This window comes from Brachyistius frenatus, unplaced genomic scaffold (assembly GCF_029030835.1).
Source record: "Brachyistius frenatus isolate BFR_SWC_R1_liver_20210118 unplaced genomic scaffold, ASM2903083v1 Contig_43, whole genome shotgun sequence".
NCBI lineage: Eukaryota > Metazoa > Chordata > Actinopteri > Embiotocidae > Brachyistius > Brachyistius frenatus.
In genome coordinates, this window is record NW_027210642.1 from 542,007 (window position 1) to 685,000 (window position 142,994).

The 142,994-nt window shown below is 42.1% G+C and overlaps 6 protein-coding genes across 20 annotated transcripts in view; 3 read left to right on the forward strand and 3 right to left on the reverse strand.

The window, feature by feature from the left end:
- The first annotated feature begins 7,211 nt into the window (after positions 1-7,211).
- Positions 7,212-23,339, forward strand: gprc5ba (G protein-coupled receptor, class C, group 5, member Ba). Of its 2 annotated transcripts, none has more exons than XM_069702794.1 (4): positions 7,212-8,082; positions 16,263-17,297; positions 17,521-17,672; positions 19,650-23,339. In XM_069702794.1, the coding sequence occupies exons 2-4, from the start codon at positions 16,265-16,267 to the stop codon at positions 19,692-19,694; spliced, it is 1,230 nt and encodes a 409-aa protein (XP_069558895.1). In that variant the 5' UTR covers positions 7,212-8,082; positions 16,263-16,264; the 3' UTR covers positions 19,695-23,339. The 2 variants fall into 2 exon arrangements, with proteins under 2 accessions (XP_069558895.1, XP_069558896.1); XM_069702795.1 differs by having other exon boundaries at positions 7,213-8,082; positions 17,521-17,648.
- iqck (IQ motif containing K) lies at positions 21,970-39,064 on the reverse strand. Of its 3 annotated transcripts, XM_069702800.1 has the most exons (10): positions 38,448-39,064; positions 38,235-38,362; positions 38,000-38,150; positions 37,792-37,889; positions 37,136-37,188; positions 36,919-36,996; positions 36,639-36,723; positions 29,947-30,058; positions 26,136-26,380; positions 25,651-25,739 (listed from the first exon to the last, which is right to left on the reverse strand). In XM_069702800.1, the coding sequence occupies exons 1-9, from the start codon at positions 38,497-38,499 to the stop codon at positions 26,139-26,141; spliced, it is 999 nt and encodes a 332-aa protein (XP_069558901.1). In that variant the 5' UTR covers positions 38,500-39,064; the 3' UTR covers positions 25,651-25,739; positions 26,136-26,138. The 3 variants fall into 3 exon arrangements, with proteins under 3 accessions (XP_069558903.1, XP_069558900.1, XP_069558901.1); XM_069702802.1 differs by lacking the exon at positions 26,136-26,380 and having other exon boundaries at positions 21,970-25,739; XM_069702799.1 differs by having other exon boundaries at positions 25,650-26,380.
- Positions 39,065-39,417: 353 nt separating this feature from the next.
- Positions 39,418-64,671, reverse strand: sun1b (Sad1 and UNC84 domain containing 1b). Of its 10 annotated transcripts, none has more exons than XM_069702789.1 (23): positions 64,420-64,671; positions 61,972-62,069; positions 53,145-53,333; positions 51,201-51,442; positions 49,862-50,116; positions 49,573-49,707; positions 49,008-49,136; positions 48,058-48,141; positions 47,060-47,170; positions 46,779-46,898; positions 46,564-46,657; positions 45,678-45,736; positions 44,923-45,107; positions 44,451-44,726; positions 44,252-44,344; positions 43,545-43,636; positions 43,257-43,401; positions 42,788-43,102; positions 42,566-42,650; positions 41,875-41,990; positions 41,536-41,703; positions 41,334-41,426; positions 39,418-41,245 (listed from the first exon to the last, which is right to left on the reverse strand). In XM_069702789.1, exons 2-23 carry the CDS (start codon positions 62,052-62,054, stop codon positions 41,129-41,131), a joined length of 3,186 nt encoding a protein of 1,061 aa, XP_069558890.1. In that variant the 5' UTR covers positions 62,055-62,069; positions 64,420-64,671; the 3' UTR covers positions 39,418-41,128. The 10 variants fall into 10 exon arrangements, with proteins under 10 accessions (XP_069558890.1, XP_069558888.1, XP_069558891.1 ...); XM_069702787.1 differs by lacking the exon at positions 64,420-64,671 and adding an exon at positions 62,527-62,627; XM_069702790.1 differs by lacking the exon at positions 64,420-64,671 and adding an exon at positions 62,316-62,434.
- A 4,694-nt stretch (positions 64,672-69,365) lies between these two features.
- On the forward strand, positions 69,366-80,039 carry LOC138623336 (centriolar coiled-coil protein of 110 kDa-like). Of its 2 annotated transcripts, XM_069702803.1 has the most exons (15): positions 69,366-69,524; positions 70,296-70,503; positions 71,459-71,587; positions 72,194-73,394; positions 73,568-73,689; positions 73,861-74,035; positions 74,607-74,716; positions 74,946-75,062; positions 75,227-75,328; positions 75,403-75,519; positions 75,962-76,035; positions 76,138-76,203; positions 76,325-76,384; positions 77,802-77,861; positions 78,262-80,039. In XM_069702803.1, exons 2-15 carry the CDS (start codon positions 70,342-70,344, stop codon positions 78,335-78,337), a joined length of 2,571 nt encoding a protein of 856 aa, XP_069558904.1. In that variant the 5' UTR covers positions 69,366-69,524; positions 70,296-70,341; the 3' UTR covers positions 78,338-80,039. The 2 variants fall into 2 exon arrangements, with proteins under 2 accessions (XP_069558904.1, XP_069558905.1); XM_069702804.1 differs by lacking the exons at positions 77,802-77,861; positions 78,262-80,039 and adding an exon at positions 76,712-77,559.
- Positions 80,040-82,010: 1,971 nt separating this feature from the next.
- On the forward strand, positions 82,011-84,551 carry LOC138623337 (serine/threonine-protein kinase pim-1-like). The gene is made up of 6 exons (XM_069702805.1): positions 82,011-82,663; positions 82,750-82,797; positions 82,889-83,098; positions 83,777-83,954; positions 84,081-84,254; positions 84,382-84,551. The coding sequence occupies exons 1-6, from the start codon at positions 82,601-82,603 to the stop codon at positions 84,492-84,494; spliced, it is 786 nt and encodes a 261-aa protein (XP_069558906.1). The 5' UTR covers positions 82,011-82,600; the 3' UTR covers positions 84,495-84,551.
- A 56,713-nt stretch (positions 84,552-141,264) lies between these two features.
- Positions 141,265-142,994, reverse strand: part of pdgfab (platelet-derived growth factor alpha polypeptide b) — an 18,769-nt gene continuing 17,039 nt past the window's right edge. The window contains exons 6-7 of one of the 2 annotated variants that reach the window (XR_011311073.1): positions 142,990-142,994; positions 141,265-142,317 (exon numbers count right to left, since the gene is read on the reverse strand). The exon at positions 142,990-142,994 is cut by the window's right edge and continues 121 nt beyond it. Coding sequence is in view for 1 of the 2 variants with exons in the window: in XM_069702818.1 (XP_069558919.1) it covers positions 142,304-142,317 (14 nt within the window). In the remaining variant the exon portion in view is untranslated. The remainder of the gene's footprint in view (positions 142,318-142,989) is intronic. The other variant, XM_069702818.1, reaches the window with a different exon arrangement.

Sequence of the window (142,994 nt, forward strand, 5' to 3'; positions counted from 1 at the left end):
TTCATTTTAGTAATGATAGCGTAAGATGAGAAATCAGATACAGTTACATGTGGATCATTAATCACTACACCAAATTTAATTATATCCAGCTTTTAAGATATAAAAGCCTACATTTTCAACCACAAGATGTCACCAAACGTGTTGGCTGCATCCTCTGGGGACCATGAATGTGTAGAAAATTTGAATGGAAATCCACATTATGTTGAGATAATGAGTTTGGATTGGATGTGGTGAAAAGTTGGAAAGAAACGAGCACAAAGTCCTAAAGTTTGTACATGTGAGTGAATTAGTAAAGATATTTACATTGAAAGGCTTGTCTGTTTATGTTTTATATGTAAAAACATACGAACTTTGAAAGCAGGAAGGTGAAGCATCAAATCTGCACTTTGCCTAATTTAAATACAAGCAACCAATGAGAAAAACGAGGCTCTGACGACCGAATATCACCCCGTTTTGGAGCTGACAATATCAGCTTGCCGTCACTGTCACATACCCCCCGTGTTGTCTGGCAACATTTTCCCACAGACACTCACCCTCTGCAGTCTTCTCACAGCCTCCCTGGTGAACAAGGCCAGGACCATGTCATGCCAGCAGAGAAAAGGAGAGGCAGAAGAATGGACAAGAGAGAGTGTAAGAGACGCCACATAACAAAAAAAACCTGGCCTGCCACTTTTGATTCGGGAGCTTGAAAAGGACAGCTCCGAAAGCTGGGGCCCACGTTGGCTGTTGCCATGGTACTCACCTAGGAGATGGCTCCTTGCTCCCAAAAATGGCTGTGCTCCTTTACTGGGGCGTCCAGTGGAGATTAATTTGAGTGGAGCTCCTTCCTTCCTGAGTCTGGTCCTGCTCACCAGTCCTGCCAGTTCCATTTATATGATCGAGCTTACAGAGGCACAGAGAAACACACGCCGAGCGAAATGTGGCTAAACTTTGTCTGCTGTGAGCAGCTGAATTCAGGCTGTTAAATGTATCACTTCTATATCAAACAGTCACTGCATGGGTTTCATTTTATTGCCAGAATAAAGCCTAAAATCTGAGCAAATGGAGCGACCGGGACGTGATGCAAATGCAGAGAGGGAAAATAGTGGAAGAGCGGAAAAGGGAGCTGAGTGAGAGATGCTTGACAGACAGAGAAAGCAAAGTGCAGAGATAAAGAGATGGAAAATGGCTTATAGATGAAGAGCAGGGACAGTTTGAGAGACATGGGATTTGTGACGTTGACACGGAAGAGAAGTCGTTCGTTGTTTGGACGAATTGATGGACCCACAGTATATTAGACGTGAATGAAATGGCCTGAGAGAGGGACATTAACAAGGCCATTACGAATGGAGGGAATTGAAAGCACTCAGCGGCAAAGCTTTCACTGGGCAAGACTGCTGCGGTGTCGAAATAGTCCGATTTTTCTTTTACTACGTATCAGTGGTTTTGTGGGTACATCTGGCCAGTGTCCTAAATCAATAATCCTTTACTCTCCCCAAAACTAAAAAAAAAATAGTTGCATGCTGAGACTTCAAATCCTCCCCACACTGTGTGTGTGTGTGTGTGTGTGTGTGTGTGTGTGTGTGTGTGTGTGTGTGTGTGTGTGTGTGTGTGTGTGTGTGTGTGTGTGTGTGTGTGTGTGGATTTGTGTGTGTGCATGTGCATGCTTGTACATAGGCATAACACAGGCATGTGTATTTGAAAGGGGGGATGGGGGGGGGACATCGAATGACAGACTTTGTGAAGGATTATCTGTCTGTGCGGTGTCTGATTCCACACAGGGGGTGAGCAGCGTGTCTGAGCGTGGAAAGGCAGATTGACTGAGTTAAAGTCAGACGGGCTATGTGTGTAACATACACACACACACTCCACCCCGTACCCCGTCACAAACTCTGCCCCATGCCAGACAAGGCAGCTTCTACTTCGCTGGGTAATTGTGCAGAAGGGTGGAGAGTAACACAAGACCTCAAGAGGTTACAGCTTGGGCTGGAAGGAGTGGTTGAAAAAGAGAGACTAAGACAGGCGGTAGACTTTTACATAACTCTGCTGTAGTCTTAATTCCTCCCTCCTTTCAATTGTTTGATCACACGGAGCCTGCAGCCGCGCTCGTGGCTCTGCGAGGCTGGTTCATGCTGAATGTTTCAGTGACCAGTAACATTGCTACTGTTTAGCGGGTTGACGGTAACGTCATGTTTACCATCTTAGTTTGGCACGTTATCGCTGTGATTACAGTCTGGAAACGCTGTTTGCATTCATGTTTGCGCATCCATTCTGAAGGGCGGACCAATCAGGGGGCCAGTGTTGGTGTTTAGATACGATGACTTTGAGGTCGAGCGTTTTTTTGTCTTCCTAAATGTAGTAGCGGCAGTGTTGGAGTTTCAATGGTGTTCAATGCTGATTGGTTAAAGGCTGCTCCAGTATTTTCAAAATGAACCTGAGGTTTACACCTAATAGGCTGGTCGGACCCATATACTCTCACATTTAGGCCTGGTAACATCGGATCACCAAAGTACAACAGGGAAAGGTTTGAATGTCCAAAGTTTTGCAAATATTGTGTCATATAAGTATTAGGAAGTAATACATTTGACCTGATGATGCCGTTAGATGAAAAGTGAAGGAGGGACATAAATGTGTGCACCAAATTTGATAGTGATCTATCCAGCAGTTGTTCAGATATTTCAGTCTGCATGAAATTTGCTGACTGACTGACAGACTGATATTGCTGTCCCTAAAGCCACACTTAAATCACCTAACCTCAGACATCCTCAGAAAGACGCTAGTAAAAAAAAAAAAAAAAGAGTCCGATGACTTTCCTGTATTCCACCGTCGTTTTTCTTCTGTGGCATTTCTGCTGTGCTGATAATAATAACAAAAGAGCATCCTTTACTCGATTGTGACTGAAACCAGGCGCGGTCCTTGAGACAGGCTTTAAAACCAAAATGTCATTTTCAGCATTTCGACACTGTGACTTGATGACAGAAGAGGAAGGTAAATCCTGGAGCTGCCTTTGTTCAACTGACCTCAGCCCGACCTTCCGAGGGTTAAATCCTCCAGCCATTGAGAAACCTGATAATCTGAGAGAAAGGCCTCCAAGGCTCACTGAATGAAAACAAGAGCGCAACGGTCCGTGTTGTGGTCTTTGAAGAGTTCAGATAAGACCCTGTGTGTGTGTGTGTGTGTGTGTGTGTGTGTGTGTGTGTGTGTGTGTGTGTGTGTGTGTGTGTGTGTGTGTGTGTGTGTGTGTGTGTGTGTGTTTGCGCGTGTGTGCGTGCGCGCACCAGAAATGTATGCGTTAGGGTTTTTGTGTATGTATCCTCCGGAACATGCAGATCTACTGTAGGTTGTTTTAAGTTGACCTGACTAAGTGGCATTCACGTGATCTTTTAACATCGATCGTCCTTCTGTGGGGCTATGTTTCTTCAGGAGGTCGTGACATCTGCAGGTTTTCAGGATACTGAACAGCCGGAGGGTCCAGGTCAGATGAGATCTGGATTATCCAGCTCGACATACAACCCTCATTACCTCGATGACCAAGTCAGCTCATTTCACTACACAGCACAGTTATGAATATGAGGTGCGTCAGTGATTTAGTATGGCACTTCTATAGAGTTAGGGTACTCACAAGAGACATACTTAAACAAAAGTCAAAGCAATGGGTGCTTTGATATCTTAACATTTAGCTCTAAGTATTGGTCTACCTTTGAAAGTCCTACCAACTCAATGTCCCCTTTTTGTAAAACAGTCTTTCTGGTGAATATTTTCAATTTCCAAGCCAAACATGGGATTCATTAAGTGATTTTACTTGAGACCTCCTTTTGTAGTATTTGTAGTGTTCACTCACATTCTCTGTCCTTGTTAGATATATTGCAATCTGTTTAAAATGGGATGTGTGTCTGGAAACAAAGTGGTCTTTAAAATTAGATTCCCTTCCTGCTAATTTTGGACACCTGCATCCTGCCTTAGTTAATACATCCTGTGAGGTCACCGGCGCTAATTCTGATGCTTGTCGCTGGAAACAGATGCAGCGCGTTGGGCCACCCTGCTGTCACTGTGGGGTTTGTTGCATTGAGCCAAGCAGGGCCTTGACAAGGCGAGGTAACGTCCAGGCCACATGGAGGCATGAGGAAGGATGAGAGAGAGGAAAGAGATACAAACAGAGGCCCGAACATGTGAAAGCTGTAAATGTTCAGGTTCAGATTTAGAGTACAACTTTATTGATCCCAAGAAGGGCAAATCATTTGCTGAATTCACAGTCCATACACATATCTTTTTAAAAACTCACAAAGTAGTAGTTTTGGCCATATGGCAGATGTAACAGTTCAATAAATTAACAAACATAGATCGACACAAGGAAACCAGCAACACTAGATGAGAAATACGTTTTAAATTATGGTTATACATTTTTTTTTAAATAATTTTGGAGAGAAATGTTTGTTAAACACAGAGGTAACTACACAGACTTAAAAGACTATAAGATTATAAAATACAACACAGCATAATGCTGGGTCTTCTCTACCATTATAATAGCTACAGCACCAAAGTGTTTTTTCACAGCACCTAAGCCACTATAGCTTCACTATAAACTCTGTTACACTAATGTTTGATGATTATTATGTTCGTGGCAGAGAGTAAATTTTTGCACAAGCACTGTAATGATAATAGTCTAAAGTTAAGTGAAATTGCCCATTTTGTAGTCAAATAATTACCCACTACTCCCCCACTGCTACCACAGCACCTAAACCTACCACAAACCAGGGAACCCTCCGATACTGTCAGCAGAAAGAGACACGGCAGACGGTGGCTGTTGTGCTGTTGTTCTTGTAGACACAAGACACTTTAAGAGAATGTGCTCTCCTCGGTAAAGGACCGTAACTCCCCAGGCAGAGCCAAAGTTAGTCAACTGCCTGTCAGTAAAGTTATATTAGTCAGCAACTGAGCCACACACATGATCACACTGATCCAGAGTTACCTTGTCACCTTCTATAAATACTGAAGCGGTCGCTCTCCACTGGCTGCTTCCATCTGAGCCTCGAGCTGATCATGCCACCGTACGGTAGATACAGAAGAAAAATATTCAGTTTCAGTCGGCGCTTAAATTATTCAGGAAGTCTCAGATCAAGATCTCCTTTGCAAAAGATACACAACAAGACGATTCATTCACACAAAGCAGTCACACAACAGCAGCAATCACAAATATTATACGAAATGCCAGCAGATAAAGTTTTGAAGGACCTCTAAATTCTCTCATAATATATTTTGCACAATAAGATGCATTGTACTGTGAAACCAGCATTCCCAGTTCAGGGCATTGAATTTAACTGAGAACAATGTAAAATAAATATATCAATAATATGCAAAACAAAAAATAAAACATGTTGCATTTTTTTTCATAGTTGAATGACTTAAGTTTTGTAGAATATGTGTAAAATATGAATATAAATACATTCATTAATAGTTTAAAAAAAAAATCCAGGGGATTTGCTTTCATAAGGGGGATTAAATAAAATGAATACAAGGCTAATTTAGAGGAATCGGTCTTATCATCTACCGCACCAGAAAACAAGTGGACCACTCTGTTCTGCAGCACAAAATGTCTCATTTACCTTCCCTGCTCTACATTCAGTAATTAAATGGTAATAAACCTCTTAATTGCCCTATTACTCTAACCTGAAGAGGTATTCACATTAGGATGTTCTTTCAAATCCATTTATTGTGATTAACTGTGCGTGATCGTAGAATGATTTCTTCCCCTGCCCACATACATTCACTGCACATATAAAGAGAACGAGAATGGGGACGGTATTGATGACACAGTGCTTGGGCCTGTCTGCTGATGGCGAAGTGAGAGAACCATTAATCTGCTCCTGCCTCCTGTTTTGAGCTCCTCCTCTACCTCCACCCCCTCTTCCCATGTCATTCTCCCAGCCTGCACCTGTCGGATTAGCCTCACATCCTCAGCTGCCACTCCATATGATACGCCTCCTTACTGCCCAGAGCCTGCATGTCATTTCACTTTGCATGCATTTATGACTTTGTGTGCATGTGAAAGGGAAAGTGGGGGTGGGGGGTGGGGGGTGGGGGGTGGAGAGAGACAATAAGAGGGCAATCCCCTGTGAAATGTGCATGTGACAAATGTGAGCCTGACTGGTTGTTGGTTCCCAGTGTCTCCCTCCTGTTGCAGCAAGATTTGGTTTCGTGCCATGAACAGGCAGAAGCTAAATAGTAGATTCATCACATTAATTGCATAAAATGAGAACTTGCTCTGTGGGTGGATATTTTACATCAGCAGCACACTAGCAACATTGTGGTCACCTGGTCAGCGGTGTCATGGCTGCTTCTGCTCCCTGGAGCCTGTAGTTTTGGAAAATCAGTATGAAATGTTGGCAGCAGTGGCACAAATCACTTCCACTGGCTTGCATCTTACACCACAGTAAAGGCATGAGAAGAGGAGGAGGAGGGAGCAGTGGGGGGTTCCACCAGTGAAAACCTCCCTGGTAGATGGACTGGAGCAGCTGAGGAAACAAGCATGTGATGAGAGGGAGAAATAATAAGCATCACAGCAGTTTTAAGCCGGGAGCCTCTGAGAGAGCTAAAGAAATTCCGGAAGAGAGACTTGATTACTTTCAAAATAATAGTGTCACTTGCGACGACATAAAACAGGCTTGCAGAAGAGAAGAGGCAGGGATTTGGAAGTAGTAAAACGAACATACAACAAGGCTATAAGGTGGAATAATAACATGGCAGAGTGTCTTTGTTGAACACAGCAACGTAGCTCACTTAACAGCACAATTAGTGGTTTTGTTGCTGCCGTGACACAGCAGGTAAAGTGGGGTGTGCATTGAAAGCAGGGTTGGTAGTTTGATCCCCAGCTCCTGCGGGGAAGACTTCTTAGGCAAGGCCCTAACCCCCTACATCGCTTCTGGTGGCTCAGAAGATAACTTGTGTGGTATCCTGCTGCCATGTCTGTGAATGAGAGGAAAATTGTAAAGTGCTTTCAATAAAAGCACTCTATGCGGTTCAATTACCATTCAGTTTATTCAGCTTGTCATTTTTGAAAATCCATGTATTTCCGTTTGTACATTTGCATATATTATACATTTTATATTTATATAAATAGGACTTTTTGACTTGGCAGTTAGCGGATAACTTTATTCTGAAAGGTGTAACCGGAAATTCATTTTTAATAGTTTGACTTGACGTTGTATCGGCATGTTTTTTGTGACTTAGCGCAGTGAAAAACAGAACCTCTCCAGCTGGATATAACAGAGCAGCAGTTAAGAGTCCAAGTTGTGCTCACAGACCGTGAGAGTGACATCAAGGCAGCAGATTTAGGAGGAGTGTATGTGCACGTGTGAGTCTCGCTGCGGATTCAGCAAAGGGTCTACAACGTGTTAAAAAAAATTCACGGATCAATGAATTATCCAGAGTAAAACAGTCAAAGTGAGGGAGGATAGAGGAGTCCGCGGGGACAGTGCAGTCCTGGAGAGCTGTCACTTTCTCTGTGTATATGTGTGGGTGCGTACGAGGATTATCATTACGCACGTTATGCGGAGCGCAGTTTTGGTGATGCATTCAGTCGGGAGAGGTGCAGCGGGCAGCAGTGAGTGTCAACCGGGATATTCAGCGGCATAATCAGCGCAATAACTGGAGAAGGGGATCCGGTTGTTATGGGGGCACCGTTCCCGTGCATTAAAGGATTTCGTTCATTTTGATGAATGATTCGTCGTGGTTGCTGAGGGAAAGTCAAAGATGCGCACCGCCGAACAAAGGATTTAGGGGAAAACGATAAAGAATCTCTTTTCATATTTTAATCCTTACACCTCGTTGCGTTTCGCCTTTCCCCATCGGACTAGCATTCATGCTCATTCTGCCTCTGAGGACAACGGACACGGGCTGAATAACCGGGATCTGGTCAGAAACCCGGAGCGGGAGGAATCATCTGGGCTGATCGCATACAAGTCCATGTGGATGGAGAGAGAATACGCAAACACAGCGAGCGGTGCTCATTCCGAAATGTGACATTTTTGTTCTTCTGTCTCCCATCATACCTGACAACTGAGCATCCGTCTTCATTCTAGAGCTCATCTGTTTACATCGATCAAGGTACGTGCTGCTCACCATGTAGCCCGAAGAATATAATTAATAAAAGAAAAAAAAAAACGGGGCTGTATGGAGATACCCTTGTGGAAATGTGTGCGCCTGACATTTTTCCAGTAGGTAGGACTATTTTTTTTTGCCGAATATCCCACAGGGGATCACGGTTTATTTTGAATGCATCTCTGTTTGTATTGTATGGTAAGGCTGTTCTTCGGTGTGTATGACCGCTGATGTGGAAGTTGCATCACTGACAGTCCTGGGAGAAAGGCGATGTCGATGCACCAAATGCATAGGTGAGTGAGGCAGAGAGGGCACAGCTACAGGACACGTTGTAGAAATATACATTTACGCACAGGCTGGGCGAACATGGCGTTGACCTGAAGGGGCATTTCTCAAAACCGTGTAAAACTTAACTAAGGACAGGTCTGTGGAGGACTCTGACCTGTGTGAAATTTGACGACCAAATTGGCTTTGGCACATTTTTCTCACGAGGATAAAAACGCTCACGTCTTTGAGTAGCTGCGCCTCCATTTTCATCCCACAATACACTGGGATATTTTTGGAGTCAATCACGTCTCCTTTCTTTAGTTTCGAGGTTAGATGTCATTCTTTATTTTTGGATAGCACACACACACACACACACACACACACACACACACACACACACACACACACACACACACACACACACACACACACACACACACACACACTCGCACACCTCAGTAACAATAGTCTTACTGCTGCTCCCTTAAACAAACACACTCTTCTGGAACTCCCCAGGGACCCTCCCATGTTGCTGGTATTGTTAAGTGAGGGGGGTGTGCTGAAAAAAAAAAGGGAAAAAAAACCCAGCATTCTCTAAATGTATGTTTGCATTAAGCTGCTCCTTAGGTCAGCTAAAACTAGGGGTGTCCCCTTTAGAAGATGTGTCCCTCCCACACTGGCCTCAGAAACAAGAGACAGGGCCCTGGATAAGGTTGTCTAACTCGGGAAGAAATTGCACTTAAATGCCCAGTTGGGTCCAGTTAGACAAAGTAAGTTTGTAAGGAAATTGATGTCAATGTATGGATTGACTTTGTGTTGGCCAGTAGATGGATGGTATTTGAGTCTCGAGCCATTGTCAGTGCAGGATTTGTGTACTCCGAAAGCTCCCAGGCCTATTTTGGAATGTTGTGTTTTCCATCATTAATCGATATTCAGCAGAGTGGAGCAGTTAATTCTCTGACTGCACACATATTCATGGGTTAGTTAGCCTCCTCTTGGGAAAAGATGAAGCTACAGTATCTCCTCCGGGCTGATGCCATATGGGCCCCATTTGGAGGATTTTGTGTGTGTGTGTGTGTGTGTGTGTGTGTGTGTGTGTGTGTGTGTGTGTGTGTGTGTGTGTGTGTGTGTGTGTGTGTGTGTGTGTGTGTGTGCATGTGAGTGTGTGCATGGAGCCTCTTTATGTACACATGACGCAGCTGAGTGTGTGAGCTGGAGTACGATTGTCACATACATGCTACCCCTTTCGTACGTGCATGTGCTCCTGCACCCACCCCTCCTCCTGACGCGCACGGGCACACACACACACACACACACACACACACACACACACACACACACACACACACACACACACACACACACACACACACACACACACACACATGCTCCAGGCATGAGGCTCGCTCCAATTCTTCCTCTGCACATCCGGCTGCTCCTTGTTTCTCTTGCTCCTGTGATCACTATCAAAGTCTCTAACCAAATCTGATCTCCCCAAGCTCCTGTGATCAACCCCCCATTCATCCCACTCCAGATCCCATCACTTAATCTGTAATGGAAGATGCTTATATATCGCACAGAAGCCGAACACACGGCACCGGAGGTCTGCGAGTTTGGTTTTTGGGGTTTTTGCATGCCTTCACATCTGACCGGTCACCTCATACTTGTTGTTAATGTTGGAGGAAGAGGGGAAAGAGGGTGCAGAGTAAAGGGGGGTGAGGGTTGAGATTAAACATTGGCACTGTTAATTGCCAAGGCAATTAGCATATGGTCTTGCTGTGAGCCTAGTCACATGGTAATGAGGCCTAATTAGGGTGGCCAGGGATGTCTGAAGAGGCTGGGGAAAATACTTCCACCGTCAGTTTCTTCATGATGGCACCCAGGAGGTTGGTGCAGTGAATGGAATACCTCTTTTTCAGTCTCGCCATTCAATATATTTTTTTCCCCTCTTAAACCTGCTTTCTCCTGTGGTCTCTGTCTATTTTTTTCCTAAAACTAGTCCTCCCAAAGCCTTTTAAATATTTTAGCACACCCATACGTCATTCCTTGATTTCTACTGCATCTCCTTCCCTCTGTCTTCTTCTTCATTCTTCTTTTATTCCCATCTTTTTTTTTTTATCTGTCACTACCAGCTGAAAAGGATACTACACTTTCTGTGTAGAAAGTGTCGACAAATCCGGACAGATCAGATGATGGCGTGCACTCTCTACATGGTTATCTAATATGAAGTAAGACATTGGATTTGTTTCCAGTGGTAAACTAAATGCATTCCTTTGCATTTGTTCATGCAAAAAAAAAACTGTCTGACAGCTCAGTCCATCAAACAAATAGTGTCGTGAATAGGCAGCTACCACAAATGTTGTGTCAAAATATTAAAGAAAGCATATAATACCTTAATGATAAAAGTTACCGTCGATGTTTTAATGCATAAATCTGTGAACAGGAAATCTGTATTAAAGTCCACCTGCGTCTGCTGCTGTGCAGCTGTGATCTCAGGTCTTTTTATTCCAGCAACCTTGCACAAGAAACATAATGTAAGACTTGGAAATCAAGCTGGTCACGTTTTTGCAGTTCTCTTCATAAGGTCTCTAACTCCAGCTGAATGCAAAACTGAACAGGTCATCTCTGGAAAGTTACAAGTCTGGGGACGCCCATGCTTCTTGCCCTTAATTGAGAAGCAAAGCTCCTCTCTATAGTGGATAAGAACATGTTTACATTAAACCAGACTCATTTAAACCTGATAATCTGCTCTCAGTTCAAGCCCTCAATCCACTAAAACTGAATTTTTCTCAACCAAATATTGAGCTTTTCCAAAAACAGGACAGGTTGGTGATGTCAGAAATGTACTGTACATTTAAAATAGGCGAGAGGAAGATTTACCAGCTAAGCAGTTGATGTTACCCTGGTAATCCTGTACAGAATCCTGTTCAGCTTTAACATTAAAGGGGTAAAGATCAGCCTGCTATCTGCAGCTCCCTTCTAACTGTGACAGTTAATGGAGTTGTTGGATGGGATTTAAAATGCAAATATGCTTTCATGAAATGTTCATTTCTGAGTGTAGAACAACTAAAGAGTGCTTTCATCCATGGACCTTGTCAAGTCACAATATGTACTTACACTGAGGTAATTCTTTAAAGAAATAAACGAGAATAATAAAATAAAAAGAACATATGGACATCTACAACACATGGAATCTAACAGCAATTAACAGTAGAAATAGATTAAATGTTACCAGTAGATTTTTAGCAAATAACTAATGTAAGAATGTTCCTATGTAGAAAATTTAACATGATGCACCGTTATAAGAAAAGGTCTATTAGTGTTACAGAAAACAGTGAATAATGTTGAAGTCATAAGTGGCATCACCAGCAAGCAGATGCCAGCACCGGACCTGCAAATGACCTGCTCACCTCAGCAGCTGGATCGGTGTGTCTCCAGTGCCTCCACTCTCTCTCTCTCTCTCTCTCTCTCTCTCACACACACACACACACACACACACACACACACACACACACACACACACACACACACACACACACACACACACACACACACAGTCTCCATTATTGATCAAAGAGTCTGAATAAAATAGTTTTGAGAAAAATGAGAATTAAAGCAAGTCATCAAAATGCAATAATCCTACTCATTTTCACCCCACTAATTAGACAGCATCTGGTTGTGTGCTGTGTCTGATAATAATAGGCGGTTGTAATTGTGCAGGACGGCCTGCTACATTTCCCCCATCCCGCTATCCAGCCTGAAGCAGATCTGAATGACTGCAGTGCTGCACATTTGCCCTCTCACGTTTGTATTCCTGTTGTGTGTTAACAGCAGCGCTGTGAGGAATCCATGCTGCATGCTTTCCACATTCAGCTTCGTGTCGGGTTGTGCTGCCTGCACACACATGCATAATACATGCCACCAAGCTGAATGTTATATTTACATGTAAATAGAGGCTGCAGACATGGGCATAGTGCCTGGGCGAGTGACACATGCACCGTGAATGCATGTAACCCCGCTACGTGCAGAATACAAAACTAAGATCGACCCTTAGAGTGCCAGCAGGCTGCTTGGCACTGAGGAAGATGATGCCTGAGAAACAGCAGCCATGCAGCAGAATTGGCAGGAGCTGGATCCTTCCCCCAGTTACATAAGATGCACGGCAAGAATAAAGGCAAGGGGAAGGGAGGGTAGGAGGTGGGGATGATAGAAAGGATGAGAGGTGGTGGTGGAGGAGGAGGAGGAGGAGGAGGAGGGAGCACGAAGAGGGAAGAAAAAGATGCCAAAATGGAAGGAAGAGGGGAATGTTTAGGATCAGACTGGGGATGAAAAGAGGAGGAAAACGTGGGGAGTGAAGGTGTGTGAGGCGCATCTCTCACAGCACATCTTCAAATGTAGCAGAGAGTTGAAACCGCTCTGGTGGAGAGGTGGCATTGAAATCCAACAGAAAGGAGGATTTCAAATGGAGGAAAGGGCAGAAATGGCTGGATGGAGCGGGAGTGACAGAGAGAGAAACATGTCTGGAAAGATAGAGGGGAGGGGACAACGAGACGAGACGGCGGCAGCATCCTCCGTGCTGCACAAAGCAGGAGGCCAGAGGCTCGCTCTCTTTCCCGGTCTCTCTGCTCACATGACTCATATCTGTATGAAGGAAAGAAGAAGACTGGAGTGTGTGGCATGTGGGCCGTAGGTGTGCGTATGTGATTTTGCACACGCGTGTTGTACGTGCGGCCACTCTCCCGTGCATCGTTCAGCTCTCTCCAGCCTGCCAGCTCGCACTCAAAAAGTAGCCAGAGCAACCGTCTGTGCAAGACGGAGGGACTGAGTGAGAGGGTGAGTGAGTTAAAAAGTCACTTGTGTGCACAACCCAAGCTCCGGTCTCTTGTTGTGAGCGTGCGCTCGTCTTGACTGTGTGGCTTTATTGTCCCTGTCAACGTGACAAAGAATGTGGCAAAGAAGACAGAACAACAACAAAACAAAAAAAGATGGAGGAGGAGCAGTCGCCTCAGCTTATTAAAGATGAGTGAATGAGCTTTTCACTCTTTGTCTCCTCTCTCTTTTGTTTTGTTTTTTCCTGTGATTTCGAGGTGGGGTGTAACCATGGCAATCAGGGGCTCACTATTAAAAACAACATGATGTTTGGAGAAAGCTTCAGTTTTGTTCTATTTTGTTCAGATATGCATGTTCAAATCAGGTGTTTGTATGAGGATAAAGATCAACCACTGCTATTTAGCGTTTTGGTGACTCATCCTTTCGTATAAGCACTGATTGATGTTAATGTAGACCAGTCATAACCAGCAGCTTTGAGCCGCTGCAGTTGGGCAAGAAGGAAACAACAGGAAATGAGGGAGTGACGAATTTTAGTAATGAGGGGCATGAAGGAGATTTTCGGAGGGTGTAAATCTCTGAAGGATACATGAAAGAGCTCTAAACAAATGAATATGCAGAAAACACACACGGTATATGCACACAAACATCTTTCACTGTTATGGCCTCTGGGGTCTAAATAAATAATTATATTTCACGAAGTTGTCAACAAGTGCTGTCTAAAAAAATATACAAAAAAACCGAAATGGATATGAGGAGAGACACATCAAAAGCTTGTAAATAAATGGATGGACCAGCTATGCTGGCACCACGTGTGTGTGCACGAGAGCAAGAATGAAGAATTATATTCCCCTTGTTTTGATTTTTTTTTAAAAAACTATGTCGATAGCAGCCGTTCTCTGACTATATGTGGTCTAACTGGTTGTGAGCTCAGTTTCCTAACAATGTTAAATTCATAATGCCGTTTCACATTTGTATGGCGTTTCTGGTGTGAAAATAGTTTGGACATGGACAAACCAATGCCAAAATAAGATAAACCTGCTCGGACTTTTTAGAGCCAGCGGAAACTAGTTGTACACACTTGACATTTGACCATAGGTTGATAGGGAAAACTTAACAAACGGATGCTTATTTTCACATTCAGCCATTACAAATCAACTTGATCATCCATTTAGTGTCTTGTCTTTGACCACGTGGTGAATTTAAGTTAAATAGTTTCTCCTTTTAGGCCTGCTTTAGACTGAACATGATTGCAATATTTGGCTTTTTAAAAGCTTGATGCTCCATTTTAGCTGGTAGAGCTATGAAAGTGAACTAAACCAGTAAAGTTGCAGCCAGAAAGCCAAACAAACTCACTCAAAAGCCCCATAAAGCAGAGGTGAGTTGCAGATTCAAGTTTTAATTCTCCCTATGAGTGATCCCATTCATATTGCTTTTACATTGTAATTTGATAGGCTACGACGTTATCATAAAATGTTGATTATAGCTGCTTTACATTTTACTGTCATTGCCTCATAGGAAAATCAGAAATGTCAAAGCTTCATCATACAAACAAAAGCAGATCTAGTCCGAGTATATCTGCTTTTGACCGACGAGACTTCCTCTTCTTTCCCTTTGTTCCTCATGGTAAAATAAATCTAAATATCACGGGTCTGTCACCTCTCTTCTTGGAGTCTGCCTCATATGATAAGCTCCATGCTGGAAGGAGTGTGTGACCAGGCTGGTGTTTAGCCTGACCATGTAACTCAGCTTGACTCTGGTACAGTAAGAGAATATGAACCTGAGGATATCCAGTGGTCTTTATGTGGAAAGCAAATATCGTGGTACAGTCTATTTGTGGACGCAGTGACACATTTGATGTCACACTTATAGCGGGACAAAAATTCTCTGAAATAAACAATCCAGTGTGTAGCTTCAAGCATGGAGAGGAAAGAAAAGTGCTTCGTGGAAGCGGATTGTTTAAAACTCAAATGTACGAGCCAGCGTGGAAAGAATTTCTAACAGCTCAGTGACAGCAACCTGGCAAGAAGATATGTTTGTGCGCGGTGTTGTGGTGCCTTTAAATACAGATCAGCCTCCCATAAAACACACCGCTTGTCAGGTGAAGCGACAGCACTGATCATCCCAGCAAAGCCCTCGATGAGAGAATGCGTGTGTGTGTGTGTGTGTGTGTGTGTGTGTGTGTGTGTGTGTGTGTGTGTGTGTGTGTGTGTGTGTGTGTGTGTGTGTGTGTGTGTGTGTGTGTGTGTGCGCCTGACAGCTGTGACGAATAAAGAAAAAGGTAGACTGAGACTAAATTGATTTGTGCTGATGTTTTTTTTTTTTTTTTTACATCACCGAGACACTTCTCTCAAAAGTACAGGAGTGTTTGTGCTTGCGCTCGAGGCGCTGTGTATTGGTGTGCACTGTATTATGTATTGTCTCACACCTCGCTAGATGCCCTTAGATGCCTGATAGTGAGTCGAATTGCTTGTGAGCACTAGTTCCTTTCTCTGTTTTGTCATAAAAATATGCATGATGCTGCAGCTTTCCTGTCAGCGCTCCGGCTGCCGGTTCACCGGATCAGACTGGACAAATAGTATACCCGAAACTCTTTTCAGAAACATTGTACTGCGGGTGCTCGGACTCTCACCTTACATTGGGAATGAACAGAAGGCAGCTGCTCTCAATTCTTCTGAGTTTGTTGGTATTTTTCTTACATGTGGGCTGTTGTTTCTCTTTGTAGCGGTTTGAAACACACTTTAAAACCTTTAAGTGGTTCAAAAAAGAGTGAGGCTATAGGCTACTATTGGTGAAACAGGATATGTGTGCGTGTTTGAAAAGGCTTCAGTCAGTCACCCTGCATGAACTTCTGTCCTTTGTTTCCTCTCTAAAACACAGCAGTGGTCTGTATTGTCACACAGACAGATGATTACTGTATGAATGACTGACTTCTCAGCTCTATAGCTTTACAAACATTTATGACCAGAATGACTCACTGCCTTTCTCCCGCCTCCTTTTCTCCATTCCTTTAACTTTTTTCTTTCCCCCTCATTGCCCCTTGTTTCTCTGCATCATCTCTCTTTCCGTCTTCTCTCCTGTTGGTCTCTCAGAGATGGCGTTCCCACCAGTCCTCCTTCTCCCGCTGCTGCTGACTGTCGCTCATCGCGCCAGCAGTCAAAATCTCATTGAACCCGAGACTCTGCCCAGAGGCTGCGGCTGGGGCCTCGTGCGTCCCTACACCCTCCTCTGTGACCTGGACTCCATATGGGGTGTGGCCGTTGAATCCGTGGCTGCCGGTGGGGCGCTGACTGCCATGTTGCTCGCCCTCGTCCTGCTGTGCCGTTTACACCACATCAGCGAGGCTGAGAAGCGCAGCGGCGTGGGACCTATCCTCCTGCTGCTCCTCGGCATCCTCGGTTTGTTCGGCCTGAGCTTTGCTTACCTGATCGAGCAGGATGAGTCGCTGTGTCTACTCCGCAGAGCCCTGTGGGGTCTCCTTTTCGCTGTCTGCTTCTCCTGCCTGCTGGTTCAGGGCGTCCGCCTTCGCAGGCTGGGCCGGGAGCGTCGAAGCCCTGGCGGCTGTGCACTAACCGGCCTGGCGCTGGGTTTGAGTGCCGTGCAGGGCATCATCGCTGCAGAGTGGCTACTTCTGACCGTGCTGAGGGAGGGAAGAGCTGCTTGTCAGTACCTTCCTCTGGACTTCTCACTAGCCTGCAGCTATGTGCTGGTCCTCCTACTAGCCGCGCTGACTGCCGCCTCCCTGGCCCTGTGCGGGAAGACACGTCAGTGGCGCTGCAATGCCGTCTGGCTGCTGGTGACCTGCCTGATGTCACTGCTGCTGTGGGTGGCCTGGGTGGGCTTCTATCTGTATGGCAACGCCTGGCTCGGCAGGTCCCCGGACTGGAATGACCCGGCACTGGCGATTGCTTTAGTGGCTCAGGGCTGGCTGCTGCTGATCTTCCATGCCATTCCTGAATCCCACATCTGCCTGAGACCCCCACCACAACCCACTGCCCCGGATTACTTCGACACGTCCCAGAACTCCACACGGATGAGGGAGACGAGCTTCGACGAAGACATCCCTCTATCTCACAGGCAGTTTGTGGAGAACCAGGGATACGGATACAGCGACGAGAACACTGCAGGTACAGCACAGTCCAATATTTCAGAGCAAACGGACAGCTTGTAGGAGGAATGTAGGCCAAAGTGAGTAATAGAACACCATGAAATATTTGCATGTGATGCTAGAAATTAGTACGGAGGGAATTTTCTGTTGTGCAGGGAGTGTTTTATTTCTCCAAGAGAGACTGTGAAGTGGTGAGTCACAGTGAGCAATCTCTGTTCGCCTCCCCGCCTTTTCCATTCCAGGCTTGAGAAGCGGTGGCGGTGGCGCAGCCGGGCAGCACAACAGCAACACCGGCGCCAGGCCCAGCGCTCCTTTCCGCAGCAACGTCTACCAGCCCACCGAGATGACCATGATCCTGAATGGGGGAGCGGTGAGTACATCCTCGCAGTCGCAGGTACACGCCGCTTACACGCCGCTCTCTCATTCGACCACGCCGACAAGACTGCATGCACATTTGTGCGTTCTGGACCACATGACATTGCACAAGAATGAGGGAGAGGTGTGAGTGTGTGTGCGCATTCTCAGTTGTGTGTGCATGCTCCCGTGCCTGTGTCTTTTAAAAAAAAAAAAAAAAATAATTGTGTGGGCACATGCATGGATGGATTTGTCACAAATGTTCTCTCATCTGATATTGATTTGTTTTCCGGTGATTGTGAGAGACTTCCAGGACTCTTGCGGGTGTAAATAACCTGCAAATGCTCTCTGTAGACTGAGTGATGCGACTTGTCAGCTGACCTGTCACAGCCATTATTATGCAGGATGAATGAGCGCTCTGGCTTGGCACAGGTGAACCACTTTCCAGCCACCGTGCTATATATTTAGGCCGCCACAACACCTTACGTAGGAGGTTGAAATGCTGAAGTAACACTCTTCTGACAAAAAAAAAAGATCATTTGTAGTAACGATTCGTAGACATTGCAGCTCGGCGTCCTGATTTAGCTGACAAAGGGAACTTAAACACTTCTCTGTAAGCTGCTTTGCATAAAATATCATTAGTTTGCATGAACAGTGTTTTTGTGCATCCATTTGAAAGGCAGGCAGAGTTTATTTATAGAACATACTTAGGATACTCACAGGGAGGTGCTTTGTGTTAGGCTTAAAATATAATGATTACAAATGTCAGCTTTTAACAGCAATTTAAAATGATAAAAATAATACGGATAAAAGCATAGGGAATTAAGTAGAAAACAGTAGGTTGCAAGATATGTCAGAATGAGCTAATAGAATAGTTTACCTTTTGGAAATTCACTACCTTGTGTTGAGTAAGAGAGAAAATCACACCACCCTCCCCACTGCATGGTGAATATGAAGCTACTGCCAGCAGTTGGCTTAGCTCAGCAGAAAATGGAAACAGGGAAACAGTTGCAGTCTGGACATGTCGTTTCCAAATTGTGGTTGTTGTAGAACGATATAATCAAATTTGTGCTAAGCTAAGCTAATCAGCTGCTGGCTCAAGCTATGTACTTATACTCATTAGGTGACTTGTTAATGTATAACAGGATGGGAACATTTAGCAACAGAATGTGAATTATCAATACACAGCACAGTTAGGCCACTGATATTTCCAAGTCATGGTCAGGGTCATTGATTCTAACCTGCGCAAATCTCAGCCAGATAAAGGATCAATGACCCTTGTGCCCCTGCACTCTCTTTGCTACAGGGGGATGGCAGGGTAACAAGGCGGATGCATTTTGGTCATTTTGTTGACCAGAGGAATGGAATCCCTCCTCATTCCTCCTCGAATCGCCTACTGCTTGTACTAATATTAATCTAGGAAAATAAATAATCAATGTCCCATTGACCAATAACGGGATCGGTTATCAGGATTCCAAATTAATAGTAGTCTAATTTCAAGATTCAAATAAACAAACAGCATCTAAAAGTTGCCAATAAAAGAGACCGTACACTTTATGACAGACAAACCTTGTATTTGTTTCCTTAGTACAAAAAACATTGCCCTGCGTGACAATTGACTGATGCAGAATAGCATTGTTTATAGAAAATATGAACTATAATACATAAAAATAAAACAAAAAAAACAACAAAAAACAACAAATGTCACCATAAAAATGCAGGGGAGTATTTTTTTTAAATCTTTTCACAGCTCTGAGTGGTGCCGCAGGTCTTCCTGTCAGACTGCAGGGAACAATCCACCAAACGGAGGACAGAGCATAAGCCTCCATGTAACCTGAGGCCCCCCCAAAAAAACAATAGGATTTTGAAATGACACTCTAGTCATAAATGTATGTATGCTGAGATTTGTAAACAAGTGTGAACGGAACCCTTGCAGCTGCTGTACGCGCGTGTGAATATATTGTATCTTACTCTCCAGATAGTTTATCGTTGACAAACTTAATTTTTCCCACCGCAGGTTCCCTCTGCCCCTCCCACCTACACGGGGAGGCAGCTGTGGTGAGCGAGAGGTTTGGAAAGAGGATGTGTGATAGAAAACGAACAGAAGAAGAGGATGGAGAGGGTGAGGAGGGGAGGGGCCCAGGACAAGGGGCCCGATGTGGTTGGATTGGATTTACAGCACAGATGCCTACAGGGGCCCTTTCACTCCGTGTACAGACTTTAACACTGACTGCGTGCCAATCAACTATTGTATGAGTGTGTGTGTGTGTGTGTGTGTGTGTGTGTGTGTGTGTGTGTGTGTGTGTGTGTGTGTGTGTGTGTGTGTGTGTGTGTGTGTGTGTGTGTGTGTGTGTGTGTGTGTGTGAGATTGAGAGAAAGTAGGGAATGGAGGACAGAGCTAAAGCTTTTCTAGCACACAAATCTCTATGGAAGAGTTTAAAAACTTGAAATGTGACCAGCAAGTAGCAAAACAAGACATACCGATCTGGATCTGAAAATATGAACCTGCAGTATTCATTTTTAGATTTTTTTTTTTTTTTCTTTTTTCGGTGTCGTGTGCTCTTCTGACACTACAGCGTTGTAGGCATCCTTGAAAACTGTGAAATGTGTCGCTTTTTTCCTGCTCTATCTCGCTTCCTGTGGGGCAGGATGTTTTTTCTGCTGCTCCTTCACAATGCTGGCACTCAAGTGGAAATTTTGGCTCCGTCCTCCATCTATCCACACTGTAGGTGAAGACAGAGCACATGGGCAACTGTACAGCTCGAGCACCGCCCTCTTAAAAATAATCCAGGCTCTGTGGGTGTGTATGTACAGGATATGAGAGGAGAGAGAGCGTGTGTGTGTGTGTGTGTGTGTGTGTGTGTGTGTGTGTGTGTGTGTGTGTGTGTGTGTGTATGTATTCCCAACAACTCTCCAGCTCCAACAAACCCTCTCTTTTCTCCAGACTGTTACCCCAGTAAGCCTTTTTCCTCCCTCTCTGTCTCCGGTCTGCATTTCTCTGCGCCGTCTGTGAATATAACGCATAACTCTTCTCACCTGGTGTCATCCTCCCACCTGCATGGACACTTTGCAAACACAATCTGTGAAGCCCGAACTGCAGCTCCAAAAGAAGCTCCCAGTGTCCCAGACACGACAAAAGCAGCCTGGACGGAGGGATCACGAGCTGCTAATGAGCCGCCGTTAGAAGATACACGACGGAGTGGATTGGATTATGATTGGACGAGGAGGGCGTCAGTCATCAGTGGGGAGGCGCTGCTTCCACGAATCTAGGTCAGACTGCTGTGCTCTCCCACATCTCCGGTGGCCACTGGCGGCTTGAAGCAGCCAGGAGAAACTGTCACTTTATATCAGCAGGAAACTGAGCGAGGAAAAGAAATGCGCTCCCGTTCTCAGTTCCTCTACCCGTGTTTGTGTGTGCGTACGTGAGTGTTGTAATTTCATGAGCGTTGGCGGGGAAATTTCAAAGTCCAAGTTGGTTTTCTGGTGCTAAATATTCCTCCACACGAGTCTCCAGTGAGGCCCAGAACTACAGAAACAAACACCGACGCAGATACAGTAGTCAAACTGTGAGTTACAGCCTATATATAGAGCTGCGGCTGGTGTGTGGAGATATCCTAGAGCCTTAGAAAGATCAGATTTACAGTGCAAGGTAGAAAGAGGAGGATCAAATATAAGAGGAGACGGAGGGTGGGGTGGTGGTGGTGGTGGGGGGGGAGGTGGTGGTGGGTGCGAAGGAAGGAGATAGCAAGAGACGGTCCAAGGGGAGTTGATGCGACAATGAAATCTCTTTGACTTCCTTCATTCAGCCTCCGATCCATGTGAGAAAATGGCTCCCTGGGTGTGTGTTTGTGTGCGATGTGGGGGGCGGCCGTGTTGCTCTGCTCCATGTGGTTGTCTTCTTTATCTGGTTAAGCGTCTCTCCCTCCTCTTCCTCCTCCTCCTGTCTTTCTGTGGTCATCTATAGCTCAAGTCCCCGTGCCAAGAAGGACTCTTGTTTCACTGGAGTCTCTGTTTCACACCCTTTCCCTTCATCATGACACCAGCTCTCTCCATCACCCGGGAAGCTGTGTACATAGTAGTGCAGTAAAGCTTTGCTTGCTTGTTTACTTTTTTTTTTTTTAACTGTAGGCTGAGTTTAGACACCAGTTGAAGCACTGACCACTGCAAACTGATTTTCTCTCTCCTTTTTTTTTTTATTTTTTTTTTTTAAACTGGTTTGCTTTGTGTTCACACATTTGCTTGTTGCTACATTATGCTTTTATTTTATTTTTTTCTCGCTGGTGTCTTTTATTTTTTAAACTAGCATTTTGGAAATGTTTTGCCAACACTAGATATGCTTTTTATTTTTTTTTGTTTGTTTGATTAATGTCCGAACAAATTATGCGAGTTGTCATTTAAAAGGATATACGTTGGTTGTACCTCCTATTCTCAGTCAAGACAGTGGTCCACTCTTTGCTGTCAAGGTGATACAAACATACTTATTTTAAATTTTTCACAAAAAACTACAATGGCTGTGAATAATTTTGGCACTTCATGCAGTAAACGATGACTTATTCTGTGATTCTTTGGGGATAACTATAAAAAGCAGTGCAGGGACGGCAGACTAAACTAACTTCAAGCCCACCAATAGTCAGTCTAGCGACCCCTGATCTTACATCAGACCTCGACTAAGAAAAGATTAGGGGTCAACTCTTAACTGCTGCTGTATGTTTATGTCTTACACACTGGCTATTCTAAAATAGGACTGGTACTTGCAGGCCAGCTTCATGCCCAAAGACAGCTTGTCTCGCTACGTCAGGCTCTGTTTGGGCCAACCCTGGTCAGAAACAGGCTGCAGGCCTCAGATCCATGCAAGAAGAACTGTCCTCAGGGTTTTGAATGGTCAGTTGTAAAGGGACAAAGCTCCTGAGTCTCAACACTCTTGAGGTTTCAATTCTTGTGATGTTTTCACTCAATGTGGAGTACAAAAAAAAAGAAAAGAATAATAACATGATGTGACTTCGTAGATTTTGCACTCGTCGACTACCTATCTGTGCATGCTTATCACCATTTCTACATATAAGACCTTTCTCAGACGTACTTTTGAATACTAACTCTATTTATGTAAAGGTCATGTGACAGCAATCATAATTTCAGTGTATATCAGACGACACACTTTCTTTAACACGAAAGAGAGCTGGTTGTTGAGAAGCAGAGATTAAAGTCAGGGGAAATGGTCCAAAATAGTATGATTCCCCAAAAAGGAACAACATGCCACCATCGTTGGACCTAATAATAACTTCCTCTGTTAGTTTGAAGTCTCGAGGGTAAAAAAAAAAGAAAAAAGAAAAAGGAATCTTTCGACTGATATTGTCTCTGTGTTTAAAATCAAATAGACTGTGGTGAAATTTGCACAAAACTTCTATGTTAAGTTTGTCGTCCCCAGGTAGCCCATTTGAACACCCATCCTCCCTGGGGTTGACATGTCCTTGCCTGTCCTCTCCTGATTTTTCTTGCCTTCGGACTGTTCCAGCGGGGCAGCTGACAGGGGTAATATTGGTTTTCACAGCTATGACTGTGCAGTGACGCAGCATGCCTATGTATAGAACTTGATCCCCCTGATTAGAAAAAGAACAAAAAAAACAAAACGGTTAACTCTCTTGTTTCTGTAACTGATTCAGGAAAAAAAAAGTTCAATAAAAGTGTCATGTTTGTAGTTAACTTTTAATTGAATGTGGTGTTTTCTTTTTCTAATAATACAGTTATACAGGAGAATATCAAAATGAAAAGCAAAAGATCTTTCATTTTTGAGGCAAATATTAATATCATTATGAATGTAAAAAAAGAAAGAAAGAAAAAACAATATAGTGTCAGGTATTTGTTATTTAATAGAATTGACCAATGTATGTAAGTGTAGCATTTACATTTAAAGGAAAAAGCTTCAGAGGTCTACTACAGGCTACAAACTATATAAAAAGGCAAAATCTCCTTAAATGGCAAAACATTCAATGATTATCTTTTTTGTTTGTTTGTTTGCTTGCTTGCTTGCTTGGAAAATACACTTATTTGCTTCTTTTTTTTTTACTGAGAATTAGTGGTAAATCTGAGGCTACGGCAAAAAGTTGCTATTTTTTTTAGCCTCGCCAAGATACTGAAAACGGGGTGAAACTCTTAACCTGTACAAAAACGCGTTTGTATAGAGTGATCACGGAGATGTAACACGTTGATGAGTAGGTTTTCACTGTGCTTATAGAAATATTTGGTTTCCTTTTTAACATAGCCAGGCAAACCGTTTCTCCTTGGTTGCAGTCTTTATGCTGACTCAGCTAACACGCTTGATCCACGGAGACGAGGAATGTTTTCAGACATATATTTTTCCTTTTGAGGATGCAGGTTGACGGACCATATCTAGCCAGGAGTTCAGCTATCTTTAATTTAGGCCTCCGATAACCTGCGTAGTTGTAGTTCAAACAATGTCTGGCATACTGCGTACTTCTGAGAGCATGAAGTATTAGTATGACAAGTGTATTACTGAACTGTTTCAGTTTTACTGAACACGGGGTTTTTTAAAATCTAGACTTCCACCTTCGGCCCGGAATCACAACTCGTCATGATCTGGCTGCGCTCGGATGGCCCGGTGCCTGCCTACTTCCCTTCTGCTGCCGTGCGATCCGGTTTCAGCCGGGGCCCCGAGCGCTGCCAGACTCTCTGGAGCTGGCTGCACTATCAGATGTCCCCAGAATGAAATGGGCTGTTTTATCACCTCACCCACTGGCAGCTGTCTCCCAGGAATCCACATACCTGCAAAGGGAGATACATGACCTCCTCCCCCTCCCCCTCTTCCTCCTCCTCCTCATGCCTCACGGTGAGGCAGCGCGCATCACCGACTGGGATGGTCAAGAACCCCCGTCCGTCATGAGACCGCCGAGGCAAGAGGGGGGAAGCAGCCGTATTCTCTCAGGTACGCCGGGTTCGTGGAGAGATGGGAATATGCCAGGAGTGCACTTCGTTCACTCAGCTTAATTGAACACGCAGTAAGGAGAAGACGGTTAAAAACCTGGATGGTCTTTTAGTGTGGCATAAAAGAGAGCAAAGAGCTGCAGAGTCGGATGAGCAGCACGCAATGTTTTTGTTTTTGTTTTTGTTTTTTTTGCAAATCAAATTTCACGAACTTTTCACGGCCGATCCGTGACATTTGAGACGATGTTTGATCGCCACCGGCTGCCAAAAACAGATAGCCGAAGGTGCCGGCCTCAGTAAGGGCAAAGCAAAAATGTCTAACCATCGGTTGTATGATGCAAAAGACCAAATACTAACTCAGCTGTTGGATGGATGGATGGATGGATGGATGGATGGATGGATGGATGGATGGATGGATGGATGGATGGATGGATGGATGGATGGATTTCTTCACTACAGCAGCATGTACAGGTAAAGGGTAAAAGCAATAAAAAAAAATTAAAAAAAAAAGACAGAATAAAAAGAGAGGTAGTAAAAAATATTAAACATTACATACAAATGAAATAAAATAATATTTAAATTAAAGCACAGTGGAACAAATTTTAACAAACAACAGCGCGTATGCGGGATTACGTGGGAATAAAATGCAGTATGAACAAAATCTACGAGCAGATCCACTCCGTGCTGAAAATATTAGGCGAGCACTTTCATCATACAGTGAAATTCTTCTATGTATATATCTACTGTGATGTTGTTACTTTATGTCATGTACTTAACTTTTCTATTTTAGCCGAAGTCCAATTAGTAGAAATGTTATATTATTGATAAATTTGCACATTACATGTTTTTTGGTTTTGTTTGTCTGTACAGCTTCAGCATAAACACACTAAAATATCTATTGCGAAAAGGGCACCATGTGAAACTTCTTCTGAGGTTATTATCGCCTGCAAAGTGGTAACATCTCGGGAGAATATCAGACTTTACTTTTGCTGCCGTCAGACAGCCGTCAATCACCCACCGGAGATCTCGCTGATGTTTTTGAACCCTCTTTAATTCTCCGTTTCCCTGATAAGCTTTCTTGATGAACAGGACAGGAGGCGCTGCTCTGTGGTCACCGATTTCTGGCCCTGGGAACACCATGACCCCCTTGGTGAAGTGAGATGTGTCACTAGAGGAAAAGGAAAAGACAGATGAAGGAAATATGGTTATCTTCCAGTTGGGTATCAGCTAGAGGTCCTGAGAGGGGATATTAAGTCCGTTACAGGAGGTTTCACTCTCCACAGCATAATACGTGAACCGTGCTACGTGGTTTTCATTTGTTGGACGAGACTCGTGAAGGGAAGTGATCCATCAAAAAGGCAATGAAAGCAATAAACTAATTAGACACGGATCTCGGAGCATAAATCCTTGCCAGGGCATATCCAATTGGTTAGAGACGTTTTTAATGGCTTGTTTTGAGTGATCACTTTGGCCAGTTTGACATCAACCTAATACAGTTTAATAGCCTTTAAACACCAGGAAAACCTTGTACACAGAGTTAATGATTTCAGTCAGCAGTACCAACCGTCTAGCTCGGGTTGTGATTCCCTTGTAAAGACGGAGACGCCGCATTTGGAGATTTGTCAACAGGCTCGGACACAGTCAGGAAATTAGTCATGCTGGTCGTGAGCAAGTCAGCAGCCTCTGGGGTCATCTGAGTGGTGGGGGTGTGGACCGTGGTGCTCTGGGGGGTCGGGGAAACCACCTGGATGGACACGTCAGAGTTCCCGGGTTGGGGGCTCTCTGGAGGATCCGTCATCAACAAACCCACTGGAGACGAACGAGAACTGCATCTTTAATGTGTTTATTGATTTTCAAGCAAATCGTAATGCATTTTCATCATTTAGAAATGCACATGCTGTACCTCGACAACAAGATTCACTGCGCTATTCTGCAGCGCTAAATTGTTCACCGAGGTGACTGAGTAGTACCTTTTAAAAAAAAATAAAATAATACTTTCTTAACTGTTAAAAATGTAAAAACTCAGAGTTGTCGGTCAGATTATTTCCGGTGAAAGATTTTACAGACTTTATTTTGCGCAACTTTCCAATTCTAACACAAACGTGTCTACATTGGTAACCAATTTGTTTTTAAAAAATTGTAATATTAAGTATAAGTTTTGCTATTCCCAATTATAGATAGACACTATGGTTGTCTCGGAGGAGTAAATCTATGATGATCAGACAGTTACATTTGACCATTCGGGCCTCAAACGAGAGCGACAAACAGATTGTAAATTATGGCAGTGATAAGTTGCTTTGATTTATTAACACGCTAATGACTGATGAAGTGTACATTTGAACTAACCTGCAGTATTTTAGTCGAAAAAGTGCATCGATACTACAAGCGGCATCAGTGTATGGAGTGGTGGAGCCATTTAGTGCTTTTTCCTCATCTAAAAATGAATTTTCCCGTTTCAGATACCACGACTTTTTTTTTGGAGCTATTTATAAACAGGATGAGGAGGGTCTTTATGTACGTGAAGATCTTAAAAACGGAGGAAAGTGCTACAGCAATTCACCCATTTCTACATCCATTTCATTTCATGATAAACTACTGACAACAACATGAAGTACAGCAGTCAAAACTCCAGCAACACTCAGTACATATGGAACAACTTTAATTTTAAGGTCACTTTTTTTTTTTTTTTTTGGGTTAAATACTACAAGTGTTGCTGCAATTTTGACCTCTGTAGACTCTTTTTTTTCTTTCTTCGTGAGCCCTTGGCAGCGGGTGAACCTGCCGGAAACCTTTATCCAACAACATGAAGCACAAGACGAAGCTGTGACAACTGCCTCCGTTTTAACAGGGTGATGGTAAACGCCCAACGCGCCGGGCTGCGGTCAAGGACGGACATGTGGTGATTCATTAACTGTTGAGAGCTGCACCTGTCAAGGGAGCTGTGACCTTCTGACCTTCTGACATATCGGCGTGTGTCTGCTCTTTGCCTTATTGTTCTTCTCTCCCATCGCTGACCGATTCTGATTTCAGACTATGAAATGGCCGGAGAGCTTTGCATGCTGGCTTCCCCCCCGGGGGGAGGGGGGGGGAGGGGCAGATGAGATGAGTGCAGCTGCCGCTGCTGGACCGACTTAAAGGGCGTGCATGCGGTAGGGTGAGGGGTGAGGGTGGGGGGGGGAGGCTTCCCTAAATAAATTCTTCCACACCCTCTCTCTCTCTCTCTCTCTCTCTCTCTCTACCTCTGTCCCACATGGGTCAGTTGTCTGCGAGTGCTGGAGGGCAGTGTTCGCTTCATTACGCCCCCCCCCCCCCCCCAAAAAAAAAAAAAAAAAACAACACTGGAAAAACCAGCCAACAAACTGCAACTTCAGCACCGTCCCCCCCCCACCCCCCACCCCACCCCCCTCGCTGCTGTCCCGCACATTTCTGGTTCTCTCCCATTCTCGTCCGTTTCGGATTCTGCTGAAGAGGTCAGGCAATGGTTCCCATTCAGGGATGACCGTCTGGACAAGACCCCTCTCGCGCACCGACACGCTCTCTTGCACGCACAACCCCCCCCCCCCCCCCCCCCTTTGCCAGAATGTCCAGGTCAGCAGTTAGCAGTAGCAGCAGTTAGCAGCGGGGCAGCGCGGCGTGGCCGTGGAAGAATGTCCGCCGGCCGGCCGGCCGGCCGGCCTTCAGCTGCAGCTGCAAGCGAGCGCCTTTGTTGCGTGGAATGTTGCCGGTGTGGAAGCGACCTGCGCTCACGATGGTGTCGTTCATTGTTCGCAAAGCGACAAAAACAGAGAAAGTGTTGTGACCAGCTTTGACGTGCATTACCGGAGCGCGCGCGTTCGCCGCGCCGTCAAGAAGGCCGAAAGCGCGCGCGAATTAATAATCGTTGGGTCTTGCGAAGACAACAATCTTGTGTTACTCCTCGCTTTGTTTTATATTTAATATGTCCGAACTACATCTAGAGGCTGACTTTTTTTTTTTCTAAAATATGTATTTTTTTTTCCCCCATGCATACATCATTATTTTACAAAACATACATCTGAGGATTCTTTTTTTTTTTTTGGGGGGGGGGGGTTCCCACATAGAAATGGGTTCAGTACAAAGAACAGAACATTTTGAAGAAATTGTGGCATTCATCGTAAAGAGCATGCTTCAGTAAAATGTGGAGATTTTAATTATTCGGGGTGTACATGCTGTATTGCGGTATAGCTGTGCTTTGAGCTAAATGCTAACGCTAGCGTGGCAACATGCGTCCAATGACGATGTTAACATGCATGCTGCTGAGCAGATATAATGCTAACTGTGTTTATCACTTTAGTTTATCACGTTTATATGGTCATTTAATTTAGCAATGAGCACAAAACAGGAATTTCATTCCCTTTTTTTTTTTTTTTTAGATAAAACAATTCCTCAAATTTAAAAGAAGTTGATCTCATAGTTGATCAAAAATGTCATCCTGGGGATGCAACGAAGGGAAAGTTATGAGGCTTCATCGCCGTGCATCTTTTCATCGAGCTCAATTTCGCAGTGGTTCTTTTTGGTTCGACTTGGGCAGCCTCTTGTTACTTGTTCTCCAAGGAGGCACCGGTCAGGAATCATCTCTGCATCATTTCTACACCGCTGTGTGCTTTGTGTGCATTTCCGAGGACAAAGTTTTAGTCTCTATCCTTGAGCTCTAATGTCAGTCAATCACACCGGACGTGGGTCTGCATTCCCAGCTGCTCTGCTCTGTCCTTCAAGTGTACACACGCAGTACACACGCAGTACACACGATACACGCAGTACACGCACATTCACTCGAGGGCCCAGACACACAAATCATTTTACACGTCTCCGTCTTCATGTCTTCACCCTGTAACTCCTCTCTTTCTTCACATGGATGGACCCCCCCCCCCCGCCGTCCCCCCGCTCCATCCTCTGCCATCTTTGTCACACAAACACACCCGTGACCCGTGCAGACATTCTCGCGACCTTCTCTCTTGGTCTTACTCGCTCCCCCTTTTTTTTTTTTTTTTTTTTTCTCTCTCTCTCTCTCTCTCTGTCGCTGCCCCCGGAGTCCACATCTTACAGCTTTAACGTCAAAGCCCCCCCCCGCTGGGATGAATACTGTATCTTTGCAGCGATTTATAAGCGTGAGACTATCCCGCGCACATGGTTAACAAGCGTATATGTGTATTCATGAACAGGGTTGATGTCTCTGCATTCTGGCATGTTTGTATGAACATGAACGCGTCTATCAGCCTATCAGCAGCTGTTGTCGGCCAGAGACGGGAGGAAAAAAAATAAAAATAAAAATAAAAAATCAATGGTATTGTGTTGCCAGCCAGCCTGAGGCCCGGCGATGGGTGATACCGTGCGAGTGTGTTCGTGCGTGCGCTCACCTCGGCTCTCTTGCCGCGCCCAGAACCGCTCGACAGTTTTGGCAATGTTCTGGTTTCCCCTCAGCTTTCTCTGCCACTGGCGCAGCTGCTGCACATCTGGGCACGCTCTGACCTATAACAATCGCAGCACACGTGTGAAGGCAGCACATGCATATATTCACACAAGCAAAACATCATCAATAACTTGATTAGGCTGCAAGCCAATCAGTACCCACAAGTCACCGCTGTTGTTTAAGGTGGCCCATTTAGAAAGCTTTGGTTAGTACAGCTTCGACTTGTACAGGGAAAATGGCTCATTTGCTTTGTTTGGAGACGCCACGTCTGGATTTCTTCATCCTTCCAGTAAACCAAATATTTATGTTCATTTTACAAGATTGATCGATTATATCTTTACTGCAAATTAAAACCAAATAGGTGAAACAACTTAATAAACATGCTGTTAGATACTCTGTCATCTTTCCTGCTAGTCCAGCCCGTTGTTTTAAAAGCTGTAACTTCTATTTGTCTATTTCACTTTTCTTTATCTTTTTTCTTACCATGGTGTATTTAACTGTACTGTACAAAAAAAACCCCAAAAAAACCTATATATCTATATATAACTGTAGTGTTGAAGTATTTTAATCTTGATTTTTTTTTTTTTTAATGTAAAGCTCCTTGTAGCTTTAATTTCAAATGTGCTCTTTCAATAAAGTTTGTTATTATTACGACATCCGACAGGTTCCTGTTGTTCTGCACAGTCGCTGTTAAGAGTAATCAATCACGTAAAGATATAATATATAATTAATGTAAATATAATATGAATATATTTGTGTACGTGTCATGTGGGCGGTAAATAGGTGGAATTATGCTATAGATGTGTGCAGCCTTTTGTCAGGGAGCAGTTTTTGATTCTTCTTTCTGTCCAGGCTGTAGTTAGCATGAATTATGCGATTGTTCTTGGAGGAAACCCCCACAGTCGCTGTGAGTTTGTGTGAGGGCTGCTGGGTTTCCTCAGAGATTACTAAACAGGTTTGCTGCTTCAGATGAAAAGAAAACGTCCCCCGAATAGCACACTCTCCTTTCTTTATCTCCCCCTCCTACAACTGCTCCTCACTAACTAGGCCTCCTTCGCCTTCCGTTTCTTCCCTCTATCTCCTAGTTCCTCCTCTCTCTCTCTCTCTCTCTCTGGGAGGCTCTGGTCCTCCCCTCTCTTCTCCTTCACTTCCCAGACCTGCATCTCCTCAGATAGTGTCTCTCAAACCAAGTTCACCTCACCTCTCTCCGACACGTCAGTGTTTCATCCCGCTCCGTCCACAGTCTGTCCCACCTCAACCTCTCTCCAGTCTTGTTTTTACATTACATTTCATTCAGCTGACGCTTTTATCCAAAGTGACTTACAATGAGTTGTGTTTCCCACTGCTCCGTGCAACCCCAACATTCTCCTATGTGCCTGGTTGTGTGGCAACAATAGTGTTGCTATTAATGGGTATGAAAGTGGGGCTGTTATATAAGCCCAGCGATGGGTTTAAGAATGGGTAAGACGAGCGAGCTAGTTAATTCATTGGGTGTCACAGAGGCGCACCAGCCCCTCCACTGATGGGAGCAGATCATAGAAATGGAAATGAGGGGTGAGGGTCAGTGTTGGTTAGGGGGTGGGGGGTGGGGTTGGAATCAGTTGTGTTTGCTCACCATCGCCTGTGTAATCTGTTTGTGTCCGTGTGTGCCATTGGTGTCCTCCATGAATCTTAAATCTCCTTTTCTGCCCGTGTTGCTGTCAGTTACTCCTTAATTGATAGAAACATTTGATGGGCAAGGAACCACACTGCTTCATAATGTGCCTCACACACACACACACACACACACACACACACACACACACACACACACACACACACACACACACACACACACACACACACACACACACACAAAATCAAATTCAGTCCTTGGAAAGCTGAATGTACAAGCTCTATACAGTGTGTGGACGGTTTGATTGTGACAGCAGGAGACAAATAGCTGTGTTGAGTGAGTGAGTGAGCGAGCGAGCGTGCGTGCGTGCGTGCGTGCGTTTTGAAGCTTGTCTGTGTGCATCAGCACAGCTGATTAGTAGGGGTAAGGTATTGTTTTGATCTTGTGCATGAAGCTGACATCGGACTCTGTGCGATTGGGTTTCTTTGTGCTGTGTGTGAGCATAATGCCGTTTGACTGACACCAAAATGGTGTTCTTGGTAAATCTTCGCCAACACGGTATCTTCTTATAATCATCTGCGTCACTGCAGACGTGGCAGAGTGTGGTTTAATGTGCATGTGAGTCAGTCCCCATGCTGCGTGCTGGCATGAAGGCAGGGATTAGAGCGATTGGAAAAATGACCAAGACATCGCAAGGCCGCAGTCGTCCACATGCATTACTTGAGATGCAAAAACGCAACCACAAGCAAATACACACAAACACACAGATAAGTTCTGTGGACCATCAGCAGCATAAGTAGACCCCCTCCCCCAAGCACACGCGCATACACACCGCAGTAGCAAATGGCATTCAACCATGCGGTGACAAAAAACTGTGCAGATGCTTTGTCACACAAACTGCAGTCCCGTTGCAAAGCCTTTCAAGCTGCATTCTTTTTTTTGTGTGTGCAGAGCTGCCTGTGAGACCGAGCTTCTCACCCGGTCTCACACTCTGCAGCGGCACAATGGCTTCTGTTTGGAGGACCTGGCCGCAGTAATATCACTGACAAGCTGCATAAAGACACGGCCACAATCTGCCCCATCTACCCTTCACACTCCAGCCACCCACTCATCCATCATCTTTTTGTCCATCGATGCCTCCATCACCAAGCGACCTGTGGTCGTGTTTCAAGCCTCTCCAGTCTCAACCACAGTAAGTGGTTGCACTTTGACCCTACTGGGCTCTGTAAAAACACTGACAAGTTAATAAGGGCTAAAATACTTTTTTTTTTTTTTTTTTTATTACAGATGAAAATTGAAATCACAGGTCTGACTATGTAGGCTTTTCATGCTCTGACCGGTCCGTCTCATTTTGGGACAACATGCCACCACAGCCCATCTGCAGGAGGGGCCAGTGAGGACCAGGCTACTGAATGTCCTGCGTGCCTGCTGTGACATATTTTCTGCATGAGTGTCCCTGCACGTGGTCCACCACCGACTTAACACTGAACCTCAATTCAAACCATTCATCTAACGCTGCCCTCGGATCATTCGGCTGGAATCACAGACCTACTTCTGCTGTTGACGTTACAGTTCTCTCAATGTCTGTCTGCGTGTGCGTATATGTGTGCGTGTGCGTGTGTGTGTGTGTGCGTTTGTGTCAACCATCTCTATTGGTTTATGTCAAGTGGAATACCACTCAGAACTCGTAGTGCCCTACTTTTGAACAATAAGTGTGCCTGCTAGTCCAAGACGACTTCTTAGGCATGTAGGGAGTGTAACAGGGCTTTTTTTTTTTTTTTTTTTTAAACCAGTCAAAATGATATAACCAAAGAAAATAATAATAATAATAATATAAACCTACAATTAAACCGTCACAATAAAATGTGTGAGCATTCTAAACACAGAAATCGCCATGAAAAGTAAAACAACTTATGCTTTTGAAACACAAGTTTAAAATTTTGGGAAACATTTACTTTCCTACGCAAATGAACGCAAAGTGTAAAAGCAACAATTCAATATCTCATCGGTAGTTTTATGGTGGACTTTTGTCTTGGCTCAGAGCTGCTTGACTGCTCCCTCGGAGCGAAGCCAGCTCTATCCCTCTGTTTGCCAAGATAAAGTACAAGCTTCTAGCTGTATGGCTTCATATTTACCAGACAAATATGCGAGTAGTATCAGACTTCTCATCTATACATCTCTCCACCAGAAAGTGAATACGTGTATTTCCCAAAAGTGTTGAACAAAAGAACCACATCTAACAACCCATCGTGGACGGAAACAAGATAACCAGTCAAAAACAAACATGCTAACTGATTTGACTTTAGTTCGACTAAATTGTGATTTATTATGAGGTTTGGCGGTCCAGGCGGTGGCCGTGCTCCAGTTAGGACAAGGCCAGCCATAGTGATTACACACTTAATAAATCTGCAAATGGACCCAGTGGAAATGACGATGATAAAAGCCTTCGTCTCTACCTGACCACAACCACCAATATTGATGGCCGAATTATCATGGGAATTTATTACACAGCAGCAACACTGCTCTAACTCGGCTTCTGAGACTTGAGTAATCCTGAGACGTCTTAGCAATCACTGAAGAGTGCGTGTGCGTGTGTGTGTTTGTGTGTGTGTGCACGTACATATGTGTGCATTGCAGTAGCAGGCATGGATGAATGGATTAGAGTTGGGTTAAGGCACACAGTGCAAAGTAGATTATGTAATATGTTTAGACCTAGCAGCTCTTTAGGGTTCTACGTGAGTGAAATAAGAGACAATCGCATTGTCTGGGTCAGAGATGCGAGTTAGCGTGCGTGTCTCTCAGTGTGTACTAATAACTCTCCCGCTGCTCTTCCACAGTCCTCAGCGTTTTGATGAAAGAGATTAATAATGGAGGGATAAAACTCAGATCCATGAACATTCGCCCCATCCCGGCTTCCTGGCCTTCAGTCTGTCTGTCTTTCTTAGCAGAACACAAGTACACACACACACACACACACACACACACACACACACACACACACACACACACACACACACACACACACACGCTCTGCAGTCAGCGCTGCGTCAGGCAGGTTATATAACAGCTGGAGAGAGGGGAAAGAGACGGTGCATGTTGGGGGTTAAGAGAACAGCCTATATTGATCTTATACTGATTGCATATTCTATAGCAAAACCCTATAATCCTATTATACTTATATAAACCCTGGAAAATATTCTCAAGTACTTAAAAATCTCCCACTGAAGCAGGTTTTAGTGAAATACCGTTTTGTTATTGTTCACTTAAGAGAGGAGATCTGTGAAGTATGGTGTCTTGATTGGAAAATTACTTGAGAATATATGCAATAAATGATGTTTAATTTTCATTGAAATGGGAGACAATAAATTGTAACTTTCAATTACCACATGCCGTTTGGAAACACTTATGCCAGCAGAAGTTGGACTGTGCTTCACAGTGGAGTGTTTGTGCTGTTGACTGCTGTTTGTCTACAGTCAAGGTAACAGCAGCCGTGACACACTACAGCGCCTGACAGGACTCTGCCAACCCAAAATATCTCCACCCCGTGTATCATAAATAAGTCATGATCCTCTGTGTCTTCAAGAGGCCAATCCTCAACTTCAGACCCCGATTGCGCTGCTTCTTTCAGTGTCCCTGTGCCTCTCGAGGCTCTCTGAATATTCGTACTCTACAAATGTTGGCAAGGCTGCATTTGCCTCCGTCTTGCTCCATTCTTAATCTGAAACATCCGCTTGCCTCTTTCCTCCCTTTTGTCATTCAACCGAAAATGTTCCAAACATAGCCCGAGCTTCATCCTTCCACATAATCTTCCCATTCTCTCCCTGCTGACTTATGTGTCTCTCTCTTCCTCTAGATCCCTTGGGGTGCTCGGCTGCAGTGCTATCAGTGGCCCTACTGAACCTCTCTCAGTTCCGGGTAAACACAGTGACGAGGGACAGGCAGCTCACTGCTGCCACCTCATGTGAGCAGAGGCCAATTAGATTTTGTGCAGTCAAAGGAAAATAAAAAATAAAAAGAGAGGCAGTGTTGCCCCCTGCTGGTGCGCAAGCAGTTCAAAACTGGATGCGTGCGCCACACATTCAATCTGCCTTTTCATGCCCACACAACAATGCTCAACGCCCACATGTGCAGACACAGCTTTAGGTCATTCAAATGCATTATAATCGTACATGCCAGCACAGCTGGCATCTTTTCCTCTCAATGATTTGTGCAGCGAGACTGATTCCTTCCATAAGCATTTAGGGATAATTTAGGAGAAAAAAAAAAAAAAAAAAAAAAAAAAAAAGAGTTTCTGTTGAGACAAAAAAACAACAACAACAACATGACCCTTGCTTGTCGTGTTTATCAAGTGTGTGAATGTGAAGAAAATCACTGCTATTTGCCTCTGGTAGTTTTTGTGTGGGTCTATTTATATCGCAGTACAGAGCACTTGAGTCCACAACACCCACACAGGAGGGAATTAAAGCCTGGCATCACTGATGACATAATCAAGCTGCTGAATAAAATTGCAGCCCCTGTGGAAGAAGGGATGGGATTATACAACAACAAGGCATTGAGGGCCAATGCACATGCAGGAGGATGCATATTTTATCCTAACAGAACCCCACCCCAACCCACCCCCCCTCTAGACTGGTCTCGTGAGATGATTGCAGGATTCCTTCACGCCTTCTTCTTCTTCATTTCCCCCCCCCCACACACACTAACTTCTTAAATCAATTTGGCTATGGCCAAACTTACGTGTAAGTATGTTGAGTGATAGGTCGTAAACATTGTAATGTAATATGCATCCAAAACGAAGCAACATATTTGTACTTTTTCTTGGCTTTGAATGTGACAAACCTCCCTGATTTTCCAAGACTTTATGTTTGTGTTGATTGACCTTTTTTGAGGCTTTTCAGACCCATGTCAGGACCCTGCAACTAAATTTACAGAGTCTTTTCCACTCTGCTAGCCCTTCTTCTTCTATAAGTGGTTGGACAGAAAGCCTCTAAACAACATTCTGCTTCAAGTCATGTCCGGTGTACCTTGTATCCCCTCCAGAAACCCTGAATGAGCAGTGCAGCCTGATCCTCGCTCAGCAGCAGAAACAGAGGGATGGGAGGCCTGGGGCTAGAGAACGGGAAGAGATGGGGGAAGAACGAGTGATGAGACAAGATGGGAGAGTATGTGTCTTCTTCTGCAAGAGCGTGCATGTTTGTGCATTGTCATAATTTAAGATTGTTTTCTGTTATAACCTCTAGACGGAACCATTAGACTATACGTGTGTGTAGCAAAGTGTGTGAGGCACGTTGAGCAGACACTCACTGAATGCTGAGCCAGTCCTTGACAAAGGGGATGTCGAGAAATTTCACTGGAACCTGTCCTCGCCTGCAGGGGTTATTGCTGAAGAAACATGACCCACGCACAATTTTTCCATGCACAGCACTTACAATATGACATCTGAGCGAATTTACGTTGAGTATCGAGTGCAGAGGTGTGTGTGTGTGTGTGTGTGTGTGTGTGTGTGTAGGAGGGCTCTTACTTGTAGAGCCACTCGGTTAGAAAGTCGCATCCATCAAACGCCGTTATTTTCCTCTGAAACACAAAGGAGCGGTTCAAAATAAAAGTCCTGCATTCAAAATTTCTATTCACTAAAAAGGACAGAATTTTTATTAGCAAAATGTACAAGTGCTAAAACACAAAAACTACTGTTATTATTACTATTGAAGATCATATGACTGGTTTATTACATACATATAACTATCAGCATTTTATTGCAATAGTTGCAAAAAAAAAAAAAACGTGTGGCAAATTTCAATGTACTCGTACACACAATTTTATAAGCAGATAATGTGATTTTTATTCAAACGTTAATATTCAGTACAATTACATTTTTGGACAATAAATCTTTATATTTAAACATAAATGCGCTTCTCGATCAGATGTGCCTTTACGGTGTCTGAACCTAGTGTTGTAGGGGAGAGTGTAATCACAGCGCCCGGGTAACTTCAGCCTACTTATTATTAGTGACTTTTACACTTACATTGCACCACATGTGAAACGTTGACTTAGTGGACAACAGTTTTTTTTTTTACATTCCAGTGCAGTGCAAAACAAATTCAAAATTTTAGAGTCGTAATAAATCTGTGGGGCATTTTAACCTTTGGCCACGAGATGTTTATCAAATGAAATATAGACCTCAAAACATCTGTGTTTCTTTGCTTCACCCAGCAAAGCCTCCAGTCCAGGGAGAAGCACCGGAAACACTCGGCTCTCCAAGAAACGTGGGACAGGACCTGACGCAAACACACCAATAAGTAATGAATACTTAAGTCTGGATAGCATGATATATTTGCATAGTGTCCCCCCCCCACCCCCCTTGCAGGGCAGAGGCCTTTCATCTTACGTATATAGAGTTGTGGAGCAGATGCAGCTTCAGGGGCTGAAGTGCGCATCCGGTGTGAAGGACGACGTTTTTCTGACACGGAGCAGCCGGAGAGAGCAGGGTGGCCGAGAAGAGGGTCAGAGACTCTCGGAGGATCATCGTCCACAAACACCTGATTAAAAAAAAAAAAAAAAAACACAGTTATGTCAAAAGTTGCTGCCAGACAGATCAGACGGTGCATATTTGTACCACTTACCTTGTCTGCGGTAAGTCCATAGAAAACAGGGGAGTGTGCGCTGCCGCTGTAGTGGGAGAGCAGAGTGCTCCCCGAGCTGCAGTCTGTCCACACAGCGTTGGGAGAGCTTGGCTGCTCAGCTTCAAACTCTCCAAAAAAAAACCACACCAAACAAATAAACTTCAATTTTTCAGCTCACAAACGCCTGAGCAAACAGTGCGTCTATTGTCTTACCTTCACACACCGTTTGCCACAGTGATTTTTTGTCAGCGATTATCTTTGCCATGATCGTGCCTGTTTTCCCCCGAGTGGTTGCCAAGGACTGTCCAGTTGCCAAGGAAGTATATCCCCGACTTCCGGTGTAAACAAGTTTAGAGCACAAGAGCAGCAAACTCGTTTTTTTTTTTTTTTTACTTTAATATACGATCTATGAGCGGACACCGGTGAGACGTATCAGATTTCATTAAAAGTTTTCACGATGACAAACCGTTTTAACTCCAAACTGAGTCTTTGGGAGCTTCACAAACTAATAGTTTCCTGCATCACGAGGACGTCAAAGTTAACTACAACGAACACAACAAATCATATAAAATAAGCGGGAGTAGTTTTGTTAACAACTACTGCGACCGATTGTGTGGATGTGTGCCGTCCTCTTTGAAACCCCTAAAATGATCTATGGAGAACTTCTCTTTAATTCTACAGTCCCCAAACTGGCCACTAGACTGCAGCAAATAACTTGCCATTAAAAATAATTGACCGAAGTTCTGGCGAAATATTTTGATAAAAAGGGTTGATAACCTATTGATACTGTAACTAAAACAAGGAAAAATACTCCCAATGGTGTATAAACGGTTCCAACTTTAACGAAACATTATTCAATTTGTATTTGATTTTTTTGCATTTCTATTCATTTTTTTTTTTTTTTTTTTTTATATATTTAAGGCATTTTTCAAAGAGTATTTTAAATTCATGTGCAAACTAAGTGAAAACTCATACTTATTTTAGTCTTCCCAAATTGAGGGTCATCTGACTATAGTAGCAACCACCCGAATTTAATGTGAAAATGTGTATTTTTTGAAATAATGTAAAAATGGTATTTTAAAAGAAAGACTAGTGTTATAAGGGATCCTTGTGTCTCATCTTTTAGTTAAGATATGATAACATAATAACAAGAGAGCAACATCTAAAGTTAACTCTAGTAATCTTAGTATTTAGCCATGATTGTTATTCAGAAAATTTCTTCAAAATTAAAGTCTTTATTGGAATATATTCCAAAGCAGTTAAGTCATCTCATGACTGAACAAAAATAGCCATTTATCTTAAAAAAAAAGTCCCAAGATGGTTCCAAAATGCACTGAACAGCTTTTGACAAAATATACATCGCAGTAACTCGTATCTTGTAGCCACTAATTGACTTGTTAATAAATAAGATTGTGAACAAAACATTTTTACACATAACATTTTAGACTTTTTGCAACCAAAATGGACTACACACACCCCCATTTTTAAACAAATTATGAAAACCTGTGCCAAACATGTCTATCAAGTTGTTGCAGTACATCCTCTGATATCATCAACAACCCCCCCAAAACAAAACACGATGAGCAACAGTAGAAATAATAGCAATACAATAATAATAATGACAGGATGATTTTTTTTTTTTTTTTATAAAGCAACACTGATAAAAGTAGATATCATGAAGGACCAGCTATCAATGAAATATACAGATTACATTCCTTCAGGGTTTGAGAATAGTGGGAGTCTGTGTGAGGAGGACATTTAACTGCGCTAGAGGGAGATAAGAGAATCTGGTCAGGAAAAGCAAACGTTTGTCTACAAGAGTAGTTATATTATTCAGCTTTCAACATTGAGTGATAATTTGAGATCCAGGCACAGGACTCAAACGTTCAGAGAGCACACACTCTCTTGTAAATCCAGGATGCATATAAAAGTTAAGAGTATGGTGACATGCGAGTATTAATCCATGAGTCAATTCATAATCAGACACGTATTTTGTCTAATGTACATCGTGAAGAGCCTCCTAATACTTGAGTCACATAGAGCTCAGGTCAGTGGTTTTATAGTGTTTTTTTTGTGTAGTTAAAGGAACGTTGCATCCGGCCTCCACTTGAGAAAACATTCAGAGCTTGTCCATAGGCAGCATGTTCAGTTACAAAACAAAAGTCTTAGTTATGGCTGTGTGAAAGTATGAAGCCAAGCCTACAATGTAGTGAACATAACATGTCCTGTGTGCACCCCTGGGGAGGGGCCGACCTTCAGACTGCCCAAACAGTTCAGTTGAAGCCTTTGCAGAGACTTGACAGGAAAAAAATAAAAAGGGAGTGACATGCCGGGACAGCATCTCAGGCAAAGATGCAGTGGTCTTGATCCTAAAAAAAATTGTAGACTCTAATGGGAAAAGTAAAAAAAATAAAACCCAAACAGTTAAATATATACGATAAAGAACAAAAAACATATCAGACTGAGATACAGTGTGTGAAGAAATGGCAGAGATGAGTCTGTAACCCCCGCATTCCGAGTGTCCACCTTCCTATAGAAGGGGAAAGTGTATCTGTCCGCTCATGTGAGCCTGGTGCCCTCATGGGCTGATTCAGTGCAAGAGGCCTTTGATGAAAAGGGGTCTGGGACTTTCAGCTTCTTCTTCCGTGGATCCATTTCTCTTTAGCGTTCCTCGAGGCAGACTTTCCTGTTATCCTTTCAATAATACAAAAACATGTGTTCATGATTCAGTCTGGGCACATTCCTTTAACAATCCACAACTTCTGTGTCTTCGTGTCTTTCATACAAAAACGTCCTCAGTTCTGCAGAGTCCCCTTCGTTTTTAAACAAGTTGGCAAGAGCTATGTACAGATGGGTGACATGATGAATACCAGCGTTTAGCGGTGGCGGTTGGTTCACTGAGGGCGAGGTTCTCCGTGGACTCTGAAGCGGTACATGCAGGTGTATTCTGGGTGACCCCAGTTAGACAGCACCCGCACCTCGATGATCTGGAAGGCCTTGTCGTTCTGTTCCTGAAAGGGAAAAGAGGGGGGATATTCAGCAAATGCTGGCAGACACCAAAGTGATTTCTATTGGTGATGGAAGAGTCTCTTAAGTTACCATAACGGGGAAGGCCTGCAGTGACTCCCCATTGTCCTGGTATGTGTAGTTCCCCAGCAGCTTTCCTTCTTCTTGATACTCATCATCAAGACCCTGAACAAATAAAAAAAACATCAGTAAAACCAGCCATTAGTCACTGATGCTTGTATTGGATTAACAAGTGTCTCATTGTATGGCTTCAGGTCCGCTTTATATTTCTTACATAGACGGTGAAGTTGCGTGGGGCGCTGGTGATGTTTCCAGTTGGGGACAGAGCTTTGGGGATGTGCTCCACACAGAAGGATGTGGGAAGGATCCTCAGGGACAGCCGGATCACCAGATAGCCCTGAGATCCTTTAAACGCCCAGCAGTTACCTGGATACACATCAGGCTGATGGAGGGGATGAGAAATGTATTACTTTTGATAAAGCAGCCAACACTTTAAGATGCTTTCTACAGATTGGTTATATTTATCCAATTACAATTGTTGAATGAAAAGACATTACATCTTTCCCTCGTCAGAAAAGTATTTCTACCCTGAACATGTCATGGTGAGACTCACCTGGATGACAACACGTGGAGACTGGGAGAAGTACCAGAGCGGCAGGCCAAACAGACTCATGAGGGCCGTCTTGGTCTCGTATGTCTCAGAGCAGCGGGTGCTGAGGATGCTGCCACCTGAACACAAACACAGAAACAGGAATTATGGAAAAAAAATTCACAATGATTAATATAATAATATACTTGACAATTTCAAACCTAGTGAAAGTTAAGAGCTTATCATAACTTCATAGCTGATGTTACACAACCTTTCAAATGTATCTAGAACAAAACAGTATAGCAGTAGTATAACCCAACAAGGCCATGGCCACTCTCAATTCTGCAGTCCTTCTTATACTAGCTATAATGTAAACACAATACTTGTTTGACTGCTTTTACTGACAGCGAGACAGAATCAGACTGAGGTGTTACGATTAGACATCTTTACTACTAAATTACCAGAATGTTCCGATGGTCATCCCCACTGGGATTTTAATGATGTAGGTCAATAGACTGCTCACTAACACACTTGACAATTGAGTCTGAGCTTTTGCCATTAATACCATTTTGTCATCCAGCCTGCTAGTGCCCTCATTACATAAGATATGTAAATTAGAGCACAGCACTGAGCTATGGAACAGTTAGTTTGCTAATCCTTTCTATCCACCATAGGGTTATGTTTTGACCCGAGATGGATGGGCTTCCTTTCTTACCTCCAGACTCCAGGGCATAGTCCACCAGGCCGGTTCGATCCTGGGAGTAGAGCCTCAGAGCATTCTGGACGATCAGCTTCACTTGCTGGGGTGTAGACACAGCACAAAAGATGAAGATTAAATAAGACTCTCAAAACATGGCAAACCAACACTTCAGGAGCCGAGTTTAGATAATGTGATTAAGATGGAAATCCACAGTAAGTGAAAGTGTACAATTATTACCTCTTCTGTGAGTCCCTCGGCAGCAGAAGCGTGCTGGACAGTCCCGGTTATGGTATGAACCATGGTCTTGGCTTGGGACTCTGCCTCAACGAGAGTCTGGGCATGGTTGAGCTCCAGCTGCAGGGATATGTTCCTCAGGATGCTCTGCTCCAGTGAGGCCAGTGATGCCTGCAGGTCTGATGTGCTCACGTAGCGTTGGGAAAGCCAGTAAATCAAAGACTCTGGAACCTCTCCCTGCTGCTTCCCTGATCCACCGCTGCCAAAGAACAGAGCCTGCAACTCTTTACGCAACTGGGAGGACACCTGGACTGAAATCTGGGAAAGGAAAACGCAGAAATACAACGGAGGGAAATATTATAGAATGCCTGTCAGGATAATTAATAATTCATGAAAGAGCATTACAGTATGGGAATGTAAAAGTGATATAACTATAAAGCCCCCCCCCAAAAAAAAATGTTGTGTTACTTACCGTCTCCTGCAGTGTGTCCAGCTGCTCACACTTGCCCTTGCATCCCACGACGCCCTGCAGGTCCTGTCTGATTTTACTCAGCTCGACCTCGAGTCTCTGCACTTCTGCTAGCAGAGCATCATGTTCCTCCTGCTTCACACCCACCCTGAGCCAAAGACACAAAACTGCATGTGACTTTCCATAATCTTTAAGAACTTGCTCACAAAATGTGAATGATACATAAAAAAGAGAGAAAATTCAGTCATCATGTAGATTTGACAGTCTCTTCATTTCTCTTGGTTTTTGTACCTGACAGGAGCTGTGTCTGCTGCAGAAGTGACAACCTCTTTCTCTTTTTCCTCCTTCTCATGCTGATACTTCAGCTGCTTCTGCTGCACCTCCTACAACACATACACGGAGAAGTGTTACTGAAGGCAGAAACGAAAAGGCAATTTACAAAACCCCTATTGACCGATAAACAACATACTTTTATGAGATATTTGACACAGCACCACTGTTCCTTTGTATACAGACTTAAAACTTTTAAACCAGATCTGCTTTTATCTCTAGTCGTGTCTGTCCTCACATGTTTGTCTTGCCTGTCCGAGCTTGTCAGGATATTGTTTTTCCTTTCATACCATTGTCTCTACAGTTTTTTTACATGTCCCTTTTTTTGGTCAGTAAAACTGTACCGTGTCGGTTCGTGTTAACCGTTTATCTCTTTCTTTTCAACTTTTTGTGGTTTTTAATCATTTACTTGCTTTCTATGATGTTTTATCTACTACGTTTTCCTTTGTGATCACACTTTGTCCGTTTCTTATGATTGGGAAATAAATGGCAATTAGACAGGTAACACGGACATTTAATGTGACATCAGCTTGTCCTGTAACACATATCAAAATAACTGATGAGAAATAAAGGTTAATAAGCTACCTTGCCACACATCTCCATGCATTCTATAGGCATGTTTTCAGGGTATTTTCTCAGTGGAAAAGCAGTGAATGGGTTGCACATACCTCAGTCTTGGCAGCCAGAGCGTTGAGCAGCATTTCTAAATCAGCCAGCTGTGCTGCCTGATTCTCTTGGTGCCGTTTCTGCTGCTCAGCACTCTGCAAACAAGTAAAACTACATGTAAATTTTCTAAGCAAAATGTCACTCTTGTAACTCAACACTTTAACTTTCCAGAACAACATGTGTTTATCCTCATCCACCTACCTGTGCCCTGTGAGTGTTTTCCTGCTCCAGCTCTCCTCGCAGCACCCCAAGTCTCTGCTCCAGCAGGGAGGACACCCACAGTCCCAGGCTCTCCCTGTCGGTCTGAGTGTGGACCTGCTCCCTCAGGGTGCTGTAGAGACCCAAAATGTCCCCGTGACGCTGCTCCTGCTTCTGGCCACCCTGCTGGACTTGCTCCCATAATAGGGCTAGTTGGCGCTCGACACGTTGAAGACGCTCCAAGTCCACACTAGAGACTGACACAGGGGGAAGGATTGGCTGAGGAGGGCAATGAAGGAAAAAGGGTGGAAATGATACAGAAAGAAAGTTAACATTTTGTGGTAACAGTCATCCCTTGATTTCACCATACATGGTCAAACTGCAAGATATACATCGTGTAATAAGGTTTATACACCAACACATCACTCAGTGCTCTCTAACGATGCTTTAGTGCAGCTTCCGTTTTCTCTCTTACCGGTGCCTGTGAGACTGGGGTGGCTGGGGTCTGTTCCAGTGGAGTCTCTGGTGCAGGGACAGAAGCAGGAACTGGCACCAAGTTGGACAACAGCGTAAGGGGAGACACAGGACGCCACTCGGTTAGGTTTATGGCTGGGAGGTAGGCAAGCAGGGCAGCAGTGGACGGACCCCACAACCATAAAGCTGCATAAAGACGATAAGAAAGTGCGGTTAAAAGCTTACTCATCTGCTGGTTGGTCACTCAAACAAACTCTTGACGGGGATGTTAAACTCCAAACATTGGAAATGTATTTCCATTTCTAGATCATTCAACATCACAGATACAAAATAGTCAAAAGTGTAGGCAAAGTGTATAAAGCAACACACAAGATATTGAAAATATTTGTATTTACTATAAAGCTACAGCTGTAAAAACATGGCATGTTAGATTTAACCGTTTTCTTCCATCTAATCATAAAACTGGAATAAACAAGGAAAATCAAATCAGATGCAAGGGATAAGTATGTATATTGTGGAGTATTTCAGCAAATAAACAAAGAATCAATAAGTGCAATTATGAGCAGGACTGAACCACAGAAAAGACCTGAAAAGGCTGATATGAATCAGGTACTGGATTTGGAGCACACTCAGGGGAGGTGTGCTGGTTATACCATCTACTGCTTCACTACACACTAATTTTTCTCTCTATGTGCCCAGTGAATGGGTTATATCTGTGGTAAATTAAGGGAGTACTGCAAGTTCTTATCAACTTACCAAGGAGGAGCAAGAGGGGCAAAAGGAACAGCAGCAGCTTCCAGAGTTTGGGAAGGCATCTGAAACACAGAATGACACACTTATCAGATAAATACACAGCTGACAACAGTGTATGTTATCAGTTCAAAAAGAAAAGGACCTTATTGAATCAAAACTGTTAAACCTGCTCAGGATAAAACGGGCATCACATAATACGCTCAGCTCAAGATATTGAATTAGATGTCAAAATTGTACGATTTCAAAACTCGAGGTAAAATTTAAAAAAAAAAAAAAATCCAATCATGATTGCTTTCACAGCTCTGAAGATCTGCTTTTACAATAACTACAAAATCAAAAATATGTATGCAATATATTTATGAATGTTGTTAATTCAGTGCTGTCACTACATCTTAAATAAGAAACGATTGTGGCCTCTTGGGGGCGTTATGCAAACACAAGCAGTTACAGAGCAACATAGCATTCATTTAATGTCATGTTTCTGGTAACTTAAAAAAATACAAGTCCAATTATTAGTCCCTTCTAAATCTGATTTTGTCCTTTACCAACTTAAATGCCTGGCTCTTTAGCTGCTTAATGCCGGTTGAACCAATGCTATGAGAGTGGATGGAATAAACCTGAACAATAAACTTGTATGTTGGGCAGCTAAACAATGAGTTCAAAGTCACTGCAAAGCGCCATAAAGCTTGGTTAATATTTCTCTTCAGGTTCATAAGTGACCACATTTCCATGGTTACATTAAGTTCAGTTTTTTGTAATTTCACACTTTGTTCATACAAAAATATAAAATGTGACCGTTTTAGTATTTTGAAAACCATTTACATGTTAAAATTATTTCTTCTATGCATTGCAAGTTTCAGACAGAAGTTAACAGAAGGAGGGCTCTTACCTTGTCAGAAAGAAAACGTTGAGGAGAGACATAAGAGCCACCAGCTGGTACCATCCTCTTGCAAGAAACCACAGAAGTCCCCTGCCTGCCTTCACTGGGCAGATAGAAGAAATATATAAAAAAAAATTAAAAAAAAAACACGTGCAGAGAATGAGAACAACAACGAACCAGAAAATGCACATTTCTACGGAGCTGAAAAGAAAAGTAAAACCAACCTGGAGCTACCAGGAGCATCCAGAACATTGAGAGTAGCCTCTGTGCTGCTGTCCCAGCCCCTGATCCTAAAGCTTTGCCTGCTCTCGCAACACAGTAACCTGGCAGAAGGAGGCAGTGACCTGGAAGACAGGGTGAAAAAGCGGGAGGTTTAAATTGATTAATTACAGCGTAAATGGTCCACAGCTACAAGCAGGTTGTGCTGTAAACGTATGAGACCTGAACATGCATGTAACAGTATATTTATAAGGTGTCATCAACATAAAGAGAAGCGTTGGTTAACCTGCATAAACTAGGACGCTCCACAGTGCCCCCACCAGGCGTTGAGGCCTGGAGGACTGTGTGAGGAGGACGGTGTGTGTCTCAGAGTACTGCTTCCCTTTACAGTCATCACCTGCGTATGCCAAAATCATGAATAGCAGGCAAGCAGAATGCCCAAAAAGAAAAGATGCGTGAATAAACTCATACATATCACAATAAAAAAAAAGAAAACAGAATTTTGCAAATTATATAGGCAGAACAAATTAAAGAGAAGCAATCAAATTATATGTATATTATGAAAAAAATTGTAGGCCACTAGCATGCATACTGTAAACTCTGCCATGTATGTGAAGCCATACCACACAAAGCTTGATGAAAAAACTTCAGCCATGTTGTCTTCCCGAGCTGTGTTTCATGATTGACAAACACTTTTACTGTGCACTTAATTGTTCAATTACAGGCCTCAATATTCAGTTATGTTATTGGCCTTGATCAAGCTGCATATTGTCAGAGCTACTTCACTCTGTTTTTCTGTCATTTTCCATTATTCATTAGTATTTAACTTACTTTATTTATAGTTTGTTCAATTTAATTTATTCCTGAATTTGAATTCTCCATTGTAAGACTACTTGACCTTTCGTGTCACATCTGTTTCAATTCTTTATCCTGTTTGTGTAAATGCAAAATAAAAATCCCAACGAGACTAAAAACAAGAAGCTGATATCTGGAACGACGGTCACTCATGTCATGTTTGGAGCTTTCGTGTTAAACTGGACTCTTGAAATAGGTTTGGTTTACAAACTAAAGTGAAAGAGAAGCTTCTGCAGGTCAAGACGGTCAACAGCCTGCTGACTACTTAAAGCAGTTCACACAACCTCTGCCCGCTGGGTCTGACACAGGTCACGCATATAATTAACTCTGTCAATCATGGCTACACATAAGAAAACAAGGGTAGAGATTAAAAAAAAAAAGAAAAAAAGAAGGAGAACATGTGTATGTGGTTTGTGTGTGCAGGCTTACACAGGGAACCATTGAGATTAAGATGTGACGTATCTTCAGTCACCAGATCCTTCACATTCATGCTGCCACAGAAACTCGAGTGAGCTGCAACATACATACAACACATTTATTTGCATGACAAAGACGTGTTGCGTGAGAAGATTTTGACGAAGGTGCACGACGGAAGATGAGAAAAGGCACATGTCACTAATGTGACAGCTGCGGAGCTCTATAACTTCATGAGGAAAATGAGAATAGAGGGAAGTGAAAACAGTGAAGAGAGTGCACAGTGACAACTCCTAGAAACAAGAATAACAAAAAATAAAAAAAACGGTGGTGAAAGCCAGGCTTCAGGGTTGATCAAATTCTTCTGCGGCTGTGAAGAGAGCCAGCTTGAAATCAGCAGTATACGAGAAATAAAACTGACCTTGCACAAAGTAAAGCTGCAGTCCAATGATGGGTGCATGCTTACCAAAAACTAAATGTTTACTGATTGCAGACCATATCTGAGGAGCTTGAAATAAATGATGAGTAATCAAGAGGTACGAGTCAAGGAGTCTTGTTAGGTCTGCTTGAGTTGTCGTTTAAGTGGCCATATCCTCAACGAAAAGAACCACTAAAAGACTCGCAGCAAAAATGCAGCTCATCATGTGAAGCCAGGCAATGGTAGTTGGGCTTTTAATTTTGTTTTTTTCTCTCTTCCTCTTTCAGAAATAAAATGCAAAGTTGTGAAAGTGCAGGCTGGATAGATTGAGAGAGAAGCAGATGTGATGGACGAGATTCTTCAAAAGTCATATCCCACTTCAAAAGAGAGTTTACATATTTATCCAAATATGATGGTTCTTTCTCCCTAAACAAGAAAGTAAGAGCTCAGGAAGGAGAGAGACTGTAGAGGAAAGTTCATCAACAGAAGAGCAGCAGCAGACGTCAGGAGCTGTGACCCTTTGCCCCTTTGTAGTAACAGCAGGTACCTTGTCCTTCATAGCCATCGGCCCTGGAGCCCATCATCCTGTGAAGAATGGTCTGCTTAAACAGCCACAGTTGGGATAACCCGGAGGACGCCGCATGTCTCACTGAACCCGAAAATGATGCAAGGACACCTGGTGACACACCAGTCCATATGCTCACTGTTAGTCAAAATGCACACCGTGTCATGGCTAGAGACAAAATGCTACAAATAAATATTGACGAGAAGGAGGTGAAGTTGATGATAGAAGAATTCCCCAAACATACACCGAGAGGAAAAACAACAGGGAGCTATGGGAAGTCCAATAAGGGGAAAAGATAATAAAGTTACATGTGAAATACCAAGAGACTGCGAGAGTGATGATGAGAAGGCTGCTCAGACAGAAATAAAGAGAGAGAGGCGGTTTCAAATTAGCTGCATAAATCTCTCAGGACTCTTGAAGTCAGTATTTCTTTCAAGATCACTTGGAGCTGAGTAGCTCAGGAAATTGCCAAGACAAAAAACAGGAGAAGAAAAAGAGAGAGTGATGGGTAAAGGATGAAGACCAAAGAAAGTCTCTTGTTGTATACCTTTTCCTGATTGGCTCTTGGCCCTTGAACCCAGCCAGGCCACACTGTTGAAGACCAGGGTGACTAAGGACACTATGGGGGCCAGAGCTTGTTTGCCGTAGCGCAGACACGTTTTAGACATTGACACCAGGAACCCTGGAGAGAGACAACACTACCAATTATACTCCTATTATCACAACTTAAAGACATGGACACAATGACCTTTAACCTTCCAGCTCCAATAATTTCAACATTTAGAAGGAAAAATGTGAGAGAAAAAAACACGAGTCTAGACACAAGTGTTTCTCACCCGTCTTGTTCCTCCGACTCCTGTCTCTGGTGTATAACCTGGTGAAAGGTGAAGAGGGGGAAGAGAGGGCGTCGGTGGAGGCTTCTGCAGCATGAGATGATGACCATGACGAGGAAGACCGTGTGATGAGGGAGTCCATCTTCTGAGAGTGTAAAGAGCAGTCTTTGCAGATGTAGCCATTTGCGAGCGAGGTGTGGGACTTTGATGCATTGGCATCGCCGTTGACGCTTGACGAGCTGTGGGCGGAACGCTGCCCTGAGGACGCACAGCATTTAGAGACATTCATTAAGAAAGACAAAGGGGAATGGTTAACTTCATAACGTATTTACACAATAGCATCACTAATTACATGTGTTGTTGCTTCAGTTGGATGGAATACTTTGTCAGAGTAACACATTGCAAAAGTAAATACCTGCAGGGTGGGAACACTTGAGCATGACTAGCAATAACACACACATTAAAAGTTAATAAAATACTAGTAGAAGTCTTGCATTTAAAATCACACTTAAGAGTACACGTGTCACAAGGACAAATACAGGAGATCATTCCTGCCCGCTGCAATAAGACTGTACAATAACTCACCTCTGGCAAAATCCATCACACAACAATAACACTGTTGTCTGTGTTCTTGGTTGTTTGTATATAATATATATATAGATATATACTGTACTGTATATACTGTGCATTTTATATTTTTACTGCTATTTTATTGCTTTCTATTATTCTATTATTATCTATTGCTTCCTGTATGCTGCTGTAGCGAAAAAAAAATTCCCCTCGGGGATTAATAAAGTAACTACCTAACCTAACCTAACCTAGATTAGTGTTACTGGAAAAATAACCTTGAAATATGAATGTGCTGTAACAGCACTCACTAATAAGCAGCAGCAGTGGGTGTTGTTACGGATTATTGTCAATACATTAACATGCAAGCCAGTAGAGTTTATTTTATTCCATTTGCACTATTTAGGGTGGTTTAATTTAATGTTTAACAAAGCACTGTATTCACATGCTACTTATTATTAAGTCATTGAAATCTTCATTTGCAAATTAATTAATAAACCACAGCTGCAAAACAATTAAAGTATAATAATATATATAGTAGAAAAATAAATAAAGTAAAAAATAAAACAGTTTGCTCTGAAATGCGGTGGAATTAGAGCCATAAGACCAAATGAAAGTATCTCTTTAATCATTCTTAACATGTTAAAAATATTCACCATCTTCACCATATATTTCCTGAATGGTGGAATTAAAATGATCAAATAACCTCAATATTTTACAAAAACATAATGCTTCTTTTGTGACGGAATCTGGAATTATTATTTTTTGAACTGACCCCACTGTCCATCCACAGTTCTGGTGGTGGTTGTGACGGTGTGTTGTTTCAGACAGGACCGGTCCAGGATGGAGGTGAGCTGAGAGGCATCAGACGCCGCGTTGCTTTCCTGAAGGTCGCTGCTGTTGTTGATCGGGGTACTTGTGGCTGAGAAGGTGAGGTTTTTCCTCGGTGTGGCGGCTTGGCTCAATGATAAAGTCAGGGAGCCTGTAGTGGACTGCTGTTTTCTGCTCCGTAGCGTCCTGGGAAAGCACAGATAGGAACAGATAGAGCTGTGAGTTTTAGATTGTGTATGACTAGGAAAGGCATGTTGAAAGCACTAAAAAAAAAGTATTCAAGATGTGTCCCGATACAGCAAATGCAGTGGCACAGGGTAGTGTGTCCAATGCTTACAAAATACACTCACTACACTTAACCCACATATATTCACACTTCTCCTAATAGCACTTTTACAGTAGCTGTGAATACGACTTTAGTCTATCCTACAACTATCTACTGACTCACTCGTCCAGATGGTGCTTCTGAGTGGTTGTGTGCCCAGAAACATTCAACAAACTTCAAGAAGTTCCGGACATGTTGGATTCAGCAGGAATATTATGTCCAAACACAACAAAATTATAACAAAAACTACACAGATGGTTATCACTTAGATAATAAATTGTTTTAACAATCTCAAAACGTATGCCATACAGTAAACAAGGTTCCCACTCCAAATCAAATGTAAAATTCCTTGACTTTCACTGACTAAAACTGAATTTCGGTGACGTATATTAACCAGGATCACAGTCTGCCTTTGTGCTAATCAGACAAAATCCACTGACATTATTTTATTCCCAGCCATTTGTGATCTTTATTTATTAGTTCACTGCCGTTTTCAGTACAAAACTTTTTTTTTTTTTTTTTTTAGCTACTTAAACAACAAGCGAAACAAAATATTTATTTTTAAATGGGAAAAAAAAAAAAAACATTCCAAGGGCTGCCCTCGCCTAAAGATGCACCTCCACTGAGCTGCAACTGAGCTGTGATTGGCACCCGGGTCAAAGTTGAGTCTCCTATCGGCTATATGTGGACAGCATGCTTCTTAATGTTGGTGCTGCATCAAAAGGCTTCCTCTCTCATATTTTAATAGATCAATGGTAGTTTTACAGACTTTTGGCTTTTCTGTTGTCTAATTTACCCAATCTGTGAAGTCATCCTTTTGGAGCCAAAGCTCTTGAAATTTGTATTTTCTTGGCACGTTTGCCTTCGCTAGCACCTACAGGAAAACGCACAGCTTCACTAAAGTAATTGTTGATGAGTGGGAAGGGAATAAATCCACTCATGAAACAAGTCAAATAATATTGTATGCAGAAAAATAATGGAAATGATTACATTTTGATAAATGGCAACTAAAATTTAAACATGCAAAAAACTAAATTCAATGATATTCCGTGAATTGGCCAAACAAATTATGAAATCTCCTGACTTCCCATGCTTGGAAAAGAGTTTTTATAAATCCCTGATATTTCAGAATTCCCATGACCAGTGGGAACCCAGAGTTAACCTACATGCTTCTCTTTCAGTTTAATTGCTTTATTAATTGTTACTGTGGCTCACTCCTGAATGTTGTTTTTTTTGCCAGTTATTTCAAAGTAACTGGATGACTGAATCAACTTATTTGTACATTATGTAGGAATTAAACTAAACCAACAAAACATCTAGGCTTAATCTAATGTCACAGTGAGCTCTGAAAAACTTCGCATGACTGCGGTTTTAATGGTCAATTGGGAAGTTACTGTAATACGCCAACAGGTGCTTCACAACTTACAAATACCATACAAGTGGGTACTGGGAAAACTTATAGATGTATGCACGGAAATAAATAGATGAAAATGTTGATACTGTTGCTATTCGATAAGGCAACACATCAGAGTCAGGGAGAGAAGTGTCCATTGCTAGTCTCACCGTGTCTCTTTTGTGGTGCTGGTGTAGTTGCTGCTGTGGTTCTGGGAGTAATCAGCCAGGCTTTCGTTGCCATAGTTACCGGCACCGGTCTGTAGACGCAGGCTCCGTCGTGACATCCTGGGCGACTCGTACACGGGAGCAATCTGGTGCTCCTTCTCAAACTCTAATGCTGCCGTGGAGTAGCTGGAGCTGAGAGAGACGGCACGGAGGAATGCAGCAAGAACAGAAAGAGTGAGAAAGTTGGAGGAAGAAAAAAAAAAAAAAAGTTCAATGAAAGGAGGACTTGTTTAAAAGTTCATTACAAGGCACGGCATTGCCATTAACAATATCTGCTGCATAGAAATTCATTTGGAGACAACAAACAGGCTCTGAGTGACTTAAACTACATATCTATACTGAAAGGTGATATCCCGCACTTCCTGATGTGTTTGGCTTTTTTTTTGTCAAACGAAAGTTAACACAGCCTGTTTATAGAGCTGTGGAGCTGTTGTCAGTGTTCTTGACAGGAAGTGACTCACTCACAAGGGAGACAGATAGGACAAAAGGATAAGCACACTGTGTCCCTGAAAATGAAATTTAAAAAAATAAACCAAGTAAACACCCCCAAAGTATGCAAGAAGGCTGAAAAAAAAGCAATCCAAAGCCAACCGTAAGTGGAAACATGCTTTACTCTGACTCACAGGGCCACACCCACCTGGCAGAGAAGGCACTCGGAGACAAGGCCAACATTCAGAAATGACTAACAGGCAACAGAGCAGCAGCTGCCACTCACTGGAACCATTAGAAAACATACTGTTGCAACAATGCCTCTCAGCTGGTGGAACCAGACAAGCAGTGAAATAATACAATACCTGTGTCCTCTTTCTAAATGATAGAAAAGCAAGTATAATTATACAAGTAACATAAAAATAATTTTCTTTTTTAGATATTTATTTGTTTTCACTTATACACTAACTTACATTACAGGGACTGTCAATAGTCCCCCCAAAGATCTGTTTGCAAGTCCGGACTTTGGACATTTGCATTCAGCCCGTCACTGCAGACAGAGAATAAACTTCCTGTTACCCACCTTCACTGTTTGAACAAGAGCTGGCTGCTTTGAGGCGCAAGAACGCACTTCCAGTCAGAGGCCGTTGTACAGTGTTTGCAAAGTCTTGCACACAACACATGATTTTCACAAGCAAATGAACTCATACATTTGCATGCATTTCAGCATGCACATGTATTATACAGGTTGCTCTGCGGCCCTCCCTCTGACTCAAAACCCTGAGGATTACACGCTCCCGGCAAGAGCCTATTATGCGCTTTCGTCCTCCTCGCTCTGCCTCCTGATCCAACTGGCTCTTCTCTGGACACATGACCAAGGCAGTACCTTTCCCCTCTGTACGCTGTTGTTCCAAAATGAACCAGCTTCTCTAAGCATTTGCCAAGGAGCGTGAATATAAATACACGTAAAAGTTGTTTAGGACACGTGGCCATTTACTGCACATATCTGCCATTTTTAAAAAAAGAAGCAAAAGCCCCAACTTCCACTTGTTTCAACACCAGTAGAATATCACAACGTATGCACACCAAACTAATACCTAGGAGTTGCCCAAAAATTGGGGCTGGGAAAAAAAAAAAAAAAAAAAAAAAAAAAAAAAAAAAATCAAGGAAAGAGTCAGAGATATGGATACATTGATTTAAAACCACATAACCAAACAAAGCTGTGCAACTGTTTCAAGTATATGTATGTGTGACAGAACACTCGCCTAGGGTAAAAAAAAAAGAAAAAAGTACAAGCGAACATTCAGTCCCTGAAAAGACATTTTCTTTTCAACCAGAAGGAATGCAGATATCATCTGCAGTGGTACCAGATGAAACCACCAATATAAATCGTTTCAGAAGGCAGTGAACAGCACTGCTGCCTGCAGGAGCAAGTAACATAAATGGTGCTATTTTATTGACAGATAAACATCAAATTCTTATCCATGTACAATATTAACATATCAACATGTATACAATATTAATTTGCCCATTTGCCTGTAGTTGAAAATGACCACAACAATAGAGACCATGAGGACTCCGGTGGACACAGTTTAAGCAGTAAGAGCGAGTTAAAAGTATGCACCTAAACACACCTTTTCCATATCACTGTGTCACTGCTTGTCTTATTCAAATTTGATTCAAATATTGGAAAATAGCTGCGGGGCAACACCAGGTTTGTTTTTTCAAATCTGTTCGGAGTTTCAAACTCTATGTATGCATTCGAGTGGGCAAAATGAGCCACACAGCAGTTCATCCAGTGAGTGCGGTCTGCAGTAAGAGCACCACGCTCGTTTCCAGGTTACGTACTGAACTATAAAAATTAAAAAAAACTTTGCTCAAAGATACACGTCTTCTTTTGCATAAAAACACAGTTTAGCTTATCACACCAGATCCATGATTCATAATGATTACAGGGAAGAGCAGGGCTGGATGTGTGTTAGACAAACAATGTACTGTCTGTGTAGCCCGCAGCAAAGTACAAACATTAGTGCAACCTTCTGCTCTACCTGGCAGCTCGTGGGCAAATCACATGGCTTTTCATTTGAACAACACCGCCACCAATCCCATTTGGATTTTACTAAACAGAGCGTGTATCTCCCTGCAGTGCTGGTAACAACTCCTCCTTCAAGATCTCAACAGAAGCTCCAAACAACCTTCAATTAGTTTGCAAAGTCTTTTCACTTGTTCTGGGGATCCAAATTGCTCTGCGTGCCGCTCTCTCCCAGGCGGCTCCCACGGCCCACATCTGTGATATAAATAAAGATGGACACAGAGCTTTCAGAAGAGAGCGAAGAAGACACAGATGAAGAGACAGACATACAGTATAGAGAGAGAGGACACTTCCATCCTGACATTCAGCTTCCTGGAAGCTCACCTTACGTAACACCGGAGCTTTGATTGTCTTCCCACACTCAGTGGGCACAGCCAAACTTTATTATAACGCACAACTACACATAGAATCTGATCCGATAGGATCCTACATCCCACCAGCTTCTGGGCTGCTTTCTGGTTACATTATAATGCTGAGCAACAAGCAATGAACATGCAGTTTATTGCTGGTGGTAATCACGGGACAACAGGTGATACAACACTATCAGGATACATGACAAGACCTTAAAAAAGATCGAGATAGACTTCAAAACAAAATAGCTGATCAGTCAAAACAAGCAATTTGAGGTTGGGATCTGTGATATTCTGAGCACCTCTGCAAACAAGTATTCAAGTTAACCCTATTTATACCCCGTTTTATTCAGAACGTGATCTATGTTTGGTTTAAGAAGATTTTTACGTAAATTTGATGTGTGCAGGCACAACTGGAAAGTGATCAGAGCTTTCAGACAGCTTCCAGATGGACTTACTGGATCTACGCCATTCATCCAGGTGTAAATGCAACATGATGAATGCCTTTGCATCATTGAGAAAGTATCGGCCCACGGGGTGAAAAGGCCATCTCTCCAATGTCTGCTCTTTACTGGCTCATCAAGATTACGTACCTCGGAGACATCAAGAAACCTGATTATAGCGGTGAGGAGTTCACAGAAGCCACCAGGTAACTGAGGCATAAACCAGCTCGTCATCATTTCCTTCAGATTCATCCGGAGAGATACACGAGAGACAAATAAGCTCCAGTGACATCTCTTCTGGTGAGTTTACACCTCCAGTGCCACGTTTGGCTTCCTACCACTAAAGGGACCTGCCACCCGCCCACACACTGCCTGCTTTTTATAGTGCAGGCAAACATTTTTTTTTTTTTTTTATCCCATCACAAAGCATACAGAATACACACGAGGAGACATCACGTGAACAGCAAGTTTACAAGCAAGGACAAACAGCTTGTTGTTTGTCATCTACACAGCAGATGTGGTTTGCGTTTGAAAAGATTGAGAAAACATTTGGACTCCAAGAAATATCTGTTTGGCCTGCTAGAGAGAATATGCAAAATATGTATTTGAAGCAAAACATCATTTACTTTCATGATGTTTCTCTTTCATTCGGCAGCCCAGTCTGCATACAGCAAAGCTGAGCTCAGCAACTCTGCTGCTACACTGCTACCTGTTTTCAGAAATTTCTCTCCCTCCACCTCCGCAGTCTCACCCAGTATAAGCATTTAGTTTGATGTGAATTTTGAATATTTTAATATCCTGCTCATTAAATGTTGTGTATCTCAGGCACTGTAAGGGTGGGTTTGTGTTCTCAAGGATAATGTGTCGTATCACAGAGTCACGCCGCTAAACTAAAATGCATGTTGCTGCAATATATGGTAAAAACCTAAATGTGTGTCCTGAATGAATTGAATACATTTTTTGCATTTTATTTTTTTTCTGTTTGCTTGACTTCCACTGGTAAATAAAACGGTCAAAATGAAAAGGACATGAGATTAATTTCTGTTAAATACACAAAGTGATCACAATATAACCTAAGCTGAAGTTCTGGGATGCAAATCTATTGTAATGAGTTCACAACAAATAAATAATGTTTTGTTCTCTTTTTTTTTTTTTTTTTTTACAAAGACAGCACAGAATGCATTATTTGGGATTATTGCAAGCCCAAGAAAATTTGAGGCGACAGCCATGTATCTAAATCTTCTTGGGTTAGATCTGTTCCAATAACAAATCATTTTTGAGACTTGCTGCAATTTGGCTCAAGCATACTGAATATTTGATTATCCATTCCCAACAATTTATCTAAATCTCCTCCAACCGACATTATTGGACCTCTGGCAAAAATGCCAAATCACAGCACAAACGTACAACAATCTGACTTCCAGTTTCTCTAAACTGTTTAAACAGTGGAGATTTTTTTTCCCCTCACAATGCTGAGGACTATATTTACCAGAGACCAGGATCTGGGGGGGCTGGGCCCAAGCAGAGTCTTCAAATTTCCATCCAACTATCTCTGGGTGGGTAGGACTTGGCACTGCGTTTAAGATTGCTCCAGCCCACCGTCATTTTTACTCCCACAGACAGCACTTCCCTTCTGCCCCACTTTCTCTGTGGTGTACTTCGCTCTACACACTATAGCACTATAGTGTGCCGTTTCATGTTGCTGTGGTTGCTATGGAGACTACTTTAAACAGCTCCCAGGGTCCAGAGAGACTGCGATCAGTAACATAGGCTGGACATGTACCACGTCCAAAGACAGACTGAACACATGCTCACACAGGCTCAGACAAAAACAGAAATGTTTCCGGCATGTGAAATACCTAAACATATGCTCACAAGAAATAACTTTGCCGTAGGCCAACTCTCCAGAATCCAGCTGCTGTCATTTGCTTGGTGCTTGACCAGCGGTGCAGGTGCCGAAACACACTTGGACCACATGTCAAAACAACTGTGACGGCAGAATGAACAACAACTGTCCAGCTGGATCTCAGGGCACTCAGCTCGAGCTTGCTTTGGTTGCATCTCTGAACCTCGTCTTGCAGAGCATGACTCACGGGTACAAATCTGCAATCAACTACTGTATTTTATATGCTCACTCAGCTAATAATCTTAAATGAACATCAAGTTAATGAGTGATAGGCTTGGGGGGGGGGAAACAACCTTTTTGCATTTAAATAAATCTTTGTATGGATGGGAGGCTGAATGTGTAGGTTTTCTACTTTTATTATCTTACAATTTATGTATCTTTAACATTACTCATCGGTGCCTATTCTTCATAGATAGCCATATACGGTATCAGAGAACTCAATCAATACTGCTGCTGACTATTGTCACACTGCATCTATCACTTGTGGGGGAAAAAAAAAAAAAAGACACTCCAACCAGAGGCTCCAGCCCCACTGACCCACTTCCACAATCATCAAATATGAAGGGCCTGTGTGAGTCAATGCGCAACACACACACACACACACACACACACACACACACACACACACACACACACACACACACACACACACACACACACACACACACACACACACACACACACACACACACACACTCCCAGTGACTACACGGGCGCAGTCAGCCTGTTTTTCTGGAGGTGGTGCAGCCACAGAGTACGACTGTTCCGCTTTCCAGCAGAGCTGTAAACTACAAGAATTTATCAATGCCTTACATCTCTCAATCATAGACCACTTCAGTCAAATGAAGGTGAGAGCTTGCATCTGTGAATGTGTGATATTTCAAAAGGAATGATGATATTACTACCCATTAATTCAAATTATCGTATTTCCATCAATTTCGACACCTCTTTCCATCATCTTCCATGACAGATTTGAGCTTTATTTCCACTAAAGTGGAGTTTTATCTGAATAGTTTCACTGAGAACAAAAATGATTGTATCTTCTCCTATGAATTATACTATTTCCAGGAGATAAATTCAGAAGCTACAAAAATGTCACACTTTTATAAAATCAAAGAAGCATTAATTTGGTAAAGAGTAGATTCAACGCAGCTGTAAGGAAGTGGGAAAGCACAGAAAACTCTCAATTTTCTAAATTAAACCTTGTTAGGTTATGAATCTATTCATTAAAGTGTTCCTCTTGCTGTAACAACACTCATTAAATCAACACAAGGCTGGTGGGCCATGTTGTCAGGGTTTTTTTCCAAGGCCTCTGGAGGTGCTATGGTGAGGAGTAGTGGGTAAATATTTAACTAAAAACTATGCATTTTCCCATAATTTTGGATTATCATCGTTACGATACTCATAAAAATGTACTGTCTGCCGTAAAAAAATCATCATCAAACACTGGTAAAACTAAGTTTATGGCGGAGCTACAAAAGCTTAGGTGCTCTGAAAAAGTGTTACAACAGTAAAGAAAACCCTGCGTGTTGTCATGGCCACCCTCTGGTTTGAGGGGGGCTTCTCAGAGCTGATCATGGATGCAAACAGAACATGAAGGCAGGCCTCCTCTTCCTCTTTCTCTTGGACTATTCAATGGCACAAAACTTGTCGCTGCTCTTTTGAGTTTTGACAACAGATGGACCAACGGTTTCTGTCACCTGACCCTGCCTGTCTGCACTGCTCTCTTGTACTCCTGCATACCAAGTCTGAACACACTAAGCTGCAGCTTTGAACAAGTAGCAAATACAACATCTACTGCCAAGCTGTCCTACGATGTATTTAGAATGCAGGCAAATACAAAGAGATGCAACATTTCATTACGTTTGCTTCTCAGGGGGAGCTGAGGATTAGCAGCCTCTCGGCTGCAGTGGACACAGGCTAATAAAAACAACAGATCTCTCTACTAGCTGGTCAAGAAGCAGAAACTATTAGTCTAATCCTGGGATCAGGGCCATGGTTGTGACTGTGAGGTTCATTAATAGCTCCTCAGCTGACTGCATTCAAAGGAATACGATTAGCTTGTTCCAGCCTAACAGTCTACCTGACAGATTCCAGTGGGGTGTCAAACTAGCTCATTGCACATTCATCTTACTCTGCCACAGTTCACAGGGTGACTCAGAAGACTTGCTACGAGTTACCGGATTTTACATTGCTGGAATGCACCGTGTGCCACAAAGCTGACCTGAAACAATGACAAGTTGAAGTTATTTTGCTGCCCACACACCAACTACAGAAAGAAACTGACACTGTTAACAGTACAGAACTGTCACATAATGTGACATATAATTGCCGAGAGAGACAACAGTCTGAGTTTGTTCAGTTGCGTTAGTGTTGCAGGTGTGCTGACTCCACTTTTCACAATGTGTTCTGCAAGACACATTGGTAAACCTATAATGAGAGGGCGGCTCGATGTTTTACGAAACACTTCCATACTCTCACATAATAGTTATGCAATCACGCTTCCTTTCCCTTAAGTCAGACAGTGAGCAAAGCAAAGGGCGAGGTAGGATTTCATTTTCACACCCAAATACCTTTCTCTGTCTTGTTCATCAACAGTGACAGCAATAAAGACAAGAACATTCCTCCACATTCACATACCTTCTTAAAGAAGTGTCAAAGATGCCTGCGGCATAAGCTGGATGAGGGACAGACAAGTGTTACAGGTATGGCGTACATTCCCAAAACTAAGTCCAACACCAATTCTGACTTCTCTTAAAGGATCAACAAGTTAAGGTTAGCGAAGCCACCTTGATTCTACATTATAGTAAAAGTATGTATAGTTACATGCTGTTTTACCCTGAGCGAGGCCTTTCCAATTCCCCACTAAAGCATACAAAAAACACAGCCCAACTGAATCATGAGGCTGACTCATCAAACCACAACCACAGGGTATTTTTAGAGAAGGCACTAACTGTTTTACAAAACTTCTCCAAGCTAAAAAACAGCAATCTAACAAAAAGCAAATACTTAAAACATCTTGCGCTGTATTTTTGTTTGCAGCCTATTGCCTTTTTAAATTAAAAGCTAATAATCTGAATCAGCTGAGAGACACAGGGCTCGACCATTAAAGCAAGTTGCATTCTATAAATGATATACAGTGAGCTCATTGCTCCTAAAGGCTTAAATCAGCACACACAGTGAAGAATGTAAAAACAACCTCTGGGATAATATGAAAGTCTAGAAACATTTCATTATATTACACTTTCAAAATGACATGAGGAAACTCACAACAGTTATTATACTAGTATTAAAGTTGACATCACGCAATAACAAACTTTTAAAAGGAAACTAAAACAAGATCAAATGGAATTTGGAGTAGCTGGTTGACACTGCACGTACAAAGTCTTAAAGCTGATTAAAATGCAACAGCAGCAGCATCTCAAGGACAAGTTTGCTCCATTCATGCCACCTGGAGCCACAAATGACATGCGTGGTGTAACTGAAATGCCATAGGACTGATTGCTTGATGCTGCAGCCGGAGTACCGCAGCACAGCACTGAGGTCTCACCTGAGAGAGTAAGTATAGCCGGTGTTCTCTGGAGCACACTGTGGTGGTGTATACGTGTGCAGCTGGGAAAAATCCATGGTCATTCTTCTTTGTTTAGACTGCAAGAGTTAGGATGCAAGGGATAGGACTCTTTTAGCCAAAAGGTGACATGGCAGAGGAAAATAACAAGAACAAACTAACTTCTACACAAACACACACACTCGCAAAAAACACATGCACTGCCTTGTTCAGCCTGTCTCTTGCGCACAAATTAGCTCTGCCAGTGAGCTCAAGCCTGCCACAGTTTAACCACTTTTAAAGAAAAGATTCAGCGTTGCATCTACACATTGAAAATATTGCAGTACCAGCAAATTCTCCGCCTCCTCCCCAATCAATTCTAGCACTATTCACTGGGCTGCTCTCCAAGAAAACACAACCACCAGTTAGTGCTTTGCTGAACAACCATGTCAGAAAGCCCAGCGCAGGCAGGCCCTAATGAGAGCTGTTAGACATTCCTTTTCCTCAGGAACACAACAATGCTACTGTGATTCTGCCTGTGGTCGAGAGCTGGCTGACCTCTTCCTGCATGTTGGCTCAGGCTGGTTGTTGACGAAGGCTACGGACACCAGTGACGCTCTAATGAATGACTTGTCTCTTCTCCTCCGGTCCGAAAACCTGGCGGGAACCGATAGAAAAGGCTGGCAGAGACAGGACGGAGCAATCTTCTTTCCCTTTGTGTCAAGCAGACTCTTCACCAAGACAGTTTCTCCTACAGTGACTGCTTGAGTAAGCTGGGTATTATGAAACCCATTAAAACAGCAAGGGGTGGGGCTGACTTTCAGGCAATGGGCGGGAAGCAACCAGCCTAAGGGCTGAGCCTCTCGTAGTGAAACCTGCATTATTTGAACAGGCTGTGTAAACACTGTTACCATAATACAGCTCCTGGTTTATCAAATACACTTGTAGTCCAATACAAGAATCCTACAATTAAGTTTTAGTTTGTGAAGGTTAAAATGTTTTAGAGAGGTGTCAATTGAACTTTATGGTCATTTTAGAGGATTTAGAGACATATATAGTGACTGGCGCAAGAAACACCTCCTAGTATGATGCAATTCAACCCAATAGCACTGCGAACTGCATCCTTCAAAATGGCCATCCAATAACAGTTGAATATACAGTTATAACTGTGTTGTTGTATTGAATGGTACACTCAACTTTGTGTTGAGGCAACTGAGTGTACACTGGCAGCCAATATTGCCGAATACACTTTAAGTAGTTGGCCAATGTTGGCTATAAAAAAAACTGAGTTGCCTCTTATAATGGTTTCACCCCCACTCTGCATTACATATGAATGTAATATTGTGTGCATCTAAATTGGTCTTTCTGGCCACAGAAAACTATTAACCAAGCTGCATGCCACTCCATCCAAAAAAATAAATAATCAAGAGCAAGAGGGACCTAAGCTATTTAATCAAACCGAGAGGTGACGCAAAGTCGGAGCAGCACCAAAAACAGATGGGTTTTAAAATCCACCACCAAAATCTCGAAGCATAATCTTAATCATGTTTTAAATCCGCACCCAAGTCTCCAAGCCAAAAAGGGGGATAAAGGGTAACAAATACCCAAAAGCCAAGGGGACTACTTAAATTCAGCCTGGATTAATTTTTTTCAACATGTCAACTGGTGCAATGAATAACGATGCAATCGCTGAACTGGGGACTCCAAAATTAAATACCAGACCCTACAGTGCATTAACTGGGCTACAACCACTGAGCTCATCCATCCAGAGACAGGCTGAACAATAACAGACCACGAGGGCGTCCCGCAAAAACACACGTACAGGTAACATGCTACACAGTGGACATCTTTCCCACAGTGCTGTGGTTCACCTCACATAACACGTCTGTTTTGCTGCCTCCTTTACGCAAACCACCTGCGACGAACTGGGCAAACAGCTGAGTCCTGCGGCTGTCGTCCACCTACTGTGAACGCACCGTCTCAGACTGATGCCGTTTAAAACAACGCATTTACTTTAATTATAACTGCAGATTGTCCGGCCCTGTGACTTATAAATCCGGTTACATTCTCACATTGCCCGTTGCTAAATTTAGACGCTATGTATTTAGACAACGCCGTCACCCACCGAAGCGCTGACTTACAGGCTTGAGCAACGACGCACTATTCCCATACCTCACCGCACACGTTCATTTAACATTTCTCAGCGAAAACACGCACTTACAGGCCACTATTAGTCATTAACGACACATTTGATGGACGATAATGTCGCAGATTTGTAGAAATTGCCGTAGAAAATAAGGCCTGAGGTTGCGTTCGCTGTCAAAACAGTTGTTGGTAAAGGAGCTCAGCAAAAACAAAAATAAATCCTAATAAAACGTAGACACATTCACAACAGAACATTTGAGCTACAATAACATAGAGGATGTTATTCATAATAGCATGCCAACTTGCCCGCGTGATTTGAGTCCATGTATGTTATTATTCTTTAAGAGCGTAATCCATAGGAACAAGATCCACACATTATTATCACGGAAGATGCGCAAACTTCTGTCAGCATCCCGACGCGCGGAACCCCAAAGGTTCCTTATTTATGCGGGCCCACAGATCCTACTCGGTATTTTCTAGTAGAAAGACACAAAAGTTTGCCTGTAGCGAGGGACTGTTGTGCCAGTGCACAACCATCAGATTTCCAAAATGGCTTCCCGGGCGTAACAAAGCCAGAAGGATCGCTACGGAGCTGATCCTCCCACTCCTCGGCCCTCTATTGTCGGCCAGAGCGCACACTTTAAATCTATTGGAGGAAACGGCATCCACTGGACTACTGCTGCTGGTTAAGTGAGACTGAAGGTTCCTGCAACCATATCTGCCCTAAACACACTTAAACAGCATGACTGAATGATTGATTTATTATTATTATTATTGTCACTGTTTTTTTTATTTATTTATTATTATAGTTCTACTTATGAAAACAACAAATACCAGCTCACTTGCACCTAATAATTATATTTCAGTCAACCTGGGTTGTATTATTATATAAATAGTACCAGATTAAAGCTGGCCAGTCAGTGCTTTATTCCATTATATTTAATATCATATACACAGTCAGGGTTTTAAAAATGGTCCGTCTGGATCCCAACTGGACTTTTCTGAGTTCCTTGAAGATGTTTCATATCTCATTTGCAAGGCTTCTTCAGTTCTAACAGACTGGACGAGAGCTCCATGTTTTAATCTCCTCTAAGCTTGAGCGTTGTCAAGGTCACATGAGACCCATCCTGGTTCGGGTCAACAATAGTCAAAGTAAGAATGGGTTTCGGATCGTTGACCCGCCCGGTCATCAACGACCTAAAACTCAAAACCAAACTCAAAAAAGGTTTACCATGAGCTGGGCTGAGAATCTTCACAGACATCCTTAAACACTGAAACAAACTTAAACTAAACCATAGACTGCAGTAGGTTTGCATCATTACTGTTGCACTATTATGACTAGAAATATTTAAGTAAGATTTTGGGCAGTAAACAATTGCACTAATGAAACAGAAAAAAAAAGGACATTATTCTCTCTATTAGCTCAGTCACAGTGAAACAACAATGAAAAATACAATCAATCACAAAAATGTCATAAATATTACTTTTGCATCTTTGCAGATAAATTAGCGTTTAGCTGAAGTAAGGCAGAAGACAGATGAAACAGAGCGCTAAAACAGAACCATACGATGATGATACATGTCCTGTTTGAATCTCAAAATGCACAGCAGTTGCTTTTACCATCAAAATGGTTGTTGTGGATCCAAAACAAAGTGTAAAAGAACACAACCGCTTAGTTCAATCATTACTTCCCATAAAAAGTGCAGTGACCACACTGGCTGTTGTGGTTGCACATTCAGAAAGAAAAAAACTGGGCCCTGCAGTCTGCTGCTGGAGCAGATACACAGTTAACAAGAAAAAAAAAAAAGACAAAGTATGGGAGTACCGCATTTGACATAAACAAAGAGCAGCGTATGTACAAAGTAAACCAACAAATGAAATGCTGGTCAAAAGAGCCTGTCATCATGGGAATGTAAGATGAAACGCATGTAGAATGTGACAAGCTCATTGGAATAATCAATAACAGAGGGCTGAATAAATACTAATCACAAGTTTGTGAAGTGGAGACCAGACACTCAACCTGCAAAAGCAAAAATCCAGGATCTGCGAGTACGAGTAAGTGTGTGTTTTCACGCAGCACTTCATCGAGCTCTAGCACAGACTGAAGTATGCTGTGCCCAAAGCTTTGTTCTCTTTACACTGTGCTTCATGTTTGGCTGCAACATAAAAGGGAGTTAAAATATTACCAGACAACCGATGGCATAAAAACAAGCTTCCATAACCCGGACAACGCAGATAAATTCAAGCAACAGGCTAGTCACACTGCCAAATCAAACAATCTTCTTTACAGTAAAATCTGGATCAAGAATAATCACACTGCTAAGAACCTCATTACCTCTTAATTTGGCCTGTAACAAAGTAATACAGGGAGAAAAAAAAACAGCCCAGAAAAGTGTAAACAACCACAAAAACATTTAACAAGAATACCTCAGGAAGAACAATAGAAGAGGGAAAGACAGCCTTCTAAAGGGACAGGCATGCAATAGTGCTATTCAGAGCTGACAAAAGTACTCAAGCACAAAAAGGAGAGACAAAAGTAAATGAAGTGCAATTTGTGCAAATAAATAGGAAGAAGAAGATGTACGTATCTTGGGAGAAAGAAAAGGGGCTATAACCAGTGACGGGAAAGCAATTAAGATTCAAGTCAAAAGTATGTGACTTTATACTTTATACCACATTTGAAGTACACTTATTCAGCTTCTACTGTAACATTGATATTAGCGAATGTAATCTGATGTATGTTTATTAATTAGTGGCCCCATTTAGGTGTCTTCAGTTATCGTCCGACATAATCTACTCCGGTCAGAGTCATATAAAAGCTATAGATACTGGGAATTTGTGTACAGTCATCATGTAAAATGGATTATATTCTAATTCATCCTGCAACAGACTAACACTCGAGACCCTAAAGTCCAGAAAAATAACATTAGAGCTCGTTGCACATAACTTGGGTGTAAAAACTATGATCTTCTGCTCCCCGGTGTAACACTTTAAAAAGGGGCAACTGCTGTACAACTGACCTGTGACCTCCGGGCATCCGAAGGAGGAAAATATCCACAAAGGCGCATTAGATATCACTGAAACCCAAATCTGAATCCTTTACCGGACTCCTGAGAGCACACATGAAGTCTTGAATGAGGCGCCATCTGCTGGACAGCAGTCTGTAAACTTTAATCAGAGGGACAAAATATCAAATCTCACTGCGACCTTTGGACTCAAGAGACCGTAGGTGTGCTGTGCCTCTGCTAAAGTGTGAACAACAGGACTATTCAAACCCTCTTTCAGATTTTACAAATTTGTCAATCAAGACTTTCTCTCATTCATGAGACCTCATGCATGTGCGTTTAAAACGAGCATTAAAACCTCACATTCAAAAGCCTGTTCGCTAAGTATGTAACCAAAAAAAAAATAATAATAATCTTGCACATGCAATAACTGCCACAAAAAGTCGGTTTATGATCACGTTTAACGCGCACTCGAGCAATATAACAACGTTTACAGGGTACAAAGTGCGAGTATATGGCCGCTTCAAATGAAACCGGAAGTTTTCATGGATGACGTGACTTTGCTAAAGTTCAAGGAGGGGAAAAAAAAGGCACAACATGCCGACGCACGTTGTTTAAATTTAATACAGCAGGACAAAGTGGTACGTTAACATCGTTCATAGACAAACTGGCACCAACATCGTTACCGAATGAAAGACGGTCAGCCCATCTTGATGCTGGACTTGTTCGGGAAAAACAGAAGCTTGAAGTCAAATCTCTGTCGGCTTCACGGCTTCGTCATGATTCTTATTAGCAAATAATGTACAGTACACGAGGAATCCAGGGAGACACAAACACATGGCCGCAACATACCGCCCCGCAGACCCAAACACCAAGAACCCCGCTGTCGAATTTAAGATCGGAGACGAGGACAGCACTCGTTATCAGTCGACATCATTACCAAAACAGAAGTTAAGACGACTCACGTGTTGACTGCGGCCGATTGAAGGTCAACTTGTCGACAGTGTGTATATTCAGCCGGTGAAAGCTTCGCCGGCAGTTGCACATTCACTCTTCGGGAGAGGAGCTCGCTCTAACGTTCAGCCTTTCCCGCACACGCTCATATTTTCCGTTGCGACACGCGCGTCACACGCAGCAGTCCTAATATGGTAAAAATGACCATATATGGGATGCGTTCAAACTCCGTGGAACAGGCTTCCAATATAAAACAGCATCACTTAGCGGCCACTGTCGAAATACAAACTAAGAGTGAAATGGACAGTATTTTACACATTAGTCTCATTGTAAAGAATAGACTGTATATGAAAATTATGTGATGTGAAGCCTGGGGGGGGAAAACAATAGAAGCCTGTTTAAGTGTGGTCTTCTTGCAACGGATATGATCCCTCTTGTTTATTAACAAATGAATAAGTATATGTAATACGGTCATTACAAAGCTGTCATGTTCTTTGAAAATATAAACTTGCATTTATTTATATTCATATTTTGCTATTATGCGTTTGATGAGGGTGGTTTTATTACATTGAGGTGAAGATGAAAAGTTACAGACCATAGATTAGGGAAGCAGCAAAATGTGGACACAGAAACTGTTATTTTGCCTGTTGATTAAACTTGCAGTAATGAAAAATACCATCACAATTATTTTTTAAATGTATCACTTTAAGTCCTCTTTGTGAGCCTCCGTAATTAGTAGGGTATATAAACATTTAGAGGTTTATATCACATTGAAGGGTTCTCATGTATTTGTCAACAACAACAAAAACCTGTGAGCACCAATAACTCGAGGCTGGCGTATAAACAGATGATGAATAACATAGTGAAGTAGGCCTATTGTAATATGTCTGCATAGATGATTAATTGTTGAACACTGAGCACGAACAAACACTATATTTAAATGCCGCTTATACATGCAAATTGACGGCACTTAAAGGACAGTGCTATGTTTGTAATCTACTTAAAATGGTCTGATCAGATCAAAATGTTGGCCACAGATCTCGTCCCCATTTCTCTCGTCTTCATTCTTCATTTTTCCTCTGGTTTCTCTCCTGACTCTTTCCCGTCATGCGTCGTCACACCAGTCAAAAACAATGCAATCTACGTTAGATATTAAAACATTTAAATTTAGGAGATTAAATGAAACGGGCAATGAAATTCCTGAAGATAGAAAAAAAAAGGCAACGAGAACAGGTCGCCTGCATCTGTTGTTCTAGGAGGCGCTGTTGCAGCCCGGAAGAGTTGAAAATGATGATGATGATGATGATGGCCAAACCGAGATTGAATGAGAGGAGAAACGTGAGCCTACCTCCTGAAGCCGCCACTTTGTGTTTCGCTGCGACATCCGTACGTGTCTGACACTTACCGTAGGGACAAAGCAGAAGAAGATATTACTTTTTCTCCATTGTGTAGGTAAGATTACGCACGGGTGTAACGTTATCAGCTGTGGTTTAGCAGGGCACATATGTACCAAAACGCCTCTCTGGCTTCTAAATACCAAAACAAAACAAAAAACAAAAAAAACTGGATATCACTTAGATTATATCTCACAAACCGTCGTAATCATTCTTACTCTGTTATAGCTGATTACAGAAGGAAAGGCATTCCCACCTCCCCAGTGCTGTCACCAGGATGGATCAGCGTGGGGGAAGCTAATTAAGACAATTGGTTACTGGCAGCAATCTTGAGGTCCTTTGGGTGAATTCAAACCAAACCGACGGATTTGATTTTTAACCGATAGGTGTCCATGAAGGTGACAGTAATTACAAAGCCATTTTCATTGTTTTGATTTCATCCATACAACAGCTGTCCGTTCAGGCTAACGCCCTGTAATACATTACCTGATTTCTGTGAGGGGTCTGTACTATCATTTGCTGACTGACATTTCAAAAAAAAAAATAGAAATTCTACTGATTTGACACTCGACTCCGTATGCGTGTTCACGCCACAGGGAAACAGTCACCAGTGAAGTGTGACAGAAAAGGAATGGCAGGAATGTGATGAGAGTGATAAAAACACTGAGGGCAGACAGACAGATCCTCTTTTGTTGCAGACGATCAGTCCTGCCTTTCCACTTATGATCCCAGATGGTCAATCCAGTCCAGTGTAGTCAAACCTCACATGTCCGCAGACTCGTGCATGTCCCTCTAACTCCTCACTCAACACTCCCATTTATTTTGACAGCTGGGTGAGGAGGCTACATGGTGTGTGGTTCTCGTTCTGGGTGTGGATGTGCGGGTGTCCAGAGATGGAAAGCTACGAGGAGTTCTGCCTGCGGAGTTTGGTTGTACTGCAGGAGGAGAGGAAATGCAGGAAGACATGCCAGCCACTGTGTTCCCTGAAGGCTCGCTCTGTCATTCACTTCCATGGAAGAGCTGTGCTTTCGCCTCTGGTAAGGAAGAAGCAAACCGGCATGAAACCTAATCCTAAAGAGTCTGCACAAAGTGAAGCAAAACCGCTTAAAGTTTCCTTATCATAAGTGGACAGAAAGCACAGTTAATGGATGTTTTAAGAGGGTTGCAGATTAACTGATATCCAGATTTTCTTTGCCACATAGGAGGCTCCCTAAAATAGTCTGCATCTGTTACTCTCCTGCTGTAGCTGTGTTTATGTATCTCTATGCTGCATGGTAACGGGAAGCATTTCTCACCCCTCTCAACAGTAACAATGACAACGGTGTTATAAGACTCCTTTGGTTCTCCATATTATAACACCCTAAAACATATATGAGATACCTACTCACAGTTTAAATTGAATTAAAGATTTCTCTTTGACACATATCTGGAACGTAAAGGCTGCCAAACTGTCCTCAGACTTTTAGGCTTGTCATAGCAGGGAAAGCACCAGTCATAACATTAAAAACAACATAACATTTAGGAGAGCTTCTTCCAGTATCCTTTTATTGTGTAATGCTCACTGTCAATGGCTTACTGGCGCAATTAATGGAACTGAACCTCGGTTAACAAAATTTGCCTCACCTGTGTTTTTCCTGCTAAGACAAGTCAAAATGTCTGCTGTAAAAGAAAGGGTCTATTAGATCAGCAGTTGGCAGAGCACACAATTGATGACGAGGGACATCAAGGCTGTCTAATGTTATCTGGAGAAATCCATCTGCTCGTGACTCCTGACAAAATGAGTCTTCAGGAACAGTCAGATGATGGAGAGGCCAATGTGAGGCTGAGGGTTGTTGAAGATTTCTTCCACCTACAAATGAAAAAGGAAAAAATATGCTGCTTTCAAAATATTCCAAAGGCATGTATTTTGTAAGTTGGAAAAACTCTGTCAAGACATTCTGAATTAATCTTTTCTCATATGCGAGGATGTGGATAAGATTGTCCTCTTTCCAGTTGAGTGCAGAGCAGCGGAGTGAAATGTGTGGCCACAGACGAAAGGCGATCCAGCTGGAGGTGGACAGACAGAACCGGCAGAGAAACAAGCTTTTGGCCCGGGTTCAGGGCATACTGGCTCAAGCTCAGGTCAGTAACACAGTTCAGTCCTGGTCACAGGCCCCGGTGTGATGTGGAAGGAGGATTTAGCAGAAAAAGGGATTCAACACATTTTGTGAATACACTATTATGGAGGCTCACGCTGAGCGTTGACAAAATATGCCACATGCAAAATTGTATAACATGGATTTCACAAAAGATAAAGTAACATGCCTCGTTCTGTGTATCTTTTCATAAAATATGCTGAATGGATATGTTAAATAGGTCTGTGTGTCAGTAACGAGATGTACCACAAAAACTGAATTGCAGTCCGTCCCACAATCTCTAGTGACATTTTCAGACTTGAATAGAGGTTGTCTGACTAAACACTTTCTCCAGCAGGCTGTGCTATTAATACTGGATGATGGCCCTGTTGTGTCAATTCAACAAAGTAATGTTGCTAATTTGAAAATCTGCTCTGCTTAAGAAATTTGTCTTTCAATAAATGCGATCAGTATTTTGTCTTGTTACCACTGTTTGTATGTCATTGATGAATGCCGCAAATCAAAAAAGCTTTGGTGAAATATGGCAAATAATGTCATCAGCTGGTTAGCAGGTATTTCACGATTGTTAATAATAACTTGTTGTCTTGCACAGGTACATGAGGTACAGGTTGACGGCGTCGACATGCTGCCAGATCCTAAATCTGCGACAGTCAGTGGCTACACCCTGGTCACTGACTCACCTGGGCTTCCCAGAGACTCCGGATTTGGGCTTCAGACAAATGATCGGCCCGTCACTCCACGCTCCGAGACCCCCGTCGTCAATGGTTACAGAACAGTGAAGGAAGTGAAGGCAGAGAGTCAAGAGAAGAGTGAGGAGGAAGAGGAAGAGGAGGAGGAAGAGGACATTAGTTTGGACAGCCTTCTTAAGAGATCAAGGGAGTACGTGAAGAGGGAGCAGAGTCAGCAGGGATCAAAAGTTGTCCACACAATCAGCCAGACTCCCCCGCCCGAGACTGTCTGTGTCGAGGAGGAGGAGATCAGCAGCCCTGCGGGGGAGACGGGCGTCGAGTTTGGATTCAGCTTGCACCACAGCCCTGTTGGCCCACCTCAGAGCCAGCATCAAGCCCTGTATGACCTCAATGCTCAAAAGTCTGTCTGCCTCTCACCTAGTCTACCAGAACGGTACGCTTGCCTCCCCAGTCCGGAGTCCAGCATTAGTCCCCGTCCCCAGAGACGCAGACCACGCCCAGTTTCAACAGGGAACATACACATATCGTTCCCCATCGACCCAGCTGACCTCATCCCTCGAAGCCCAGGAAGATCAGGGGAAGGTGCTGGCATGGCAGATTGGGGAGAAGATCCATCAGGGGCTTCAGTGTCCTCCGGCCACTGGGGCTCAGCGGGGGGGGAAGATTTTAGCAGGAGCAGTGACCGTCGATCCAGTCACTGTGGTACCAGTCCAATGCAGGAGACCTGTAGCCCTGATAGTGCCTCCGTGCCCAGCTCAATGGGCCATCATGACCATTTGGCTACAGGATTTCGCCGGCGCTGCCACACCCTGGACAGCCAGCTGCACACCTACCTTGAGCACATAGACCGCAGCCAGGAAAGGGTCCCTCGCTTCATGGCAGGAGTAACGTGGTTGGCTACAAATAGGCGAACTCCTGCAGTCCCCTTAAACCAATCGTACGAGGTAGAGAATCCCTCACCAAATCTGCTGAGGTCCCGTGTGACTTCAGACTTGGGCCAGGTCACGCTCAGGATGGAGCCTGACGATTTGCAGGGGCCAAACATTGGCAGGAAAACACCAACTGTCCTCAGAAATGCAGCAGAGACACAAGCCAGCAAGACAGGTGAGTGAACTTGAACAGTACAACAGTGTGATGCACACTTTAAAAAAAAATATTATTATTATTATTGTTGTTAAATTGCACCGTTCCCATTGAAATCACTTTTTCTTCCATTGCAACTCGTATGTTAAATGAATAAAACCTTGAAATGGTAAAATCTCAATGCTCATCTACAGAGGAGACCAAGTGGCGAGCGCAGGCCCGGGAAAACATGCAAAGGCGTCTAGATGAGGAACATGCCTTGCAGATGTCTCTGCTCCTCGCTGAGCAGGAGAAAGAGCAACAGCACCTCCGTCTGGTCAGAACAAGGAATCACACACTATCTAGAAGTTGCAGATGTGTCAATTTTCTATTTCACTTTCTGTGTTTCTTGCTTCAGAGCAAAAGAGATCATTTTTGTAATTATACAGCGGGATAAAGCAGGTATAGATAATGGATGTGTCTGTGTATGCTGTATGCATGTGTGTAGGAGCTAGAACAAGAGAGAAGACTGAAGGAACAGGGGTGTGTGCGACCTCTAAGTGCGGATACTTGCGGCTGGAATTGCAGGTCTGTGAGTGACAGCTGCACCGTCATGAGCCCCTCTTGCCCAGGACTAAGCCCCTCCCACACACCATCTGAGCGATCACCTGGACACAGTATAGGTACCCCTTCACTTATGGCTGCGCTGAAGTTTGTCAGACTACATGTTTAGGGATAAGCGAGTATCATTGTGCATTTTACTGAAGGAATCCTAACTTGCATTTGTCACTGCCCCTTTTTGAAAACCTAAAATGTAATATTGTGGATTTTTGTCCATATTCAATTATTATTATTATTACTATATTCAAAACTGTTTGACTTGCCCTTCTTTTAAATATTTAAACAAGATAAAACTATTATTTTGTAGGCGTTTAACAATTACAGTGTCCACGTAATCTCATCAGAGCTATGGATCTTGAATATTAACCTACTGATAAAACAGAGGAGTGTTAGAAAAGGCAAAATAACTGACAGGACGGAGCGTGAAAGACAATGCAATCTACATGTAGATGTATTTTTCTGTTTGTAGTTTGTTAGTATTTCCTTGTCTTTTCTTATAGGTCATACACATAATACTGTATATTTAAATGTTTTGTAGAAGATCATTTTACAGACTCTGACACCAGAATTGAGCCCAGGAAAAAGTTCTAGATGCGTGGTTGAATTAAAAATAACTCATGTTTCTTCCTCCAGGTTTTCCCAGTCCTGTCGCTTCTAGTGTATCCTCTCCCTCCATCCAGCCTCCTGTTTATCTGTGGGGCTCCACTTGGGCAGCTGGCAAACCTCGGGCGAGGCTGAGTCTGGTAGGTCCAATCTGTCTTCGAAGATAAATATGATGCACTGTTATTTATTATAAAAATAATGATAGTATTTAAAGTGCTCTTGAATATATATTTATAAGTCAAATATTATATTTGCCCCTTATGTATGTAAGTATGTTGCAGTCTGGACATTTGGTTTTGGAATTTATCCTACTCAAACCTTCTCTAGCATAACATTCCCATCTTCTTGTTTCCTTGTTGTGATCTCCAGGTTCTGACAGCTGAGCAGCAGAGAGCATTCTCTCGAATTGGTGCCATCATCCGCGGCTTCCTCACACGCAGACTGCTCAAAACAGAGAAAGTCAAACACCTGCGCCAAACCATTGCGGTAAAATTTCTCTTTCTCACATCAACACCAAAATACAACAAAGGTGCTCAATTAATCAAAAACACCAATATGAGTATAAGAGTTATTTCATAAAATTATTATAATGTTAGTGACTGGGAAAAAGCTTACGATTATAAATGTGTTCTGTATGTATGTGTCCTCAGGATACACAGGAGTTCATCCGTTCATTTCAGACTGAAGCCCCTCAGAAGAAAGGCACCTACTCACCACAAGATATGTCCCTGCAGGAGAGAGTTAGAGCCCAGGTATGACTCCGCAGTGTACAGCCAGCTGAGGGCCAACTTTCTTTGTGTTTAAGTGCGTTTCTTTTGTCCCTCAGTTACGAGCAGCCCTGTATGACATCCATGACATCTTCTTTGAAATGCCTGTGGGGGATCACTTAGCATTGCTGCAACAGGACAGGGAGCTCCGTGCAGAGAGGAAGCTCCGAGACATGGTAACCTGAAAATATAAACCAATAATCAATCAAACCATAATTAATCGGAAGACATGGAAAGACAATTCAGGCAAATGTTCACTTGTCTATGTCTGACTATGGACTTGTAAACTTGAGGTTCATGCTTTGAGGGGTTAATATTGTAGCTTGATATGCATTTGTATGGTGTTCACCAAGGTATGAATTCACACACACGCATTGTTTGTCTTATTTTCATTAATACATGATTTGCTATGCATTACTGCCAGCACCACTAAATGCCACCAATGGAGAAATGGTGGCTAATGGTGATAACAACCACAATAAGCTGTATTTCTTATATGGCACCTTCATTGCCAAGTGATTTACAGAGAACAAACTGGTTTATAACAACCTTATCACGTGCTTTGTGTTATGCTATCAATATTTGTGTTTTCATCATAAACTATGGATTATCCTTCAGGAGAAAGCCAAGAGCCCCAAAGAGAGAATGGTTCTCTCTGCTGCCACACAGAGGTCTCTGGACCGGAAAAAGAGGTAAGATGGGGGGAAAAATAACTCCGCCTTTTTAGATGTTCATGATTTCTATGCTGAAGTCTCGTGATCAGCAGTGTTTTATTCTATATTTCAATCCTTCAGGGTTGGTGAATCCCCAGCACAGGCTCGGAAGATGCAGCAGAAGCCAAAGAGCCCCACTACCAACAGGTGCCAAACACAGCCGTGGGATTTTATTATCACATTTGATTTGATTTAGGGTTTTACATTTTCTTGGTCATATAGTTCTTAATATCCATTCATTCTTTTTTTTTTTTTTCCCCTTTCTCAGAGTCATGAAACCAAACCAAGTCCAGAATTCTCCTGCCCCAGGCCAGCTCAACCGCCAAGGGTGAGTTTTTTTGTTTCACAATTTTTGCAATTGAATAGGGCCTTATCCTCCAAATCTAATTTATATTGAGAGATATTACTTACTCTACTCCTGAAAACCTGGATTCGGTGGTCATGTTACTTTTGTCCTGATTTACAATACCTTAAACCTTGTAGGTTTTATGCTCTATGCTTTATGTTTATATTTGACTGATTTCACTGATGAATGAAGTGGAATTCCAACATCCTTTTAATCACCTCTTGTTTAAAGCAACAGTCTACAGTAACATATAGATTTAATTTATGTCTTTAAAGTCAACACAATATGACAGTAGTTGTTTCCTCTCAGGAGCTGGTACAGGAAGACTCCAGAGGAGAGAGAGTGAGGCGCTCAGAGAGCCTGAAGAAGCAACACTCTCTTGGTTAACATGAGACACAATATACCTGACCTGTGGACTTGAATTATCAGTCTTTTATTACAAACCTTGCACCACTGAAACACAAGTCAATGCTGCTATTTGACTTGTCTTTAATCTACCGTCCAAAACCAAGATATATTATGATTATCTACTGAATTTATTGAAGAAATACAAAATGACACATTAACTTTTTTGACCAAATCTACAACAGTCTTGACTTGGATTGTTAAAACGCAGAAACCAGCCCTATACAAACTTGCAAGCGTTCTTCTGAATTCACCACTTTCATATCATATATTTGATGTTGTAATCACAAAGTCACATCTTTAGTTCTTTTTTTAGCAGAGCCATTTGGATTTTGAAATCGTTCCTGTCCTATTTGTGAGTTAGGGGTGGGTGGCAGCTTACTCGTTGCATGCAACCAGGGCAAACAACTTTATCCAAAACAAGTGCAAACTGTTTATCCAAAAGAGAAACTAACATGAAGCCATTTACTGAACACAAGATGTGTTAGTCATTGCCTTATGCCAGACCACAAATATTTTTATCCTTTCTCATTGTGATCTAACTTTTTTCAGTCTTGCTGTGACTTCTAATCAACAGTGAACACTGCAGCAACACCAGCAGTAGTGTTAAGTGAGGATATGTGTAATCGTTGGGTTTGTATGGTGACTCCACTGCTTCAAAATATATAAACATATTATTACTTTTCTTGAACAATAATGAAAGAAAAATGATAATACGAATGATAACCCCCTGACCAAAAAGCTAGTAAAAATTTTTTTTTAAAAAAACATCTTTTGTGAAATGAACAGAATCAGGACTTGGTTGAGATATTTTTCTCTACACGTACAAAATGAGGAGAAAAAATATGACTTTTGAATGACATTGATGATGTCACATCCAGGTAATTAGTTGAAGAGAGCGTTCATTCTGAGACTGTTTACAGAGATTTCAAGCTGTGATTGCCGCTGACACCTGTCACACATTAAAAGCCAGTCTTTTTTTTTCCTTTCCCAGAGTCATGAAACCAAGCCAAGGCCAAAATTCTCCTGTCCCAAGCCAGCTCAACCGCCAAGGGTGAGTTTATATTTGCTTCAAAAATTTTGCAATTGAAAAGGGGCCTTATCCTGCTATTATAAAACACACACATCCAAATGTAATTAATATTGAGATATATCACTTACTCCACTCCTGAAAACATGTATTGGGTCATCGTGTTGCTTTTATCCTGATTTACAATACCTTAAACCTTGTATGTTTTATGCTTTGTTTATATCACTGATCAGCATAAACACAGTAGTTGATGAGATATTTTGGTAACTTGTGGATTAGTTGGGTTTTGTTGTTTCAAATAATGAATTTGAATTCCAACATCATTTTAATCACCTCTTGTTCAAGGCAACAGTCTTCAGAAGAATATAGATTTAACTGACGTCTTTAAAGTCAACACAATATGACAGTAGTTGTTTCCTCTCAGGAGCTGGTACAGGAAGACTCCAGAGGAGAGAGTGAGGCGCTCAGACAGCCTGAAGAAGCAACACTCTCTGGGTTAACATGAGACACAATATACCTGACCTGTGGACTTGAATTTTTAGTCTTTTATTACAAACCTTGCACCACTGAAACACAAGTCAATGCTGCTATTTTAATTGTCTTTAATCTACCTTCTGAAATTTTAATGATTGTATTCACGACCACCCTTTACCCACTGATATATATTTTCACAGTGCTAATGTTTTGACTGTTGCTGCTTGCTAAAATAATTTTGCGTCAACAACTGCTTGGTATAATGAGACTCTCATGGGTCTGGAGTGTTTATTTCTAAAACAGGTGCTTTTTTTTGTAAAGGAAAAAATAAGTAGCTGTATCTAAGTGCAAGCCAGAAGAAGGTCACAGGCTAAATGTAAATAAGTAAAAAAAAATATCTGTGCCTAAGAACTATGCCTTTGCTATCTGTAATATTTGAGCATGCCTATATACCAGTTGTCTTCATAAACATGAAGTGCTTATAGCTGTACATAAATTACCAATTATGAATATATAAATGCAGTATTTAAGTGTGTATAATTCACTTTAGGTATTTTTGTTCAAGGGCTTTTAGTACCTATTTGTGCTTTGTTTATTTAAAGGTACTGAGTTTATACTACTTTAACTCACTTTAGTGCATTTCGACATTTGGCTTAAATCAATGCAAAATGAAAAAATATCTATTTGTATTCACACTTGCATAAATGTAGCTTCACACAACTGGAGATACACACCAGACATTCAGTGTGGGAGTTTCCTTTCGACACAAAGTGAGTAAAAGTAAATGATTAACAATGATTAAGACTAAAAATAAAGGTCAGCCTCGTCATAAAATTACATTTATGTAAACATATTATATAACCACATGTTAATGAATTGGTAAAGTCACTTGTTCACTGCAGTGCCACATTGACTTAATACTTCTGTTATGTTGATTTCTTTCTCAGAAAGAACACAATTACTGGATGTGAAGTTTGCTTTTAAAAACGTTCTTTTTATTCAAAATGCCAAATTGTCATATATGACCTGAATAAATTCTGAAATTTCTTTAATATTATGGATATATATTTATGATGGAGTATAAAGATACACTGAAACTGGCTCAGGGGAACGCAAGGGAATAAATTACAGTGAAAGAACTCACGATGTGCTGCTGTTGGCATTAACATACACAGTGGAGAAGTAGTTTGTTTTTCAGAAATTACTAGGGATCCTCTTTATTTTTTGTAATTTTTGCTTACAAACTGAACAATAAATTGAATCCATTGCAACCACTACCATGAATCCAAGACTAAAGAAACCGCCTCAAAACTTTTTACAATCACATTTCAAGCAGTCTTTGATTACAATGTTGTTTATGCACCAGGTATTGCAATGACAAGAACAGAACTCGCAGTAATCACTTTCACTTGCAAAAATTGCTCCATATTATAGCCACTCTCAGTGTATATAGAAAGGGACACATTTCTAGATCACATGGAAGAGGCAATGAGCTCTTCCACTAATAAAAACTTGTATCATGATGCAGCTGAATGAATGAATGTAGTCATCCAATATCACTGACTTAATTTTAAATATTAACTTTTAAAAATGTACAAAATGTTTACACATTCACAAAACCATTCACAACTTCATGCGTCATGTAGTTTCCAGTATATAGACACAACCAAAACATATAATGTATCTATTGAAAATGTTTTCTTTAAATTAAAAAGATATTTAATTAACTATTCTGATCACTTTTTCACTTTGTCTATTTTGTTATTTTATATACTTTTATTTGTGCTTTTAGACAAAGAACTTAAGGAAACTTCTTCTCATTAGTTATATTTCAACCTGCATTCTAATTGTGACATCACAGAACAGAACCCTGGTCATAACACACATTTTCTCATTCGTTTTGAGAAAACTTATGAATCAACATGGATGTGAAGACGTTAGAGACACTTCACTCTCTGGCCTCTGAAAACAATTCAGGTCAGTGTGAACTTCTGATCAAGAGTTACTGCTGCTCCCCAGACAATGCAAAACACCTCTTATCAAGTCATTTTGTGTATTTTTCTTAAAGCAAGTTAAAAATCTGCTTGTGCAAAACCATTTCAACCATTTTCCAATGCAGATATTTCTGTTTTGAATATTTTGTACACTTGTATCTTTGACGTAGGAAGAAGTGTTATTGGAAACAGGATGAAATATGTTCACTACATGGTCAGATTTTTTCACCTGTTTGAAGAAAATATTTTTTTTATGATTCAATTGTAGACAGAAATGACCTAATCAGTTTATTTGCACTGTGATGATAATATAATTTCACAAGGTGAAGTAAAAGTATTCATTACACAAGATTGCTTTTGTGTATTTTAAATATCATATAACTAAAATATAATTACTGTTAACTTATTTTTATTGACTCCGAGTACTTTATATGTGTAATTATTGTAATAGTATAGCTGTCTAATTAATCTAAGGAAGTAAAACAATATTGACCAAAGTGAACTGGAAGACTCAAGTAGTTCAGTACAATTCACGAGTAAATCTATACTTTCCCAAACTTCCACCAAACCGTATGCTGAACAATAGTTTAAGTTCAAAATGTTTAATATTACAAAACATGACATTGAACGAGATGCTGATTTTTGAAGAACCATTTATTTAACATCCAGTCTGGGGAAAGATTTCCAACAAAAAGGGGATGCTCACTGGATTTCTAATATTTGTAGAGAGCAGTGGCAGAACCACTGAGCCCAGCCATGGCTTGAGGAAGGACAGCTGCATGGCAACCATCATAAAGCCGGCCAGCATAAAACAGGGTTCGCCCAGTAAACCATCCTCTGTGGTGGCAGTGGACGCTGTGATAGCCAACGGGCCACAACAGAAAGAGAGCCCCCCCCAAAAAAGCTGAGGGGTCACAGCGACAATGTGGATGTGAGTAACTCCACTGAGGTCCCAGTGTGGCATGTGATGGCAAAGGGCCTCAAGAGAACGGCTAGCTCCGAAGGAGAGACACCCAGCAAAAGAAAGAGGGCTGAAAACCACATCACGGACACCAGCACCAGTGAAGTCACCAAGGTGGTTGTGACAGGTGCCTCGACCTCCAGACAAATAAGTCTACCCTACTCAGTCAAAACCAGCAGAGGTGAGCTAATAGTGTGAAAGAAGACTGTGCTGTGGTTTGTGTGTGGGCATATCAGCCACTCCTGACAACGACCCAGCCAAGTAACGGCCTGGCACATAACCTCCTGTAAAACTACCATTTATCCTTTCTTACTCTTGGGTTTCTGTACAGATAAAAGAAATGGCATATAGTTTGTGTGTGTGCGCGTGTGCGTGTGCGCGCGCGTGTGTATGTGTGTGTGTGTGTGTGTCTATATGAGTAAATATACTCATATATATATATATATATATAGAGAGAGAGAGAGAGAGAGAGAGGACTCAATCTCCTTATCTAATCCTCATCAATAAATCAAATAATCATTTGTCAGAATGTTAATTTAATGATTTTGAGCCAACTGTAATTTAAAAAATATACAATCAATTTATACAGAATTTTCTAGCTGTAATGATTTATTAAAAAAAAGAAGCCAGTTTAATGTGTTGAAACTGGAGCACAACAAAAACACTCAAGGCTCCACTGAGGTTTTTTCAGAACTTTCTACATGTTGTGGAGTTCCTCAGTGGATGGAATCTGTTTAGTTGTCATGAAATGTGATGGCAGTACAAAAGCTGTGCAATTTTCATAACATCTGAGCAAATTCTATTTACTGACAGATGCCAAAACATCTGTGGCTTTTAAACATGCCAGTAAGTGGACTTTGAGTTAAAAGTATAATATTTTCAGACCTGGAACAGTATTAGTATTGTGAACCATACCGCATGACTTCAGTGTCAGCATGCACACTGCAAAAACTGTGGATCTTACCAAGTAAAATTATTTTATATATAGATTTAAAATCTATCTGTCCTTGTTTTTAGTTTTAAATGGATCATCTATTGCTTTCTAACAGATCATTTGACTTAATTCAAGTAAATTTGACTTTCCTTTTCTTGATAACCATCTAAATAAAGATGCTTTATAAGGGTTACTTTCAACTAGAGGACATGTCTGCAAAACATTGACTTCAAGGCAGTAGAAGCCTTTAGGCAGTAGAACAAGAACATTTCATTTCAAGCATCAAGGGGTAGTCCAGGTAGTGATGTAAAAAGTTCCTCATAAGTCTAGTAAAGCATGTTCCTCTGTTTGTCTTTGTGTGTGTATAGCTGACTTTGAGGCCAGGTACGTCCAGCTCAACATGCTCGGAGAAGGTGGCTTCGGCTCAGTTTACGCTGGGAACAGAAAAATTGACAATTTAGCAGTAAGTATTACATAGCCTATATATTCACACATCACACAGTCACCCTTCCCCGCACTATCCCAAGTACTTGTAATTCTTTAATGTAGGTGGCAATCAAACACATCCCTCAGGAACATGTGGATCGTCATCCAATGGTGAGAGATCTGATCTGATGTCTCGGCAACAACTGCTGAAATCACTGTTGAACTTGTACACGGCCATTCTGATTTGTAATTTTTCCTTCAGGTTTTAAATGGGAACTTGTACAGGATCCCCACGGAAGTGCTCCTCATGATGAAAACGACAGGTGGAGGCACATCTGCAGCAGTACGTTTGCTGGACTGGTACGATCTGGAAGAGGAAGTTCTCCTTGTCATGGAAAGACCAGTCCCATCTCTGGACCTCCTGAGCTACTTGAATGACAACAATGGTCCCCTGAAGGAGGGCATGGCAAAGGTACTGAAGCTGGAGGACCGTGTTCAGAGCAAGTCTGTTCAGTAGCTGTCCTTAAGATCATGTAACATGATCAAACGTTCCAGAACTACTAAACTGAACATTTGGTGAAATATTCGTTGTCAGCTGCTGTTTCTAAGGTTAAAAAATAATTTAGTATCTCTGTTTCTCAAGACAATGTGGGCAAAAACTCCTCAAAATGCTCAGAAATTTGAACATCTGCAACTTCATGACAACTGTATCTGCTAATGAAGATCAGGTGATAGAATCAAAAGCTCCTGAACAACGATTAAATTCAGACACTAAAGTATTAAGTTATACTTTTGTAAAAAAAAAAAAAAAAAATGTCCAAAGAAAATCATATTAAAAAGTGGTATCCAACAGGAAAATTCAGGTTTATATACATATTAATAATTTGATAAAATTCACTACTCATCTTCGCAGTTGAAGAATATTATGAAATTCAGTATCAGCATCAGTCATTTGCAGTCGGTGATGATTTACTCCAAAAAGCCAATGAACAAACTCTACTGATGTTGGCTGTGAGCTTGCTATCATGAGCACAAAGTTTACGCTCAATTTGAAAGATTTATTTTTTGCTTCACTTTGTGCAACAACTGGTGAATGCAAATGAATTTAAAACTTTGAATCAGTACCACCCAAACTTTGTCTCTGTCTCAGGACATCATGAAGCAGCTGGTGGACGCAGCCATAATTATGCACTCGGTGGGAGTCTTTCATCGTGACCTTAAGCCCGAAAACATTCTCATCCAAATTGGCTCCGATGTCCCCCGAGTGTGGGTAATAGATTTGGGATGTGGCTGCATCATACAGAAAAAAACATACCAACGCTTCTCTGGTAAGACGTCTATCTTCTGCTGCTGCTCTTCATTCACCTTTTGATCTCTGCAGTCATGACTTTTATTCACATCTTTGCATGCTTCTTATCCTTTATTGTCTCCATCAATCTGTCTGTGTGATGTAGGAACGTCCGCATACATTCCTCCAGAGTTCTACAAACATGGAATATACAGAGCTGAGCCCACCACAGTCTGGCAGCTGGGTGCGATTATGTTTGAAATGCTGGATGGATACGAACAGTTTAACACTACTGAGTTCATCCAAAATGAAATGGAAGTCAATAAAGAGCTTTCCCAAGGTAAGATGGCACCGGCATTAGTGCACCACCTGAGTTTTGGTGGTAATACTTGTTCACCTTCCAACAAATCACTGCAGCTTCCACCCTGATCTTTGCTTTGCTCTAATGCTCTAATTTCCCTTCTCAGACTGCCAGGATTTGTTAAAGGCGTGTTTGGCCTTGAACCCTGAAGAGCGTGTAACCCTGAAGGAGATGCAGCTGCACCCGTGGTTAACAATCCTGAACCCCACTCAACCCTGAACAACTCCCACCAGCTCCATAAAGACCTTCCATCTCTCTTTGGATTTGAATATGTAAATACTGTAAATATGTAAATACATTTTGAAGCCAAACAACTTGAAATGGTCTGCATTTTCTTTTCCATGATGAATGCTTTAACAGATAAGTAATTCAAATAATTGGATTAGTTGCTTAACCAAGATAAAGACTGGAGATAGATTTTTTTAAATGATACTGCCTTTACAAAAACTGTAAAGACACTAAAAAACAATTAAATCTTTCCTGCACTGGCTTCCAATTTAACAACAGAAATGAAAAGGAAATAAAAGTATTTCAAGCCCTGTCTAAAGTATCTCTTGAGCAATTTAGGAATATACTTGAGAGGGACTGTTAACTTTACAGGGAATAGTTTACTTTCTTTTACACTTTAAACCATGTCAATGTTACTGATATTCATTCAGTAACCTATGTTTTATCAGATTTTATTTTATCTTGAATATATAGTTTGGTTACAAGGAGGTAGAGCAAAACAAACCTATCTCGCTCCTGGCAGACCATGATCTGACTGATTCAGCATCAAACTATACAGAAAAAAAACCATGGCTGTGCCACATGGAGTGTCTCTGTTAATAGCTTTTACAGTTGTATACGGAATATTTGTTTAGTAGAGTAGTTCCAATAAAAAGTGTTCAGGTCTGGAGACCTGTGAAATTTTTATAGATAGTTTTGTATCACTGTTAGCACTACAATTACAATTAAGTAACCGCCATTGTGCTGCAAGGTAAAAAGCTTAAGACTTAAAATCTGTAAAATCAGGAATGTAAGGACGAATAGCTCTTAAATTCTCATAGATACTTTCCTGCACAATACAACCAACTCAAAGTACTCTACAATGACTAGAATGAGTTTATTCCCAGACCATCTGCAATAGCCATTGTTTTTGTCTAGCAGAGGGCAGTGATAAAAATGCAGAGAGAAAACAAAAAGAACAAGAATGTTTCCCACTGTTGTGCCAAAAAGTGACTATGTACCTTAAACTGACTGGTGTCCATGGAAAGGCTGCATCCTATTAAAACTGTATCACAGCTTGTACGAGGGGGGGGGGACTGTAGCTATAGTCACCAAGTGTGTCCTCATACTTGGCACATGGCCATGGCCTCATGCTCCATGCTGGGTGTTGCATTTAGAAAAATAGTAAATTGTATTTCTTTAACAATTTGTAGCCTATGAACAAATATCATAATTTCCCTACTGTAAATGAGACAGATTCATTAACTAGCAAATCATTGAAAATGATGTAAGTGACAAATGAGCTGATCCACAGTTTGCCAGATTATACTGTAAAAGCAGAACAAAAAGTTTGTTCAAAACGAACTTCTGAATGAAATCCATCCCAAGTAAGTTATAAGGAGTAACGATGGAAATCCTGCAGAGGATTTAATGACCATGCTTTTCATTCTGCGGTGAGTGTATGTTGAGTGCTGCAAATGCTGTGCGAGCTGACAATATACTATTAAGTTAGAAAGAGTGAGATGTTCTCTTGGTAAAAATTCCCGCCATTTACCTTTAGTGTTTTACGTTGTTGTAAACCACTTAATGAGACAATTACTGAGTAAAACTTGATTGAAAAAACCCCGTGAATTAAGGAAAAAGCTGGTCACAGCCGGTTGCTGTGTGGCCTGATTGTACCAGATCACATTTGAAATAGCGAAGACGATTGAATTCATAGTAATCTCGAAGATATTATAAATTCACAAGTTTGGGTTTCTGACAAACATTATTTTCATATCTTGAAATATTTTATTGAATAGATAATGATCAAATGTTTTCCTGTTTATACAGATTGGAAGGTTTTTTTTGCACATCTATGCGAGAAAGAATTGTTTGTGGGACAAACAGTCGATGGATGTTCTATGAGCAGACAACGCTCATCAGATACGCAGAAGAGCATCTCACCAATCAGCAGGACGGATCCACTCCACATCCAGGTCACCACTTTGTTCCGACAAGATCTCACCACACTCCAATTAACAGATAAAACACACACACACACTATCCAGGATCCGGACAGGTGAGCATTTGCTTTATTTGATATTATTTAGAAATTTTTTTATGTTGTCATGGGTTTTTTCACCCAAGCTGAGTTGGTTTAAAAGGTAATTGAAAATAAAGATGACAATGTGTCTGTGACAAAGAATAATCACAATCTTACTCAACAAATATACAATATTATTGAGAATTGTGTGTATATGTTAGTGCTAGGTGGCAGTGCGACAGTGTCCTTCTATAAGTGGATTGTTATTGCATTTAAAATGTCGCCTCACTGCTTGCTTCTCCGGTCATATGTAATGAGAAAATGCCTCTTCAAGCGCTGTGACCCTTTCATTTTACTGTACTGCAGATGTAATCACATACACTCTTGGTATTCAAACTTGTTTTCTGCTGAGGTGATGGAGTGAGTTACAAGTGTTACCACCACCCACAACGACAGGACTGGGCAAACTTTAAGGTATACAGTCTTTGGTCTAGGACAGTTTTTTTTAGAACCCCAAAACTTACAAACACGCAGACAGAGCACCTCTCTAGGGCACAAGTTATTCTGGTGCGTCTGTGGTCTCTTTTTCCTGTTGTTGAATTTACTATTGTGACCGAGCCTCTACCTGCTGTTAACAGACTGTTATAGCCAGTATGGCGTTTGGTGGTGTAATTTGGTAAATGTGGGACCCCTCAGACACTTGACTCATCACTGATTTGTGCTTTGAGCATCAAACTGATCGTTATTTGGAGATAACTTCATTTATGAAAGTAAATGTGTTTCTCTGCCCATTGAAGAATTGCAGCAGTAGGCCCAGTTATCCATCAGAATAGCAGTATATGAAAATTTTATATAATGTGTGAAATTAATACAGATGTTTGATGAACCGGTAAATAGCATTAGTGTATGTGTGTGCTTTTTTATATACGTACCGTGCACCTTTTATCACATCCTTTCTAAATACACCTTTACTTAGAGGCCTTGCCACAAGATCTTGAGAGATAGGACAGGAGCGGGTCAAGCACAAAGGTTCCAGTGCTTTGGTCTGGTTTGAAACTATTTATGTCAGCAAGTTTGATTAAATAAAACTGCACAATCAGTTATGTTTCTGCAAGAAAAGCAATTTTGAAATGCCTCAAAAAACCTTGTAAATGATGTATTTCTAACATGTAACTAAGCTCGAACACACATTCTCTCATTCTCACAGGGAAACTAAACTGTGTTTGCCATCCATGCCTCTGTCATTGTATTTGAGGATCTTTGCTCTTCTACCATCTATACGGCAGTGAAGAAGTTCTCTTTGCTTTCACTGCGCTATGGTGTGTTTTTGACAATGACTAAAGGAAGTGTCTTTAACTTTTATTGCCAATGATACCAAAAGCACCATTAACTAAATTAAACTTGTTTTCTTTTCCGAAGACTTTACTGAAGAAAGACTGACAGCCTTTTATTATATATGTGCTAATTACCATGTTGATTTCTGACATCCATTTTTTTTAACCTCTTAAACCTTCCATCCATTCTGAGAGAAATTCCTTCACATAAAGGAACTTTAAACAGCTCAACAGTTTTGAATGTCCGCACTAAGTGCATTGTAATGCCTTTTAAAAACAGAGATTGTGCTATTCTTGCTATGACCACCAGAGGGCAGTAGTATTCAATGTTTTAATTTCATCCCACAGTATGCATGTTACATTTGAATATGGATCATTTAATGATTAAAGATTTAACATACAAGATTCAAGAAAGCTTGTAGAGGTGGCTCAACATATTAAAATATAGTCTATGTGGATATGAAAGTAAAGCAGATCACAGGGTAATGATCCAGTAATATGTAATAAGGAGGTAATTGTTGGTTAGAAATAAAGGACATTTTACGACGTTGTAAAAAGTGTAGCCTCTAAAATCATATATTTAAAGTGAATGCAAAAAATTTCTATTAATATTCAATCTCCTCTAAATTATAAAGTATTTTTTCATCAAGCATTAGAGAGATTATTAATCTTCCTTTTACTGTAGCTAATAGTAATACCTGAACATAACTGAACACATCGGGGTCTTTAATTCTGCAGTCCTCCAAAGCTCTGTGGAGCCTTACATCATCTTTTAGCTAAATGTTTCGGTTTTCCAGCGTGTACCGTTTTAGTTCATTCTGTTGTTTGTGTTGTTTTCAGCCACAGCACCCAGGTGTTTCAGTGGAAGAGTTATAATAACCGATTGTACACTACCTGACCAGCACCAAACTCCAAGCAGGCCAATTAGGGTGTGCAGTGGAGTGGATTTCGCTGCTGAAGTGTCAGTTATTTCCTTCAGGTGTTACTGGAGACCAAAATAGAGCCAAAAGGAACCGAGTATTGGACTCCAACCCCCGTTGAAGTAAATGCAGTAGAGGCAAGCAAACTGTCAGAAATGCCTTTACTATGCTGGAACACAGCTCAACAATGGCACAAATTAAAACCGCAAATATGACCAGAGAAGCAAATCAACAAAAAGCTCATACTATATCACTAATTGGGATCATAAAGATATATTCAATATATATATATATTTGATTCACTGCTATTATAGTGGACTCCAGTGGGTATAACTAACTGTTCATAATATGGAAGCTAAGTGTCTGTTTGTGTGACTCTTAAAATGAGCGTCCCTGTTCACCTGCCTCCAGTGCCAAGCCCAGCTGACCAGACCTTTCCATGACCTTGCTCAGTGGTGACAGCTGCACCCAGTCTCTATGGAACAGAACACCATCTCAGGACCAGTCAAACAACGGGTCCTTAAGACACGGTCCCTCAAGACAGACAGGCAGGCAGTCAGAACAGGTCTTGAGCAGAACCTAACTCAGCCCCAGCCACCCAGGTGTGCCCTGCTCGCCCCAGCACAACAGCTCCTCTATTTACCACTTGTTTACCTCATTTCCCTTCATTTCCCTGCTCTATATTTGTAGTCGTGCTGAGCAGTATGGGGTTTTCCTGATGTCAGGTTAATTCTAAAACATCAGAGGAACAAAATTAGTGGTCATATTGACTGTGGATTTGAGAATAAATAGACATTAAAAACAAAGATCTCATGAGTGACTATAACGACAGAGAACCACAAAGGTGAGAGGGTAAAACAAAAAACAGGTTGGTGCTCCTGTGGACTTGAACCAAGGCAAATGGTCACCCTACAGAGCCCCCGTGTTTGCTGTTTTTGGTGCAGTCCTTCACAGGGCACAGCTATTAAGAAATCCTGTAAGCAATAAGACACCAATGCTGACTTTAATGTTGATTCTTATCTTGTTATTTTATTATTCTTATCCCATCTGCCCCTGAACTTTTACCAAGAACCACTACACATTAATGCTACCACTTCTTTCATCACCTGTAAAGCATAGTTATCAAAGTGAACTGCAGTATTGTTGGTGGTGCCCTTGAAATATCCTCAGCACTGCTTTGCCTGGAAAATGCCACCAGCAGCATTTTTTTGTATATGGTTCTCTCCAAATCCCCACATAAAGAACCAGATTAAATGAATTTGATTATTCAATGGGTCAAAAATGTCAAACTTAAAATTAAAAAAATGTGTCCAACACTTCTTTGATTAAATATGCACAAAATAAATGACATTCGAGTGTTATCAGCTGTACTTTGCATTTGCTAATTAGCAAATGTTATGACTGTGAACATGGAAAACATTAAACCAATTTAACAGCTTGTTATCTCGTGATCAACTTAGTATGCTGACAATAGCGTTTAGCTCGAAGAACTGCTTCCTCACGGAGACCCTGGCATGACTGTGTAAATTCTTCGTCTTGTTTTGACACTTTTTAACCTTAAAACCAGCTGGGAAACAGACAGGAAATATGAGGGAGAGATAAGGAGATGATGTGCAACAATATCCCAGTTCACAGTTTAAGGTACTGCGTACCAAATATTTGCTTTAGGAAAAAAAAAAAGAAAAAAAAGACAACATATGATTCCCTATCTGTTCCCCTTTATTTTTTATTCTTCTGCTTCGTCATCACTCTCTTCTTCCATGTAACCCTAGGACCCCTACTACCATCTTTGTTGTCACCATCCCTCCAATCTGAGTGTGTGTATGTGTGAGGTTGTGTGCACAGGCTTATGTAGTGTGTCAGTATTCTAGCAGTGGGTAAACACTGCCTCTGGCCAAGAAAAGCTGTGGTGGCAGTGATGTTGTGCATGCTAATTGGAGGGAAGACAGGCCTCTGCACCGTGTAAAGCAGCTGGATTAACTTTGTGTGTATAAATCCAAATGAGCCAAGTAGACTGGCTCCATTTTAGAAGACCTGGTAATCCCTTCTAAAGAAACAGTACACAGGATCCTACTATGAGAGAGGCATTTATGGAATGATGCTTCCACAAAGGGATCATTCTGATTTAGGAGGCTAGATCTCGATTATGGGGGAACATTTCCTTTAAGAGTAATACGGTTTGTCACCTGGTAACCAAACACAACCTGTCGCACGCTCAGGATATATTTGAGGAAGAGGAGCACCGTTAAGATTAATCTTCATCGGTCTTCTGTCTTTTTCTTTCTTTCTCACTTACCCTCCGTTTTGAGACCATAAAAGGCAGTGATGGATGGCAGCGGAGCCTCTGACTGAACAGGGAGCTGTGGTGCCACTCTACAGAGTCCCTGCAGTTTCTCCATTCAGCTCCATTCACAGATGACAGCATGAGGGAAACCCCCCTCTCCTACTGAGCAAAAACACCACATCCTGCCTGCCTTCCCTCTTCCCTCCCTTGTCCTTAGATCCAGACCTAGTAACACTGCTGTATTTTCACGGTGTTCGACAAACTGCTCCTTAACAACCAGACCAAAGGCACCAGGAGACCCATCTCTCAAACAGTACAACTAAAATCAGTCTCAGTCTTCATGGGAGAGACAAAACCTCTTTCATGGTGTGTGTTTCCCTCTCATGAAACTCCAACATAAAGTTTAGTAACCAAATGTTTTTACACATGTTAAAACTACCATGTGCCATAACAGTTATTTTGATAGCATGTTTTTCACCTCATAGATGTTTTGTACTTGACAGCCAGAATGTCTTTTCCACCTCAGTCACAGTTACAGCATGTTAAGAATATGTGGAGTCAAGCATTGCCCACAGTACATAATAAAGTACAATTGGGTGTGATATATGGACAACATTTCATATTGCGCTTTATCCATAAAATAGAAACGTGCAGTCTTGTAAATCATTCCTAGTCTCACTTTACATTTCTATACGGAATCAACACCTCTTCACTCTACTAAATCTGACTTGAGAGCTGCTCTGTTGACAGCCAGTGTTTCAATGAATGGAAAAGTCAGCACTGAACACACAGAGTAGGGCATGCACTCATCCACACACACACACACACACACACACACACACACACACACACACACACACACACACACACACACACACACACACACACACACACACACACACACACACACACACACACACACACGAATGTTGATGGAGCCGAGGCTGTCTCACAACTCTGCGGGATTCTAGAAAATTGAACAATGTCCCCTTTGCTTCAAACTCTTCTTCCATCCCCTCCCTCCTTCCCACATCAGTCCGCCGTTCCTTCTCTAACCCAACATCGGTCCCCTCAACATCACCCTAAATATAGACAGTTTCCTCTCTTTCCAATATGTTACTCGATGTCACGTGATACTTTCTGATACTGAATCCGTAAAGGAGCCCTGCACCGTGACCAAAAACAAAAGATTGACATTGGCATTGACACTTGACTGCAGATCAAGGAGGATATACTTTTCCTTTGCATAAAAAAAAATAATAATCTGTGAATGTTTAATATTAACATGTAATAACAGTAAACCTGTCATTCAAAACTGAGTGATCCTGCTATTGAACCATGCGTTGCAGAGCAGCTCTGTTTCAGACTTTCTTAAGCACTGTGTGGGAGACAGTACCTGACTCTCCTATAGAAAAGCTACGGAGAAATTTTAAGACTATGCACTGGTGAGTCGGTTAACCAGATGTATGCTTGCTGAAAGCAAACAGTTACTCTTCAGTCTTCATTTTCTTGTTTAACTGAAAAAATACATTTGCTAAAAGAGATATTGGCTTGTTTTTGCTTTCCAGCTATTGTTTCGCCTACGAGTATAGCAAGTAATGTCTTTCCCCTCTTGCCCTAAATGGCAGTAATGAGCATCAGTAGATGAATATTTTTCAGTAACATAAACATACTTAAATATTTGGGGTGAGTGGTGGGCTATTGATTATTTGGAGTATTATTTAGGGTTAATAAACGTAATTCCTCAAGTACGTGAACTTTTTATGGCTATATTAAAAGTAATAATCTCAAAGACGTTGCTTATGCAGAATGAGGTCACACAATGGTGATTGAGCCTGTGCCCCAATTATAAAATCCCCTGCAATTTCACACTGAATATTCAGGGTGTCTGTGGCGACATTCCTTGGAAAAATCACGAGCAAACAGTTCGGATGTATTTTCCACAACTTGTTCTGTTCCCTTTGGTGTCAAATACTTCCGTTTTGTCATTGACTGCTGACGTCTAAACACACAGACCTCCTTTCAACCTGAACCTTCTCGCCCTTTATACCTCACCTGACTTCTGTCTTCAAATCGAGTGGTCACAGCATCGATTCCAAAGTGCATATCTCTGTGACACCAATATTTTTTTAAAAAGACAATATTCGATGCCTTGGGAATGAGAATTGCCTGGTTTTGCAACAGCGAGCAGCAGATGCTCAGCCAGAGAGGGTAGGTGAAGCTCACACAACAGCATCGCTCTTTAACTGCAAACTGACTGATGTCACAAAGTCAACACTGTTTAGATCGCTGGTTAATGAAGTGAAGTTCCAAAAGCAAAGTTTCAGCCAAAGAGAGAAAAACAGATCTTCACTATTGTAACTTTGATGGGCCCAAGTTACTTCTAAGATGATTTTTTTTTTTTTTTTATCAATAAAGTCTGATGAGGGACTATCTAACCATACAGATAATTAACCCCCTATTTATTTGTTTTGCAAGAGGCAGTTGATTTAGCTTTTTCCAATGCAGTGTTACAAGTAAGGTGTTGACAGTCTACCGAGGAACTATGAAGCTTTTTGCAGCGTGTCTCTGTGTGACTTGAATGCAGTTTGCGGCTATGTGTCCTCAGTGTGAGAGCTCAGGCAGCGGGTGCACTTGCCGCCAGGCGTGGTGAGACTTCCATATCCTTAACTTCCTGTGATCTCATCTCTCACCCCACCAGTATGTTCTAAGCATGTGGTTTAGCACGGCCACACCACACAATTATGACCATCTGAGGATGTGTTTTTAAAGTTCTCTCACGCCCACTGCTTTCAGGGTTTTAATCAGCTGTCAAGTTTTTACTGTGAGGCCATATTGCATCATAAAAACAAAATTCCTCCTCTGTTAATGGAGTGGATCATCACAGGATTATTTCAGTAACAAGGTTAAGACACTGTACATCCTGTGTGTGGCCGGACGTCAGCTTCCATTCCATATTACATTACGGTTGGTTGTGATTTAGTGATGTCTACTCCTTCATTACTTCATACATACACTTAAAGCATGATTTAAAGTTCACACAAGAGCAACCGATTTTGTTTGTATAGAGGTAGAAAGCATAGCATGTCGTTGCTCTGTTTCCTTCTTTTGGTGACTCAACACTTATCCTGACAAGTGATTTACAACCACACCACACACAGGCCTAACCATGGCAGACCTCCCCCCTATCCTCCTGCACTTAAATTTTGCCTCACCTACTTCGAGACAATAGAAAAACCTTCTCTTTGGTTTTGAGTCTTTGATTTCGCAAATCTGTCCAGGAGGAATTTTAATTTGTAGCCGGCCCCAAGAGAGTGTGACAGGGAGCGGGGAGGGCGAAACAGGTGCAGTGGGGTAGAGTTCCCTCCTTCCAGCTATGGCAATAGGCATTATGGACTGACCTGGGTTTATTTATCCACACATATTTTAGAGTAGATTATACCCTGTACAGCCATCAAGTATAGAGTTTTTTTTCTTGTGCTACTTCTTTGCTTTTCTGTCACCTCTGATAACCTTACAGAGAGAAACTGTAGCTATACAGAGACAAGCAGTCAACAAATATCACTGACAGACATGCATGCACTCTCGCTCATCATTTTTAATGGTGCAACAGTAATTAGGGCTCCAACCAAGTCATTTTTGTATTATCATTTATTGTAGTCATTCTTTTATTAATCAGTTAATTGTTTGTTTTGTAGATTGTCAGCGAGTCAACTACTACCAGTGATGTTGAATTTGCATGTCTATAGTCCTTTTCCACTAAGTGGGACATACTGTCAGAAATACATTACATGTCCGATCAAAAAAAAAGTCAAAATAAATGGCTACTTAACATGCCATGGATCATGACTTTACCCATGTTGACGGTTGCACTGGAGCAAAGATCATCCCATCTAATAGTTACTGAAATATTTCACTCAGCCCGACAGTATAATCCTTTGCATGGCTAGCCATTACTTTCATTCTTGTTGCAGGTCAATATTCCATCAATTAACATATTAGTTTGTCAATTCATGGTTTCAGGTCTAATAATAAGGATACAAAAAGTTTGCTAGAGGCCCTTCTGATGTATGGTCCCCATCATGCAGCTCATCCACTGGGCCCTCCTCCCTTACAATGAAAAGCTTCCCTGCATTTGTCGAGCTGCTGACCTCCTCAATGAGTCTTCATGAGTGATGTTTTTTATTAAGCTTCTCCTTTGGCACATGGATGGAGGGAAAGAAAGGCAATTTAGAGGGAGAAGAGAGAGAGATCCTGATTTTCCTCATGGACAGCCTGAATATGACACATTATTAGGGGCCATTAAAAGAGGCAAATCCCCCAAAGTAAATATATACTTTTAGGCGAGAGAACAAGTTTTAATATTAGTAGTATAGCTAAGCAAAATAAAACCTATTCATGGCTTGACCTTTTCTCCTCCCTCTCTCTTGTCCTTCCCTCCCTCCTGTCATTAACACAGAAAACAAATCCAAATTTATTCAGAGTGGGAAAACATAAACGCAGGCATATGGAACTTTACTGCTGCATGAAGCACACAAAAGACAAAGTGTTGGCTTCAGCGTTAGGGTTAGGGTTAGAGAAATCCTTGTTTTATTGGCAAGACTTTGTTTGTATTCATTTGGGTTTATTTAAAACTTTCCAATCTGCCTGGTAAATGTTTTAGGAAAAATAAAATCTTGCTGTGAACTTACGAGGGTGGAAGCCCGGCAAAGTCCAGGAAGACTCAGCGTGAATGCTGTCTCTCTTTTTCACACACCATATTGACAGACAAATGGAAAGACAGAGACACATACTGTGTAGAGCCTCTCGAATACTTGCACCACTTCCCATCATTAGTGCCACATAGTAATGACATTATTTCTTATAATAGTCTGACTATTATCTCAACAGAGTTTGAAGGAAATAGAAAGTCTTTCATGAGAGAGACAGAGAGACATATCAAAGGAGCATTTAGTCTTGAGATTAAAACATTTTTAAGACTGTTCAGCCTGCAATCTTGTATGACCTACAGATGGCGCAAAATAACCAGTCAATAATAATGACCAGGCTTGGACCCAGGTGATTCTGTGTTTTAATGTGAGACAAGGAACACATTTGTGATTCCTAACGTGTGTGTGTGTGTGTGTGTGTGTGTGTGTGTGTGTGTGTGTGTGTGTGTGTGTGTGTGTGTGTGTGTGTGTGTGTGTGTGTGTGTGTGTGTGTGTGGAAGTGTGTTGCCCCCATTACAGCGTCTGTGAAGGAAGTTGGCTCACATTGAGCAAACATTAACCCTATTTCTCCAGCCGTATAACAGCTTTTCATACACTTTCATGTGCATGGGCATATTGATCTCAAGCACACATCTCTATTGTGTGGTAGAAAAAAAATTCAGTGTGACAGTAGGAAAAAAAGTAGAGCTGAAATAAAAGAGTGTATGAACTGTTCTGTTGGTTCATCCCACTCTTTTGATAATTAATTAGTTGACTAACCAAAAATGTCCAGGTTGTCTCAGCCTTCTGTAATAGTAAGCTGATTATCTTATCTTTGGGTTGTGGACTATAGGTCGAACAACATTTTGTAAGATGGCATCCGGTTCTTTGGGAAACTGCATTTTTTTTAAAAAAAATCCCAAACCATGAGTTAGTTAATCAATAAAGTAATCATTTTAGGGTCTGCAACCCTATTGGAAATGTAATAAACAGAAAAGTAAACTGCACTTTTTGTGAAAATAATTGTGCACATTGATCTTACAGTAGACTAGACTGCACACATCTCTCTGTAATGTACATGCAGTCTTCTGTGACTGCCAAATGATTTGTATCTACCCAGTGTAAACATATAAAAGCTATATCTGACTGTGGGAGCCCCTCGCTGACTATTTGACTATAGAGGATCAGTGTTAGTGGAGTCCTGACTGACTTCACTGGGATCCTCCTTCAGGCTCCTCCACAAACAAAATGCAACCTCGAGGACGAGCAGCTGATTGATTCAGTTTCCACACTTCCCTTTGCTGCAAAGACTGTGGAGAAGTTAGGAGTTGACTGGAAAAGTACACATGATAGCACTCGAGGAAGGTATGGCACGGTTTAAGGTCAGGGAAGAAGGGGTTGGGGAGGTTTCAGACTCCTAAAAAGTTGCACCCATGTAGAAATCACTCGCCCTCACCATCCCAGATCTCACCGTCAACATCCTGAAAACACACCCGCAAGGACAGTATCAATATTTACTGTACCAATGCAGGCCTCCCTGCCTGTTATTGTGTGGGTGAGCTCCCTCCCTGTACCTGCCTGCCAGAGTGCCAGCCCATCCCAGGCTGTGCTATCGTTAAACCTTGATGGATGTTGTCCAGTGTGCATGCCACACAGGAATACTGACCTGCACCATGTCAAACCTTTTGGCTGGGAGAAAATGCCAAGATTTTTCTCCTTCCTCCTCATATTTTACTAACTCGAAGGTTTACATGTGCATGGAGATGGGAGACAGCATTCATAAGCATGTCAGAGAGGTCATTAATTCACCAAAACAGGATTTCAGCTTTTCTTGTTTTTGGCTACATTATTTCACACTTATTTTGTACTGTGCTAACTCCCTTACTTGCCCAAGGTCCCTTTCTTTCTCTTATTGGCCCCGGTTTCTTAGGCATCTTTGCCTCTAAGATAGCTTAAAAGTTTGGCAAGAAACATAGGAAGGGAAGATATGCAACAAAGGTCACCAGCCGGAGTCGAAACGGCAGCGTCTCAATTGCAAGCTGCTTTGACTGCTTGTCTAATGTCCTGAAGCAAAACTTGACATCCCAAAGGCCTCCCACCCAGGCCAGCCAAAGCCATAGGCTCTTATCAGATGGTTGCTTGTGGGTGGGATGCACCAGAGTCATAAAGCTTTACTCTGTAACTACCAACTCTTCAGCTGATTGCCCATTAAATTGACCCAACTTCACCGTCCATCAGAAATAACAGGGCTGAATGGAGCAATTGTAGACAAAAGAGAAAGAAGGAGGGGGTAGACACAACAGGTCATACATCAAAGTACAGTATTTATTCAGTATACCCAATCTTATCCCCCAGTACTACCACTATCTAGTCCCAGGGGGTGCACATCTCATATGATATCAGTAAAAGAGGAGACATTTTCATGCATTAATAGTTAAAAAGGGATGATGTGGGCCAGTAGTTTCCTAGGAAACCAGGAGTGTGCTGAAGCTTTTGTAACTCAAACATCATGATGTGCCTGTTGAACCGATAGCATCTGAATGAAAGTCTCAAAAAGCTGGCTATCTTGTTCTCCTGTAGAGGGGGTTAAATGCCAAAGCTAGATGAGCCCACTGGCTTCAGTCCAAAATCCCAAGCCTATTGAGGTTTATTCAAGGTTTAATTGAACTCTGCCAAGAAATATTTCTTTGAGAAAATTTGTTTAGAAGAAAAACTGAGAAAGATGAAAGAGAAGGGAAGAGCTTGCCCGTGGAGAAACACTACACAGAAGCATATTGCATTTGGAGGAGAAGCACCAAAATGCCTCAACATTGGATGGTTCCCAGGAGGGAAATGCACACAGATATCAAGTTTCTTCTTGTAGTTTGTTACACAAGTGCCTGAAGTTGTCTTTAGGTGTTTTCCCTCCTCTCTATGAATGTTGTCATACTGTAGTTTAAAGGTGTTGGATTTGTGAGGAAGAATCACATTTACAGTGACGAACTCCAATTGAATGTAAAAAGGAATTTCTGTACAGAAGCATGCTATCTGACTTTATTATTTCTGTGTTTCAGTTAGGCTGATTTTTCAGAGTAAAATTGAAGTGAAGGCTGTTGTTGCAGCAATAAGCTGAGGTGGTATAGTTTTCTCACTCCCTGTTGATGGTCCATCTTCTGTGCTCCATCTTTCATGTCAAACTGTCACTGAAGTCCTGCAGGGTCGAGTGTTGGGTCACGTCAGTGTGGTGCCAAGTGTCCTGGTGTCTCCATTGCTGTAAAGCCACTCTCAACACACATGTATGCACAAGGAATTTACACGCGCAAACAGGCGGTGTGCGCGCGCACACGCACACGCACACACACACACACACACACACACACACACACACACACACACACACACACACACACACACACACACACACACACATACATACATACATACATACATACATACACACAAATGCCAGTGGTACACATGTGTATGTGACATGCTTAATGGACATGCATGCACAAATATGCCCGCACAGACTGTAGACTCTATCACGACTCTAGTCTCTTTGCCACCTGATCAATCATCCCAACTGCCGTTAGATGTACAGGAGAGGCATTCCTTCCTAACAACTGGGGAAGGATGCGTGTGTGTGTGTGTGTGTGTGTGTGTGTGTGTGTGTGTGTGTGTGTGGTGGGGTGGGGTGGGGTGGGGTGGGGTCAGAGAAGGGAAATATATTTTTACCCTGCGCAAACCAAGCGAAAATTTCTTCTGTTGACTTTTCCGCAACAGTTCACGACTTCCTTTTGTCATAATCAACTATCAGTTTTTTCATTCCTTGTCCCGCCTTACTTCTCTCAGGCTCTGTGAAACAGAGCTGGCAAATGTAAGAAAGAAAAAAAAAAAAAAAACCTGTTGAAAAGCTAAAGAGGGAGTACAGAAATGTTGCCTCCAGCTTGTGTCGTGTTGATGCACGTTTTTGCATCACACTAGTGTATGAGCAGTGGAGGAGGAGTGAAGAGTAACGCTTCTGCGGATAAGGTGCTTTATCTCCCCTGCTGTCTATAGCTTTCATCCCGTCCCTCCTTCTCCTCGCCTCTCTGCCCTTTGATTTTTCTCTTTCTTCTGTTCGCTTAAAGAGCTGACTGTGCTGCTCTCAGTGAGTGCGCCAAGCTAGCATGTGTGTTGTGCATTGTTCCCCTCTTCCTCGACATGATGAGAAAAGCTTGAAATAACAATGTGTGGGGGCGGAGTCGGAGCCTGTGTTCTATGTTTCATCTCTCTGTTCTAGCATCTGCACATGACAGCGATGCTCTCTGCAGATCTCCCTCAGGTGTGGGCCTTCTGACCCCCTGCAGGATAAATTGCTCACTCATCCCTTTGCACACACACACACACACACACACACACACACACACACACACACACACACACACACACACACACACACACACACACACACACACACACACACACACACACACACACACACACGGACCAAGATGTAAGACATGTACATGCTAACACACTTACATCAGGGCTGCAGGATATGAATAAAGTGCGGGAGCATGGAAATAAGATAGGAAGCCATCTGTCAAATACAGCGCGCAGTGTTTTCCACCACAGTGAACTACCAGCAATAACGGACAAAAACCTCCACAAGCAAACACACTCTGGGGTGCAAACATGCTCCCAACTTTAACCTCTCTAGCATAAGGAGAGGACAAACGTGTGCACATCATGCAGCTATGAGGACAGGATTATCACGGGATCTGACCTGCCGACCTCCAGGAGGTCATGTGTGAGGCGCGGGCCTCAGCCGCTGGCCCCACAAACACTAGAATGTCTGACGTCTCAGGAATCTATGCAGCGCCGCTCTGCCTGACCACGCAGCACAAAACACAGAGCTCGACACAACAGTTGGGCCCTCTGTAGGGTGAGCAGGAGCCTGTGGAGGGCACAAACATAAAAAAAAAAAAAAAAAAAAAAAAAGAAAATGGACTCACTTACATCAGCTCATGATCAGCTGTGACAACAAGAGTCTGCTCTGTGCCTTTTGAGTTTCATTTGTAATTCTCTCATTTCTAGACGATGGTTTGAAGGTCAGACAGATAATCCTGCAAATTAGCACAAGCATAGTCAAATGTAAACCCTACCTTAAGCCTGGGTAAATACCTTTACTTGGAGCACAGGGGGAAGTTTTGTTATGACGATACACTGTTAATCAAAGCTGTTAAATTTGGCTGGAATGGCAGAGCTGACGCAGCGGGCTGGGTGGCGGGACCAGCAACAGTTTTACTGTACCTCACCATTTAGATCCTTCGATGAACAACTCTTCATGGGCCTCTCCTTGTGTTCTCCCATGGGCCACATGATTTGGGTCCGTGTGTAGCAAAAGTGTGCAATGCATCGCGACCATATGTGAGATCAGATATGCAGTTCAGAGGAATGATGAAAGTCGAGCAGAAAAGCAGTGAAGGATCCAACCAAGAAAAATGTCTGTATGCTGGTGTCAGAACCGTCTCCACTATCTCATCAAACTCACCGGAAACAGGCTTGAATACCCTTATGTATCAGACGCTTCTCTGCTTTTTTGTCAGGAGCTGGTTGGAGAGATCTCAGGCTTTTCTAGTGTGGCAGACTATATCATCAGTAATCTCTTGGATCAATTCTACCTATCGGTGTTACTCTGCACCATGCTCCACACTCAGTTTCTACAGGTGCCAGCGCCTGACTTCTCAATTAGTGGCTTGAGCTTACAAAAAGTATCAAAGAAGAGGAGATTGATTTGAGGTTGACTCTTGACTCAGTGTTTATATTGTCAGGTGACCTCACAAGTAAAATTGGTTTCATTTAAAGCCACATGAAGGCTCTGCAGTGGTTATACATGGCTCCCCCTACCTCGCTGTCTTCCCTTTTGGACAACATCTCCCTCGTTATCCCTCTACCGCCTTACCATCAACACCACAGAAATCTCTGTGTTGTGTGTGTGTGTGTCTGCATGCACGGGCATGTATTTAGTATGTGCAAGTAAGCGTGTGCTTGTGTGTATGTGTGGACATGACTGCATATATCGAACTGTGTTTTTGTAGGAGCTCACACTGGCCGCAATCACTTTTGATGGATATCTACTCTGGCTTTGGAGAGCTGTACGTTTTCCAGTGGGTGACTCATGGGGCTTCTGACGGATGCCTGTACCAATTTACTGCTACTGCTGCTGTTCTTGTTCCCCACCTCAAGTGTGTGTGTGTGTGTGTGTGTGTGTGTGTGTGTGTGTGTGTGTGTGTGTGTGTGTGTGTGTGTGTGTGTGTGTGTGTGTGTGTGTGTGTGTGTGTGTGTGTGTGTGTGTGTGTGTGTGTGTGTGTGTGTGTGTGTGTGTGTCTATGAATAAGTGTCCTATGCAATGGCTGGTTGTGGTTGTAGTTTCCAACTTCGGCTTATAGACTTTCCACTCTTCTCTTGAACAGCCGACGAGGAGAGTAAAAGGAGAGTGGGGCAACCACAGTTCTTTATTGACACAACACACTCTCGCATACACAATAACTGAAACACACTCTACATAAAAATACCTCAATCCGGTTTTCCAGGTGACTCTCCTCTTGTTGTCAGATTCAGATAAAATGATCAAATCAGTAATTGATCTATTCAAAGATAAATGTGCCCTGAGCAGAATGTCATTATTTTACACTGCGTGTGGTACAGTGCAACGGTTACATAACTTCCATCACTGATCTGAACAGACCAATGTAAGGTGATAATACAATATCTGTTGACTCACCACACAATGCCGTGGCTCTGCTGGTCACCCAGTTCAGGTGTCATGTAGGAATTGCACTTTTGAACTTGAGAGCCCTGTAGTAAATAGATTTTAACCTGCAATGCCTTACTTGGAAGAGCTTATTTGTATTGCTTCAGTCATTATCAGCTTGACAAACAGAGCGCCTCACGTGCTCTTTCAACTCTTTGATATCCCTAGTGAAGACATGAAAGGATCGGCCAATAATCTGTTATACGTTTCCAAGACAAATACAAAAATAAAGTTGTCACTTTAATGTTAATTTAACAGTGATAAAGTGATATCAATAAATACCTTCCACAGTTAACAATGGCCTGTTGCATCTAAGTTTATGTTGGCTACCTGTATCCCAGGGGGGACACATGGAAATTGAATAACTAATTTTGATGATTTGATTAAAACAATGTGTCCATATATTGAAAACTGGTTAACATGAGTCAGAAAGTTAGCTAAAAATAGTGGATTAATAGTCAAAGAAGAATACATGCCTGAAATGTCTAAAATGAAGGTCAGAAATTTAGGCCTCAGTCTAAACTAATCAAGTACAGACAGGCTGAGGATGGAGTGAATAGCCTCATCCACTGAAGTAAAGAAAAGAAGAAAGAACTTCTATCCCCAAAGACTGCATGGCTGTAATGCATTAACCATATTTAAGAACTATCTGACTAATTGCTGACTGGTCCAAACGTGTGGCCTGCCAGGAAGACATCCCACCTAGGAATCACTCAGAGATCTTGGAAGTACAGCTCATCCACAACACAGTACATTCTTAATTTTTTTTTTTTTTTTTTTTTTTTAAGAGAATGAGTAAAATCTTTTGACTTTGATTATGTATGAATGACCTGACCGCCTGGTCAGCGCCCATGCTTCCCAGTTGATTCTCTCCAGAAAAGGAATGCTAAATTTCATTTGCATTCATTTGCTGAGTCAGACGTCAGACCTTTTTATCAAGGATTATCCCTGGGTGGAAGGACTTAATTCTGTTCACTCTGTTTTCGTAACTCCCATCCTCATGTGTAAGCAAAGGAACCTAACACACCACTGTGACTCCTCTCTTCAACGCAGGCTATTCTGGGCTGAGGTTGCCCAGGACACCATGTTGCTACACCCAAATTTAGCTGCCCACAGTATGCCTGAGTTTAATCATCTGTGTTTGTTATGCAAATAATAAATATTCATTAATGGTTCTTCTACGGTTCCTCGGATTCTTCCTCATTATTTTGTGTCAGCTATGTAATCTCTAAAGGGATTTTATCCTTCTAGACTTCTAGAAATAATCCTAAACCAATATTGACACGTGCTAAAGAAGTTCACCTGCGGTGGCAAAGTTGGGCCAGAGGACTGTGAAGAGGGTCGTGGAGCCAAAGCCAAACCGCAGGACTGCACAGCAAAGAGAGGTTGGCCAGCGGAACAACGGTGCATCAAAGACACCAAGTTGAACCACCAACCTTGTCTCTGTTCCTCTCCCCCTCTCACGCTCATACCCTATTTTCAGAAAGACCAACATGAGGGTCAAAAGCAAAGCCTCAATTATTGTTGTTATCATTTCCAAACAGCAATTTTTCCACAGCACAACTAATTTAGGAATGTGTGATGTGCATGCACGTACATGCACAGGCACCTATGTGTGTGTGTTCTGTCCAGAAGCACGCACCTTTTCATAGATTTCTACATGTTTACTCATGCCAGTTTAGCTCATGGAGAGTCATTTTCTCTGAGTTTTTCTGTAGCCACTGGGTCCAGAGCCCCCTAGCTGCTCTGCCCAGTGCTGTGGCTTAGCAAAGGATGGAGTTGGCTGGGCATGGCCACTCTGGGCGCTGGTCCCATCCCCACATTGAGGTGATGAAGGAGGACTCTGTCCCCTACAACCCCACCCTCAACCACGGCCAAAGAGGTGAGGAGGCACCCAGGGGACATGCTGGCTGGCGTCTGAGGATACATTCACACAGCTGACACGACCAGGCGTGGATGCTCGCAAGGTGATGGTGCCAGCATGTCTTACCCACTGCTGCCCATGGCTGCCCTGCTCAGCTGTTCAGTGCTCCACCACTGCAGTATCGTCAGCATTTTCCATCTCTATCCCTTCATGAAATGATGTCGATCTCTGCAATTCTAGTTGCAGCCTTGGTGCATTGCTATCAAAGGAGGGATTAAACGGTGATGACAGAGGTCAGGTTGTGGTTTAGATGAGATTAAGAAAAGGTTTACATCAAAAGCTATCTAGTTTGTCCTTGTGATCTGTATGCCTGCACATTTAAAAAGTATTGCAAAGTGGCAATACTAAGAATGCTTTTTGGATTTGACTTTGACTTAAATGTTTTGCACTCGTGCCTATCCTACTAGGAAAGAAAGCTTCTCTGTGCACTTACTGCTCTCTTACTATACTCACTCAACTCACCCCCCCCCAATCTCTTGCCCCCTGAATAAGGTCATGCACTTGTTTTGATAACACAGCAGAAAGGTTTAACTGTGCTACCCCACCCAGGTGCTGGTGAATAGGGAGCTGTGACAATGGGCCATCAACTGAATGAAGCATCAAAGCTGCCACAGATGATTTGATGATGGTTGAGGGTCCCCGCATAAGGGTAGGGCCTCCTGCTTCAGAGAGCTGTTTGTGAGTGAAATACACCATCATACAGGCTTACTCTGCCTTTGATTTGAGTCTTTCGTTAAGTGCTATAGTGGTGCCGATGTCAGCTGCATCTCACTGATCACTGGCCAGCAGGGACAAAAGGCTGGGTTAACCAGGTGCATTGTCCCATTCTTAATGACAAACAAGAGCTGACTTGGGATTTTAATTGAAATTGTGTTGAAGAACAGAAGAACTGTAGATAAAAACAAAATGACTACAGGTCTTATTTCTTCTCCTCTTTTCTTTCAGTCAGTACACTAACCACTCAGTCCAGTCATGACTTACGAGTACCAGAGTTTGCCACCTGTTTCATGGGAAAGCAATGCTCAAGACAAGAGTTCTTAAATCCAAAGGAGGATGAAGGGAAAATAAAAATAAAGGAGAATGGAAAAGCATTTAGTTTGAGCATGCCGAGTGCATACCAAGGCTCAGTTCACAGATTCCACAGACAAGCTGATGGAAGTGAGCCAGGCCGCCTAACATGGGAGGGGAGAAGAAATGAAAGAGAGGAAAGAAGAAGATGGAGTAAGAGGAGAAAAGAGTATGAGAAGGGGGTTGCTAGTTTAAGGGGGCATTAAGGAGATACTCTCTTTAATCAGGAAGCTGCACAACGCTGATGGACAAGAGACAGTGAGTGATGGGGGGAGATGGTGAGAGGGGAGGCAGAGAGTGACAAAGATAAAGGATAGACGCTTGAGTACCATTACAGCTGGAGTACCTCAACACCTCCCACCTCTCACCCCAATAACCCCTGCCTGCCTTCTGTTTGCCCTCATACCCTACCCCAGAAAAAACAACGGTCACTGTCTCCATGCCAAAATGTACTGGCTGAAAGAAAAAGATGAATGCAGCAGTGCAGGGAATCAGAGATGCGCTGTGAACTGTTGACAGAGACCCTTTGAGAGAGACCAGCAGTGTCGCACAGCCTTGCAAGGATTAATAGTTCAGAGAAATGCAATGAGACAACCATGCCACAAGTGGTTTGTCATGTTCTCGACAGTTTGTCTCTGTGATCCCACTGTATCTTACCCCACACACACTCTCATCACTGTCCCGACTCTAAGATCCCAGAGTCTGAGCTCTTAGACCAGACTCAGTGGATGTGTAGAGAACAAGCAACACTCTTTGTTCAATGACAACACCATCATTCACTTCAGAGGTAGCTCACTGACAGACTGTTCGGTCACAGAAGAGAGATGGATGAAGACACTTTGTACCTTGAAGAGTGAGGAAGGGGAAATGAACTGATATGACCAAGAGATAAGCGATAGTAGAGGAGGGTGTGTTATTATCAGTAAAGGGGTAAAAGAACAGTAATAAGGGACAACATTAGAGAAGATAGAGGATAGAAGAGAGGCCAGAGCAATATGAGCTCCATCCTTGTGAGACACAGTGGCATCACAGGCCAGATTACTGTCTCCACTGTCTCTCAGCTGGACCTCTTTGACAACCAATCCCCATCCAGGAAAGCTTGTAACTCAGGCCATTATAGGGTGGGGCAGGGTCAGGGGTTGGGAGTTATAGAGCTGACAGACAAGAGAGATTGATGCCCGTTGACAAAACTTGAGCCCTACTCGTTCTTAGAAGCAGCCCTGCCTGCTCCCCAGGGGGGCTACAGATACAATCCCCCATCCCCTTTTTATCTCCAGAGAAACACACTTTGACTGCCCCCAACTTAAATGCTATCCCACTTTCCTGTCCAGTCTTGTTTGATCATGTTCTAAACTGTCAGAGGTAACAGCGAAAGGCTTTAGTAAAAGGAGAGCTCTGACATATATTTTGTTACTTCCAGCCGTGAATTCCTTCAGGGGCGCATGTGCCATTACTGTACGTGTGTCTATCAGCTATGAGACAGCATGGTGTTACTGGGAGAGGGTAAGCTGCACTGGGTCCAGTGGAAGGAGGTACTGAAGAAGTAAAAGTAATGCAGCATGAACTGTCACAGATAGAGTTACGTGGGGGACCAATTCCTCAGGCTGAAAACAGACCGTTAAACTCACAAATGGACTTTCAAAGATATTGTTAAGCAAAGCCAAGTGGCTCGGTAAGGGAAGAGGGACTGGTGAAAAAAGTAGACAGGGGTATGGCGTATTGTTTGTTGTGACGTTAGATTGTTCAAGCACTTCCTCTGAAAACATGTAACATGGACCCTGGCTTTGAGTGCCAATCTCTTACTCTCCCGCTCTCTCTCGTCTCTCATTACATGAAGTCATTCATGTGGAACGTGAGAAGCCCTCTCCAGCCCTCGGCGGAGAGAAAGCGAGATGTTGGGTATATACTGTTTGCAAATATCTACAAAGTTGTAAAATTTCATCTGCAGGGGGGGTGTCGTTGTGCCCTGACACACACATGTCAGAGCAAAGCTGATGATATGAATGGAAGCCAACGAAGAGACTTCAGGTCTGGCTATGCAGTCATGGCAGTATTATGTAACACGCACACTTTAAACAAACTGACCATCAGCCTAAGCAAGAAATAATTTATCTCATAAATGATATCCTCATTTAAATTAATCACAGTTAAATTGTTGATTTAGCACCAAAAAAACAATCACTAAACAGTATTGTTATTATTTTCTATCAATATAACATTATATGATCAATATTTTCATATAGTACTGGGAATATTATTGCACATTTAAACATATGTTTAATTTGTATGGGTCAACAAATGTTATTTCTCGATCTAAATGCTAAAAAATACACATAATTTTCACAATGCATCTATCATCTTAAAACATATAGTGTAATCAGATAGCTATGAGGTTCAATATTCAAAGACTTATCTATGAAAGGTATTCATAACTTCACACATGTATATACAGTACGGCTGTGAATGATCCCTGGCAGAGAGTATAAAAACGGATCCTGATTTACCAAGAACTTCAGAAACGAAAGCTCATTTGCACCAATAAGCAAAATTGTCTCGGCAAACTTGCCGATGTTTTTGGCAGTCTTAAGAGAAACATTGAATAAGATGAACACATTTTGTTGCATCGTCAGGTTTGAACTAGTTGACCTCGCTCCATCTCTGGCTGAGGTTAGTGAATATGGTGAGGATTAGGTGTAAACAGGGAATCACTGGTCGTTTGAAGCCAACCAGGAGGTCATGTTCACATCCCCAGCCACTTCCACCCTGTTTCCTCCATTGATTGGGAATGTTTATCACATTAGGAGGAGGTCAAGGAGGGGGTCAAGTCAGAGAGGGGCTAGTGGGCTGCCACCCTGCAGCCTGGCTAATGATACTGTCCAGAGCCTGCCCACAGACACGAAAACCTGTTGAGTAGGTTTTAGTGGATTTCACAGGTATAGAGGGGGAACATGTTTGATTAATTAAGGCTGAAGAAAGGTGGAAGGTTAGAAGAAGTAGCAGATAAAGAAAAGAAACAAAAAGCTTCTTGACTTTTTGTACCAAGTGATTCAAATTCTTCTCTCCAGTGCCCCATCTAACAGTTATTTACTCCCAATTGTCAATATCCCCAAGTCCCCCATTAACCCACTCATCCTCAACTCCTCTTCTGTAATTTGCTGCATCATCCTTGTCTCAGATCAGCAAGACACTCACATCACAGCTTTCATCTCCAGACAGAGTCCTAGTTCAGCGCCTTTCCCCGTGACCCAGGCCTCGCCTTGGCTTAGCCTGGGGCACAAAGACATCCCTTTCATGAATGACAGGGCTGGGACCTCCCCTGCCTCCCTATTTGACCCCCTTGTTGCCCTAATTGTGTGTAATGCCAGGGCCATGCCCCACCCAACCCTAGCGGGCCCCCGGGCTGCCACAACGAAGCCCACGGGCTACAGAGGCCAATTATTTCCCCTTTTGTTGACATAGAGTCCCCCTCCCACATAACTCCTGTCCGCCTATATACTCCCGTGTCTCTCTGCCTCCCTCTCTCCCCATCAGGACCACCTAGGTGTTTGCAAGGCCCAATGCACACAAGGGCAAGAGTTTTTTTTTCTTCATCCTGTGTTGGCAGGATTGTCTCTGTTCTGCTCATGCTCGCTGCATACCAGCAGAGACAGCTATTAACAATGCGGCCTCAAGGCACGACCGTGACGGGAGGGTGTGAGGGAGTCAAAGGTCACCTTTCATAGAAAGTCGTTTGTCTACTTCTTGACCGAGAATAATTATCAGAAAAGTTTATTATCATTGTTATTGTTGTTGTTGTTGTCGTTATTTCTGCTTAAAAATATATGTTAGTAGCCTTTCTCTTCTTGCTGGTGTTTGGTATGGAGCAGCTGATGGGGCAAGTTTGGTGGTAAACTTGTGTGTTACGATAACTCTCATGAGAATATTCTTTTTATCCTTTCATCTAAATTAAACTTTTTCTAGCTGTAGTCAACGCTATTCCAAAATTAAAAACATCAAACAAAGCTATCCATCCTTATTTTTGCAGGTTTGGGGTCACAGAAATGGCCAGGATGCCACGAAAACCCCCTCAGTACAGTTACAGTGACCCCTTAACCACATTTTCTATATGAAGTGATTTGTAAAATATTTTGTTAGAAAGTCAATCATAGAACCACAGAGAAGTACAAGATAACAATGAACCAACCAAAAAACATCCACAAAGAGACACAACATGTCCACAAAGAGATGCAGGTGTCTTGGTCCCAGTTCGGTGGGATGGCGGAGCCTTTACATGGCCAGGGGCCTGTTGTGTCATAATCTGTCCATGACGGTAGGCTATATGAAATTGCAAATGGCAGCTGTTTAGTATGAACTCAATTATAAATGGGCATTTCAAGCAAAAATACTATTCAATATTCGCTCTGAACTGTTAGACAATTATTCAAAACCCCTCCCCCATACCACTGCACATGCACACACACACAGAAAGACAGAGAATGACATTCGCTGAAGCCTTAATCTCAGGTTAATGCCATCAAACTTCAAAAACCCTCACCTTTGACTAAACTGATGTCTTTACCTTAATCGTCGGGGTGAACATCAAAGTTAGCCATTAATTGTTGATCTGTGGATGGACCATCTGCTTTGCTCTCAAATGACTGTCCATAGCTGTGGTAGACTTATGACATCTTGGCTTTATCTGATAGACTTTACACTGAACCTTATTTTTCTTCATTTTTTTGTGAGTTTTTGATGGCTGTAGTTGTTTTTGCATGCTACTGATGTTTGTAGCATCTGAGCCTGGTAGTATCACATTCTTCTTCTCCTCCTTTTTTGTTGCCAGTTGGCAAAAGGAAGCTAGACGAGGGAAATAAGAAGAGTATACTGCATAAACACTAGTTAAAAAATTTGTTTTATTGTAATGACTATTCCAATTAAATCATAATCCATTCCTATTTAAATAATTATGTTTGAAACTGAGTATTAACACATTATTACTCCTAAATAGGTACTTTGAAGAGAATAATAAACAATCATTTCAAAATAGAATAAAAACAAATAGTGCTGCGAAGAAAGACTATTATGAGTTCTATAAAAAAAAAAAAGTGCAGTCCAGGACAGCAAACTTTAAAGAGTAAACCTTTCTCATCCTGAGCCCTGCCTGGATGGCAGCCAAAAAGTAGAGAGAAGACAATGACAAGTCTGTGAGTGATTGTATTTTTGTGTGCAAAGTTAAAGTCTGCACTAGAAAGCATGCCAAATACACACGGACACGCACACACTTCTGCAAGTTGTCAGGTATGTCACTGGCAAAAGGATAGAAATGAAAGAGAACTTCATGATCACACATTGATGAAAATGAGGTGGCTTGCCAAACACAGAAAGCCCAGAGGGACTGTTTGAATTTGTGTGCTTTTGTAAATGTGTACACAACATGTGTAAATGTGAGTGCACAGCTCTTTAGAGTCATTTATACCTGTTTAAAACTTCCCTTCCAGGTGAGCAGCAGTAAGGTTCCACCTTTGCATTAACAGCTGTGGTCACACTTAAATCCTGTCTCTCCTTGCTGTGCCTTCTCTCTCCTCTAAGGTTGTGAGCTGCATGGTATTTGGAGCACAGTGCATTTTAACAAAGCTGCCTTTATGTGGAGCCACTCACTGTGGTTTGAAGCCATAACTACCTCTGCTGTCAGACCAAGATGGAGTGTGTGTGTGTGTGTGTGTGTGTGTGTGTGTGTGTGTGTGTGTGTGTGTGTGTGTGTGTGTGTGTGTGTGTGTGTGTGTGTGTGTGTGTGTGTGTGTGTGTGTGTGTGTGTGTGTGTGTGTGTGTGTGTGTGTGTGTGTGTGGGGCATTCGCTGGTATATCAGATTTGATCTCTCTGTTCGCCAGCCTAAAATGTTCACTCCACTTCTCAGTGTCCACACAAGATCCTCTCTGTGACAGTTATTGTTCTGCGGGGATACAAGTCCCACCAGGTGTGTATGATGTGTGTGACAGCCTGGTGATTTAGCACCACAGGTCTGTGCTTTTTAACGAGTTAGAGGAGCCTCTGCAGATGGATGGATAAGTTGGACCCATGGGAGCCATACAGGCTCCTACAGAGAGGTCCCTGGGCCACCTGACTCCGCCTCAGAGATAGTGCTGTGACCAGGGTGTCGGCCCGGGGGTGGTGTGGTCAGGGGCCAGTCTGTGGTGTGACGAATGGGACACCTGAGCCAAACTGTAACACCACCAGCGTGGTGGGTCCCCCTAATCACTCTGGCTGCCCAACTTCCAGCATCGGGTTTCAGATTCCAGGGGGTGTGATGGTGGAGCTCCAGCCCAGTGGGGCTGAGGTGTCTGGTTTGCTTTAACAACAAACATTTACAGACACTCCTGCACATACCACTCAGAGCCCTACAATACTCATACACAAACTCAAAAACAGAGCAAATTAGCACATGCTCTCACACATGTACATGACACGTGCGCCTCAGACTGGATCAGGATCAAAGTTTACAAGACTAGGTCTGACCCAGCAGATGGTAGATAACTGGAATTTTCTGAAATATGATCACTTATTTGCTCGATGATGCCCTTTCAATAAAGTGAAATGTATGAAGAGAGTATAGCAGCTGTTCCACCCCATTTAAATCTCTGGCCAGGCCACTTTTAAGTTCACCAGCTAAAACAAGTTTTAGAAAATGTTATTATTAGTCCCCTGCATACACAGTATTCTTGTGATCAAATAAACCTTGGCAGAAAATGTAATGGCCTGTAAATAAACACTTCTTTAAATTTGTCATTGACAGTTAAAGTATACCTACTTTGTGGTTTAAAGGGGGGGTTCAATTGTACGAGGGCAAAACTTGATACTTGGTGATACAGTGCTCTGTTGACATGGCAAACTATCAGTTTACCATGTTAATTGAACATCTCATAGCTTGCATAGAGCAGATGGCCTGGGGTGAAACATGTCCTCCTGCCCCCACTCTTTGGGTTTTATTTCTGGATCAGCTGGAGGAGGTGGGGTGAGAAGGGGGCAGAGGATGGTCTCTGTGCCCAGGACTAAAGCCTCCCTGTTTGGGCACATGAGACCTCCTCCTCCCCTCATCTTTGCCGACATCCACCACGGCCAAATTTAGGTGAGGGGAAAACTACGCATGGAGATATTTCAGTAAACTGTGTGTCAATAGTGAAGTGTGCCAAACCAAACTCCATTTGCACTTGTTTCTCTACTTAATCGCTCATCTAAACAAGCTTGAGGGTTGGTGGGAAAGGAGGAAGAAGGGCAAGGGGGTGGGAGGTGGAAAGGTGAGGAGGCAAGAAAAGGGGGAGTGGATGGGGTTTGCCAAAATAAATGCATGAATGCTGTCTTTGACTGACTGGCATCTTTGAAGTGAGCTATAATTGCAGGCCTCTTGTCCAGCAGTGGAGCCTGTGGCAAGCCAGGCCTTGGCCAAACTGAGATGTTTGGCTGCAGCACAGAGGAAACGTCATGGCTTAACAATAAACAATATCAAGAGGCCTCAATGCGGCTTGATGTAGTGTCATGCTTTGGTGGCAGTGGAGTGGAACCACGCAAACAAATTCAGTCACTGCATTGTTCGACCTTTAATTGCACAATCAGTGCACTGATAAGACACAAGTGTGGTTCCGAACTGAGTGCAAAGATTAGAAATTCCCCCTTACGAAGAGAAGAGATGATGATGAGGTACCAAAGCACTGTAAGAGCTAAAGAGGATCCTCACAAAGCTCCTTTCACTGCAGCACGTATTCAGCCATTAGGTAACACTTTCGTCCTCTGCACTTTCAGAACAGCGCTACCTGTGTGTACTGTACTCTGCTGCTCTCTGAAAACACACCAATCGTCTACGCATGTGTTTATGTGTTCATGCATGTACGTGTACATGGGTACGTATACATTGGGAGAGAGGGAGGGGGGGGGCCCTGAGACATGAGAGCCGGACATGGTGGGGTAAAACTCTTTCTGACCACAGTGATGTTTTTCCACTGGGGGGGGGAGAAGTGTAGCAGGGTTACATGGACCATGATTAATACACGGCCCCTTGATGTCTTATTTAGAAAATAAACCCACCCAACTCAGCGATTATTAGACTGAACTCCCCAAAGAATACCTTACACAATGCACCTTTCAGCTGCTCTTTTTTAACACATTTCTCATGCCAAGGGTGTGTTGTCTGAGTTTTTTTTTTTAATGTTCCACTGCAGCACTTGTGAAAGGGGAAAAACCCAGCTTGGTATTGCCTTACAATACCCCTCGGTGTATGCCTATGTAACTTTGTACTACTTTTTTAAAACTGGAAAAGTAAACGGAGGAGGGATCAGTTTGGTGTTGGAGCAGAACTCTACTTGTCAGGGCAGGGCTTAAAATGGCTGCTAGGTGTTTCTCGTCCTTTGTTTCTTTTTCTAATGATGAGGATCCTGGACAGCTCAGCCTGTGTGATGAGAAGATGGAATGGCTGATCACCTTGAAGCAGTTATTTGATGTTCTCCTGGATTCAGGCAATGTGCCAAACACACATTCCAGGTCCTGCAGACTCTGTGTCCCTTTTTAACTCACAAGTCTTTGCACAGCCCTGAGAATTTCAATCAGTCTCTATTAAACCTGGTTTAATATGTATACTGTATCTATTCTTATATTTACATATATATAATTATAATCAGATTTTCTCCATGAAACTTAAATCAGTGCCCGACATGTTCTGTCCTTTGACTCTTGTATTGGGTAAGAAAAAACATTCCCCCAAAAACCTGTGCAGGAAAAATGGAATAAATCTCAGGAAGAGCAAAGGGAGGAATAACTGATGAACAGACATGCAATAGATGTGTACAGAGTTGTATATTTGCAGTATGAATAATCAGGATGACAAAATTATTGATTGATTGCAAACATATGAGCCAGGAGGAAGTTGATCTACCACCAGATAGGACCAGAGCCACACAACATCCACCCCATAGAGACCCAGAGAGAACAGATTACACAAACACACAAGAGAAGCTATAGCACTGCAGTCACACATAGGAGAAAGGAGCAAGAGAGAAGCCAGAGTGAAAAGAGAGAACAGGGAGAGGAGGGCTGGAGGGCATTGGTAGCTTTATTGAAACTGACATATCTTCAATAGCACAAAGTTTCCTTAACTTACAATTATCTTTGATAGACACCACATAATGCATGCATCCTCTCTCAGCCTACAGCAGATTCCCTCCTTGCATGCAAAGCCTGCTGCTGACTGGAGGAATCCAGATCCAGCTTGGGGGTGAGTGGGGAACCTGGCAACCATCCAAAAGCTAACCCTCTTATACCCCCCACCAGTCACACATACACAAGGCACCTTTCCTCAGAGTGTACACACCTGTGCTTGGGTCTGGACCTCTCAGCACAGATTTTTTTTTTTTTTTTTTTTAATTCTGTTTGATCCAACAGAATCTGAGGTTTTCTCTCACACTCAGGTGCTGCACACAAAACAAAACAAACTTACACATCTGCAAGCGTGGTTTAACACAAATGCACACATACACATGCATTCAGTTCATAAACTGTGCCTTCATGTGGTGAGCCTCACTAAAAGTTCCTTAAAACAGAAGTTGCACTTGATTTGGACTGTGGTTGTATGATGCTGAAACAGACAAAATAGCATAGATTAGTCATATTAAGTCTTTCATTTTGGAGAGTTAATTTTAAACATGCATGTTTAAAACACCACAGAGCCACCATAAAGTTATTCATGTTAAAAAAAAAAAAACCATTGAGATATTCTGTCTATAAACTCGATTTGTACACAGATGTTTTGTAATTCTTTTTTTTTACTTGTTGCATTTAGAGATAGAATGTGAGGCGTTCAGGGAACATTGGGACATCTGTAAATTATAGCTTCTGCTAATTATCTGCATGTGAGGCATTTTGGGGACATCTGTTAATTGTAGCTACAGAAAGCAATCTTGGTTACACTCTCCCCCTCTAAACTGCATGAGAATGGAAAAACAGTACCACAATGTGTAGTTTTCCTTTATCTTCACAATGGATTTTTATAAAATTGTTTCTGAAAAAAGCATTGTTCAGGAACCAGTGTTGAAGTCGGGGTATGGTTCCAGGTATTAAACATTTTTTTAACAAAACCAAGCCCTCCGTCTTGCTACAGATTCACCAACTACAGTTTGTGTGAAACATTGTTTGCCTCGTTCCTCGTATTTCCTAAATAGCTATTACTATTGGTCAGGTAGCTTAAGTCTCATGAATTATATAGTCTTTGTGGTCTTTTGACTCCTTATGAATTTTTTTTTCCCACTGTTGAATTCAAGCACAAATCCTGTCTCACAATTCTTTGATACAAATCAAAATGTTCAAGACGCTAGACTAGAGTATAGAGTGGTAGATAGAAGAAACAAAGCCATAATCAGATTCCTACAGGTGTTTGGATCAGACTCATTAATTAGCAGCCAGGGGAATCACTTCTATTCTCATGAACAATCATGCCACATGCTGTGGGGGTAAAGTGAGGTGGTCTGAAAGTAGAACAAAGAGCAGCAAATGCCCCTTCTCACGCCCATTCCCTCCCCTTATCACAGACTTGGGCTTACCTTCCCACTCCTACCGGCTGAATCAGAATGAAGGGCTGAAATTACAGCAGTGCAGGCTCCAAATCTCCCTCCATTCTCCACACATGCCAGACACAGGGGAGGAAAGAATAACAGGCTTTACCGCCTCTGGCCTGCCTTTCTCTCTGGCCAGATCTATAGTTCGGCCCCACCAACAGATAATCATTACTGCTCATAAAGACAAGGAGGAGAGGAGGAAAATGTAGAGGGATGAAGACAAAGACAGGGGAGAGAGAGCGATAAGTGATACTGTGCGCTGAGGCAGGGTAGGAGGACTGAAACAAGGAACTGTAGACAGAAAAAGAAAGGATCCAGATCAGAAGTATGAACCTGAAAATGAAACCGGGTTTAAAAGTTGAGGGGGAGAACAGGCAACATTTTACAAAAAGCCATGTTGGTTGTGGAAGTGTGGTTTAAATAAAAGAGAGAAAGAATACTCACAACTGATTAGGACTTTAAAAAAAGAAAGAAAAGAAAACAGTTTGCAAAGGAGGATGAGGCTGACTAATATATCAACTCTTAAAAAAAAAAAAAAAAAAAAAAAGATGATAATGATGACAGAAGACAGACTTGGATCATATCCAAGTTAAATGAAAAACACACTTAAGCTGCAAGCAGATCCCACACACCTAGTGTTTCTCTGGGTCTCTTTCATCTACAGCTCTGAAGCAACAGCCAGCATACGTGAAAATTGTTCAGGTAATAAAAGTGTGGAGGGGTAGTTCCCCAAGTCCTCCTCAGCCTGCAGACAGCGTGCAGACAGATATAAAGCCTGCCTGTGCGGAACAAAGATGTCATACCTGGATGGAAAGCGAGTGGAGACAAGATGAGAGGAAAAAGAAAAACTAAAGTGACGCAAAGGACCCATGACAGCAAAACATTAGGAAAACCCAGCGTTTATTTAAGATTAATGAGCGCATCAATCTGTCCTGATACCGAAGACAATGATGGTTTACATTTAAAGAAGAAAAAAATAAATTACATGGGATTGTAAATGACGGCATGCCTTAAGTTTCTTTACATGCTGCCTGTACTAATAAATAAATCCTCCCTAACCACACTCTGGGACCTAATCTAACATGTATAACTCATATTGATGCATAATAACTCATAATAATCCAAACATTTGATCATGATCTGGCTCCCATACTCCCATGCCAGAATTTCCAAATTGCTTTATTTAAAAAATTTTGGAAGTTTGTGCATGTGCTGATAAACCCAGAATTGCCTCTGAATTATTTTAGTGGGACAAGTATTCAGACCCTTAAGTAAAATTAATACTGCAATATGAGAGTATGTACATGCATAATTTTACTGGTAGATATACTCCTAAATGTTCATTATATTGTCTGTAAAAGCACAATATTTTATAAGGGTAATCTTGTACATAAAATCTCTATCTGCAAAATGAATCAGTAAATTATAACAATTACTATAAAATAGAAATACTCAAGTATAGGTACCACAATTTTGTACTTCAGTATTGTAGTTGAGTTAAACATTTTCAACACACAAACGCCAGCACAAAGAGACCTTTCAACCTCCCCAGTGTTGTCATCACAAAACAACTTCAATCTCATTGAATCTCATGATGCACTACCTGCAGTCATCTGTAATACTTATGTCATGTCTACAGCAGCACTTTTGTACTCGTGTGAAGACCAAGAGACGGAGGGAGACAGTAACCATGGGTTGAGAGGTGGCTCAAGGCTGTAGCGTGAGCCCAAAGATGTGTTTTGCTGATGTTATCTGGACAGCTGTAAACAATTCCAACTCGGAGCAGACTGGCCGAGACACTGGGACATGCTGAACACTGCGACATCTACTGCGATTGTAAACTGAAACATCCCACAAACCTGAAAAGCCCTGGCAGATGCACATGCTCTCGATCGGTCTTAAATACCTACATTTGCTTTATTTTGCCTTCCATTCACTCACTGTCTTGTTGTCTCTCATTTTCATCCTCCTCCCTTTTACTCAGTTTGTTACACACTTATGGATCTTGTCTCTGATGTGGATGTAATCGCACTTATCACATTCCCTATTCTTCTTGTTTTTTTCTCTCTATTTCAGCCTGTCTTTCTCGGTCTGTCACAGCTCATTGCCACTCCGTCACACGCACTAACATCATACCTCCGTACCTGCCATCTCTTTGGTGAAAAGATATGGCAGGTCCACCTCTTGGCCCAATCTCATTCAACCGAATCTGCCAGCTGAAACTCCTGGACTGAAACAAAACCACAGCCTAAAACATAACCTGTGAACGTTGCTTTTTAATTAAAAAAACGTGCGGTGGGGTCATGAGTCTGCTGAAGTAGGTATGTGTTTGTATTATGTGTATTTTGATTGAATTGGAAGTGCAGCGGGAACTGTCGAGGCCTTGTCATGCACTGCTGCATCCAGAACAGGAATGATTTGAAGAAGTTCTGCCAAGCTGATCCATCACAGTTTGGTTGTGTGAGCTTTTAGTTTATTGGAGGACTTCCTTTTTCCAATAAGCACATATTTATAGTGAGTTTTTCGATGGTCTTCCAAACAAACTCATAAGGGACGAAGGGATGTCACTTTGTTTCTATTAGCTAAGCCCTCAGCATCCAGTTCACAATGTTTACGTCTGTTAGCAGATGGCTGAACCAGTGACATGTCTGCACAGACCTGCCATCTGAACTCAATCAGTGACTCAGAGACAATTAATATTTACTCCCCAGACATTTAAATGAATAATTTATCGAAATGTCCCCTTCAACCCTGTCTGATTGTCTGTGTAGGGCCATCTGTACAGTATCTGTGCACTTAAATTGTTAGGTGTTGCCTAATATCTTGGAGCCGATTGGGATACGTTAGCAAGTTTTCGCACAGTAATGACATTCCTCAGTGTGTCTGTTTTCCTCCTGTGTCGTACAGTTTTGTTTAGAGCCAGTCAGCGGGTTGCTTCAAGGCAGACCTCAGCTTTTTCTACTTCTTTTCTTTTTTAAAAGGCTTGCCGTACAAAAGTACAGGTGAACAGGAGACAGCAGGACAAACAGAAACTCCTGATATTATGTGTGCTTACTGATTAAGGAAAAGAGAAGAAAATGCTCTTATTTGGAGAACAACAACTGCAGTGTGGTGGATACATTACATTTATGAGAGAGCAAGTTGAACTAATATTGAGTTTTGTTATGTAACAGTAGTTCCTGACTGGGACTACTTTCAATAATTGCAACACATGGGAATCAATGGAGAAAGGTTGTAAAAAAAAAAAAAAAAGTAGCTTAAGGCCAAGTAACAAAGAACGAGTGAGGGAGAGAAGATCATGTAATGTGGCTGGTAAAGTGATAAAAGGAGAGAGTGTGGGAGGAAGCGGGGACAAGAGGAGGGTGTGTGTGTATGGTTGTTCTGCTTGCGGATGTTGTAGATGGTAATGTTATACCCCCTCTGTGTTTTGACATTTGAAGACTAATGGAATGGTTTCATACCAACAAAAAGTCAGAAGATTATTAAGGCTCTTTTCCAGACGTAAATAAAGGGCACAGAGGCATCACTTTCCCATGAGGACACTGATGCATTTTTGCCTGATATCTCGGGCTTAATTGTTCAGATTACCACAAGTGTTTTTCTAATTGTCTCATTATGCTTTGTTGGTCAACTGCATCCTCTTGTGGTATGAAGGTAAGAAACTTAAGTCCATGTTGAAAAATGAGAGGGATCTATTCAGACAGACAGACAGACAGATAGACGATCCTCAGAGGAAACACGGTCTGCATAATTTGGATGAGGAAACTGTGGGTGGCTGGAGAGAGAGAAAGAGGGCTGGAAGTTTGTCAGATGGGAATGGGAAAACCATCCACATAATCAACAGTGTGTTCTCCTGTAGATGTGACCTTGAGTGACCCCTAGATAGATCAGGTAATGCCCTTTTTAAGCCGGAGACCTGGATTCATGAATGTTTGCTCAATTTCTGGTTTGATCCTATTCATATTTGACTTTACTGGCAGGTTAATCTTTGGTTGTCACATAAACTTGTGGTTTCACATATCACCAATAAACCACAGAATTAAACAGAACTGCGTTACACAAGTGCTGCGAAGCTAAGTATCAGTTCTGCTTTCCTGCACTTCTGCTTCTCTGTCTCGCTCACATTTTCTCTTTATGTCATTCCGTTGTTGACTGATCCGCTCGTGAACAAATATTTATTCCAAATCAGTATTTCTTTGTAGCTTTAGATGGCTCTGTCTAAATATGCACAGATCAGAGTTAAAGTTTGAAAAAGAATGCCTTTTATGTGGCTTCTTAAATGAGCTGCAACACCTTGACACTTTCTATAACTCAGGCAGCTACAATCTCGCTGTCAAGTGTGATATCATTCATCTAGAGCTGATAATGTCTTCAAGTCCACTGCCATCTCTCAGATACGGTTGCTGTGGTCGTTGCCAGACGACGTCTCTGTTGTGGTCATGTTTAAAAGATAAATCACGTAGTATCTTGTTTGTATAGTCTTTGGGGTAGGTGATAGAGAGTGATTTCATGGTTGAGCTGTCTTATTATTCAAGACTCGTGTTACAGCTCACCCCGCGATTACATGTTTGCCTTCTGTGCTCAGCTGCTTCTATTTACAGATAAGAAAGGTTTAGCTTCATAATATTTTATTCAACAATTTGTTTATTTTAGTCAGTTTCCCGTCCTATCACCATAATAGCTTCCACTCTTCCTGGCACCCTGAGCAATCCGAACTCCAAATATCTATCCTCAAAGTTACCTCTCAATTAACCTCCACACTTTCCAACCTGTTTTTCCCTCTTTCCGTGTGACCTTCTCACCCCTTTCTCTGTTTTTATATCCCTGCCCCCCCTCTCCCAAACACAGGAAACCTGTGCTGGAAAACTCAGCTTGTGTGTCACTCCACTTTAAAGTGAGAGTATCAAGCAGGAAAATAAATATGGGATAGAGAAAGTAGCAGCAGAACAAAGTCAAACAAAACTGCCATGGCTGCATAGCCGGGTTCTGGCTGATGTCCATGTTGATAGAGAGGCTTTGGCCCAGCCAGGCTGGGAGGACACTAGCGTTTCAAAAAAGCCGCCTCAGATACTATCAATGACATGTTGTTGTGGTGCTATTGGACTGCCAGGGCTATGATTGTTACCTTAAATATGCTTCAGAAGGTGTAAGGCAGCCCTCTGTCTTTCTAAACTCTCAATGAGTAATCGTTTGTACAGCCCAAAAAAGATTGCCATGTGTCCACCAGGGCAACGGCTTTGTTGAACTCTCTTACTATCCTGCTCTTGTCCATTTTCCATGTTCCCTGACTGCCTCAGACCAATGCAGGCATCCCTGTGTGTACATCTATCGGTGATCTCTCACTTTACTAATCTTTCAGACCTGACAGAATCATATGTCTGACAGAGATGCACTTACCCACCGTGCTCTGCAACCACATACAGTATCTTCATTGCCGGCATACAAGGGGGCCACAAAGACATGATCAAAAAGCACAGACAGGATAATCATTATGTTTTAAAACTATGATCTTCTTTCACAAGTGGTACATTGTGGGATACTGGCTGTCAAATGCAGGAGCTTATTACATAAAGGAATAGATCACTTCTTTAATCACACATCAGAGACGCATCAATGTCATGGCGACAGGTTGGCCCGTCCCACCTTGTACACTTCTAAGAGGCGGAAAAATCTCACAGAGACACACTGTCATACAAGTACCTCTCACTTTGCCTCTACACATGAACCGACACACAGACAATTTAAGCGGCTCATATCAACAGTGCAAATATCCCCCAGTGGGTAAACTGATATGAGTAGCAACGACTTAAAGCGCCACACATAGGTGGGCAAGTGTTGAGATGAAAGGGGGAGATTTCCAAACAAGTCTTAACGGCTTTGTTCTAGAAAGATCCTGAGTGGAGATTTATCTGGTGGAATGTGGAGTGAAATCGCAGCCTGCATATTAAGCAGCCTGGCAAGGGGAAAATACGATACAGAGGACAGATATGTTTCGGTAGAGGGGGGTGTTAAGCATTCCTATAAAGTTGCTGTGGGGACAGTCAAGGCTGTGTTCCATGACCGTGTCCACATGTTGACAGCTTTACGCCTTGTGGTCCTGTACTTTAACTGCTGCCTTCGATAAACCCAAAAGCCATCGGCTCCACCGCCTACTGTACAAACTGAGAGAAAATCTGGCCTGGACTGAATCTGAAAGCTCACCAATGAACATGAGAAAGATGACTACTGTAGAATAGGAAGACATAACAGACACTTGTGTTTGAATAAAGCCAATAAATGTCTACATGCCTCCCCTCTCAACAGGTGCTCTGTCTAAAATCTAGACAACCCCAGAGAGCAGACATCAGATGTTCGTGTTGGTTGAGTTCGTCGACCTCTGAACCTCCCTCCTAACCTTTAAAAAGCGCATAGCTCGTCTTTGCTCAGTCCACCTCTCCGGTTTTAATCACAAAAGAGGACACATTGTTGGTTGCGGGTTCACAGGAAAAGGTCTAGGGTTGTTTGTTAAGTTAAATGGTCATTTCACCAGAATTTCAAAGATGCACAGTTTCTCGCTTAGTCACAGTGGTATGAAGCCATGCAGGTAGTTTTGATTTTATTTAAACATGTTTTGAGTTCCTGGTCTCTAAGGATGTTTGTTGGAAGTACTCACCATCAGAAAGTAATCGCTATGAAAACTTGTGACATCATTCTGTTGATCCTGCAGAGGATGTTGCTGTTGAATTTTTTTTTTTTTGTAATGTAATCAGCATGGCTCCATGTGTCAGTTTGATCTGTCAATCCATTTCTTTGGTCCAGACTAGAATATCTTGAAATTATTAGATTTCTGTATAGGCGGTCATGGTTCAAGACACTGAAGCCTAATAATGATAATTTCCCCCGTTAGCCATTTTTCCTTTTTAAAGACATGTTTTAACAACTACAGGATGGACTTTCATAACATTTTGCACAGCTAGGCTGTTCTTTGGTGCCAGGAGGATGAACCGTGATGACTTTATTGCCGCCTGGTGATCTTGTAGCACCACCAGCAAGTCGGACTTTCCACTTTTTCAGTATATTATCTAAACTCTTTCTGTGCTGTTGTAGATTAGCATTTTTTTCCCTTTTTTTTTTTCAGAAATTCATGGTTTTCAGAGGATGAATCCTCATGTCATTCTCCTTTACTAGCACCATGTGGTTTTACGTTTTGTCATTACACGTATTGGATGGATTTGTACACATAATTGATGCTTTCCTTTGGATTAATTGTAGTCACATTGGTAATCTCAATTTATTTTAATCTTGTGCCATCACTTCAACTTCTTTAATGTCAATCCACCATATGATATACAGATGGATCGAAAAACTGTTTCTCAGTCCCAATGTGTGCAAAACTAAATAGACAAAGCAAGAAAAGCATGAATATGCAAAAAATAAAATAAAAATAAAAACGGACAACGGAGTGAAAATATGGGTCCACAGTGCAGAAGCTCAGAGTTTATGGGGCAAGGGGGAGAGAGGGGAGAGAGTTCAGCATCCTGACAGCTTCAAATCCCCATGTCAGCATTTCGATTGGTCCGGTGGCCCGATTCGGTGTATGAACAAATACATGCTAAACTAATGCACAGCCTTGTTTAATGTTTGTTAGCCAAATGCAGCATAGCCTACTAACATGACATAACATAACAAGACAATGAACATGGTCAACAATTTACCTGGTAAATATCAACATGTTAGCATTGCAATTGTGAGCCTCTCGGCATGGTGACATTAGCATAAGACCTAGCAGAAAAGTTCAGGCAGGGAACTTAAGTCACACCAGCATCAGCTGCTTCATTCCTGCTTTACTTGACTTTTTGTTTACCAGCTGACTAAATGTTCAGTTCTACGGATGTAAAGCTTGGTAATCATAACTTGAGAGACACAGTGACACACTTCACTGTCCCGTCCTCTTCAGGTTAGCACCTGGATAAAGTTTGATTTTTGCTCTTGTTTGGTCGGTTTCCGATCTTTGTTGCCGCTCAAATTCTTTGAGAGCTTCCTTAAAGAGCCTCATTCTATAGTGCGTGAATCTTAATGGTCGATTCCTTCATTTAGGCGTCTCTAACTGAATTTGTAATTTGGGCGAACTTTGGGCCTTCGAATAATAATTGAGAAGATCCCAGCGAATATCCAATAGTATTTTCAAAAAAATGCCCATCCCAAGTGCACAGGAGGCATATTTGTGTCTCTGATCTTTTTAAGGGTTGTGTTTCCCAGTATGTGTTGATCCCTCTTGGTCCATGCGCAGCCCTCAACCAACCTCTCAACACCACTCCCTCTGTCTATTACCACCTCTCATCCTACTTACACAGCATCACAGTGAGACCATCCAACCCTTGGGTCAGCTTTGATGACAGTGCTAAGTGTTTCTAAGTGCAGCGCTCGTAAGTGTAGCTCCCTGTTTGCCTTGATCCTGTTGATATGTCGCAAAAGTGGTGGTATTCTGCGCTTCAGAGGTGTTAATTTTATACATGTGAAGTAGTAGTCGCTTTTAAAACCAATCACGGTCAGGAGGCGTGGACTGATAAGTAGGTAGGTAGGTATATACTTTATTAATCCCTGAGGGGAAATTTTTTAAAGTATGCACAAACCAAAGACAAATATACACATGTACTAAGTCTATGTTTTTCTAAGGGCCAGCTGATGAACTAATATACATTTGGTGTATACAAGCAGGCTACTTTTAGGCTGAGGAGGTAAACATTCTCTTGATCCTCCTATTTGGTGTGAAGTATATTTAATGGAGCATCAGCACTGTTGTTTTTAATGAAGTTAAAGTGCACACTGCATGTGATATGTGCCTCAAATAGGTAAAAACCAAAACCAGGACAATAATAATAGTTTGAGTCAGTTTTGCCCCAGTGTCTTCTCTCCCTCCCTCTTTCTCAGCTCTCTGATCTTTTCACTGGAGCTTTTAAAACCAGAAGAGCCGCACAGTAAGTGGATTTCAAAAGCGACAGTCTAATGGCGCTCTTTTATATGAAAGAAATAGCACCACTGTTTTATTAATGGGTGTATTTTTTTTCAGTGAGGAATCCTCAGAATATTCTCACTTAACGTTCCAATAATGGTACAGTCTGTCCCTATTACCCAGAGGTGGTTCATTCCTCTTCTACAGGGCTAAGGAAGAGGTAAGCTGTAAATATGCCAAAGAATCCCTCTTTAAAAATTCCACACAAAAAAAAAAAAATCGAGCCATAACTAATGGTGATAAAATGCAGTGTTAACAAAGGGACAATGAAGGAAATTCAGGAAGAGTCTGTGTGGCTTGGTCTAAATTAAGCTGTATGAGAAAATTATGAACATTGTACCACAAATGTGTTGTGTATCAATGCAACAATGTGCAGATAGTTTTTCTGATTCATGAAGTTTCCAAAGTGTTACAATGTGAGAGGAGAGCTTCCTTTTATTTTCACAGAGAAGAATGGTCCGGTTGCATGGTGCCCTGGTATCAGTGCAGGGCTCAGATATTTGAGTATAAATAGCGTGAAAAGAGGAATTGTGCCAGACAGGAATGTCCTCCTCAAGGGCATCTGTTGGACTGTGCCCAGCATGCCATGATGGGTGTTAAAAGTTGCTGGAGAGCCGCCAAAAGCACTGAAACAGAAATACAGAGAGAGGATGTCACTAAAGGAAAGACTTTTCCCTGCTCTATTTATGAGTAAGAGGGGAAAAAACAAGACAAAGAGAGAGGGGGAAAAAAACTGAGATCTATGAGGCAACAGGCTGACATGAAAAAGTGCAACTCAAAAGAGAAGGTGTTGAAGAATTAAATAAAAAAGGCAAGAAAGAGACAAAGGCAGATAGTATTGTGAGGCCGTGAGGGAGGAAACCAGCAAAGAGAATATCTGATTGGCTGCAGGCAGAAGAGGTGGGGGAAACAGAAGTTGGAGGAGTTATTTCACACTTCTCCTCAGCATCATACCCCTTTTTTCTCCTTTTTTTGACCCATTAGTCCGCTGTGAGATACACAGACAATGACTACACAGTATGTAACAGAATGAGCAAAGCTCCACTCACTTCTCATTTCTCTTTCATTAAGTCAGCCTAAATGTTCCTCCCTGGCCTCTTGTCAGTCTGACTCTCTCAGACTGTAAACTGAAAGTTTGTTTTTACAAGATGAAACACCGGGGCAACTGGCAGCTATTCTGAGCGGCCATCACCTGGATATCAGATATAAAAATGTACTGCTCAGGAATGGAATCTGAGCAAATGACCTTATAAAATAACATGCCGGAGGAGCTTTCAACAACTCCTTCTCACTTCTCAAAGAGAAAACCCAGCGATGGATGCCACAGCAGAGCATAAAAGTGATTAACCAGGTATGTCAGATATTGTGGAGTGATTTTGTGTATGCGTGTCAGTGTGTGTGTGCACCGCTGTGCATGAATGTTAGTGAGCTGTATGCAGCCACAGAAGCCTCATTTCCTTGTTTGTAGCAACAGGAGCTGCTGTCAGTCCCACAGTGACCCTGCTATTTTACAAGGGTTGGAGGTGAGAGGTCAATGAGGTGACACTGGGATTGTTGGGAGATATGGAGTGAACCAGCCTAGCCCCATCACAGGCGTGACATGTAAACAAAAGCCGGTGACCTCTTTCCTTGGGAAGTTTTTTAGATGCAAGTAAAGTTGCTGATTTGGATTTTAAATCAATGGCAAGAAAACACTTAAGCTATAACTCATCAAGCTCCTGGGGAGCTGAGCAGAACACAGAAGACATGCGGTCATTTTGCCACCTCGGTGAAAAGCAGAATGAGGAATGACTACAAAGCAGTCATCTGTGGATTCCAGTGTCACAAGATATGAATCACAATGCTGACACCGTGGAGACACCCTGTAACTCCTGGCAAATGGTATTTCAATGACGTTAGAAAAAGGAAGTTGATACCCGTAATGGGGAAATTTATGATTATGTGATTATGACAGGCACCAGAGAGGTCACTGACTGGGGGGAGGGGGAGGTTGTGTTGTGGTGCCGTCCCTTGTGCTTGAGATTTCACAGCAACAGTGAATTCCCGGACCCTGTTAGAGTTGTTTCATATGGTAACACAAAAGGCAGTGCAGGCTGCACACCAAACAGCCATGCTTGAGGGCCACTGGCTCGCACAATGGCACCCTCTGTAACTCCAGTGAGCCTGCAGATGTTTGCTTTTGATTTCTCGTCACGCAAAGTCACACTCCAGAATAGAAATAAACACCTTACATCTTCCTTGGACTATCTGGCATCTGCCTCATCTGCTCTGTTTTTGGTCTTGTTGTCAAGAGCTATGTTCAGAGGTGGAAGATTCAATTTAGAACTCCACCCATTGGATGCATCTCTTGATCTGACAAACTTTGAAAAAAGGTGTAAAATGGTGTAAGACTGAAGAAAGACAGAAAAATATTTGGTGCCCTCCTGTGTAATTAGTGACAAGTCAGAGAGGCCATATTTTACAAGTTAGACTTGAACAGAGCTGTGACCTGCAACACAGACAGGTGTTCAACAACATTTTCTGACTGTCTTTCTCTGCCCCCAAATTTGTTGACCTTCTCTCTTTCAAACTCCCCATCTGTTACCTCCTTCATCCTCCAGGCTCTTTCACCATGACAGTTATCCCTCTTTAGATGCACATGAATTTTCATGACACAACAGACCAGATGCTTGATGTCTAACAGTCTAAATGCAATATATATGCAAACATGCAATAGTGTGAGGTTTCACCCAACAATTCTGATGTTGGACTTTGAAGATATTTTTGTAGCCAATGAAAAAAAGTGGTGATAAAATGTAATTTATTAGATCACAAAAGTAACCCGCCAATTTTTGTAGTGGGTACATTTTAAAGTGGATCTTTCTTTAGGCAGATTATGCAGGGTGCAGCATGACGTAATCAGTGCCACGACCCCACTGTGTAGAAGCTCTGAGGTTAACCAGAAGACTTGCGTGACTTCTCTACACTTTAAACCACGCGATGCCACCTTGTAGCAACAACCGCAGTGTAACACAGCTGCTCAGAAAGAACATGCCACCCGTACTTAAGCCTGGCACCCACAACCAGACGCTTCTGCCGCACCAGAGCCCGATGAGACCGTTTGTTCTCAGTCTGGGAACAAGAGATGAAAAGCGACAGAAGATGGGAAGAAAGAGCAGAATGTTGCCACTGCTGCCAGTAATTCAGGGATTTGATTTCATATCTTTGTGCGTTATCGTGAGGCGAAGATCGACATGGAGAGAGGGCAAGAATGGAAAGAAAAAAAGAGAGAAATGAGAGCAGTGTGGGCATGCTTGTTCACTTGACTATCTCTCTTCTCCATCAACTCGACAGCAACTCACCCAATAACAGAAGGACGGCTTTTCACTGAACCGAGGCTGCAAAATCTTCACATCAACACATGCACGTCGTGAACATCTTGCAACTCAGAAGGATCACTTTCCCTCGATCTGTGTATCCTCTGCCTTTACAGACAGCTTGATTGATTTGATTGATTGGAGGTAATCTTGTTAAATCGCACAAACAGTGCATTAATAGTGGATGCAAGTTGCCAGGATCTCTACACCGAATCTCTTTATTGTCCCTCCTGTTGCTCTCTTTTTTTTTTTTCTTCATCCACTCTTTGGTTTTATCAACTAAACCTCCTGCTGTGCTCTTCCTCTCCACCACTTTCCTTCTATTACGTTAATACACTTAACCTCTATCTCATCCTGCTCTCCTCTCTTCTTACATGTGAATTACACACTTATAGAGGGCTCAGTGCCAAGCCCTCAAAAAAGGGGAACCATTGTCCTTATGTGGTCTGACACAAATGTTTCAAGCCTGTAATATCATCAAATTATCAAACACATTTACCTATTGCAGTATTGGTTTCCTCACTGTAAACATACTATCATTGTCATTCTCCGACTCTCATATACACGCGAGCCCTGTAGCATTCACTGTCTCGGATGAACTCAGAGCTGAAATGCACACTTGTGCCACTGGCATAAGAGCAACAAAGGTCTACACAGGCCCTGTTGTCCTGAGACAGTAAGGTAGTTATCTGTGCCACAGTGGGAACATAAAGCAGTCAATAGATGAATGCTATCTTTATATCTACTGCACCAGAGGTGATTTGAAACGCTGCCACTGGACGTCATAGAGCCCCACTCTGAAACACAGCCTTTGAAGCACTGACAGCACCGACAGAATCAGGCCAGCTCTTTGATACGGGTGGTGGGGAAAGGAAAACTTGAGTATTAAGAGAAGCATTATTTAGCTGGAGCTTCGTTAAAAATATTGACCTTTGAGAATGAGGGGAATAAAACATTGGACTTGGACGGAAAGACATGTTTTCACCCATCGTCAAAAGAAACCGTTCAAGCTTCACTTCAGGACAGAATAAGGTGGTTAAATACTCTAAAAGGTAGTAAATGTTACCAGTACATAATTCTTTGTGCGTTCTACATTTACCTTTACAGCTACTGTAAGTTCAATTTAAAACAATAACACCACAGAAGTACAGTATTCACTAATCCTAAAATGGGAACTTGTGTTGGTATTCTTTGTTTAATCAAAGTTCTGTGTTAGAACTCTGTTGGCTTAAGGGAATTTAGTCATCTACCCAAAACTGTTTTTTTTTTTTTTTTTTTTTTACTCCAGCTTCCTGTTTTCCTATCACACATCATGTAAATGCTCTTTCTCACTTCCTGCCCGCGGGACTTCAGGTAAACCAAAACATTACATCAGTGAGGAACTCGCTCTCACCATGTTGGGCCCTAAAGGGCTTTCTGAGGAGAACGATAAACACAATGGCTGGCAGTGGGAGAGAGAGTTAATTACTAAAGCCGACTCACTCGCTAATGACTGCTTCACTTCTGTGTGGGGTGTTTTTAATGGGATTCAGGAGTCAGGCTGAGCAACAGCACAATCTGTTTTTAATGGGACTTTGAATAGTTAGAGTTGATGCGGTTGTGCACAGAAACTAAGCCACTGCTTTTACTTGTGGGTGCAGAGTGATCTCATTAGAGGCCTGGTAATAAAAGAATCAGGGAGTGATTACATCAGGAGGAATAGAAAAAACCCTGAATGATATTATCAACGGTTTCACACGACTCGGAACACAGCCGGAGGCATTTCACCACAGTCACACTTAACTACTGTTATTGTGCTATTATAACATAACTTTCGATTAGGTTAGATGTGACACGGTCGCAACTTTGGGTTTGGGTTAGGAACTAAACTTGGTTAACTACTGGTTAGAGTTAGGAAAAGATCATAGTTTATTGTGTTTTTTTTTTGTTGTATGTAATGTTATCTGCATCACCTGTGTTACTTTACGTACATTACGTGACTTAAGTTGGTTAAATAAGTAACCTACTTATGTTACCTTAAAGAAATCCACTGAGTTTTGCATTTTCACCCTTCTCCTGGGTAAACGTTCTGTTTGTTCCATCCAACCAGCCACGACCTCCTATCTACATGGACACTCTCTCTACTCCATCACATGACCATTTTACCAAAGGGCACCTTGTGCGTATCTCTCTGATGCTGATGGCTCTGAAAAAAAGTAATTAGTATCAGGGAATGAGAACAGGCTGGACAATGCAATACCCAGAACATGCAGGTATTATTTTGTGTACATTTTCAGCTCAACCTCAGCATGTCTGTTCAAAGAAGTTACACATCCATCATGGAAGTCAGTGACAAAATTACTGCATTCATTACAAAAGTGAAGAAGAATGGAAGTCACACCCTCTGCTGAGGGACTATCCTCATTTAAATGCCCTGTCTGAAGATGTAGTGAAAGAAGTAACCACTTCTTACTACGTCAAGCTGGCAGTCCAGCTCATACCTCTCTCATTTCAACAGTGACGCTTGGCACCAAGTGTGTGATCTTTTTTCTTCGGCTACAACAGCCTCCAGTGGCCTTACTGGTAAGGCCAAAGAGTAGCTGCTGGGTTTTTCCTGTCTCACGCAGAGTCTTGGTGCACTCTTTCAAAGCAGTGCCCTGAACTCACTTATGAGGTCATGAAAATTTTGCTTCCCACTATTCACTCGTGTGAGTCAAGATTCTCCACACTGACTGCATTAAAGACTAAGTGAAGGGCACGCTTGTATGTGGAAAATGACATTAGTCTGCATGGCAACCATTAGTTTAAGAAACTGTCTAGTGACATACTGGCTCACACATCTCATAAATTTCAGGTAAGATGTTGGAAAAGCTAAAATTATGGAGTGCAAATTTAAATGTAAATGTTTTTAAAAGGAGGGTTCAACAACCACATGTGTTGTAATGTGTTCTGTGACTGTTTTTATGTTTTATATGTGCTTGGTGTAACAGTTAGGAGGGGATCCTTTGCAAACCTACTCCCTCTAAGGTCTAATAGTGCTTACTGAAAAAAGTTTGCACTTTTTTAGATGACCAGTGTGTGAGGTGTGATGCAAGCTCAGGAGACTCCGTTCAGAAAACAAAGAAAGATGAGGTGATTAGCATTGTAACAATAGAGACTGATGACAAAGCATCATCATCAGTTTCGCATAGTCACAGGGCTCATCATAGACTTATCACCTCAGCCCCATGCTGCACAGCTGAGGATTACTGAGCTCTTTATAGGAACCAGGGCTTCCCCAGTCCTGAAGACCCCCCCCCCCCCCGCTGCTCATGGCATCGTACAATGTTCAAGCTCTGCTCATACACACATAGGCTCACACACATATAGCTGCTCAAACAGGTTCACTCATCTACCTGCATCTCCATAGCACTTCCTGGTTTCTTACTTTTAACTAAAACTTCGAAAAAGGTCTTATTTGAGTGGTTGACCAAATGGAGGTTTAAGGGAAAATTTGGGGGAGGATCGATTTGGCTAGATGTGTGCAAGTGTGTATTTAAAACCTATTGTACAGAAACTTCTTAAAGTAGAACAATAAAGAATTATTTAGTGTATATTTTCACTATTGTGACTAAATATTTGAATTGTGCACTTTTCTTGATGAAAGTGTTTTTTCTTCATAGAAATCAGGATATACTGAGCAGAGCATTGTAAGAATCAGAAACTGACCAACATGGTGACATTTGCTATCAAAAAATAAATTGTCAATTGTAATTTGCCTCTGTTTTAATACGCACTTTAATTTAGTAAGTTTTTCGATATTAAAAAAAATCTAGATGTTATTCTGTTGTTGCTTTCAAATGTGGAGTGACGTTGACAACCAGCGCTTTTCCCTTTTGTGAATAAGGAATATATATGTATATATTTTTCATTAACTGGCTTTATCTTCATTTTCCATATAAAATAAAACTAATGATACAAATATGGTATGGACAGTAGTTTATATTATACTCTGTTTGAGGAGGACATTTTAGATTTTTTTTTTTTTCCACCACTGTTTTCCCACATTATGAAATAGGCTTAATGCAGGTAATTTAAAGCCTGATACAGTCCTGGTGCCTAGAAGTCTTTAGCTACACATCTACAGGGATGGTAATATGAGTCCATTAGTCCACCAGTCCACCACTTTGGCCCATACTGAAATGGCTCAGCAAATATTGAATACATTGACTTTCTCAACAGATGAATCATCCTGAATTTGGTGATCTGACATTTTATTTTGCCAGCAGGTTCGCATTTGTGGTTTTGACTGAAATGTCCCAAAAACAGTAGAAGAGATCTTCATAAATGTTTCCCTGAAGGTGAACTATAGGCCAATCATATTGGTGATCCTCTGATATTTAATTTAGCGGTCAAAATTCAAATTTGTCCAGCACTTTGTGTTTTGACCAATTGCCCAATAGAAACATGGCTGTCCCCTCAGTTTCTGCTGTACTTTGTGTTGTGCTAAGTAGCAAGCGTTAGCATGCAAACAGTCTAAATAAATAATAATGAATGCTAAACAGTATCATTTATGCACTAGTATTTACGCAGCAAAGTTCAGCTTTTTTCGTTCGGATTTTTGTACTGAACGTACTTGCACTGATACCCAGTGAACGCAGCTTATAGCAACAAACTCCACTGTGTGATAGATGTGTGTGTGTCTGCTGTTGGATAGGGCTTAAATAAGGAAGGGGGAGTGAAAGAGGAATTCCTGGACCCTGAGCACATGTTCTGTTTTGCCCTCCTTTCTCCGTTTGCAGGTCAGAGATGTCAGTCATTTATGTTTGAGTGTATGTGCTGCCTCACGCAGTGGCCCACAATGATTTACACCTCCAACTCGGCACGTCAATGAATATGTCATTTAAAATAGCAGGTGTTCACATGCTGCTTAGCTCATGGAAAGTAAATTAAAGGGTGAGGGGGAAAGACAGAGGAGTGTGTGTGAGTGGAAGGAGACTGAACCCGAATTAAACTTTAAAATGGTGTAGTCAAACTGGCATGTGGGTCACTGAGTTTCCCGACCACTGCTGGGTCTGTTTCTCATCCTGCGACAATAACTTTGCCAGGCAACTTCCAGCAGCACTGGTAGCACTTATACTTTAGCTGTTATGAGCTTTGGTGAAAGTCATGTCAGAGATATTCAGGTCAGACTAAAACCACAGAGTGTAAAGCATTGGGGTTAGTGGGAACTGTGCATGCATGTGTCTGTGTGCTCCTGTTTCTGCACAATCTGCAATGACATCATCTTACTGAGCAAACAGAAATGTGAAAAACTGCATGTTGATAAAATCAGATCAAATGAGCCATCAGAAAATGTTAAAAATACAACAAAAGTAGTTCTCTATCCACCCAAGAGAAAAACTGAGCGTGAGGGTGAGAACAAGAGTTTAGAAAAGACATGAAGAACAACAATAGAAGAATATTGTGAAGTTAGAAGAAGACATTCACAGAGCAACCCGCATGCTACATGAAAAGAAAGATAAAAGGAAGAGAGCATAGATGAGAGGGTTTATGTATAGAGAAAGAAAAAGGGATTTGCTTTTTTGCAAGACATGACAAAGAGAACAAATGGGGTGCTGTGAAGTCTGAGAGCGTGCAATGTTAACATGCTGTCAGGGATCCCTACACGGTATTTCCTCTCCCCCGCCGTCCCCCCATCGCTCACTCCCTCATCCCCCACTGCCGTGACCTCCCCTCAGAAGCCACTCCGTCAAGCCGGCTTCCACTCAGGCTCCGTTCTTTCAGCCTCACCTCGCATCAAAGACAGTCATGTGGGGGGTTTCTTCAGTAAATACCCTCTCAGAAACACAGGCAGCCTTTAAGTGGATGTAACAGGAAGTCCACAGCCAGTCGACAGGGGTTCAGCAAGGTTTCTAACAGGAGAGATTGAGGTTGTCCTGAGATTATTTCTCTGATACAGTTGCTCGGCAGTCTGCCTGAGCATTCAACATATATTATATTGTCATATAAAATTGGACTTTAATTTTTTTAAATCCCTTTTTTTTTTACAGATATCTGACTACTGCTATTTTTCTTACTGTTTTAGTATTGTGCTAAATTTACTGGTGATAAAATAATTCAAAAGTGCAGCTCTTTTAGACTTTCCTAATGTGACAGGACCAAAAACCTCAAATTATGATGGTGAAAGGAGTAATTTCATGCGGGTGGTGATGTCTTCATCCACCATTTATCTACCATTTCACTTCACAGCCTCAATGGTAGCGAAAGAGAGGGCTACAGATGTGAGCGCATGTCAACAGGATTTCTGTAATTACAGGCACAACAGGGAGATAAAAGTTCTCCACCGCAGGTTGAAGTTGTGGCAGTTGATTTAAGATTCTGCATTTAACAAATTCAACTGTTACAAGATTATCGCTCATTTTCCAAAGATGCACTGTTCTTTAAAACTGAATGTCATCCACCAATATTATAAATGAAAAATCAAATCAAATCCTAATTCTTATAAGTATTTTTTTTATATTTTTTTTTTTATAGAAATGAATGTTATCTTAGGTGTTACCAGGCCCACATTTTTGGAGTGAATATATGGGTTTTGCCACACATCAGTAACGATTGTTTCTTGTCCTTGCATCCTCGTAGACCTCAAGTTAATTTTGAAACTAATGGAGTAGCCTTTCGCCAATGTTGTGTGCGAACAGGGTTTCCAGACTAGAATCATAGAAAAGACTGAAGCTGTGAGCAATATTATAGCAGAGTCAGGCTAAGTAGGTGTAACTAATAACACCAATAATGGCTGCACTCCATTTGTTTTGCTCTAACAGGTCAATTATACCTCTTTCTTCTGTACAAAATACAACTGAGGTGGTCAGAATTGTATAGAAACAAATGAGGATCTATGTTAGTGAAAGACTAATAATTTGAAAAATGGCAACTGGCCACAACATTACTTTTTAGGTCCACTCTCATTGTTTTTTTTTTTTTTTTTTTTTTTTTTTTTTTTTTTTTTTTTTTTTTTTTTTTTTTTTTTTTTTTTTTTTTTTTTTTTTTTTTTTTTTTTTTTTTTTTTTTTTTTTTTTTTTTTTTTTTTTTTTTTTTTTTTTTTTTTTTTTTTTTTTTTTTTTTTTTTTTTTTTTTTTTTTTTTTTTTTTTTTTTTTTTTTTTTTTTTTTTTTTTTTTTTTTTTTTTTTTTTTTTTTTTTTTTTTTTTTTTTTTTTTTTTTTTTTTGCACAGCAATCGGCTGTTTTCAGTAAGAAACGCTTTAAAGACCCGCCACACTCTACCTGCCCAGAACCAAACAGCCGACACAATGAGCTACACCTGCAATGACGAGTCAAAATATCTGTCATGAAAAGGTCTATTACACCAGTTTAACAGCAGGTGCCACATAATCTTCCTTTTCTGGTAAAGATGTGTGTGTTCATCTACACTTCAGCACCAGGTGCATCTGCCACCTGCAAGCCAGCGTGAACAGTGGGAGGTCTGTTATGATGCTCTCATCATACCCCCATCAGACAAGTAGGAGGGCGACTCCTACCTCAGTCTTTCCCACTATCTGAATGTGAAACTGCACAAACACACACACACCAAGGTCCAGAGTCCTACATTAATGTAGTTCATGCCTTTTTTTTTTCTGTCTGTCAGCACAATGTCTTTGTGTGTAGGTGTGTGTTTCTGCCCATGTCTATTCACATATTGTGTTCCTTTAAAGATAAGAGAGCTGTGTGTGTGTGTGTGTGTGTGTGTGTGTGTGTGTGTGTGTGTGTGTGTGTGTGTGTGTGTGTGTGTGTGTGTGTGTGTGTGTGTGTGTGTGTGTGTGTGTGTGTAGGCTTCCTACCAAGTGTTGGAGTAAGGCTGTAAAACTAGGTGGTCTTATCACACTGTTGAATTATGGGATGTAGAGTGCCAAAACCATCACTTCAGTTCAACAGCTTTCATCAAGAGGTTGTAGGTTGTCTGCGTAGGATACTCATATCACTTAGTCACCATCTTAATGGAGCTTCCTTTTCGATCGCCACTCCTTCTTGTCTCGAAAATAATGAGGTAAAGAACATCCTGAACATCATCATCTCAATAAAGACAAGAAAGGGAAAAGAGAAAGAGGCCAGGTTCAGCTGAGTCCATTACTCCTCTGATGATCAAAGTAAACACTGATAAGGGTTACACTACAGTTAATAATACTGCTGGCTCAAGAATGTTGGCTCGGCTGGCTACTCCGACCTCACACATATAACACAGATATAATTGTACACCCACCCACACACCCACCCACACACACACACACACACACACACACACACACACACACACACACACACACACACACACACACACACACACACACACACACACACACACACACACACACACACACACACACACACAGTCCTCATTCCTCAATAGCAGTGACACATTCCAAGCTTTCTTCCCCTCTTCCCACAAACCAAACACTGCTCACTCCTTTCTAATTGTAGACTTTTGATTTATTTGATGTGCAAAGGGAAACTGGCTTCCCTAGCTGCGCTCCCATCGGAAAACATGCATGCTCACACACTCGACCTCTCTCACAAACAAACATAAAGTAAAGGCAACGACTCCATGTATCTCCCTTTTGTAATTACAACACATACAAACTTCAGATCCCATTAGAACCTGACTTATCTCCCTCCAGAGACCTCGACACTCTCAGTAGTTCCTCTGCCACGCCCTCCCACACTCCCTGCTTCTCTTGCTTCGTTTCTCTGTGCATCTAACCTGACAGAGGGCTTGCCAAGTTTACTTCAGTCAGATAGTTCTTAGAGACAAAGCAAGTTGCGTACTTATGGGTTTCCAGGCTCTCTTTCAACCTCTACACAGATGCAGTGAATTAAAAGAGACTGCAATGGATTTGACGAAGAGGAAGTGAAAATCCAGTAAACCCTGTGCGCACTGGGTTGAATGGATTAGTGCAGGTTGCTGTGTGTTCTTGCTAACTTTGAGCTGTGGTTTGTTGCTTAGAATGTGATTACTTGTTTTTTTTTTTGCAGGAAATTGAGTATAGTACTTGATAGGGTGAGTGTTGGTGTTGAAGTGTGACTGAGAGGATCCCACTGAGGGAGGCCACGGTCCATCTTTGGTTTATCAGTAGCATCAGTCAGTCTCCTTCCCACGGGGAATCCAGAGTGCAATGATCCCGTTTCAGATTTGTTTTTTGGGGCTACTTACAACACAATGGTCCCATCCTCTGCTGTGACCCAGACAGGTGACAAGGGCTGGGAATGTGACAAAGTATTTTTATCAAAGAGAAGAGGAGAAAGGCAAGAAGTCTGTGGGAGGAAGGACAGGTGAGGTATCAAGGAGGTCTGATGTTGAGGACCTACTGCATCACTTTTCTGCAGGCAGTTTTTTTGTAAATTGTTTTGGTGCCTCTATAAGAGCTGCATGAGTTTTACTCGTATTCTTTTTCATTGCTGGTCAGTCCTGTGTCACACGCAATCTAACAATGCCATGCAAAGAGATTTGCAATTGTCCAATAAAACATGAATAGAGGTGAACTTTGCATTTTTATTTGACCTCGGAAAGATTAAAGTCAGGCCTTCACACCAACGAACAATGCTCTTGTCTCTCCTGTGTTGCCAATAAACCATTACCTGTGTGGGGAGATGTTCATGCATGAGAGGAACGTTTCTGAGGGACTGCCACCCAGGGGTGAAACCAGGGACCAGAACACAGAAGCACATGCAACCACCACCACCTCAACCACCCCTCTCCTGAATCAGCCATCGCTGCCCTAATCCAGTGTTTACATTCAACGCTGGGCAGTAATGATAGCCATGAGACCATGGACCACACCATGTCCCTATACACCCTCCTCTCTCCAACCACCCCCACCACCTTCCACCGCTAACCCAAAGCTGTTTTCACAGGAGCCAAATACCTTAAATACATAATTAGCAGGGTCATTTGTGCAAAGGGGGCCCCAGCGAGGGCATGAGCGTGTCCGCATGAGATTGTGGGGGGCAGAGGGAGGATGAGGAGTGTAGCAGGGGGAGGATATGAAGACGTGAGAGAGCGGCGGACAACAAAGAAGTGCATTCATGGCTGTGGCCCCAGACAAACTTGGCTGTCGCCATCTTCAAAGGCCACCTCTGCCTTTCCTCAAAACCCAGAGGCCACAGGTTGAGGCATAGAGGAGAAACATAACAGGGCGGCATGGAGCGGGGAAAAGTAAAAGGGGAGGAATGGGGAGGGAAAAGAGTAATGAACCAAAAATTAAAAAAAAAAAAAATCTGTAATATGGGAAGGAAACGGTCAATGCTAAACTGAAGAGGTTGTTCTGTCAATAAGATCAGGTTCTGCATCCAGAGACTTAAAAACATCCGGTTTACCTAAAGTATTTGATTTGATTTGAGACAAGAATAAATTTACAGTAAACATGTAAAAGGAGGGGGGTGATTATAGCTTTACAATTCATCCTCTACTTTGCACCACCAGCAACATCCCCATATGACCCGTGAACCCTAAACTCTGACCCTGTGCATTGTGGGCAGTCAAATCACAGTTTGCTCTCCGCAAGAGCCCAAAATTCCAGTGGTCCCTGTTTCACACCGGGAGACCTCCTCTTGTATTGTTCAATTGCACACACACACACACACACACACACACACACACACTCTCTCTCACACACACACATACACAAAGCTCATTCAGTAGCCCTCTTCACACCTTATCTGCCCCCTCATGTCTCTGGCATTGTCTATAAAAGCATGTCCACTTAAGTGCTGCCCTGTCTGCCCCTTCTTTCTGTGGTGCCGATTACCCACATCCTGAGTCCACTTCATTCCCTCTTTTCTTCATTTCTCCATTTCTCCCCTCTGTCTCCATCCCATTGCACTCTCACTCCTCAGGGTATTCCCGCTCCTCCTCCTTCTTCTCGCCCCACCGTCACATATTGCTTTGTGTTTCCTGCATGCTGAATACACTGCTCATGCTATTCCAAATCCTCACTCCAGCCCTCCCCCCATCTTTATGAATAAACCTGTGCATGTCAGATAAAAAAAAAAACAAAAAAAAACAATAAAATCAACCAAGCCCCCGTTCTTCCTTTTATCTTTACTTTATTGACTTTATCCCCTGTTCCACCGGCTAGCCGAGGTGCTGTCTCTCTGATCTGCGCTCTTTCATGTTTTGCCTCTCTTTATCTGTCTCCCTCCTGAGGTAATAAGCGGGGTGTATGGCAGTGAAGTGCAAAGGAGAGGGACTTTCATGTCCCTTAGCCCTGGGATTAGGGTGAGCTCCTCAGGGAAAAGTAATAAAGCCCCAAAAACGTACCGTCTGTTGTTGGTGGATCCTGGAATAATGCCCAGCTCCTGCTCAGCCTGCAAGCCTGGAAAAGCTCACATTTCCTGTATACACCACCATCCTCACATCACGTTTATGTAGTGCCTGCTGTGGCAGCAACAGCACATGTAGACTTTTAAAGCTGGCAGCATCTATGCATATTTTACTTTTTATATATTGCAAAAATATAATGCAGTGCATTGGCATTTCATGTTTCTTTCCATAACCTTTGTGCCCAGTAGTCTTGTCTTCAGAGCTGTATGACATCTCCTTACTATAGTTACCCTTCAATATCATCCATGACAAACAAGGCACAGTTAATGGGACTCAACGTTCAGTGAACAATTTCATGAGCAGAAATATGTTTATTGTCGAAAACATAAATATATAAATTATGATTATTGCTGTTTTTATCCAATGAAAGGTCAAAAGAAAAGAAAAATGAAGGCTTAATGATAGCATAATAGCACTGTGTTGTAATCAAACAGCTCTCTGCATGGTCCCTGATTTACTGAGAACACTATCTTACATTGATGTAAATATGGATGTGAACAGTGGTGGAAAATCAGCCTTCCAAATATAGCACCAGTCAGCGTGTAGTTAATTAATTCACAGATGGGCTGTGGGTGTGTGATGTGATGTCCACAACTCAGCAGTAGCCATGTTTCAGTCAAACATTTCTCATTTGACTTTCATTTGATTCACTTCACATTGCACAGTGACTCATTCTTTCTTCCTCATTTCAACACTGAGTGGAAGAGGACCTTTGTTTTTGCACCATGTTGCCCTGGTTGCATATTCATCACTGCTATAGGAACTGGAAGGAAGTAATTGTTTGATCCACAGGGGCATGAGTTCAGGCCAGCACTGTACGGTTTTCAGGCCACCTCAGAGCACTCATCAGCATTTGTCCCGATGATACGAGGCTGGCTGCAGACATTAAAGTGTGAGTAACTGCACAGGGTGGACTGATCAGAGATTTGTTCTCCCATCAAGAGAGGAGTAAAGCCCGACTAAACAAGGAGCCCATTCATGCACTTGTCGATTTTCTTTGCTCACTCATTCTCTCTTTGAGGTGGACTTTGCTCTTTGCAGGCACATGTGTGCTTTTGAAGCAGACTGGGCGGGGATCTTCCTTATCAACATCAGTGATATGGGTGAAAAATAGCCTCATGTAGCAGAGAAATTGTGTGTGAGCACACACACAGGCATGCTGGCAAACCAAAGTTGCCCTAACATTTTTGTGAGTGGCATGCACACGCTCTGATGTGCTGCATGCATGTTTGTGGGACTTGTTACATCAAGGATTTGGAAGTGCTTATTACAACTACCAACTATGAAGTTGCCATGCCTGAGCCACTCTATCCTTTTATCCGTCCTATCTATTCTTTTCACAGCTCTGATGCACTGATACACACCAGGCTAAAAGCACATGCAGCCTTTTCTTCCTTGACAATCCCCCCCGCCCACCCTAAACATTTTTGCATTTTTTTTTTTTTTTCCCCAATGGATTAAATACAGGCATTCAACCACAACAAAAGAAATAAACATAATTCCTGCTTGGATATAAGTATGCATAATATATTTCATAACAAAAATAAAGCATCTTCCTGTACTGCCTCTAACATCTCCTCCTTGCACACATATATCCAAACCATACACAAGACTTGACATCAATCAGATATGCTGTAATATAATATGAAACATGGCTGACAAGAAAAACAACAACTAAAAAAAAATGACTGAGATTGTGATACTGATGGTTACAAAGAACCGGACCACACAGAACTCTTGCATGTCTCCAAAAATAATTAAAAAAAAACACCTTTTTTGTTCTTTCTTTTGTATTGGAAGAGACAGAAAGCAAACGTCCACACATATAAATAGTTTGTAAGTAGCGGCGCATGTTCCTTTTCAAATTTAACTGTACATAGCAGGTGGGCAAAGTCACAGACAACCAGGGGTCAAAGAGAAGATTCACTTCTCACTCAGGGCAAACATCTGATAGCTCAAAATGTCTGACGCTCCACAGAGTCCTTTAAAAAAAAAAGTAAATCACTCTCCATCTATCTTTTTTTTCCTTTCCATTGTTTTTTTTCTTTTATCTCTCTTTCTTTCTTCCGGTGTATGCAAGAGTCTTTTAAACGAGGCAAGGCACATAGGTCGAGTCAGTGCGCTTGAATCCCATGAAAAGCGCAAGCCGACTGCTATAGCCGTTTCCATTATGTGTCTTCAAACACAGTCTGTCAAAATGTTCAACACAAATCCCTTTCGTCGTCTTCCTTCGGTGTCTTTCTGCCCTGCGCGAGCTCCACGGCATCTTCTCTTTTTGCCTCAATCAGCGGTGCTGTTCAGTTGTCTGAGTCGGTGGCATACCACAGAGGAAGTCATCATCACTGGTTATTGTTTTTTCTTTTTTTTAAAAAAGCACCTTTGGCATCTTATTTATTTTTGTCTCTTGTCTATTTGTCAGTTTCTCGACTTTACAGAAAAGTTTTTAAACAAACGTGTGGCGGTGGGGAAGAGGACAAAGCAGGTATCCTGCTGGCATCCTCTCTTTAGGTCCCTCCCGCGTTGAAGTCACTTGTTCTGATTGGTCTCACCTCACATCCACTGTAAGAGAGAAAGACAAAGCTGAGATTAGTATCGTGACTTTACAAACACGTGTATTTTGGCATGAAAAACAAAATCTAAGATTTTTGTATTTGGAACCTGATTTCTTCAATCTGTTCATGCATTTAAAACAAACTGACACGACACACACAAGCCCCACAGTGTTTTCATTCATGTTTCTCCAGACAGTGATCAGACATCAGAAATTATTATGTCCAGTCAAAATAATGCACGTGTGTGTGTGTTATTTTGTGTGTGCCCAAAGTAAAGGACAGGACAAAGACAACTGTTCAAAATGAAGACTAAAAAAATATTTTTTTTAGAGGGTGATGACACGATGATAAGGTGATGAGAGCCAAAGCAATCAGAGAGAGAAGGGTGACTTTTAAGAAGTGAAACAAGACAAACAGCTGTTTTACTTTATGATACAACACAAATAGTGCACACAAGCACACACAAGCACAATGCCATCACACAAAGCAGATATATGCAGTGTGCATGCTCAGCAGGCCACAAACTCGGCATGCAGGATTTGGGCACGAGCCCTTCCTCTTCTCACACTGATTGGCTGTGATGTGATTGGTGACAGTGATTGGCAGGCCCTTTTTGTACCCTGATTGGGCCCAATGCAGCGCCAGAATGTAAGAGAAGGCTACAGTGCTTAAGTCCTACCTGTT

Coding starts and splice junctions, on each gene's coding strand:
- LOC138623336 (XM_069702803.1), top strand. CDS start 70,342: ATGTGCGGGTGTCCAGAGATGGAAAGCTACGAGGAGTTCTGCCTGCGG. Junction 73,395..73,567: donor GACACAAGCCAGCAAGACAG/GTGAGTGAACTT, acceptor GCTCATCTACAG/AGGAGACCAAGTGGCGAGCG. Junction 73,690..73,860: donor AGCAACAGCACCTCCGTCTG/GTCAGAACAAGG, acceptor GCATGTGTGTAG/GAGCTAGAACAAGAGAGAAG.
- sun1b (XM_069702783.1), bottom strand. CDS start 62,849: ATGCAGGTTTCACTACGAGAGGCTCAGCCCTTAGGCTGGTTGCTTCCC. Junction 45,108..45,677: donor GCCCCTCTTGCTCCTCCTTG/GTAAGTTGATAA, acceptor GTCTTTATGCAG/CTTTATGGTTGTGGGGTCCG. Junction 41,246..41,333: donor TGCAGGCCTTCCCCGTTATG/GTAACTTAAGAG, acceptor TTTCCCTTTCAG/GAACAGAACGACAAGGCCTT.
- LOC138623337 (XM_069702805.1), top strand. CDS start 82,601: ATGCTCGGAGAAGGTGGCTTCGGCTCAGTTTACGCTGGGAACAGAAAA. Junction 82,664..82,749: donor GAAAAATTGACAATTTAGCA/GTAAGTATTACA, acceptor TCTTTAATGTAG/GTGGCAATCAAACACATCCC. Junction 83,955..84,080: donor AACATACCAACGCTTCTCTG/GTAAGACGTCTA, acceptor TGTGTGATGTAG/GAACGTCCGCATACATTCCT.
- gprc5ba (XM_069702794.1), top strand. CDS start 16,265: ATGGCGTTCCCACCAGTCCTCCTTCTCCCGCTGCTGCTGACTGTCGCT. Junction 17,298..17,520: donor CAGCGACGAGAACACTGCAG/GTACAGCACAGT, acceptor TTTCCATTCCAG/GCTTGAGAAGCGGTGGCGGT. Junction 17,673..19,649: donor GTACATCCTCGCAGTCGCAG/GTACACGCCGCT, acceptor TTCCCACCGCAG/GTTCCCTCTGCCCCTCCCAC.
- iqck (XM_069702799.1), bottom strand. CDS start 38,499: ATGGCAAAGATAATCGCTGACAAAAAATCACTGTGGCAAACGGTGTGT. Junction 38,151..38,234: donor ATGGACTTACCGCAGACAAG/GTAAGTGGTACA, acceptor TTTTTTAATCAG/GTGTTTGTGGACGATGATCC. Junction 26,381..29,946: donor GGCGCGGCAAGAGAGCCGAG/GTGAGCGCACGC, acceptor GTTCGTCTCCAG/TGGGTTTGTTGATGACGGAT.